At 37.4% G+C, this 137,456-nt stretch overlaps 12 protein-coding genes across 13 annotated transcripts; 3 read left to right on the top strand and 9 right to left on the bottom strand.

Moving 5' to 3' along the window:
- The first annotated feature begins 23,586 nt into the window (after positions 1-23,586).
- Positions 23,587-24,537, top strand: LOC139018129 (olfactory receptor 52A5-like). Its single transcript, XM_070426772.1, has one exon. It carries the CDS (start codon positions 23,587-23,589, stop codon positions 24,535-24,537), a length of 951 nt encoding a protein of 316 aa, XP_070282873.1.
- A 12,425-nt stretch (positions 24,538-36,962) lies between these two features.
- LOC139018128 (olfactory receptor 52A5-like) lies at positions 36,963-37,898 on the top strand. Its single transcript, XM_070426770.1, has one exon. The coding sequence runs from the start codon at positions 36,963-36,965 to the stop codon at positions 37,896-37,898; it is 936 nt and encodes a 311-aa protein (XP_070282871.1).
- Positions 37,899-43,288: 5,390 nt separating this feature from the next.
- Positions 43,289-44,242, bottom strand: LOC139018127 (olfactory receptor 52P1-like). Its single transcript, XM_070426769.1, has one exon. The coding sequence runs from the start codon at positions 44,240-44,242 to the stop codon at positions 43,289-43,291; it is 954 nt and encodes a 317-aa protein (XP_070282870.1).
- An 11,385-nt stretch (positions 44,243-55,627) lies between these two features.
- Positions 55,628-56,578, top strand: LOC139018126 (olfactory receptor 52A5-like). Its single transcript, XM_070426768.1, has one exon. The coding sequence runs from the start codon at positions 55,628-55,630 to the stop codon at positions 56,576-56,578; it is 951 nt and encodes a 316-aa protein (XP_070282869.1).
- Positions 56,579-61,111: 4,533 nt separating this feature from the next.
- On the bottom strand, positions 61,112-62,065 carry LOC139018125 (olfactory receptor 52P1-like). Its single transcript, XM_070426767.1, has one exon. It carries the CDS (start codon positions 62,063-62,065, stop codon positions 61,112-61,114), a length of 954 nt encoding a protein of 317 aa, XP_070282868.1.
- Positions 62,066-75,020: 12,955 nt separating this feature from the next.
- Positions 75,021-76,645, bottom strand: LOC139018410 (olfactory receptor 51I2-like). The gene is made up of 2 exons (XM_070427023.1): positions 76,616-76,645; positions 75,021-76,013 (listed from the first exon to the last, which is right to left on the bottom strand). Exons 1-2 carry the CDS (start codon positions 76,643-76,645, stop codon positions 75,021-75,023), a joined length of 1,023 nt encoding a protein of 340 aa, XP_070283124.1.
- A 7,466-nt stretch (positions 76,646-84,111) lies between these two features.
- LOC139018124 (olfactory receptor 52Z1P-like) lies at positions 84,112-90,365 on the bottom strand. Of its 2 annotated transcripts, XM_070426766.1 has the most exons (2): positions 90,338-90,365; positions 84,112-85,022 (listed from the first exon to the last, which is right to left on the bottom strand). In XM_070426766.1, the coding sequence occupies exon 2, from the start codon at positions 84,958-84,960 to the stop codon at positions 84,112-84,114; it is 849 nt and encodes a 282-aa protein (XP_070282867.1). In that variant the 5' UTR covers positions 84,961-85,022; positions 90,338-90,365. The 2 variants fall into 2 exon arrangements, with proteins under 2 accessions (XP_070282867.1, XP_070282866.1); XM_070426765.1 differs by lacking the exon at positions 90,338-90,365 and having other exon boundaries at positions 84,112-85,083.
- A 6,603-nt stretch (positions 90,366-96,968) lies between these two features.
- On the bottom strand, positions 96,969-97,931 carry OR51V1 (olfactory receptor family 51 subfamily V member 1). Its single transcript, XM_070426764.1, has one exon. The coding sequence runs from the start codon at positions 97,929-97,931 to the stop codon at positions 96,969-96,971; it is 963 nt and encodes a 320-aa protein (XP_070282865.1).
- A 9,590-nt stretch (positions 97,932-107,521) lies between these two features.
- Positions 107,522-109,130, bottom strand: LOC139017281 (hemoglobin subunit beta-like). Its single transcript, XM_070425467.1, has 3 exons — positions 108,969-109,130; positions 108,647-108,869; positions 107,522-107,776 (listed from the first exon to the last, which is right to left on the bottom strand). Exons 1-3 carry the CDS (start codon positions 109,058-109,060, stop codon positions 107,648-107,650), a joined length of 444 nt encoding a protein of 147 aa, XP_070281568.1. The 5' UTR covers positions 109,061-109,130; the 3' UTR covers positions 107,522-107,647.
- A 3,766-nt stretch (positions 109,131-112,896) lies between these two features.
- Positions 112,897-114,380, bottom strand: LOC139017280 (hemoglobin subunit beta). The gene is made up of 3 exons (XM_070425466.1): positions 114,218-114,380; positions 113,898-114,120; positions 112,897-113,151 (listed from the first exon to the last, which is right to left on the bottom strand). Exons 1-3 carry the CDS (start codon positions 114,307-114,309, stop codon positions 113,023-113,025), a joined length of 444 nt encoding a protein of 147 aa, XP_070281567.1. The 5' UTR covers positions 114,310-114,380; the 3' UTR covers positions 112,897-113,022.
- A 6,659-nt stretch (positions 114,381-121,039) lies between these two features.
- Positions 121,040-122,473, bottom strand: LOC139018122 (hemoglobin subunit epsilon-2). The gene is made up of 3 exons (XM_070426762.1): positions 122,382-122,473; positions 122,047-122,269; positions 121,040-121,168 (listed from the first exon to the last, which is right to left on the bottom strand). The coding sequence occupies exons 1-3, from the start codon at positions 122,471-122,473 to the stop codon at positions 121,040-121,042; spliced, it is 444 nt and encodes a 147-aa protein (XP_070282863.1).
- Positions 122,474-130,095: 7,622 nt separating this feature from the next.
- HBE1 (hemoglobin subunit epsilon 1) lies at positions 130,096-131,425 on the bottom strand. The gene is made up of 3 exons (XM_070426761.1): positions 131,334-131,425; positions 130,989-131,211; positions 130,096-130,334 (listed from the first exon to the last, which is right to left on the bottom strand). The coding sequence occupies exons 1-3, from the start codon at positions 131,423-131,425 to the stop codon at positions 130,206-130,208; spliced, it is 444 nt and encodes a 147-aa protein (XP_070282862.1). The 3' UTR covers positions 130,096-130,205.
- Between the last annotated feature and the right edge of the window lie 6,031 nt (positions 131,426-137,456).

Genomic DNA, 137,456 nt, shown 5'->3' with positions numbered 1-137,456 from the left:
TTACTCTACTATCCCCCCTTTTTTCTTTTAAATTGCAAGGAGGACATTTTTTGCTTACTGTACAATATTTTGGCTTTTGAAAATCCAGCAATGTAGGCTTAATAGCTTTTAATTCAATTCTTAGTACAGCAGTATTACTGCTCTGAATTCATTGCACGATAAGTAGCTTTACTATGAGATGAACCATCAGTAAAAAATAGTAAATGCGCCGAAACCGGTTTGGCTCAGTGGATAGAGCGTCGGCCTGCGGACTGAAAGGTCCCGGGTTCGATTCCGGTCAAGGACATGTACCTGGGTTGCAGGCACATCCCCAGTAGGAGATGTGCAGGAGGCAGCTGGTCAATGTTTCTCTCTCATCGATGTTTCTGACTCTCTATCTCTCTCCCTTCCTCTCTGTGAAAAATCAATAAAATATATTTAAAAAAAAAAATAGTAAATGCTCCAGGAATAGGTTCCTGCCTAGTACAACTAAGTTCCCCTAAATATTCATTTATTTTAATTTACCAATTTAAATCAGTCTAAAAGGAGGCTTATTTTCTAACTTCATTTGTCCTTGGGTGTGGACAGTAAATGGTACTAATTGAATTTCTGCTATCAGTCTTTGAGCACAATGACATAAGCTTTGTTAAGGAGACAAAATGCTAATGGTTCACTTTTGTTTTCTGAGGCCTAATACATTACCTTATAATTACAGTTCTTCAGGCATTTGAAAGAAACCTCCATTTATTTCCTCCCAGAGAAATTCCTAGGCCACATTTAGGCAATTTCCTTTAAAAATCTTTTTTCTTTCTTTTAAACCAAGCAACACATTTGGTTGCTTTTCAGATGCTAGCTCATACTGTCATGCCTATATTTTAAGTGTCTCTTTTTACTTATGGTGACTAATTAATGATTAGATTTAATGCTTGATAATAACCTTTAGTTTACCATGTAAATAGTAGCAGAAGAGATTTAAAAATTTCTTTTTTTAATTAAGCTTAAAATTTACTTTTGAACAGCATTCTTTTTGTCTAGTGCTGATTTGCATACACAGAGGGGTTATAGGAGGTCTCAGGAATGCGAATTTTTACATTGGCCTTTGTGAAATCCAATTGCTTATAAAAATATTTTCTTCTCATATAACAATTTATATGAAACCTTAAATATTATATTATATACCTTTTGTAATTATTCTAAAAGATATTCGTTAAATTTAAATTGGTTTTTATATGAAAAATTTTGTTCAGACTATAGAATTAATTCTCTTTTTTAATTAGACCATATAAAATATTATATTTTAGGTTGAAATTTTACTACACATAGTACACAAAATGACTACAATATATTTTAAGCTACTAATTTCTCTAGAGAAAATACAAGAATTATTTTCTTAAACTAAATTTCTACTTTATGCATTTTGTTATCATAACTATATAATTTCTCCCAACATAATTTGAACTTTAAACTCTTAGAAGCCTTAAATTTTAGATGGCAAGTTAAATACTTAGCATTTCTTAGATTAGTAACGACTTTTAAGGATATATTTCACATATACAAGGCATATTTAATTAATATATTCAATTCTGTCCTCTAGATTTTTCATATGAGGCAAACTCAGAATAACATTTCAGAATTTTCTTATTTTAAAATACCTAGATATCTAATAAATTTTTATTATTTAATTTAGCAAACTCCAAAGTTTTAAGTTGCCAAAGACTTTGGAAAACTATGTTTCTGGTTGGTGAAAGGAGGGTAAAGCAGGGAAGTAAGCTTATGGCTATTTGAATGTAAAATCATCCCATTCTTTCTTAGAGATCTAAAGTTTCTGCTGTGGGAAATGAGACCAGCCTCCTCCTCCATCAATCTACCTGTACTTATCACTGAAAAGCTCCACCACAAATCCTTCATTTTAGTTATATTTATTTATCCATGTTTTAACAATTTTGAGGTTTTAAAGACAATTATTATTATCCAAGGCATTTACTTTGGCAAATTCTGTAACAGAGATAACTTATTGACTTTTAGTAGCCTTAAGGTTAACTTTGGAATGTGGTCCATTATTATTCAAAAACTACAGTTTATTGTGGAAACACTAATCTTGTTGCTTAAAACCAGCCTGTATTTTTTCCTTGGGTCATTTTCATCATATTTCTGAAGAAAAAAACAGTCTTGGGTTTATTCTGTAGCATCTGTAAAGAGACTGAGCTCAGTTTAATAAGCCATCCAAGATCAGATGGGGCACACCTTTCTCTTAAACCAGCCTTTTTCTCTTCACAAATACAGATATCCTAGATGTCTCCCTTGAATTCTGCCAAATTTTTAAATGACAGACTGGGAAATAAAAAACATGGTGACAATGAGACTTTTCTTTGTCTCCTAGGACAGGTACAGGCTATATGTCTCTCCCCACCCCCACATCCTGTTTGCTTTGGAGAAACTCAGTAAATGGCCTGGTGGCACCAGGTTTCCTTTCTTATTAAATCAAACTAAAGGCATGCTTAATAAACTAACAATAAACACATTAAGCCAAACAAAAAGGACAGATCAACACACATATAGACAAGACAATATATCACAGTTCTTTTCCTGGAAATTTTTCCCTATAGCATTGACTACCCTTTAAAGTTATTTTAGGTAAATTCTGCCTGTCCCAAGGCATCATATGGTAATTTTCAAACAAAGCATCAGAGTTTCCCTGCAAGAGAGCTGACAGCTTTAATCTCTCTAGCTGTGGTGCCTTTCCACACCAGAGGTGGAGATTCCAAGGCCTTTTTAGTTATTACAGGCTTATGATCCCCAATATGAATTAGTCATTTTGCAATTTGAACAAGAACCCACCTAGTTAAATATGACAACGGCACTCTTTTTACTTCAGCCTCATTTGAGAAGTACCTTTTGACATTTCAATTTCTTTATAATTTTGCCTTTTAATCAAATTCTTCCCCATAATAGCCTGGTTTGAAAAAGATGTCCTCGCCCACATTGGATCACAAATTCCAAAGCTGGTACAAGCTTTATGTTCAGTGAATCTTCCCACCAAATTTTCTGGTGATCCCCACCTCTACTGGTAATCCCCACCTTACCAGTGGACCTCTTCCTTTGCTCAGGCGAATAATCTTCTCCAGATGTCCCCGTTCAGGAACCAAAAATTCCACAGCCTTTTCGCAGCAAAATTCCGGAATCTGGAGAAGGGAAGGCAACATAAATGGGTAGAGACTAGACAAAAAAAAATAAATTTGGAAGGCATTTGGGGAACCAGATGGAAATCAGCTTTCTAGTGGAGTGGCTCCTCGAATGTCCAGACCTATGGCACTTTATTCACACATTTTGCCCTTTAGCAAAGCAGATATTCATATCAAAGGTAAACAATAAAGGATTACCAGGTTAGGGGAATTGCCCTCAGCTGTTTGGCAGCAGGTAACAATATGCAGATCTTCAGCCCTACTGAAGATGTCCATCAGCCTTTTGAGGAACTTCTCAAATTTATTATGCTAACTACTGTTCTTAGCCTCCAGCACTTCAAAAAACAAGAAAAACTGGTAATAAGTTATCTAATCCTAGCACTTAAAGCACTAAAAAGAGAGCAATAAGAAAAGCCAAGAATAAGTAGAAGAAAGGAAATAATTAAGATCAGAGTGGAAATAAATGACATAGAGACAAAAAACAAAGCAAAACAAAACAATAGAAAAAATCAATGCAACCAAGTACTGGTTCAGTGAAAGCATAAACAAGATTGATGAACTTCTAGCCAGGCTCACCAAGAAACAAAGAGAGAGGAGCCAAATAAACAAAATAAAAATCAAAGAGGGGAAGTAACAACCAACCTGTTATGGGTTGGCTCAACGAGATAGACCACCAATTCAGAATTTAAATTTAATAGCCTTTATTAAGCTGGCCAGCTGACCACACCCCTTACCTTCCCCCTCTGGGAAGCCTCCGGGCATGTGGCAGAGACCAAGGGTGCAGTATGATCCTTTATAGCAAAACAGTGTTAAAAAAAATACAAAGCATTTCATTAGAAGTTCACAAAAAGTTCATGAGAATGGAGGGGAGGTAAACAGAGTCACACCTGGCTGGATTTAATCATAACACATTGTTTTCTAAGACAATCTAGCAATTTTTCTCTGCCACGGTTCCTGACCCTGACACAATCTGTAACCTTTTCCAGGCCGCAGTCCCTCCCCCTCCCACATTCCGTAATCCTTCCATGCCACAGTCCCTCAGCCTAGCACAAACCCTAATGAAATACAAAGGATTTTAAAAATTACTACTAAGAACTCTACTCCAAAAAACCTAGACAAAATGTACATATTCCTAGAAAAATACAATCTTCCAAAACTCAATCAGGAAGAATCAGAAAACCTGAATAGGACTATAATTACCAATGAAATTGAAGCAGTAATAAAAAAAAAAAACTTCCAGGAAACAAAATCCCTGGTCCGATGGCTTCATGGGGGACATTTAGCAAACATGCAAAGAAGAAGTAACACTGATCATCCTCAGACTATTCCAAAAAATTCAAGAGGAAGGAACACTTCAAACTCTTTCTATGAAGCCACATTACCCTAATCTCAAAACCAGATAAAGACACTACAAAGAAAGACAACTACAAATGAAAAGACAAAAGCCACATGATCATATCAATTGATGCTGAAAAAGCAATTGACAAAATCCAACACCCTTTTTTGATAAAAACTCTCAGCAAAATGGGAATAGAGGGATCATACCTCAACATAATAAACACCTTATATGACCAACCTACAGTCAACATCATACTCAATGGGAAAATACTAAAACCATTTCCTCTAAAAAGAAAAACAAGACAGGGATACCCACTTTCACCACTCTTATTCAACACTAGAGGTCCAATGCACAAAATTTGTGCAAGGGCCTTGGCCCCTGCCCCCAGGGCAGCCACCTCTGCCTTGGACCCTGCCTCCTGCCACAACTGGGGGCCTCTGCCACCTCTACCTCAGCCTCTGCCCACTAAGACTTTCTCAAGAAAAAAGGATGTCCAGAAGGACATCCCATCTAATTAGCATATTATGTTTTTATTATTGTAGATAGTACTGGAAGTGCTAGCCATAATGAGCAAACAAGAAGAAATCAAAAGTATCCAAATTGGAAAAGAAAAAGAAAAACTGTCATTATTCACAGATGACATGATATTGTACATAGAAAACCCTAAAGACTACAGCAAAAAAAATATTAGATTTAGTAAATAAATTCAGCAACTTAATAGGATATAAAATTAACATCCAGAAATCTATGGCATTTTTATACACCAATAATGAACTCACAGAAAGAGAAAAAAAGAATTCCATTTACCATTGGTACCTAGAAATAAACTTAACTAATGAGGTAAAAGACCTGTACTTATGCTATACGATGCTGTTAAAAGACATAGGGAAAGATATAAACAAGTGGAAGAACATACCGCGTTCATGGATTGGTAGAATCAGCATCCTTAAAATGTCCATAATACCCAAAGAGATCTATACATTCAATGCAATCCCGATTAAAATACCAACGCCATATTTCACAGACCTAGAACAAACTTCCCCAAAATTTTATATGGAATCAAAAAATACCTCAAATAGCTGAAGCAATACTGAGAAAGAAGAACAAAGTAGGAGGGATCACAATACCAGATATCAAGATATATTACAAAGTCACTATTCTCAAAACTGAATGGTACTGGCACAAGAGCAGACATGTAGACCAATGGAATAGAATAGAGAACCCAGAAATAAACCCAAGCCATTATGCTCAATTAATATTTGACAAAGGAGGCAACAACATACAATGGAGTCAAGACAATCTCTTCAATAAATGGTGTTGGGAAAATTGGACAGATACATGCAAAAAATGAAACTAGATCACCAACTTACACCATATTCAAAAATAAACTCAAGTGGATAAAAGACTTAAACATAATATGGGAAACCATAAATATCTTAACAGAATCCATAGGCAACAAAATATCAGACATATCATGTAGCAATATCTTTACTGCTACATCTCCTAGGACAAAGGAAACTAAGGAGAAAATAAAAAAATGGGACTACAACAAAATAAAAAGCTTCTGCCGAAACCGGTTTGGCTCAGTGGATAGAGCATCGGCCTGCGAACTGAAAGGTCCCAGGTTCGATTCCCGTCAAGTGCATGTACCTGGGTTGTGGGCACATCCCCAGTAGGAGATGTGCAGGAGGCAGCTGATTGATGTTTCTCTCTCATCGATGTTTCTAACTCTCTATCTCTCTCCCTTCCTCTCTGTAAAAAAAATCAATAAAATATATTTTTTTTTAAAAAATAATAAAATAAATAAAAAGCTTCTGCATAGCAAAAGAAACCATCAACAAAATAACAAAAGAACCCACTGCATGACAGAATATATTTGCCAATGTTATATTTGAGAAGGGTTTAATCTCCAAAATTTATAGGGAATTTATACAACTTAACAAAAGGAAGATAAGCAATCCAATCAAAAAATGGGCAAAGGCTCTAAATGGACACATTTCAAAAGAGGACATATAGAAGGCCAAGGGGCATATGAAAACATGCTCAAAGTCACTACCATCCTGAAAATGGAAATCAAAACTAGAATGAAGTGCCATCTCAGACCCGTCAGAATGGTCATCATCAACAAATCAACAAATGACAAGTGCTGGCAAGGATGTGTGTGGGGAAGCATGGGACTTGGTTGGAAAGTCTGTAAGGAGGAATCTCTGAAAGGTCAGGGGCCTCTAGGGCAGCAGTTCTCAACCTGTGGGTCGCGACCCCTTTGGGGGTCAAAGGACCCTTTCACAGAGGTCGCGTAAGACCATCAGAAAACACATATATAATTACATATTGTTTTTGTGATTAATCCCTCTGCTTTAATTATGTTCAATTTGTAACAATGAAAATACATCCTGCATATCAGATATTTACATTACAATTCATAACAGTAGCAAAATTACAGTTATGAAGTAGCAACGAAAATAATTTTATGGTTGGGGGTCACCACAACATGAGGAACTGTATTAAAGGGTTGGGCATTAGGAAGGTTGAGAACCACTGCTCTAGGGGGACCTTGCTGAAGGCAGCAGCCCCTGCCTTGATTTTGCAAACAAATCTGAGCCCCTGGGTGTTTTACTGAAATCTTTATGCTTAATCTTTAGGTGTCCTTGCTTAAAGGACACTCCAGACACAGGTGTCCTCCCAAGATTACTTACCCTACGGATTGTATCTAAAAAAATAAACTTTATCTCAAACTACTGTTACAATAAAAGCCTAAAGAGGTAGGTGATCCAGGCTGTCTCATTCCTTTAGCCAGGCAGTCCCTTAGCCCTCTCTTTCACAGCAATCCTATGTCAGAATAATCATTCATCCATCGCTCAGGGTCTTCTGATCATTCTCGGCAGATGTGGAAAAAACGAAATCCTCGTACACTGCTGGTGGGAATGCAGACTGGTGCAGCCACTGTGGAAAACAGTATGAAGTTTCTTCAAAAAATTAAAAATGGAACTCCCACTTGACCCAGTAGTCCCACTTCAGGGAATATATCCCAAGAAATGAGAAACACCTTTCAGAAAGAATATATGCACCCCTGTGTTCATAGCAGCAGAATTTACCATAGGTAAGATTTGGAAACAGCCTAAGTGCCCATCAGCAGATGAATGGATTAAAAAATGGTGGTACATCCATACAATGGAATACAATGCTGCTGTAAAAAAATAAAGAACTCTTACCATTTGCAACAGCGTGGAAGGAACTGGAGAGCAATATGCTAAGTGAAATAAGCCAGTTGGTGAAAGATAAATATCACATGGTCTCACTCATATGTGGACTATAATGAACAACTTATTCTGAGGAACAAAAGTAGATCCAGAGACATAGAAACATCAAACAGACCATCCAACCTCTGAGGGAAGGCAGGAGAGTCTTGGGAGGGGGGTTAGAGATCAACCAATGGACTTGTATGCGTGCATATAAGCATAACCAATGGAAACAGACAGTATGGGGGCAAGAGCATGTGCTGGGGGCGGTAGCAACTGAAAAGAGGTCAATGGGGGAAAAGGAGACTTGTAATATTTTCAAGAATATAGAACTTAAATTAAAGAAAAATAAATGACATTGATAACACTGCATAGGAAATAGTATAAAGTGTTATAATTTGATGTATATGAAGTAAAATTATATGTACAATCATTTATGATCATATTGATTATAATCTTTTTCATTAAGGCTCTAAAGTCTTTACTTTGTGATTACAAATTGTACATTGTCAATTTATAATTTATCCATATAAATGTATTTATAATTACTTGTTTTCCACAAAATATTTTCATAGCATGTTAAAAGGACATAAATAGAATCCTATCTAATAATAGACAAACATGGTAATTAACAGTACCTCTGACATGCTTCCATTGGCTAATCAGGGCGATATGCAAATTAACTGCCAACCAAGATGGCAGCTGGAAGCCAGGCAACTGAAGCGAACAGGAGGCTTGCTTGCTTCAGTGAAGGAGGAAGCCAAGGTTCCCCACCTGCCGCTGCTGGGCTCTGAGTTTGCACTCTAAGCAACTATGTGGCAATTATTGGAGCTAAACAAACCCCATGCTTTCAGCCAGCCCCCTGAGCTGGAGTTGCAACAGTGTTTCAATTATAGAAGCCAAACAAACCAGATACCTGCTTTCAGCATCTGAGGTCTCAGAGCTGGAGCGGCGCCTTAGAGAGAAAGCTGGCTCTCAGTTCCAGTGACAACCATAGAAGGTAAATAAATCCCAGAATTAAAAAAAAATAAGAAAAAAAGGAGAGGTTGGGAACTTCAGTCACCCACCAGCCTGAAAATGGCCCTCAGCCCCTCACCCAGACTGGCCAGGCACCCCAGTGGGGACCCCCACCCTGAAGGGGGTGTGACCAGCTGCAAACAGCCATCATCCCCTCATCCAGGCTGGCCAGGCACCCAAGCAGGACCCCCACCCATGCACCAGGACATCCTTCAGGGCAAACCAGCCGGCCCCCACCCATGCACCAGGCCTCTATCCTATGTAGTAAAAGGGTAATATGCCTCCCAGCACTGGGATCAGCGGAGCCGCCAGGCCTCCTGGCCCCTGGAGCAGCGTGACAGGGAGCAGTGCCCAAACCTCCTGATCGCCCTGAGGCTCTGTGTCTGACAGAGGGCGGGGCCACAACATCCCTATCCGCCCTCCTCTGTTCATGACAGGGGAAGGCGTCCCAACCCCCTGATCGGCCCTGCTCTGTGCCTGATAGGAGGGAGCTCCCCAACCCCCTGATTGGCCCTGCTCTGTGTGTGACAGAGTGCGGCGCCCCAACCCTCCCATGGGCCCTGCTCTGTGTGTGACTGGGGGGAGTGCCCCAACTCCCTGATCGGCCCTGGTCTGTGGGTGACAGGGGTCGGCGCCCCAACCCCCTAATCCGCCCTGCTCTGTGTGTGAGAGGTGGAGGTGTCCCAACTCCCCTATTGGCCCTACTCTGTGTGTGACAGGGGGGAGCTCCCCAACCCCCTGATCGGCCCTACCCTGAGCGTGACTAAGGGTGGCATTGCAATCTCCCCATCCGCCCTGCTCTGTGCATGACAGGGGGCAGTGCCCCAACTCCCCAATTGGCCCTGCTCTGAGCCCAACCAGGGGCTGCACCTAGCACAGCCATGGGCAAACTACGGCCCGAGGGCCGGATCTGGCCCGTTTGAAATGAATAAAACTAAAAAAAAAAAGACCATACCCTTTTATGTAATGATGTTTACTTTGAATTTATATTAGTTCACACAAACACTCCATCCATGCTTTTGTTCCAGCCCTCCGGTCCAGTTTAAAAACCCATTGTGGCCCTCGAGTCAAAAAGTTTGCCCACCCCTGACCTAGGGACTGGGCTGGCCCTCTGCCACCCAGGAGTGGGCCTAAGCCAGCAGGTCGTTATCTCCTGAGGGGTCGCAGACTGTGAGAGGGCACAAGTGGGGCCGAGGGACAAACCCCCCTCCCCGCCAGTGCACAAATTTTTGTGCACCGGGCCTCTGGTTATTATATAATAGAAATACAGATTAGACTTTGAATTCAAGACAAAAGGTGAAGTAGGTATAAAATGATAAGTTTTAACATTTTTTTAATGATAAGATCTGATATATAAAAAATATTTTTCAATAAAAGCAAGTTCTGCTCAACCAGTATGGCTCAGTTGTTGAGTGTTGACCTATGAACCAGGAGGTCACAGTTTGATTCCTGGTCAGGGCACATGCCTGGGCATGATCCACAGTGTAGGGTGTGCAAGAGGCAGTTGATCAATGATTCTCTCCTATCATTGATATTTCTATCTCTGTCTCTCAAGGTAGAAAGGCTTTGAAAGATTTTCAAATTTTATTCCAATGATCTTGAGTTCACATAGGAGCTACTATTATTAGATTTGTTACCTTAATATCATGAAGTTTCTTTGTGACTATATCATCTCAAATTTGATGGAAACTACCTTGAAGATAAGAGATATCATATGAATTATGTTTGAGTTTTCACTGCTGTATAAAAAAAATGATGGAGGTTTTATTGAAAAAGCACAACTTCACCAACAGTGTTCTCTGTTGATGCTGTACTCTACCAAATTTCCTGCAAGATCTTAACAACTCTAGTTCTCCAAAATCCACAGTATATTTGCCTATATCACAATACCTACAAGAATAATTTTGATAGCCCTGAAAACTGTACCTACTGCCTCAACTGGGTTGTCATGTGCATTAAGATGGCATAATTTTGAAAAAAATTTAAATATATTTTATTGATTTCAGAGCGGAAGGGAGAGAGATTGAAAGAGAGAGAGAGAGAGAGAGAGAGAGAGAGAGAGAGAGAAACATCAATGATGAGAGAGAATTATTGATCAGCTGCCTCCTGTATAACAGCACACTGGGAATTGAGCCCACAACCCAGGCATATACCTTGACCAGGAATAGAACTGTGACCTCCTGATTCATAGGTCAGTGCTCAACCACTGAGCCACAGCAGCTGGGCAATTTTGGATATTTTGAATAAAACCAATTATCACTTAGTATTCTTAGTTTTAGTCATCTATATTTAAACAGTATCTTACCAAAATATTAAAAAGTTATATTCTATTTTTCATTTATACAAAAATATTCCTAAATACAATAATCAAACAAAGCCATGGCCTGAACTTCCATTTTCCAAATGTTAAACATTGTATTGCCAAGATACTCTAAGAGAGGCATGAATTATTCAGATAAATAGTATACAAATGGTTTAAATAGGTAAAAATAAAAGGAATGCATGGAACTAAATTGATTATAGAAAATCTTAACTATATCATAACTTTAATTTGTTTTTGACTTTGCAGATGACTATTTCAAATACATTTCTATAAAAGATTAGAAAAATATTCAATAAACTCTAGAAAAGTTCTGCCCTCTAATTTATAGTGTCGGTAATTTCTTGTAATATTATAAAGAAGTGGAGACAGAAAACTATGAAGAGTGTCATTTAAGTGTGTATTATAATGAAAAAATCAATTTGGAAATATAAACATATTTCAAGAACAAATTTTCATTTGCCTTTAGTGAAATAAAAGTGCAAATGAATTAATTTTTGTTTCTAGGTATGATAAAAATCCAGCTATTAATTCATATTTAAAATAATTTTCTATATTCATTACAATTTTCAAAAAAGTTACATTTTACTTGGTTGATACTTGACTTTTCTACAAATGCAAAATCAGGGTATCAAATAGTAACATTTGAAAGTAATGAAGTGTCTAGAAAATTAAAGATTTGGAATTCAATACACATATTTTCTATCACTTATTTGATTCTATATTTCCTCCACTTTCTTAACTATATATTGTAGTTTAACAGTTCTAAGAATAACTATTCCCATAAAAGATAGAAAAGTTATTTAGAGATTTAAACAGAAAAAAAATTGATGGGAACTAAATAGATATCTCAAAAGTGTTTGGATTATCTCTTATTAGGGAGGGTACTCTACTTCCATTTCTTTCTTTCAGCTTCATGAACTTAAATCATGAGCCTCTGAGTATACTGGGAATAAGGTACTGGAATTCATACTTGCTTCTTTTCCCCAATATTTGTACCTTCATCTTTACAAGCCATTGAAAGTTGAAAATAATATTATATTGTATATGACATGACATGTTCTCTATTAACTCCATTCCTCAGGAGAATTGCATCATAGTCTTGCCCAACTGCTGACATTATATTTTTCCGCTATTTGTTTCATTGAAACCAATTTCTTTTTAACTGCATATACAGTTACATTAGCATGTCAATGCAGGCACATGAAAAGATTGAAGAATTGAGCTTGTGAGTATATGTTTTTCTAGGCATTTCTGGAATCTACACAGAGAAATGTTAGAAAGGATATATGGGGACTGTGGGAAATTGCATCCTGTAGTTATACATGAGGGGTTACTCTTATGAAATGCTAAAGGGAGAATGATACTTAGGTTGTCAGGATTTCACCTAAGACATGAGAGGGTAAACAAGCAGTATTGAGTTCCTTTTGGTCTAGATAGCACTTTTACCATTTGTTTTCCTTGTCATATGTGGTGAATCTCTTTAGATCTTTAACTACAGCAAGCATATCTCCTGATTTTGGTGAGTATTCGAATATAATACCAAAAGATAAACAGAGGAAGCTTATATGTTAAGATACTCAGATTCTTAGCATTTTCCCTAGACTTATTGTTCACTTTTGCTAATCTCCACACTCCTCCATGCAGATATACACCTGAAAACAGGGCAAGTGAGTTTGCATCTGCATTAAGTTTTATGCATTTTTTAATATAAACAGTTATGGAGAAAATAAAATATTAATTACAAGTAGGAGTATTTAATAGTCATATATTGAGGACAGAAAAATTTTTTTGTCTAGAATATTAGGAGATTCTTTATACAGAAGGTAATGTTTTTACTACTTGTCCCTGCTTCCAGAAGTAGAGACACTTCACCAAGATGGAACTGTTTAAGAAGCAGTTTAGTGTATGTGTCCTGTGTTCAGGTTAGATTTATGTAGAGGCAATATTTATTTACTCTTAAGCAGTGGTTAGTGACACTATGGACTGGGCAATACTGCTGGGCAGGGGATATATAAAATGAGTGTAAAGAGAACCATGTAGAGGAACATAGTCCTTAATGGAATTCACAGCATCAGCAGTGTAAAAGGATTCAGATAGAGCAACAAATGAGATGTTTTGATACAGGAAGAAAAACAGGGTAAAGTGTGATTATAGAAACAAAACATGAGTTTTATGAAGAAAATTATGTAGAGTTCCTCACAAATATCAACTTAGAAGAGACCTTTAAACAGTTCATCTTGTTTGGATAGAATTTCATTTTGATTTTTTTTCAGGTCAATAAAGTTTAAAAAGATGTGAATGCAAAGGCTTATGACAATGGTTTGAAAAAATCTCTTAAACTGATTAACAAAACACTGCAAATTATCACTCAGGATTATAGAGCTAATTAAAATGACATAGAGAATATTAGCAAGAGGAAATGACAGTACCTGTTATAATAAAATGTGTTTAAAACTGAAACATATTTTACCATAAAGGAAATGATTAGTAAATGAGTGCTTGATGGAAATGCAGGGTTTTTTTGTGGGTTTTTTTTTGGGGGGGGGGTAATAAATTTCTAGAGTAAGAGTAGGAAATCAAAAGTAGATATCAGAACTTAATTAGGGAAATTACCAGGAAGAAACTCTGTTTCTACTGTGGTAGAGAATGGTAGAGAAAAAAAAAAAAACGAGACTTAGTAAAATTGTAACAAATATGTTATAGATTCTAGAGATAAATTATTATAGAGTGAAAAAAAGAGAAATGTTTGAGTAGATATGGGTCTCACATGAAAAACTTCTGTGAAGGTGTGAGGACCTGAAAATAAGAATTAATAATGAAAAGGTAAATGGCTAGAGAGCTTGATGTGTTCTTTGGCTAGCGAAGATGAGGGGTGATTCAGAAAAACAAGTAAACAAACAAATAACCTGTAGAATGTATTGCGCTATGAGGCTAAGGATGCAATGTAGTAGACCACATATTTGGCTCATGTAAAATTGGATGTCCATGATGCCTGAAAATAATTTTGCACAACCCTATTGAAGAAAGAGAGTTTGTGATCACCCAACATAAGTGAAAAGTGAACACCAAACTGGGAGGAATTACAGAGTGCTAGGAGGCATGTGGAGGATAGTCATTTAATAGATCTCTCCAAACCATTTTATAAAAATACAAACTGGCTCCTCAGATGTGTAGCTCTTGGTGGAATAGATTGCACACAAAGCCAAGTGGTCAAAAGTAAATGTTCTTTAAAGAACAATATGAATTATAAGGCTTTTGAGCTTTGGACAAGTATATGATTCTAGGATACTGGGGGATAATAAATCTTCATCAAAGGGGAAATCAGCTTTCTTTTTTGGTATTAAGTCATCCTCAGAAGAAAGCTTCCTTCAGGTGGTGTTGACTCTTGTATGATGTTGTCACACACCATAGCTAATAGTGACTATCACAGCTAATAGAGACTATCAAAGACACTGATCAGCAGGAGTGAAAAATTCAAGATGGACAAGACCATTTACCTGGAAACCAAATTTTTCTTCTCACTTTGAAGAGAAGCAAGAATTAGTGCCTGTTACTGATTATTGAAATGAGCCTGACTGGACAAAATTTCTAAATATGGATGTGTGTGTGTGGTGTGTGTGTGTGTGTGTGTGTGTGTGTGTATGTGTGTGTGTGTGTGTTTGTGATGAGATGGTAATTGAATGATCAAGATTAGGAGGTAAGATTAGTGAGAGGAATGGCAAGGTCTCAAATAGAATAATTACATCAATCCAGAGAGTTAAGAAGTAGGCCTGTCCATATAGATCCAGGGAATATATGAGAGCTAAACTGATGGAAGACTACTAATTAGTGATTACATATCATCTGCATCCTGGATTTCTCAGTAATCACTTAAACAATTGCTTACAACACCAGCGAAGTGAGCTCTTCAATTTATTGATTCTTCAGAACTAAAATAATCTTAAAGGAAACCATCTAATTTTTGCATATATGTGCATTTAATGTCCTGTTGCAAAAATATCCATTCAGACTTACTAGTAGATTCATATTTTTGTTGAAATTGAATAAACAAGGGGATAATTTTTGTTCATTTATATTCCTCTTTCCTTGGTGTAGCTTTCCTGAGTAGAGGCCCTTGAAGTAGAATTAAATTGATTTTGAAAAATAACCAAAAAGTTATTGCAAATATAAAAAATATTTTTATCACACAGCAAGATCATTATTAGCTTTGAAACATAGACTCTGGAAGCATGATATAGTGTAATCCTAAGACCAGATATTGGAAAGCATTGGGGGAACCAGATGGAAGCCAGTTCTCTAGTGGAGTGGCTCCCCAAATGTTGGGAACCAGGGCTTTTTACTCACACATTTTGTCCTTTAGCAAAGCAGATATTCATATCCAAGGTAAGGTTTGGTAAATAATAAAGGATGATCAGGTTAGGGGAATTACCCTCAGCTGTTTGGCAGCAGATAATAATATGCTTAATAATAAGCCTTCTGATGAACTTCTCACATTTATTATGCTAACTACTGTTCTTAGCCTCCAACACTTCAAGAAACAAACAAACAAAAAAGCACTGGTAATAAGTTATCTAATCCTACCAGTTAAAGCACTAAAAAGAGAGCAATAAGAAAAGCCAAGAGTAAGTAGAAGAAAGGAAATAATTAAGATCAGGGTGGAAATAAATGACAGGCTCACCAAGAAACAAAGATGGAGGACCCAAGTAAACAAAATAAAAAATGAAAGAGGGGAAGTAACAACCAACCGCACGTAAATAAAAAGGATTATTAAAAAATACTATTAACAACCCTACTCCAAAAACCTGGACAACCTAGACAAAATGTACATATTCCTAGAAAAATACAATCTGCCTGACCAGTGAGGCTCAGTTGTTGATTGTCGACCTATGAACCAGGAGGTCATAGTTTGATTACTGGTCAGGACATATGCCTGGGCATGATCCCCAATGTAGAGTGTGCAAGAGGCAGTTGATCAATGATTCTCTCCTATCATTGATACTTCTCTCTCTCTCTCTCTTTCAAGGTAGAAAGGCTTTGAAAGATTTTCTAATTTCATTCCAGTGATCTTGAGTTCATCATAGGAGATACAATGATTAGATTTAGCACCTTAATATCATGAACTTTCTTTATGACTGTATCATCTCAAATTCGATGGAACTGCCTTGAAGATGGAGACACCATATGAATTACCTTTGTGTTTTCAGTACTGTTTAAAAAAAATGATGGAGGTCTTATTAAAAAAGCACAACTTCACCAACAGTGTGCTCTGTTGATGCTGTGCTCTACCAAATTTCCTCCAAGGTCTTAACAACTCTAGTTCTCCAAAATCCACAGTATATTTTGTCAGAGACTAATTCCAGCATGACAGCAGGGCTGAATCTGGGAATGTCTGAAGGCATTTCCCCAAGCCTAAATTGGATATATTAAATTGATTTCTTGGCTACCAGACAGCTAAAGGGCATCTTAATCTACATGTTATTGCCTCCTACTGGCCAAACACCTAAACAGCCGTAGGTGTTTGGCCATGCTTTTGTATACCCATTGAAGTGTATATCTCTGACAATGCTTTTGTATACCCATTGAAGTGTATATCTCTGACAATGCTTTTGTATACCCATTGAAGTGTATATCTCTGACAATGCTTTTGTATACCCATTGAAGTGTCTCGCCTCAGGACAAGTTGTGTTAATTAAAAGCAGGGGGGGAAGGGTGGTGGAAGGAGGAGAACCCCTGGGATTGGATAAAAAGTAAAATGATAGACACATGCTTAGTAGGTGCAGGAACAATTAACATGATGACAATGAAGGAATTTGTGTTATCTGTCCTGGTGCCCAGGCACATTAGGTTGTGCCCCAAGGGGTCCAGAAAAAGGGAAGTTACTAGGTGTACCAGTTAATAATTAGGATTTTTTTCAATAGATGGAGTTACACATATGTTGATATATATGTGATTTGATATGTATGCTATTTTGTTGTATTGACAGCAAGTTTCAAAACTTTATATGTCAAATTTGCTGAAGGTGTTAACATCATAGATATTTTTACACTTAAAAATGTCAAATTTCGTGCCAAAAAAAGAGCATTTGTGGGAAGTTTTAATTTATTACTTTATTTTGAAGAAAAACTTATTGTATACTTCGGGAAGCTTATGTGAACATGCTCCATCACAAGATACTTGCGAACACTGGTTTAAAAGTGATGATTTTGATGTGAAAGACAAAGAACATGCAGGTCAACCGAAAAAGTTTGAAGACCAACAATTACAAGCATTATTGGATGAAGATGCGTGTCAAACTCAAAAACAACTTGCAGGAAGGTTAAAAGTTGCTCAGCAAACAATTTCTGATCATTTCCAAGCAATGGGAAAGATTTTAAAGGAAGGAAAATGGGTGCCACATCAACTGAATGAAAGACAAGTGGAAAACTGAAAAGTCATCAGTAAAATGTTGCTTCAACAGCACGAAAGAATATCTTTTTTGCATCGAATTGTGACTGGCGATGAAAAGTGGATTTATTTTGAGAATCCCAAATGCACAAAATCATGGGTTGATCCAGGTCAACCATCAGCATCGACTGCAAGGCCAAATCGCTTGGGAAAGAAGACAATGCTCTGCGTTTGGTGGGATCAGGAAGGTGTGGTGTATTATGAGCTTCTAAAACCAGGTGAAACCATTAATACTGATCGCTACCGACAACAAATAATCAATTTGAACCTCGCTTTGATCATGAAATGACCAGAATGTGCCAGAAGACATGGCAAAGTAAATTTGCTTCATTATAATGCACCATCACACACTTAAAAACCAGTTAAAGACACGTTAAAAGATCTTGCCTGGGAAGTATTAACCCACCAGCTGTATTCACCAGACCTTGCTCCTTCAGATTACCACTTGTTCTGATCGATGGCACACATACTTTCTGAGCAGCACTTCAAAACATACGAAGAATGGAAAATTGGGTCTCTGAATGGTTTGCCTCAGAAGTTCTACTGGGGCAGTATCCACAAATTACCTGAAAGATGGAGAAAATGTGTAGCTAGCGATGGAAATTACTTTGAATAAAGCACTTTTGATGTTTCTCTTGAAAAAAAAACAGCATGGGTCCTGGGACAAGGAGACCTTAGACTTTAAGACCTTAGACCTTAGAACTTAGCTCCTTTAGCTAAGCTCCTCTGACACCCTAATGCCTTTCACAATTATGTTTCGTCTCTGGACTATTTAATCTATGAACAGCCTTCTCCAGATTCCTGAACGTGTCTTGATGCTGAGACAATAACCCCAACATATTTGCCAATATCACAATACCTACAAGAATAATCTTGCTAGCCCAGAACTGTACCTACCTACTGCCTCAACTGGGTTGTCATGTGCATTATGATGGCATAATTTTATTGATTTCAGAGAGGAAGGGAGAGGGAGAGAGAGAGAGAGAAACATCAATGGTGAGAATCATTGAACAACTGCCTCCTGCATCCCCCACACTGGGGATGGAGCACACAACCCAAGCATATACCTTGACCAGGAATAGAACTGTGACCTCCTGGTTCATAGATCGGTGCTCAACCACTGAGCCACGCCAGCTGGGCAATTTTGGACATTTTGAATAAAATCAGTTATCACTTAGTTTTCTTAGTTTTAGTCATCTATATTTAAATAGCATCTTACCAAAATATTACAAAGTTATATTTTATTTTTCATTTATACAAAATTATGCCTAAAAACAATAATCAAATAAAGCCATGGCCTGAACTTCCACTTTCCCAAATGTTCAACATGGTAAACAAATTTTCATTGGCCTTTAGTGAAATAAAAGTGCAAATGAATTAATTTTTGTTTCTAGGTATGCTAAAAATCCAGCTATTTATTCATATTTTAAAATAATTTTCTATATTTATTAAAATTTTCAAATTGATACTTGACTTTTCTTGAAATGCAAAGTCAGAGTGTCAAATAGTAACATTTGAAAGTAATGAAGTGCCTAGAAAATTAAAGATATGGAATGAAATACACATATTTCCTATCACTTATTTGATTCTATATTTCATTCACTTTCTTAACTATATATTATAGTTTAACAGTTTTAAGAATAATTATTTCCATAAAAGATAGAAAAGTTGTTTTAAACAGAAAAAAATTGATGGGGTCTAAATAGGTATCTCAAAAGTGTTTGGATGATCTCTTATTAGGGAGGGTGCTCTACTTCCATTTCTTTCTTTCAGCTTCATGAACTTAAATCATGAGCCTCTGAGTGGACTGGGAATAAGGTACTGGAATTCATACTTGCTTCTTTTCCCCAATATTTATACACTCATTTTTACAAGCTATTGAAAGCTGGAAAAAAAATTTATTGTCTATGACATGACATGTTCTCTATTAACTCCATTCCTCAGGAGAATTGCATCATAGTCTTGCCCAACTGCTGACATTATATTTGTCCCCTATTTGTATCATTGAAAACCATTTCTTTATAACTGCATATATAGTTACATTAGCATGTCAATGTAGGCACAAAAAAAAACTGAAGAATTGAGCTTGTGAGTATATATTTTTTAGGCATTTCTGGGATCGACACAGAGAAATGTTAGGAAGGATCTATGGGGACTATGGGAAATTGCACCCTATAATTATACATAAGGGGTTACTCTTATGAAATGCTAAAAGGAGAATGATACTTAGGTTGTCAGGATTTCACCTAAGACATAAGAGGATAAACAAGGAGTAGTGTTCCTCTTGGTCTAGTTAGCACTTTTACCATTTTTACCTTGTCATATATAGTGAATCTCTTTAGATCTTTAACTACAGCAAGCATATCTCCTGATTTAGGTGAGTATTTGAATATAATACCAAAAGATAAACAGAGGAAACTTATATGTTAAGATACTCAGATTCTTAGCATTTTTTCTAGACTTATTCTTCACTTTTGCTAATCTCCACACCCTTCCATGCAGATATACACCTGAAAACAGGGCAAGTGAATTTGCGTCTGCATTACGTTTTATGCATTTTTTTCATATTAAACAGTTATAGAGAAAATAAAATATTAATTTCAAGTAGGTGTATTTAATACTCATATATTGAGGACAGAAAAACATTTTTGTCTAGAATATTAGGAGATTCTTTATACAGAAGGTAATGTTTTTACTACTTGTCCCTGCTCCCAGAAGTAGAGACACTTCACCAAGATGGAACTATTTAGAAGTCAGTTTAGTGTACGTGTCCTGTGTTCAGGTTAGATTTATGTAGAGAAAATACTTATTTACTCTTAAGCAGTGGTTAGTGACACTATGGACTGGGCAATACTGCTGGGCAGGGGATATATAAAATGAGTGTAAAGAGAACCATGCAGAGGAACATAGTCCTCAATGGAATTCACAGCATCAGCAGTGTAAAGGGTGTCAGATAGAGCAACAAAGGGAGTTTTTTTGATACGGGAAGAAAAACAGGATAAAGTGTGATTATAGAAACAAAACATGAGTTTTATAAAGAAAATTATGTAGAGCTCCTCACTAATATCAACTTAGAAGAGACCTTTAAACAGTTCATTTTGTTTGGAGAGAATTTCAATTTGATTTTTTTTTCAGAGCAATAATGTTTAAAAAGATGTGGATGCAAATGCTTATGGCAATGTTTTGAAAAATCTCTTAAACTGATTAACAAAACACTGCAAATTATTACTCAGGACTATAGAGCCAATTAAAATGACATAGAGAATATTAGCAAGAGGAAATGACAGTACCTATTATAAAAAAATATGTTAAAAGCTGAAACATATTTTATCATAAAGGAAATAATTAGTAACTGAGTGTATGATGAAAATGCAGGTTTTTTTTTTTGGGGGGGGAGTAATAAGTTCATAGAGTAGGAGTAGGAAATCATAAGTAGATATCAGAACTTAATTAGGGAAATTAGCTTAAAGAGACTTTGTTCCTACTGAGGCGAAGAATGGCAAAGAGGAAAAAATATGAATTAGTAAAATTGTAACAAATATATCTGCTAGAGATAAATTATTATAGAGTGAAAAAGGGGAGGAATGTATGAATAGAAATAACTAGAAATCAGCCATGGAACTCAGAGCTGCATAATTTTTAGTGGCAACCTTTCCAGAATGGTGATATTTTTCTAATGTTATTTAGTTTATTTGTTGGATAAAATAAATGTATAGATTATAATGTGAGGTTTTCAGACACTTGCTGGTAGATAAATAAAGGGACAAGGACATTGTGTCAGGTGGTCAAGGAGTAGTTAATGTGTTATAATGAATAAGAGTTAGAAAAGAATGTGAATCAGGAAAAATGTGAATCAGGCAGCAACGATAAACTGAAAGAATATGGGTCTCACATGAAGAACTTCAGTGAAGGTATGAGGACCTGAAAATAAGAATTAATAATGAAAAGGTAAATGGCTAGAGAGCTTGATGTGTTCTTTAGCTAGCGAAGATGAGGGGTGATTCAGAAAAACAAGCAAACAAACAAATAACCTGTTGAATGTATAGCGCTATGAGGCTAAGGGAGCAATGTAGTAGACCACATTTTTGGCTCATTTACAATTGGATGTCCATGATGCCTGAAAATAATTTTGCACAACCCTACTGAAGAAAGAGAGTCTGTGACCACCCAACATAAGTAAAAAGTGAACTCCAAACTGGGTGGAATTACAGAGTGCTAGGAGGCATTTGGAGGATAGTCATTTAATAGATCTCTCCAAACCATTTTATAAAAACACAAACTGGCTCCTCAGATGTGTAGCTCTTGGTGGTATTGATTGCAAACAAAGCCAAGTGGTCAAAAATAAATGTCCTTTAAAGAACAATATGAATTATAAGGCTTTTGAGCTTTGGACAAGTATATGATTCTAGGATACTGGGGGGTAATAAATCTTCATCAAAGGGGATATCAGCTTTCTCTTTGGTATTAAGTCATCCTCAGAAGAAAGCTTCCTTCAGGTGGTGTTGACTCTTGTTTGATGTGGTCACAGACCCACTCTGGCTCTGTCACAGCTGATAGAGACTATCAAAGACAGTGATCAGCAGGCGTGAAAAATTCAAGATGGACAAGACCATTTACCTGGAAATAAAATTTTTTCTTCTCACTTTGAAGAGAATCAAGAATCAGTACATGTTACTGATAATTGAAATGAGCCTGACTGGACAAATTTTCTAAATACGGATATGTGTGTGTGTGTGTGTGTGTGGTGTTTGTGATGAGATGGTAATTGAATAATCATGTTTAGGAGGTAAGAGTTAGTGAGAGGAATAGCAAATGTCTCAAATAGAATAATTACATCAATCCAGAGAGTTAGGAAGTAGCCCTTGTCCAAATAGATTCAGGGAATATATGAGAGCTAAACTGATGGGAAGACTACTAATTAGTGATTACATATTATCTGCATCCTGGATTACTCAGTAATCACTTAAACAAATGCTTACAACAGCAGAGAAGTGAGCTTTTCAATGTATTGATTCTTCAAAACTGAAATAATCTTAAAGGAAACCATTTAACTTTTGCATATTTGTGCATTTAGTATCCTATTATGAAAATATACATTCAGACTTACTAGTAGATTCATATTTTTGTTGAAATTGAAGAAATGAGGGGATAATTTTTGTTCATTTATATTCCTCTTTCCTTGGTGTAGCTTTCCTGAGTAGAGGCCCTTGAAGTAGAATTAAATTGATTTTGAAAAATAACCAAAAAGTTATTGCAAATATAAAAAATATTTTTATCACACAGCAAGATCATTATTAGCTTTGAAACATAGACTCTGGAAGCATGATATAGTGTAATCCTAAAACCAAATATTCTTGTCTAAAATTGAAGTGCAAAATAGTCAAATGAGTTCAGCCTCATTTTCTGACAAGTTCTGTAGCTTTTCTGTTTGTTTATCCAGACACTGCACAGAGCCCCAGCTATAGAAGATACCCAATGAAAGAATATGGACCTTAATTTGTATTAGTTGTGTGCCTAATTTCAATATGTGAGAGAAAAGCAAACGTCCATGGAATTGTACTGATGCTTAAATATCAAAATTGACAGCAAATATATATTTCAAACATAGACTACCACATCTATAGACAAATAAATGGAAACAGAGTTGTTTAATAGTATCTAAAGGTGCTTGTAAAATATATTAAAATATACTATTTATTTTAATCAGAAATCAAATCATAAACTGAAAAATATAATTAGTATTTAATATTGCAGAGTATATTTGACATTTCATATTCTTGGTTTTGATGTTTACTGATTTATTCTAGTAAAATAATTTTGAATAATATGTTTTTGCATACATATGACAAAATAGATATATTATTAATCAATCAGATTGTGATTTTAAAAAGCTTTCTACATAAGCAACTACAACAAATATTAATATATGGCTGTTATTCTATTAGGTAAAAAATTTTCCAGTTCAGATTTTGCAGAAATCTAGGTGAGAACAGAAAATAGAAGAGAGATAACCCACACTGAAACCTTGAAACAGAAGTTCTGAAGCAGGGAGTCTAAGTCATCATGTTCAAGCTCAATGGCAGAGTCTTCATGCCCTCGGTGCTGACACTGGTGGGGATCCCTGGTCTGGAGTCTGTTCAGGCCTGGATTGGCATCCCTTTCTGTGCCATGTACATCGTTGCTCTGTTTGGGAATTCTCTGATCCTGGTCATCATCAAATCTGAGCGAAGCCTCCACGAGCCCATGTATCTCTTCCTGGCAATGCTTGGAGCCACAGACATTGCTCTCAGTACCTGCATCCTGCCAAAAATGCTAGGAATATTCTGGTTTCATCTGCCCAAGATACACTTTGATGCCTGTCTCTTGCAAATGTGGCTTATTCACACCTTCCAATGCATTGAATCAGGTATCCTGCTGGCCATGGCCCTGGACCGCTATGTGGCAATCTGTCATCCTCTGAGACATGCAACCATTTTTACCCACCAACTGCTCACTCAGATTGGTGTTGGGGTGACCCTCAGAGGAGCCCTTCTTGTGGCTCCATGTCTCATCCTCATCAAATGCCGGTTGAAGTATTACTGGACCACTGTGGTCTCCCATTCATACTGTGAGCACATGGCCATCGTGAAATTGGCAGCAGAAGATACTAGAATCAACAAGATCTATGGTCTGTTTGTGGCTTTCAGTGTACTTGGCTTTGATATAATCTTCATCACAGTATCCTACATTCAAATATTTATAACCGTCTTCAGTCTGCCTCAGAAGGAAGCCAGGCTGAAAGCCTTTAACACCTGCATTGCTCACATTTGTGTCTTCCTTGAGTTTTACCTCCTGGCTTTCTTCTCTTTCTTTACACACAGGTTTGGCTTCCACATTCCACCTTACATTCATATTCTTCTGTCCAACCTTTACCTGCTTGTCCCACCATTGCTCAATCCTATTGTGTATGGTGTGAAGACCAAACAGATTCGTGACCGAGTGTCTCACATTTTTCATTCTAAGAATGCCTCTTGATTTCTTATTTATCTTTTTTCAAATATCAATAATTTTACATAAGCAACACTAGGTTTTTTGTGAGATTCTGTCCTTTAGACAGGTTATTATATGTTAAAATCTAAAGTTCTAGGTTTCCTTTAGAGACAGAAAGGATTTGATTCCTTAAATAATTTATTTTGTTATAAATTTAGATTTGGAGCATATGTTTAGCCAATAAATGACATAAAAAAGAAATTATGAATCCCTGTTTGTAGTTAAATCAGCTTTTAGTAAAGTACATTCTGTAAAAGCACAACTAAATATTAATGTTTTAGCCTCTGTTTAAAAATATCAAATGACAATTAGAAGGAAAAAGGTGGCCAAATTGGCTAATGTGTTGTGCACCTACTCCTGTGACCATCCTGGAAAAGCAACTAAATTGGAGATCATCCACCCAGTATTAACAAGTTAGATTAACAAGCTGAGAAGACAATTTGCAACCAGGAGGGGCAGAGGACACCTGGAGAATGGTAGGAAAGGGGATCTTGGCTAGAGAGTGATACACAAGCAGTGGGCTGAGAGGGTGAGGAGGAAGCTGCACTGCACTGAAGCCCCTTCCCTTGGGGACAGGTGTAACATTCAACTGTGGATCGGAAAAGTCACAGGGCTGCTTACAGCTGGGGAATCTAGATCTAAGACCATAGATGAGAAAGGCTGTGTTCAGAAAGGCGGCCTGATAAATGGCCGGAGTAGTGCAGTGCTGGCAGGAGAGAAACCAGCAGTTTTGTGGTTGTTTTGCCTTTGTTTTATCTTTGCTTTCTGCTAAACGCAGTTCATAGGACCTTTCAGTTACAAACACTCACCTGAGGCTGTGGCATAGATCAAGGCACATATTTGTGGAGCCTGAGAAGAGGCTGTGGAGGGAAGTGGGAGAGGGAGACATGACCAGAAATCCAGCATTGGGATACTTGTAAACTTCCAAACCTAAGTGGCCATTTTTCTGCTGAAAAGCCAGCTCCTCCTAGTAGCCTCAAGACAGGTAATACAGCCTATTGTCCCCCCAAACCCCCTCATACCTCCATTTGAACTACACAAAGGGAACAAAGGCTCTGAATAGCCTCAAAGAGCTCTCAGTGGCTGGGTTGGAAGAGAGGCCAGTTCAGCCCCACTATTCTGGAAACCAGACTGATTGACAACTCCAGGTTGCCAGCCAATGCTGTTAGTCTCCATACAAAGAACTCTGACCAAATAAGGACAGAGTAATACTTTGGGCCATTGCAGAAGAGTAGCGCTGGGTTAGGGAAGAAATAACTGTCTGATTCTCAGAGAGCGAAACAGCATCACCCCCACCTAAAGCCCTGTAGGAAACAGAAGCTTGAGTGATTAAGATTGACAGCTAGCAGACAGGCAAAGTGGGAAGATTGGTCCTGCCTGCTTGCAGCCAAGGCCTGTGGAGACAGGCAGGAACAGAGGAGTGGTGGATCGCATGGAGCTTCAGCACTGTGCTAAATGCCAAAGACAGTTCCTAATTACAGGAGGCCCAGAATTGGCAGACAAAACAGAAAAAAGGGGTCCTAAACCAGTGACCATCGGGCATTAAAAGTTGGCTGAAGTGAACGACACTTCACATTTTTAATTTTTTAAATTAATTTATTCTTTAATTTTTCTAGTATTATTTTTTTCCTTATTTGACTTTTATTTTAATTGCTATTTTATTTTATCTTCTTCTTTTTCTTTTTCCCCCATCTTTCTGTTTCTTGCTTCTCCCTTTTCCTGCCTACTTTTTTCTTTTCCTGTCCCCACTTTAGTTTTTATCTCTTTCCTTTCTTTTTACTTCTTGTTGAAAATTGATCTTCTTTATCTTCTGTATTATTATTATTGTAGTCTCTGTTGGCTTATTCAAATATCTAATTTATTCCACCCTGCTACTACTCCATCCACCCTTCTCTTTTCTCTTTCTTTGCTAGTTAAACATTTGTCTCTCCTATCTTGCTCTTTTCTTCTCCTAATTTTTAAATTAATTTCACTACCTAAATTAAAGCCTATATGCTATCTCCTTTATTCTCTTTTTCAATAAATAAATAAATAAATTTAAAAATTTAAAAAATATTTTAATTTTATTTATTTGTTTATTTTTGCTTTTGTTTTTTCCTTCTTTATCCACTCATTCTTTTTTTACCACCTCTATACTAAACTGTGTCCATCCACTATTAATCCAAATCCTTAACCTTTTTTTCTGTATTTAACCTCAGCCTCTATAGATTCTGCCCCTCGCCCTTTTTCTGTGTGTGCGTGTGTGTGTTTTCTTTTTGCATGTGCTTTTTGGTTTATTTTTTGTTTTGTGGTGTTTTCTCCCCATATTCTTTTCTTTTTCTTTCTTTCAATTTTTGATTTTCTTGACATCATTTTTGTTCTCTTTTCTGTCTTCTAGTTCTCTTTTCTCTGGTGTAACTTTTATTGAGGTTATAAGTGTCTTTTGTATATTCATGTTCTGTCACTTTTGTGTCGTGTATTGTCGTATTGTATTTTGTGCTGTTCAGTCAGCCCCTCCACAATGGTTGTCATGGTGTGATAGGGAGCGATCCACATAATGACACCCTGAGAGGAGATTCCACCCAGTAATGGGCCAATAACATTCAAGACCCAACAACATCAAAAGAACCCAAATATCTCAAGTAGGGGCCATTACTAGATACCCAGCCCAGAAGACCTGAGATCCTGCATCACTGCACTGAACAAAACATATACTACATAAGACAAATTCAAAAAATCTGGGTGGCATAGCAGTTTGTTCTAATACATAGAAACAACCACAAAGAAATGGTAGAAATGTGGAGACAAAGAAACAATCCCCATATGAACAAAAATGAGGAATCACTAGAGAAGGAAATAAATTAAATGGAGGCAAGCAATCTGTCAGAGAAAGAATTCAGAGTAATGGTTATAAGGATGCTCAATAGACTGGATGATAAATTCACCAACATGTGTAAGAATCAAGGGATGAAAAAAAAATTTCAGGCAAATGGAAATGAAAAAAAAAGCTGGGGTATTAAAATTTATATTTGACAAGATTGGTCTCAACATGAAGGCTATACCAAGAGATAAGGAAGGCAGCGTCATAATACTAAAGGGATCGATTCCAAAAGAGGATATAACTCTGTTAAACATATATGCACCCAATACAGGAGACCCAAATACATTAAAAAAAACAAAAAACAAAACAAAACAAAAAAACTTCTGGAAGATATCTAAGGAGAGATATCTAATAGCAATATGATCATTATAGGGGACTTTATTACCCCACTGTCGTCTAAGGATACATCCTCTAGACAAAAATTCAGCAAAAAAGACAAACAAAAAAAACCCCCACAAAACAAAACGGCAATCCTAAATGACTCTCTAGACCACATGAATTTAATTGACATCTTTAGAACATTTCACCATAAAGCCATGGAACATACATTCTTCTCAAGAACACATGGGATATTTTCAAAGATAGACCAGATATTAGGGCACAGGCTAAGTGTCTACAAATTCAAGAATATTGAAATTATACCAAGCATGTTCTCAGATCACAATGGCATATAATTGGAAATCAATGACAATAAAAACAATAAAAAACAATCAAACAAAAGGAGGCTAAATAGCATGCTATTGAACAATAAGTGGGTTATCAAAGAGATCAAAGAAGAAATAGAAAACATCCTAGAAACAAATGAAAATGAAACACACCATCAAAAATCTATAGGATACAATGAAAACAGTCCTGAGAGGGACATTCATAGCACTATAGGCCTACTTAAATGCTGCAGTCTTTTCATAGCAAGGGTTTAGGAATCTGGAGAAGGGGCTGTGACCTAAATGGATAGAGATTAGACAAGAAAAATAAATTTGGAAGGCATTGGGGGAACCAGACAGAAACCAGCTCTCTAGTGGAGTGGCTCCCGGAATGTCCGGAACCACAGTTGTTTATTCACAGTTTTTTATTTTGCCCTTTAGCAAAGCAGATATACATATCAAAGGTAAGGTTTGGTAAACAATAAAGGATTATCAGGTTAGGGGAATTGCCCTCAGCTGTTTGGCAGCAGGTAATAATATGCCGATCTTCAGCCTTGCTGAAGATGTCCATCAGCCTTCTGATGAACTTGTCACATTTATTATGCTAAATACTGTCCTTAGCTCCCAGCATATCCCCCTTTTTTGTTTTAATAAATTTAACAAGAATGTATGCCATCCGCATAGCTCGGGTCCTTTTAAGATTTTTAAATTCAATTCAAAGGATTGAGTTCTTTTATGTCCTTTTAAATTGCTGCTAGGCATCAAAGGGATCAGTCTGCATTAAGCTCCTTTATGGGCCAACTGTTCTTTGAGTACCCTTTCCAATCACTGTCCAAAAGGTTTTTTTTGTGGGTTTCCTTCTCAATTACTGTCCAACAGTTTTTTATGGGTTCCCTTCCCAATCACTGTCCCCTGTGACATGACAGCAATGATACTCTAGTTCTGGGTGGTGGACAAACGGTGAGCAATGGCAATGCAGGTCTGATCTTCTTTGGCTTGTTCCTGGGCAACCTGTAGAAATGCACAGCTAATGACTGCTGGCACGGCAAGGTGTCTTTACTATCCCCCATCTCTGGACTGTTTCTCCTCTGTCTTGTCAGCATGTTGCTTGGGGCCACAGTCATCTCTGGCTGGAATAGGCTGGTCAGTTTCTCTCTCAGATGCATTGCTGTAGGAATCCACACAGGCTTGGAGTTTTCTGAAAATATATAAGCATATCCTATACCAAAGGTTAATAAAGCGACCTTTCTATAAATTAGACTCGAGATCTTTTCATTTTTCCAAACCATTTTCCTTTGGTTTATTCTGACACCACATGTGTCTTGCTATCAGCATTACAAGTGAAAAAATGTCAAGGTGAAAAATTTAAAGTAATTAAGGCTTGATGTAATTTACTTACAGATTACCCTACTATCCCCCCTTTTTTCTTTTAAATTGCAAGGAGGACATTTTTTGCTTACTGTACAATATTTTGGCTTTTGAAAATCCAGCAATGTAGGCTTAATAGCTTTTAATTCAATTCTTAATACAGCAGTATTACTGCTCTGAATTCATTGCACGATAAGTAGCTTTACTATGAGATGAACCATCAGTAAAAAATAGTAAATGCTCCAGGAATAGGTTCCTGCCTAGTACAACTAAGTTCCCCTAAATATTTATTTATTTTAATTTACCAATTTAAATCAGTCTAAAAGGAGGCTTATTTTCTAACTTCATTTGTCCTTGGGTGTGGACAGTAAATGGTACTAATTGAATTTCTGCTATCAGTCTTTGAGCACAATGACATAAGCTTTGTTAAGGAGACAAAATGCTCATGGTTCACTTTTGTTTTCTGAGACCTAATACATTACCTTATAATTACAGTTCTTCAGATATTTGAAGGAAACCTCCATTTATTTCCTCCCAGAGAAATTTCTAGGCCACATTTAGGAAGTTTTCTTTAAAAATCTTTTCTCTTTCTTTTAAACCAAGCAACACACTTGGTTGCTTTTCAGATGCTGGCTCATACTGTCATGCCTATATTTTAAGTGTCTCTTTTTATTTATGGTGACTAATTAATGATTAGATTTAATGCTTGATAATAACCTTTAGTTTACCATGTAAATAGTAGCAGAAGAGATTTAAAAATTTCTTTTTTTAATTAAGCTTAAAATTTACTTTTGAACAGCATTCTTTTTGTCTAGTGCTGATTTGCATACACAGAGGGGTTATAGGAGGTCTCAGGAATGCAAATTTTTACATTGGCCTTTGTGAAATCCAATTGCTTATAAAAATATTTTCTTCTCATATAACAATTTATATGAGACCTTAAATATTATATACCTTTTGTAATTATTCTAAAAGATATTCATTAAATTTAAATTGGTTTTTATATGAAAAATTTTGTTCAGACTATAGAATTAATTCTCTTTTTTAATTAGACCATATAAAATATTATATTTTAGGTTGAAATTTTACTACACATAGTACACAAAATGACTACAATATATTTTAAGCCACTAATTTCTTTAGAGAAAATACAAGAATTATTTTCTTAAACTAAATTTCTACTTTATGCATTTTGTTATTATAACTATATAATGTCTCCCAACATAATTTGAACTTTAAACTCTTAGAAGCCTTAAATTTTAGATGGCAAGTTAAATACTTAGCATTTCTTAGATTAGTAACAACTTTTAAGGATATATTTCACATATACAAGGCATATTTAATTAATATATTCAATTCTGTCCTCTAGATTTTTCATATGAGGCAAACTCAGAATAACATTTCAGAATTTTCTTATTTTAAAATACCTGGATATCTAATAAATTTTTATTATTTAATTTAGCAAACTCCGAAGTTTTAAGTTGCCAAAGACTTTGGAAAACTATGTTTCTGGCTGGTGAAAGGAGGGTGAAGCAGGGAAGCAAGCTTATAGCTATTTGAATGTAAAATCACCCCATTCTTTCCTTAGAGATCTAAAGTTTCTGCTGTGGGAAATGAGACCAGCCTCCTCCTCCATCAATCTACCTGTACTTATCACTGAATAGCTCCACCACAAATCCTTCATTTTAGTTATGTTTATTTATCCATGTTTTAACAATTTTGAGGTTTTAAAGACAATTATTATTATCCAAGGCATTTACTTTGGCAAATTCTGTAACAGAGATAACTTATTGACTTTTAGTAGCCTTAAGGTTAACTTTGGAATGTGGTCCATTATTATTCAAAAACTACAGTTTATTGTGGAAACACTAATCTTGTTGCTTAGAACCAGCCTGTATTTTTTCCTTGGGTCATTTTCATCATATTTCTGAAGAAAAAAACAGTCTTGGGTTTATTCTGTAGCATCTGTAAAGAGACTGAGCTCAGTTTAATAAGCCATCCAAGATCAGATGGGGCACGCCTTTCTCTTAAACCAGCCTTTTTCTCTTCACAAATACAGATATCCCAGATGTCTCCCTTGAATTCTGCCAAATTTTTAAATGACAGACTGGGAAATAAAAAACATGGTGAGAATGAGACTTTTCTTTGTCTCCTAGGACAGGTACAGGCTATATGTCTCCCCACCCCCACATCCTGTTTGCTTTGGAGAAACTCAGTAAATGGCCTGGTGGCACCAGGTTTCCTTTCTTATTAAATCAAACTGAAGGCATGCTTAATAAACTAACAATAAACACATTAAACCAAACAAAAAGGACAGATCAACCCAAATATAGACAAGATAATATATCACAGTTCTTTTCCTGGAAATTTTTCCCTATAGCATTGACAACCCTTTAAAGTTATTTTAGGTAAATTCTGCCTGTCCCAAGGCATCATATGGTAATTTTCAAACAAAGCATCAGAGTTTCCCTGCAAGAGAGCTGACAGCTTTAATCTCTCTAGCTGTGGTGCCTTTCCACACCAGAGGTGGAGATTTCAAGGCCTCTTTAGTTATTACAGGCTTATGATCCCCAATATGAATTAGTCATTTTGCAATTTGAACAAGAACCCACATAGTTAAATATGACAACGGCACTCTTTTTACTTCAGCCTCATTTGAGAAGTACCTTTTGACATTTCAATTTCTTTATAATTTTGCCTTTTAATCAAATTCTTCCCCATAATAGCCTGGCTTGAAAAAGATGTCCTCGCCCACATTGGATCACAAATTCCAAAGCTGGTACGAGCTTTATGTTCAGTGAATCTTCCCACCGAATTTTCTGGTGATCCCCACCTCTACTGGTAATCCCCACCTTACCAGTGGACCTCTTCCTTTGCTCAGGCGAATAATCTTCTCCAGATGTCCCCGTTCAGGAACCAAAAATTCCACAGCCTTTTCTCAGCAAAATTCCGGAATCTGGAGAAGGGAAGGCAACATAAATGGGTAGAGACTAGACAAAAAAAAAATAAATTTGGAAGGCATTTGGGGAACCAGATGGAAATCAGCTCTCTAGTGGAGTGGCTCCTCGAATGTCCAGACCCATGGCATTTTATTCACACATTTTGCCCTTTAGCAAAGCAGATATTCATATCAAAGGTAAACAATAAAGGATTACCAGGTTAGGGGAATTGCCCTCAGCTGTTTGGCAGCAGGTAACAATATGCAGATCTTCAGCCCTACTGAAGATGTCCATCAGCCTTTTGAGGAACTTCTCAAATTTATTATGCTAACTACTGTTCTTAGCCTCCAGCACTTCAAAAAACAAGAAAAACTGGTAATAAATTATCTAATCCTACCACTTAAAGCACTAAAAAGAGAGCAATAAGAAAAGCCAAGAATAAGTAGAAGGAAATAATTAAGATCAGAGTGGAAATAAATGACATAGAGACAAAAAACAAAGCAAAACAAAACAATAGAAAAAAATCAATGCAACCAAGTACTGGTTCAGTGAAAGCATAAACAAGATTGATGAACTTCTAGCCAGGCTCACCAAGAAACAAAGAGAGAGGACCCAAATAAACAAAATAAAAATCAAAGAGGGGAAGTAACAACCAACCTGCTATGGGTTGGCTCAATGAGATAGACCACCAATTCAGAATTTAAATTTAATAGCCTTTATTAAGCTGGCCAGCTGACCACACCCTGTACCTTCCCCCTCTGGGAAGCCTTGCGGCATGTGGCAGAGACCAAGGGTGCAGTATAATCCTTTATAGCAAAACAGTGTTAAAAAAAAATACAAAGCATTTCATTAGAAGTTCACAAAAAGTTCATGAGAATGGAGGGGAGGTAAACAGAGTCACACCTGGCTGGATTTAATCATAACACATTGTTTTCTAAGACAATCTAGCAATTTTTCTCTGCCACGGTTCCTGACCCTGACATAATCAGTAACCTTTTCCAGGCCGCAGTCCCTCCCCCTCCCACACTCCGTAACCCTTACATGCCACAGTCCCTCAGCCTAGCACAAACCCTAATGAAATACAAAGGATTTTAAAAATTACTACTAAGAACTCTACTCCAAAAAACCTAGACAAAATGTATATATTCCTAGAAAAATACAATCTTCCAAAACTCAATCAGGAAGAATCAGAAAACCTGAATAGGACTATAATTACCAATGAAATTGAAGCAGTAATAAAAAAAAACTTCCAGGAAACAAAATCCCTGGTCCGACGGCTTCATGGGGGACATTTAGCAAATATGCAAAGAAGAAGTAACACTGATCATCCTCAGACTATTCCAAAAAATTCAAGAGGAAGGAACACTTCAAACTCTTTCTATGAAGCCACATTACCCTAATCTCAAAACCAGATAAAGACACTACAAAGAAAGACAACTACAAATGAAAAGACAAAAGCCACATGATCATATCAATTGATGCTGAAAAAACAATTGACAAAATCCAACACCCTTTTTTGATAAAAACTCTCAGCAAAATGGGAATAGAGGGATCATACCTCAACATAATAAATGCCTTATATGACCAACCTACAGTCAACATCATACTCAATGGGAAAATACTAAAACCATTTCCTCTAAAAAGAAAAACAAGACAGGGATACCCACTTTCACCACTCTTATTCAACACTAGAGGTCCAATGCACAAAATTTGTGCAAGGGCCTTGGCCCCTGCCCCCAGGGCAGCCACCTCTGCCTTGGACCCTGCCTCCTGCCACAACTGGGGGCCTCTGCCACCTCTACCTCAGCCTCCACCCACTAAGAGGTTCTCAAGAAAAAAGGATGTCCAGAAGGACATCCCATCTAATTAGCATATTATGTTTTTATTATTGTAGATAGTACTGGAAGTGCTAGCCATAATGAGCAAACAAGAAGAAATCAAAAGTATCCAAATTGGAAAAGAAAAAGAAAAACTGTCATTATTCACAGATGACATGATATTGTACATAGAAAACCCTAAAGACTACAGCAAAACAAATATTAGATTTAGTAAATAAATTCAGCAACTTAATAGGATATAAAATTAACATCCAGAAATCTATGGCATTTTTATACACCAATAATGAACTCACAGAAAGAGAAACTAAAAAAAGAATTCCATTTACCATTGGTACCTAGAAATAAACTTAACTAATGAGGTAAAAGACCTGTACTTATGCTATATGATGCTGTTAAAAGACATAGGGAAAGATATAAACAAGTGGAAGAACATACCGCGTTCATGGATTGGTAGAATCAGCATCCTTAAAATGTCCATAATACCCAAAGAGATCTATACATTCAATGCAATCCCGATTAAAATACCAACGCCATATTTCACAGACCTAGAACAAACTTCCCCAAAATTTTATATGGAATCAAAAAATACCTCAAATAGCTGAAGCAATCCTGAGAAAGAAGAACAAAGTAGGAGGGATCACAATACCAGATATCAAGATATATTACAAAGTCACTATTCTCAAAACTGAATGGTACTGGCACAAGAACAGACATGTAGACCAATGGAATAGAACAGAGAACCCAGAAATAAACCCAAGCCATTATGCTCAATTAATATTTGACAAAGGAGGCAACAACATACAATGGAGTCAAGACAATCTCTTCAATAAATGGTGTTGGGAAAATTGGACAGATACATGCAAAAAATGAAACTAGATCACCAACTTACACCATATTCAAAAATAAACTCAAGTGGATAAAAGACTTAAACATAATATGGGAAACCATAAATATCTTAACAGAATCCATAGGCAACAAAATATCAGACATATCATGTAGCAATATCTTTACTGCTACATCTCCTAGGACAAAGGAAACTAAGGAGAAAATAAAAAAATGGGACTACAACAAAATAAAAAGCTTCTGCCGAAACCGGTTTGGCTCAGTGGATAGAGCATCGGCCTGCGGACTGAAAGGTCCCAGGTTCGATTCTGGTCAAGTGCATGTACCTGGGTTGTGGGCACATCCCCAGTAGGAGATGTGCAGGAGGCAGCTGATTGATGTTTCTCTCTCATCGATGTTTCTAACTCTCTATCTCTCTCCCTTCCTCTCTGTAAAAAAAAATCAATAAAATATATTTAAAAAAAAATAAAAAATAAAAAAATAAATAAAAAGCTTCTGCATAGCAAAAGAAACCATCAACAAAATAACAAAAGAACCCACTGCATGACAGAATATATTTGCCAATGTTATATTTGAGAAGGGTTTAATCTCCAAAATTTATAGGGAATTTATACAACTTAACAAAAGGAAGATAAGCAATCCAATCAAAAAATGGGCAAAGGCTCTAAATGGACACATTTCAAAAGAGGACATACAGAAGGCCAAGAGGTTAGTGACACTATGGACTGGGCAAAACTGCTGGGCAGGGGATATATAAAATGAGTGTAAAGAGAACCATGTAGAGGAACATAGTCCTTAATGGAATTCACAGCATCAGCAGTGTAAAAGGATTCAGATAGAGCAACAAATGAGATGTTTTGATACTGGAAGAAAAACAGGGTAAAGTGTGATTATAGAAACAAAACATGAGTTTTATGAAGAAAATTATGTAGAGTTCCTCACAAATATCAACTTAGAAGAGACCTTTAAACAGTTCATTTTGTTTGGATAGAATTTCATTTTGATTTTTTTTCAGGACAATAAAGTTTAAAAAGATGTGAATGCAAAGGCTTATGACAATGGTTTGAAAAAAATCTCTTAAACTGATTAACAAAACACTGCAAATTATCACTCAGGATTATAGAGCTAATTAAAATGACATAGAGAATATTAGCAAGAGGAAATGACAGTACCTCTTCAATTTATTGATTCTTCAGAACTAAAATAATCTTAAAGGAAACCATCTAATTTTTGCATATATGTGCATTTAATGTCCTGTTGCAAAAATATCCATTAAGACTTACTAGTAGATTCATATTTTTGTTGAAATTGAATAAACAAGGGGATAATTTTTGTTCATTTATATTCCTCTTTCCTTGGTGTAGCCTTCCTGAGTAGAGGCCCTTGGAGTAGAATTAAATGGATTTAGAAAAATAACCAAAAAAGTTGTTGCAAATATAAAAATTCTTTTTTATCATACAGCAAGATCATTATTAGCTTTGAAACAGAGTTGTTTAGTAGTATCCAAAGGTGCTTGTAAAATATATTAAAACCTGTTATTTATTTTAATCAGAAATCAAATCATAAACTGAACAAATATAATTACCTTTTTAATATTGCAGAGTATATTTGACATTCCATATTCTTGGTTTTGATGTTTACTGATTTATTCTACTAAAATAATACTGATAATATTGAATAATATCAGTTTTTGTATACATATGAAAAAATAGATATATTATTAGTTAATTAGATTGTGATAAAAAAATTTCTAGATAAGCAACTACAACAAATATTAATATATGGCTGTTATTCTATTAGGTAAAAAGTTTTCCAGTTCTGATTTTGCAGAATCTAGGTGAGAACAGAAAATAGAAGAGAGATAACCCACACTGATACCTTGAATCAGTAGCTTTAAAGCAGGGAGTTCTAAGCCATCATGTTCAAGCTCAATGGCACAGTCTTCATGCCCTCGGTGCTGACACTGGTGGGGATCCCCGGTCTGGAGTCTGTTCAGGCCTGGATTGGCATCCCTTTCTGTGCCATGTACATCGTTGCTCTGTTTGGGAATTCTCTGATCCTGGTCATCATCAAATCTGAGCGCAGCCTCCACGAGCCCATGTATCTCTTCCTGGCAATGCTTGGAGCCACAGACATTGCTCTCAGTACCTGCATCCTGCCAAAAATGCTAGGAATATTCTGGTTTCATCTGCCCAAGATACACTTTGATGCCTGTCTCTTGCAAATGTGGCTTATTCACACCTTCCAGGCCATTGAGTCAGGTATCCTGTTGGCCAAGGCCCTGGACCGCTATGTGGCAATCTGTGATCCCCTGAGACATGCAGCTGTTATTACCGACAAACTTCTCACTCAAATTGGTGTTGGGGTGACCCTAAGAGGAGCCCTTCTTTTGACTCCTACTATCATCCTCATTAAATGCAGGTTGAAGTATTATTGGACCACTGTGGTCTCCCATTCATACTGTGAGCACATGGCCATCGTGAAATTGGCAGCAGAAGATACTAGAATCAACAAGATCTATGGTCTGTTTGTGGCTTTCAGTGTACTTGGCTTTGATATAATCTTCATCACAGTATCCTACATTCAAATATTTATAACCGTCTTCAGTCTGCCTCAGAAGGAAGCCAGGCTGAAAGCCTTTAACACCTGCATTGCTCACATTTGTGTCTTCCTTGAGTTTTACCTCCTGGCTTTCTTCTCCTTCTTTACATACAGGTTTGGCTTCCACATTCCACCTTACATTCATATTCTTCTGTCCAATCTTTACCTGTTTGTCCCACCATTGCTCAATCCTATTGTGTATGGTGTGAAGACCACATATTCGAGATCGAGCATCCAAAATTTTCCACTCTAAGGATGCTTCCTGACTTTTTTTTTCTTATTTTATATTATACTAGAGGCCTGGTTCCTGAAATTTATGCACAGGGTCAGGGATTCCGTAGCCTGGCCTGCACCCTCTCCAATCTGGCAGTCTGGATCGGGCCTAAACCGGCAGTTGGACACCCCTCTCTCAATCCAGGACCTCTGGCTCCTAACTGCCTCTGCCTGCCTGTCTGATCGCCCCTAACTGTGCCCCTGATGGCCTGATTGCCACTAACCACTTTTGCCTGCCTACCTGCCTGATCTAGCCCCAAAGTAATTGCTCCCTGGCTGGCCTGATCACCCCTAACCTCCTCTGCCTGGGCCCCTGCCAAGGTGGCTTTGTCTGGAAGGAAGTCAGACATCTGGAAGATGTCTGCTGGATCCAGTCTAATTCGCATATTACCCTTTCATTAGTATAGATAAATAACACTCTGAGATCTCTAACCATTGTTCTTAGTAAAATTCTGTGCTTTCTGCAGTTCATTGTGTGCAAAAAAAAAAGTTTGCATTCAAGACACTAAGGCTCTAAATGCTATTTAAACCATTTCAGTTTTTTTCATGGATGAGGAATTAATTCATCAATAGATGCCATAAGAGACAGAAGAATCATAAAGACTTTTTATTCAGTCTGTGAAATTCTTTCCTCAATCTTTCAGTGAGAAAGGGTTTTAAAAACACACTTAAATGTAATTGGTTAGCCTCTGATTCAAAATGTTGTTTGTGGTGTTCTTTAAAAACTGAATAAATCCAGTATGAACTTGAGAATTCTAATGATAATGTACTAACTACTTTTTGTTTTATTTTGATTTCAGTAATTGCCTTCCTCTTTTTCCTCATTTTTCTAATTTGCATTATCATTCAATTGTGTGTGTGTGTGTGAGTGTGTGTGTGTGTGTGTGTGTGTGTGTGTGTGTGTGTGTGTGACTTACCTTATGGCATTAAAAATTGCTCTAGGATTATCTTGAATATTTCCTGAACTGGACCACAGGTATGCTTGGTGCTTGCTACCTATATTTATATATGGTTCTCTGATGACAGAACAAGGAATTTTGTGTGTATGCTAACCTATGTGAGTGAACATATCAATAAATATTTCAATATATAATCATTTATATCTAAATTCAGCTAATTTTCAGTTCCTACTAATATTTGCCACTTTATTTCCACCGAGCCAAACCGGTTTCGGCAATTTGCCACTTTAATTCATTACCACCTGAATATTTCTGGCCTCTTCTTCTTGATGATTATCAGTAAATTTCTCCTTCAACAGTGAAACACCTTTGTTCAACCATCTGTTACCCATTTATTTCATTGATAATTTCCAGTTTAAAGCCCCCTATGATATGATAATCCTTTCCTCTGTGATAAAAACTTTGTCAACTGGAGTAAAGGGTTTATAGACAGCCCTTTTCCCTTCAGTTCCAACACTCTACTTATTTCCAAAGTTACTTAGATCAGTGCCTTTTCCCACCATCACCTTCAGGGAAGTTATTTCATTCATCTGCTATACAATCGGACTTTTTTTGTTATAGTCGGCATCTCTCTGAGAACCCTCCAACATCCTCAATAATTGGATTTAATTGAAGGGCCACTCTGTGGTTTAAAGTTTTGTGTTTTTCAAAAGTGTATAAGGACGTGTATTCTCCATTACAGTCTCATACAAAATAGTTTCATCAACCCAAAAATCGTATGAACTTCACCTATTCAACTTGTGAAGAAATGATTTGTAAAGGGACAGAGTAAATATTTTAAGCTTTTATGATCATGTGATCTTTGTCCTAATTGCCACTACAGCATGTTCTTGAATAATGTCATTTCATTCACCATAGTTTTATAAAGTGGATGAGAAGCCATAGAAACTTAACTCTTGTTTTCGTCAATTAGCCTAAGGTTAAAATTGGTTCCAATATATGTTGTTTCTGTAGAAGTTTCAGAACCTATCAATGATGTGAAATGAGGACTTACTGTATAGGGCAAAAGCTTCCATAAATTGATAGATAAGGTGACATTCAAGTCAGATTTTATTCACAGAAAGAAGCCTCAAGCTGGTGTGGTCTGAGTACTATAGGTTGTCTCATAGACCTGGCATGTTCATATTCTGTGTGATTGATCAAGAGTAACATTAGACTCTGTAGGGGGAAAATAACATGTAGCCATTTAGTAAAATACTCAGGTTTTGAACTAGATTTATTACCAGGATTCAAGGTTAATCATTGTGTACAAGACTGTGTGGATATTCTCATCAGTGTCATTACACTGTTCTTTATTTCCCAAGGTGACCAGTGCCCTTCATAGTGTGACAGACTATATATCCTATTGAAAGTCCCTGCTGCTTTTCTAATTATATGTTTTTCCTTGAAGTTCTCTAATTGTATTTTTATGACACTACTGACTTATGGATGTATGTTCAATTTTCTTACTTGGCCTATTTACATTCATTGTGATGTTACCTGTACTTGGAAACCCTTGCCCTGTTTCCTGATAATATTACTATTACTCTTTAAGACTGAACTCAGGCTTTTCTTGATATCTCTTTAAACATGTTTAATTACATTTTTTTTTCTCAGACACCGTATTATTTTGGTGTTCCATAATTATTTACACATTTAAATAACTATATTATATTAAATTTATCTTTTTCTACATTATCTAGAATAGATGCTAGATTATCTTTCTTTTCACTTAATTCTTTTACTTTTCCTTCTCACTTTATTTTTCATATGTTTTTAGCATATATATGACTTTTAATAAATACTGTATGACACTACTGATTCTATTGCTGATTTCAGTGACTTAGTAAGATAAGAGATTTTGTAGGATAATTTGGGTGAGTGAATAAGAGCAAAATGCTCACTTTTGGAAGTGTTAAATAAAGAAATAGGATCTCTCAGTAGAGATAACTAGTCAGGAACTCAATTTAGACACCTGGAAAAATAACTTTGCTAATTTATTTTCATATTTCCCATGCCTATCATGGCATTGATACAGGTAGATATGAAAGAAGGCTTTGTTGACCATTGTGATATTTGTGTTCCATTCATTATCTCATTTAATCCTGACTCTGATTCTATAAAGTACAAAAAATATTTTTTGACATTCAATCAATGGTAAAATCACAATTTACAAATTTAAAAATAAAACTGACCAGTTATTAGTGATGGAATCAATATTAGAATTTGACTTTTCTCTCCCTCTAGCTCTAGCTCTCAAATATCTGAGAAAGCCTCTCAAGATATACTCATTGAGGAAATGAATGAATTACATTAGTGTAAGGAAACACACTGTTATATAAGGCATATAAAAGTTAAATGGATACATATGTAGTCAAAAACAAACAAGAATATTTCCATAGCAAAACAACAACAATAACACACAAACACACACAAAATCACACACATAAAAAGACAGGTTTGAGGAATTAATTTATTTGAACACACACAAATATTCTTCAAATATTTAAAAAACACATATCAACTCTGGTCAAAAATCACCAATTTCCAACTCATGAACTCTCACCCAATGAAATGAGCAAAATGTAAAAGGATGTAATCCACAGGTCATTTATACAGTTGCCCAAAGTAGATTCCCCTGTGCTCCATACAAAATAAAATTAATATTATTAATTAAGAAATTAATTGTTTTGAAATGAAGCACTTAATGAATAAGACCAATAATTTATATTCTTCAAAAAGGTATTGATGTCAGTAAGTAGGATTTTGTGTCTCTGGAAATTTCACATAAATTTGGAAATCATAATAATAGTGATAAAAAGCTACATTGAGTGGACATATATCTAGTTATATAGAAATAATCCCTGATAATTATAATAAGGGGTTCAAGGAGACTCCAGAAAATCTACCACAATATCCAAAAAAAAAAAAATCAGATTTAGGTGAATAAATATATATTTAAAAAGAGTATTCAATATTATAAAAGTGAATAAATGTAAGACTTCCATCATGCTAGACAATATTGCAAGATAAAAAGCATGTTTTCTGAAGCTTGAGTTTCTGTTCAAATTCTACATTACTACTTCCTTGTGCCAGTTATATAACCCCTCTGTCTCAGTTTACTAATTGATACAGTGAGCATAATAAAAGACCTATCTCACTGTATAGTTTTGTGACTGAAGAAGTAAATATGTGTAAAGTGTTCAGTAAACAGGCAAATACACAGTGATCATTATATGAAAATTAAGTCATTATTACCATAATAAATCAAAAGAAACTTGAAAATAATCATTTTTACTAGAGAACTTTTAAATAGAGCATGAAAAAATAACAATGAAAATACACACCTCTTTGTATAAAATGCATTGTCCAGTGTATTGAGAAGTTCTAAATTGTGACAATAATTAGCCTAATCATTCCACATTTGAGGATATTAAAATGTTATCAATAAACATAGAATCCTATATAATAAAGAGGTAATATGAAAATTGACCATCACTCCAACACACAAGATGGCTGCCTTCATTTGGACACAAGATGGCCTACAAGGGAGGGCAGTTGGGGTGACCAGGCCAGCAGGGGAGAGCAGTGAGGGGCAATCAGGCTGGCAGGGGAGCAGTTAGCCATTGATCAGGCTGGCAGGGGAGTGGTTAGGGAGTGATCAGGCTGGCAGGCAGAAACGGTTAGGACAGTGTTTCTCAACCTTCCTAATGCTGTGACACTTTAATACAGTCCTTCATGTTGTGGTGACCACCCAACCATAAAATTATTTTTATTGCCACTTCATAATGTAATTTTGCTACTGTTATGAATTGTAATGTAAGTATCTGATATGCAGGATGCATTTAGGCAACCCCTGTGAAAGGGTTTTTTGACCCCCAAAGGGGTCGTGACCCACAGGTTGAGAACTGCTGGGTTAGGGGAAATCAGGCAGGAAAGCAGACAAGCAGTTGGGAGCCAGCGGTCCTAGATTGTGAAAGAGATGTCTGACTGCCCATCTAGGTGGGATCCAGCCTAAATGGGCAGTCAGACATCCCTCCAGGGGGTCCCAGATTGGAAAGGGTGTAGGCTGGGCTGCGGGTCACCCCCCCCCCTCCCATGCATGAATTTCATGCACCAAGCCTCTAGTATGAAATAATAATAATAAATAAAAATTGTTGCTAACAGTTATTGAAAGCTTCCAATAAGGAAGCAATCCTTTATTTATAAAAGAAAGAAAATATAAATCACAGCATCAAATATCTCTGAAAAAAGACACAGCTGAATGGAGAAATAGCATGTTGGTGACAAGGTTGCAGGTATTGTTAATGCACTAGGATTTCATAAGACAGATTCTACCAACATGAGTTGGTAAAAAAAAAAAAAAGATCAGATGTAGGAGAATAAATATATCTTTAAAAAGAGTATTCCATATTCTTATATGGAATATATTTCATTTTTCAGAAATTTTCTTGTTTGGGAAGAAGAGACCCATTACTCGGTCACGAATCTGCTTGGTCTTGACACCATATACCAAAGGGTTGACTGTAGGGGGTACCAGAAGGTACAAACTTGCAAAAATTATGTGGACGCTTGGAGGTACCTTCTTGCCAATGCGGTGAGTTAGGAAGCTAAATAGTGCAGGTGTGTAGAAGGCAAGAATAGTGCAAACATGGGCAGCACAGGTGCCCAGTGCTTTAGAGCGGGCATTCTGGGAAGAGAGCTGAAAGACAGCCTGGAGGATTTTGATATAGGATGTGGCTATGAGCCCTAGGTCCAATACCATCACTGAAAGGGCCACTGAGATGCCATATGCTCTGTTAACGAGAGTGTTGGCACTGGCCAACTTCACCACAGACATGTGCTCACAATAGGTATGATTGATGACATTTTTGGTATAATATGGTAACCTCTTAATCAGAATAAGACAGGGCAAAGCCATAAGGATAGCTCGGGTCATGCTACCCAGACCCATTTTAATGACCATGGTTGTTGTCAGGATGGTTGTATAACGCAGTGGGATGCAAATAGCTACGTACCGATCAAAGGCCATGGCAACTAGGAGGGCTGACTCAATTATGCAAAATGTGTGAATTAAATACATTTGTGCTAGGCAGGTATTAAATTCAATCCCATGAGCTTCCAACCAGAAGATACCAAGCATCTTGGGGGCTACGGACAAGACAAGACCCATGTCCATTATTGCCAGCATGCAAAGGAAGAAATACATAGGCTGGTGGAGGCTAGGTTCTAGTTTGATGGTGACAATGATTATGCTGTTCCCCAGCAGAGCCAGGACAAGCAGGAGGTAGACAGGGATGCCAATCCAGCAGTGAAAGTCTTGCAAACCAGGAATACCAACCAGGAAGAAAGAAGAGATGTAGTGATATGTAAAATTGTCTGCCATGTTAAAACTCAGTAAGTTGCATGCTCATGTACACAATAGCCAGTTAACTCTCCGGTACAAGAAAGCAGTGTAACAAAGTGCTTCTTCTATGGCCCAGCAAGTAGGAAGTCCAGACGCATGATTTAATAGCCTACCTGGAGGGCTGACTCCTCCTAAACCTCTGTCAGTAATCAGGTATACCACTTCGCCGTTCTAAGTTTCAGCATCTTCACCTGCAAATGAGAAGTCTGAATTCAAATCTTTCAGATATTTTTTCCTATGTTTTGGAATTGTTTTCAATTCTACACTGTAGTTTTTATTTCCAATTAGCATCGGTTAGTAATATCATAGCCTCATTATTATGTCAAAGCCAACATGGATTCTGTGAGATAAACAGTTTTAGAGAAAAAAACAAGTTCTCTTTTCAAACAAATTGATATCAAGTGTGGGTACGTATACATAAACACACACACAATAAGCTACAAGTGTTTTAAAAATAATAATAATATTCATTCATAGTGAGCATATCAAAGTAATCAAGAATTTAGAGTAAGATCTTCTAACCAAAAATATAGAATGTACTTATAAAAATTAAAGCTAATCAATGCCCTCTCATTAATCAAAGACAAATTTGTCCCTATTTTCAATGAATTCCTTAAGAAGACCTGAAGATATACAGCATAACACAATCACATAAACAGAAAAAAATTGAATATATTAGTTCTTCATGCTGTCAAATGATTCAAAGTTGCTGCAAATAAAAAAATAGTTCTTAATAAGCCCAGACTATTTTCTGCAAAGCCCTGACTCCCAGCCGCAGACATCACTGCCTCTGTTTCTAGCATCTTACCTGACTGATAATAGTGAAGGACAAAGTAAGTGCAATTCAGCGCTATTGGTCTCAGCAGCAGGAGTAGTATCTTGTGAATCTTGCTCTGACCCAGTCCTTTTGTTTTGCTCACTGACCCCCTATTGTTATTCCTAGCATCCAGGTTCTTCCTACTATCAGTATTCTGGCATATGTACTTCACTCTTCTTAACATGATTTTAAACTTACAATTGCTCTCAGGGTGTCTATTTATGGTCCTGAATGCCACTGATGTAAAAACTCAAGATATATTGGTAAATACTACTAATGCAATGATTCCTTGTGTAGAAGAGTAATATAAATAATGCATGTGTGTGTGTGTGTGTGTGTGTGTGTGTGTGTGTTGTGTGTGTGTGTGTGTGTTGTGTGTTGGGGATGGAATGGTCTATTATTCCTTGTTAAAAGTTAAAGATTTTTTATTTAGTTTATAAAAATTCAGAGCTTAAACTGTAGCCACAATAAAGAAACTTACTGTTGTGAAAATTACTGCCTAAGAGGATGAAGTCTATAACCCAAGACAAAGACAAGAATTTAGGACAAAACCTGCAAATAGTGAACATTCAGAGTATGAAGAAATTTTAAGTATTTATCAAACTCTTGCTGATTGCAAATTCTCAAATGATCGTTTTCAACTTGGAAATTTGGTTGGCCAAGTTCCATTCTTATATTTGCTTCTGGGAGAATCAAACATACAAAAGGCTAACCCAGCTAAGATTACAAACAAGCATAATCACTCTAGGTAAATATATGTAAATATTTTAAAATCATCTTTTAGTTTTTTATAAACTAACTTACAAGATAGTAACATGTCATCTACACCAAGAGAAAAGAAGCACTTACAAGATCATAACATGTCATGTGTACCACGAGAAAAGCAGTAAAGTGACTTCTTAACATTGGAAGCTTCCAGTCAGAGCCATAGAATGTGGCACACAGAGGAAATTATAGAGAACTACTCCCAAATCGTGGTCTCCTTGTACAGTTACCCCTCTTATCTCGAAAGTTTTTCTGTCTTCTCCCAGGCTTATTTTGAAATCTTTATATTATCTTCTGCAGTTTGCCAGGTAATCCAAATACCTGCCCAGACTTCTCTAATTTTTTATTAGCAATATCATTCCAACTGCTTCTGAACCATGTAAGTGCCTTATTTCTTCTGCCACCCTGAGCTTTGCTGTTTTGTCTGTGTCTGAGTCAGTCAGCATTTTCTCTTGCCTGGAACCTGCCACTTCAGAGTAGAGAACTCTACTGGAATACAGTGTTTTTTCCTCTACAGTCTCTTTTGAATACCTTATGTATTTTATATAGAGGTATTGAAATAAGAACACATAAAAATACCCCAAACTAAATTCAGTAAGCTCTCCCATTCTTTTCCATACAAATATATCTTATTTGTTGGCAACAACTGATACCACCCAGCCATTAGAAAATCAGAACTATCTTTGCCTTCTCTATTTCTACCACTCCAGTCAAGCATCCATGGAGTCTTCATTTCCGTTAAAGGTCTTACCATGTGCTCGTCCTGTTTTCACTTGCATGTCATCGCCTTCATCAAACTGGAAATAAACAAAGGAGGGCACTTTATCTCAGTAAACTCTCAGTGGAGTCCAAGGGAATATCTGATGTTTCTCTATGTCCTCCACAGTCCCTCAAGAATTTCACAGATTTTTATCTTGCTCTCCAGGCTTCTGACCCACCAGCAATAACTTATTCATAGTCATTGCCTACCCTTCATTTATTTCAGCTGCTATCTTAGAATATGACTTTTTAAAATAGTTTCTGCTTATGAGTTACAATCTCACAATCCTTGACATATTGTAGGTAATGATTAAAAAATAACTATTATTCTTTGAAAAGTATCAAATTATAATTTCTGCTGAAGTATCTAAACCAATATGCATATCTAGGAATGGTTAAAAAATACAGCAGTGTAGCCATCGGTAGTGAGGACTCTGTGGTTAAGTTGGTAGTTATGGTTGCTTTGTAATAGGCTATTTCAATGTTCAGGAGATCCCTCTGGAAGGCTGATGGGTCTCTTAGGAGAAACAAAATTGAAGGGAAAAGAGGTCTGGGCCAGGATGAAGCACAAAGCAATAAAAATGTCTCCCCATGGAAAGCTGTACTTACATTGTAAACTTTTTAAAAAAATATTTAATGACTTCTAAGATGTCATAAGCTCAGAATTGTCACTCCTGTCCTGACCTGGAAAAGCTAGGCAGATTGAATATCAATGAATTTTCTTAAAGCCTTCTTAGAAATGAGGTCACAGGGCAAATTATCCACCTCAAACATAGAGAGACAAGCACATCCAAGGAAGTACAGCTCACAGTATCCAGCTGCTTGGAGCAGAGGTATTTAAAGTTACAACAGTCAACACACTTCACTATGAAATCTGACAAGTTGCTGGGGGCTGCATTTCGATTATTATGAGTATGAGAAACTCTATTGTCTTCATTCAGAGGTGTCCTACATATTACATAGACTTTACTTCTAAAAACACCAACAGATTCACAGTTAGGATCAAAGAAATATTTCCTGTTGGAAGAGAAGTTAATGTGAAACTTTTCCGGAACCCTCTGTATAAAAAAAGCTTCCTCTCCAAGGGGAAAAGTCTTAGCTAGAGAGCAATACTGAGACCTTATCTCTTCTAACAGTCAAACATTTCAGCCCACTTCATTCCTTCTGACTCTCATTCTGGAGGATGCAGGGGGGATATAGTTAATAGAGTATAGGTCATCAAAGAACTAGATTGGAACCACTGCATCCAAGGAAGAAAATATAGGGAAAGAAGGGAGGAAAGTAACACAAATCCTCTTCCTCCACAACCTACCACCTCAACAAATCTTTAGTACAATGACAGTGGAATACATTGAAACATAACCTTCTCTGAGGAGCAGTAGAAAGTGAAATCCCAAAGCTAAGAATAGAGCCATAATCAGGACATTACTAACCAATACATATAATTTGCCTTTTTCCCTGAGTCCATTAAGATTGTTTGATTATATTTTGCTGTCATATGGGAGATTATGATTTTATCTTATTTTATTGACTATATTAGGGTGACATTGGTCAATGAAATTATATAGGATTCAGGTGTACAATTAAAATGATAAAAGTGTAATTTGCTAATTAGACCAGGCTAGTTGTTGAGTGAATAGAGTAGCATGCCTCAAAAGATAACAAATTGCTATATAGTGGTCCAGAGCCATGGCCAATGGGACTCCTGATTCAATAACCTGAAATGTGTGGTTTTGCCACATCTGTAAAAGGCAAGCATCAAAATTCATATCTGGCAAGTGGAACCCCAAAATACCAAGCATCTTGGGGACAATGCTGGTACTAAGTGCAATGTCTGTGGCTCCCAATATGGCCAAGAAGACATACATAGGCTCATGGAGCCTGGGTTCAGATTAGATGGTGAGCGAAAGTTCCTATCAAAGCAATTTGGTACATAGCACAGAATGGAGTCCCAATCCAGCACTGTATAGTTTCCAATCCAGGGAACCCAATAAAGGTCAGTACAGAGGGCATGAACATGGTGCCATTTGGAATGGGCATGGCAGGTGAGGGTCCTTCCTTGCAAAGGAGCCAAATTTGGCAAATTGTGATTCTCTGTACTGGTCTGTGACCTATTCTCAACCAGTCACACAAATATTGAATGACAGAAATAGGAGAATCAACCTCAGCAGCTTATTTAGCATTTTTTAAATGAATGAGACAATGGACACTGGCTCAACAAAAAGTTTTACCAGTATATACATTAGCAAAATCACTTGCCCACTCAGTGATACCCACATGCAAAGACTGAGTATTTGGACACCTATGCCTATGATGGGGCCAATGTAATTAGGCTGCTTGGTGGTGTTCTTCCTCCCCCATTCCATCTTCTCTTTCTTCTTCTAACCTGTTCATGGAAATCAGAAAAAAATAAAAAAAAATAAACAAACATTGGAATGATACTTTAGACAGAGCTACACCGAAATCCACTATACCTTGAACCCCACTTTTCTCTCCTCCTCACTTCTCTCTTTTTAGCACCACTTTAGACAAGCAGGGATGGGTATTTCTATACAACATACCAACATTTCTTTGATAAATTATTGATTGAAGGCTCTTTCCAGCATTGTGATTCTACCAATAAAACTACCTCTCCTTACCTTGAACTCCCTTCCCACCAAGGAATTTGCAAGTATGACATTCATGCAGGGCCCAGACTTCATCAAGATAGACATTGGCAGCTGCATAATTTTGTATATTACCATGGCAATTGTAATTCAGGAAACAAATCTTACATATAAACTAGTGGCCTGGTGCACGAAATCCATGCACATTAAAAGGGATTAATTAGAGGAAATATTTTGATATTGCTATTTGCCCTTTCTCTATAATAGAAGTGTTAGAGATGAAAGAAAATTAGTAAAATGTATATGAAAATCTTTCTTCTGTCAGAGGGTGGGGGGCATTGCAGGACCCAGAGTCAAGTCCCTGCCCACCCATTGTACCTCAAAATTGTGGGAGACCCAGACACAGTGGGCCCCACCTCCACTGCGTAAGATTCAGACCCAGCCGGCCCCACCCTTGTCAAGCCTCTCAGGATGGGAGGCACGGATTTAGGACCCTGGACCTGGCACCAGGTGGGAGATGCAACCTCAGGGCGCCTGTCAAGCCGTGCCAGGTGGGTAACGCATCCTCAGGTGTCCCAGCCTGACCCTGGGACAGGGGTGCAGCCTCAGGTCCCCCATCAAACCTTGCCAGGCAGGGGGCATGGCCTTAGGTCCTCCATCAAGCCCTGTCAAGTGACAATAAAAAACAATCAAACAAAAGGAGGCTAAATAGCATACTATTGAACAATGAATGGGTTATCAAAGAGATCAAAGAAGAAATAGAAAACACCCTGGAAACAAATGAAAATGAAAACACAACAATCAAAAATCTATAGGAGACAGTGAAAGCAGTCCTGAGTGGGATATTCATAGCACTATAGGCCTACTTAAATGCCACAGTCTTTTCGCAGCAAGGGTTCAGGAATCTGGAGAAGGGGCTGGACATAAATGGATAGAGACTAGACAAGAAACATAAATTTGGAAGGCATTGGGGGAACCAGATGGAAGTCAATTCTCTAGTGGAGTGGTGCCCCAAATGTTGGGAACCAGGGCTTTTTACTCACACATTTTGCCCTTTAGCAAAGCAGATATTCATATCAAAGGTAAGATTTGGTAAACAATAAAGGGTTATCAGGTTAGGGGAATTGCCCTCAGCTGTTTGGCAGCAGATAATAATATGCTTAATAATAAGCCTTCTGATGAACTCACATTTATTATGCTAACTACTGTTCTTAGCCTCCAACACTTCAAGAAACAAACAAACAAACAAAAAATAAAACCACTGGTAATAAGGTATCTAATCCTACCAGTTAAAGCACTAAAAAGAGAGCAATAAGAAAAGCCAAGAGTAAGTAGAAGAAAGGAAATAATTAAGATCAGAGTGGAAATAAATGACAGGCTCACCAAGAAACAAGGATGAAGGACCCAAGTAAACAAAATAAAAAATGAAAGAGGGGAAGTAACAACCAACCCCACATAAATAAAAAGGATTATTAAAAAAATACTATTAACAACCGTACTCCAAAACCCTGGACAACCTAGACAAAATGTACATATTCCTAGAAAAATATAACCTTCCAAAATGCAATCAGAAGAATCAGAAAACATGAATAGGCCTATAATTACCAATGAAATTGAAGCAGTAATCAAAAAACTTCCAGCAAACAAAATCCCTGGTCTGGACAGCTTCACGGGGGACATTTAACAAATATGCAAAGAAAAAGTAACACTGATCCTCCTCAGACTATTCCAAAAAATTCAAGAGGAAGGAGCAATTCAAACTCTTTCTATGAAGCCAGAATTACCCTAATCCCAAAACCAGATAAAAACACTACAAAGAAAGACAACTACAAATTGAAAGATGAAAGCCACATGATCATATCAATTGATGCTGAAAAAGCAAGTGTCAAAATCCAATACCCTTTTTTGATAAAAACTCTCAGCAAAATGGGAATAGAGGGATCATACCTCAACATAATAAAAGCCTTATATGACAAACCTACAGCCAATGTCATACTCAATGGCAAATACTAAAACCTTTTCCTCTAAAAAGAGGAACAAGACAGTGATACTCACTATCACCACTCTTATTCAACACTAGAGGCCCGATGCACAAAATTTGTTCCAGGGCCTTGGCCGCTGCCACCACAGGGGCTGCCTCTGCCTCAGCCCCTGCCTGCTGCGGCTTTGTCCAGAAGGAAGGATTCTGGAAACATGTTTGGTCTAATTAGCATATCATGCTTTCATTATTATAAAAGTGCTAGCCATAGCAATCAAGCAAGAAGAAGAAATCATAGGTATCCAAATTGGAAAAGAAGAAGTAAAACTTGCTATTCACAGATGAAATATTGTACATAGACAATCCTAAAGACTACAGCGAAAAACTATTAGATTTTGTAAATGAATTCAGAAACATAATAGGATACAAAATTAAAGCTCAGAAGTCTATGGCACTTTTATACACCAATAATGAACTCACAGAAAGAGAAACAAACAAAAAAAAAATAAATAAAAAAGAATTCCATTTACTATTGATACCTAGAAATAAACTTAACTAATGAAGTAAAAGACCTGTACTTAGACTACAGGATGCTGCTAAAAGAAAAGAGAGGAAAAGTTATAAACAAGTGGAAGAGCATACTGTGTTCATGGATTGGTAGAATTAATATCCTTAAAATGTCCATATTACCCAAAGAGATCTATACATGCAATGCAATCCCAATTAAAATACCAATGGCATATTTCACAGACCTAGAACGAACTCTCTGAAAATTTATATGGATCTCAAATAGCTGAAGCAATCCTAAGAAGAACAAAGTTGGAGTTATCACAATACCAGATATTAAGGTATGTTACAAAGTCACTATTCTCAAAACTGAATGGTACTGGCACAAGAACAGACAATGGAAAAGAACAGAGAACCCAGAAATAGACCCATGTCATTATGCTCAATTAATGTTTGACAAAGGAGGCAACAGCATACAATGGAGTCAAGACAGTCTCTTCAATAAATGGAATTGGGAAAATTGGACAGATACATGCAAAAAAAAAATGAAACTAGATCACCGACTTACACCATACACAAAAATAAACTCAAAATTGATAAAAGCCTTAAACTTAAGACAGAAAACCATAAAAATCTTAAAAGAATCCATAGGCAGCAAAATATCAGACATATTGTGGAGCAGTATCTTTACTGATACATCTCCTAGGACAATGGAAACTAAGGAGAAAATAAACAAATGGGACTACATCAAAATAAAAAGCTTCTGCATATCAAAAGAAATCATCAACAAAATAACAAGAGAGCCCACTGCATGGGAGAATGTATTTGCCAATATTATATTTGAGAAGGGTTTAATCTCCAAAATTTATAGGGAATTCATGCAACTTAACAAAAGGTAGATAAACAATCCAATCAAAAAATGGGCAAAGGCTCTAAATAGAGGCTTTTCAAAAGAGGACATACAGAAGGACAAGAGGCATATGAAAACATGTTCAAAGTCACTAATCATCCTGGAAATGGAAGTCAAAAGGACAATGAGGTTCCATTTCAGACCTGTCAGAATGGTTATCATCAAAAAATCAACAAAAATGACAAGTGCTGGCAAGGATGTGTGTGGTGAAGCATGGGAATTGGTTGGAAAGTCTATAAGGAGGAATCTTGGAAAAGTTGGGAGCTTCTAGAAGGACCTTGCTGAAGGCAGCAGACCCTGCCTTGACTTTTCCAAACAAATCTGAGCCCCTGGGTGTTTTACTGGAATCTTTATGCTTAATCTTTAGGTGTCTTTGCTTAAAGGACACTCCAGACACAGGTGTACTCCCAAGACTGGGCAAAACTGCTGGGCAGGGGATATATAAAATGAGTGTAAAGAGAACCATGTAGAGGAACATAGTCCTTAATGGAATTCACAGCATCAGCAGTGTAAAGGGAGTCAGAGCGACAAATGAGTTGTTTTGATACGGGAAGAAAAACAAGATAAAGTGTGATTATAGAAACAAAACTTGAGTTCTATAAAGAAAATTATGTAGAGTTCTTCACTAATATCAACTAAGAAGAGACCTTTAAACAGTTCATTTTGTTTGGATAGAATTTCATTTTGATTTTTTTTCCAGGATAATAAGGTTTAAAAAGATGTGAATGCAAAGGCTTATGACAATGGTTTGAAAAATCTCTTAAACTGATTAACAATACACTGCAAATTATCACTCAGGATTATAGAGGCAATTAAAATGACAGAGAATATTAGCAAGAGGAAATGACAGTACCTGTTATAAGAAAATGTGTTTAAAACTGAAACATATTTTACCATAAAGGAAATGATTAGTAAATGACTGCATGATGGAAATGCAGGGTTTTTTTTTGGGGGGGGGGGGGAGTAGTAATAAATTTCTAGAGTAGGAGTAGTAAATCATAAGTAGATATCAGAACTTAATTAGGGAAATTCCCAGGAAGAAACTCTGTTCCTACTGGGGTAGAGAATGGCAGAGAGAAAAAATGAGACTTAGTAAAATTGTAACAAATATGTTATAGCTGCTAGAGATAAATTATTATAGAGTGAAAAAAAAGAGAAATGTTTGAGTAGAGATAACTGAAAATCAGTCGTGGAACTCAGAGCTTCATAATTTTAGTGGCAACCTTTCCAGAATTGTGATGTTTTTTAATGTAATTTAGTTTATTTGTTGGATAAAATAAATGTATAGATTATAATGTGAGGTTTTCAGACACTTGCTGGTAGATAAATAAAGGAACAAGGACATTGTGTCAGGTGGTCAAGGAGTAGTTAATGTGTTATAATGAATAAGAGTTAGAAAAGAATGTGAATCAGGAAAAATGTGAATCAGGCAGCAATGATAAACCAAGAGAATATGGGTCTTACATGAAGAACTTCAGTGAAGGTATGAGGAGCTGAAAATAAGAATTAATAAGGGAGAGGTAAATGGCTAGAGAGCTTGATTCAGAAAAACAAGCAAACAAACAAATAACCTGTTGAATTTATAGCGCTATGAGGCTAAGGGAGCAATGTAGTAGACCACATATTTGGCCCATTTACAATTGGATGTCCATGATGCCTGAAAATAATTTTGCACAACCCTACTGAAGAAAGAGAGTCTGTGACCACCCAATGTAAGTGAAAAGTGAACACCAAACTGGGTGGAATTACAGAGTGCTAAGAGGAATTTGGAGGATAGCCATTTAATAGATCTCTCCAAACCATTTTATAAAAACACAAACTGGCTCCTCAGATGTGTACCTCTTGGTGGAATTGATTCCACACAAAGCCAAGTGGTCAAAGGTAAATGTTCTTTAAAGAACAATATGCATTATAAGGCTTTTGAGCTTTGGACAAGTATATGATTCTAGGATACTAGGGGAAAATACATCTTCATCAGAGGAGAAATCAGCTTTCTCTTTGGTATGAAGTCATTCTCAGAAGAAAGCTTCCTTCAGGTGGTGTTGACTCTTGTATGATGTGGTCACAGACCCACTCTGGCTTTGTCACAGCTGATAGAGACTATCAAAGACAGTGATCAGCAGGTGTGAAAAATTCAAGATGGACGAGACCATTTACCTGGAAACCATTTTTTTTTCTCACTTTGAAGAGAATAAAGAATCAGTACATGTTACTGATAATTGAAATGAGCCTCACTGGACAAATTTCCTAAGTGTGTGTGTGTGTGTGTGTGTGTGTGAGTGTGTGTGTGTGTGTTTGTGATGAGAGGGTAATTGAATAATCAGGATTAGGAGGTAAGAGTTAGTGAGAGGAATGTCAAGGTCACAAATAGAATAATTTCATCAATCTAGAGAGTTAAGGAGTAGGACTGTCCATATAGATTCAGGGAATATGTGAGAGCTAAACTGATAGAAGACTACTAATTAGTGATTACATATCATCTGCATCCTGGATTTCTCAGTAATCACTTAAACAATTGCTTACAATAGCAAAGAAGTGAGCTTTTCAATGTATTAATTTTTCAAAACTGAAATAATCTTAACACACAAAAATACATTCAGAATTAAATTCGTATTTTTGTTAAAATTCAACAAGTGAGGGGTTAATTTTTGTTCATATATCTTCATCTTGCCTTGGTATAGTCTTCCTGAGTAGAGGCCCTTGGAGTAGAATTAAATTGGTTTAGAAAATAACCAAAAAGTTATTGCAAATATAAAAAATTATTTTTATCACACAGCAAGATCATTATTAGCTTTTGTATATATATGAAAAATAAATATGTTATTAATTAATCAGATTGTGATAAAAAAAACTTTTGAGATAAACAACTACAACAAATTTTAACATATGGCTGATATTCTATTAGGTAAAAATTTTTCCAGTTCAGATTTTGCAGAATCTAGGTGAGAACAGAAAATAGAAGAGAGATAACCCACATTGATACCTTGAATCAGTAGCTTTAAAGCAGGGAGTCTAAGCCATCATGTTCAAGCTCAATGGCACAGTCTTCATGCCCTCGGTGCTGACACTGGTGGGGATCCCTGGTCTGGAGTCTGTTCAGGCCTGGATTGGCATCCCTTTCAGTGCCATGTACATCGTTGCTCTGTTTGGGAATTCTCTGATCCTGGTCATCATCAAATCTGAGCGCAGCCTCCACGAGCCCATGTATCTCTTCCTGGCAATGCTTGGAGCCACAGACATTGCTCTCAGTACCTGCATCCTGCCAAAAATGCTAGGAATATTCTGGTTTCATCTGCCCAAGATACACTTTGATGCCTGTCTGTTACTAATGTGGCTTATTCACACCTTCCAGGCCATTGAGTCAGGTATCCTGCTGGCCATGGCCCTGGACCGCTATGTGGCAATCTGTGATCCCCTGAGACATGCAGCCATTTTTACCCACCAACTGCTCACTCAGATTGGGGTTGGGGTGACCCTCAGAGGAGCCCTTCTTGTGGCTCCATGTCTCATCCTCATCAAATGCCGGTTGAAGTATTACTGGACCAGTGTGGTCTCCCATTCATACTGTGAGCACATGGCCATCGTGAAATTGGCAGCAGAAGATACTAGAGTCAACAAGATCTATGGTCTGTTTGTGGCTTTCAGTGTACTTGGCTTTGATATAATCTTCATCACAGTATCCTACATTCAAATATTTATAACTGTCTTCAGTCTGCCTCAGAAGGAAGCCAGGCTGAAAGCCTTTAACACCTGCATTGCTCACATTTGTGTCTTTCTTGAGTTTTATCTCCTGGCTTTCTTCTCCTTCTTTACACACAGGTTTGGATTCCATATTCCACCTTATATTCATATTCTTCTGTCCAATCTTTACCTGCTTGTCCCACCATTGCTCAATCCTATTGTGTATGGTGTGAAGACCAAACAGATTCGAGATCAAGCATCCAAAATTTTCCACTCTAAGGATGCTTCCTGATTTTTTTTTCTTATTTTATATCATACAAGAGGCCTGGTGCATCAAATTTATTTGCGGGTTGGGGGTCCCATAGCCTGGCCTGCACCCTCTCCAATCTGGCAGTCTGGATCGGGCCTAAACAGACAGTCGGACATCCCTCTCTCAATCCAGGACCTCTGGCTTCTAACTGCCTCTGCCTGCCTGTCTGATTGCCCCTAACTGTGACCCTGATGGCCTGATTGCCACTAACCACCTCTGCCTGCCTACCTGCCTGATCTCCCCCCTAACTATTTGCTCCCCCTCTGCCTCTGCCTCAGCCTCAGCCCCTGCCAAAATTGCTTTGTCTGGAAGGAAGTCAGACGTCTGGAAGATATCTAGTCGATCCAGTTAAGTAGCATATTACCCTTTTATAGTATAGATAAATAACACTCAGAGAAACCATTGTTCTTAGCAAGATTCTGTGCTTTCTCTAGTTCATTGTGTGCAAAATAAAGTTTGCGTTCAAGACACTAAGTCTCTAAATGCTATTTAAACAATTTCAGTTTTTTTAATGGATGAGGAATTAATTCATCAACAGATGCCATAAGAGACAGAAGAATCATAAAGACATTTATTCAGTCAGTGAAATTCTTTCCTCAGTCTTTCAGTGAGAAAGTGTTTTAAAGGCACACTTAAATGTAATTGGTTAGCCTCTGATTCAAAATGTTGTTTGTGGTGTTCTTTAAAAACTGAATAAATCCAGTATGAACTTGAGTATTTTAATGATAATTTCTAACTTATTTTTGTTTTATTTTGATTTCAGTAATTGCCTTCCTCTCTTTCCTCATCATTTTTTCTAATTTTCATTATCATTCAATAGTGTGTGTGTGTGTGTGTGTGTGTGTGTGTGTGTGTGTGAGACTTACCTTATGGCATTAAAAACTGCTCCAGGCTTATCTTGGATATTTCCTGAACTGGACCACAGGTGTGTTTGGTGCTTGCTATCTGTCTTTCCTTATGGTTCTCTCTGCTGATAGAGTAAGGAATTTTGTGTTTATGCTAACCTATGTGAGTGAACATATCAATAACTATTTCTATATGTAACCATTTACATCTAAATTCAGCTAATTTACAGTTCCTACTAATATCTGCCACTTTAATTCATTAAAACCTGAACTTTTCTGGCCTCTTCTTCTTGCTGATCAGTAAATTTCTCCTTCAACAGTGAAACACCTTCCTTTAATCATCTGTTACCCATTTATTTTATTGGTAATTTCAGTTTAAAGCCCCCTATGATATGATAATCCTTTCCTCTGTGATAAAAACTTTGTCACCTAGGGTTAGGGGTTCATGGACAGCCCTTTTCCCTTTAGTTCTCATTTCCAAAGTTACTTAGATCAGTGCATTTTCCCACCATCACCTTCAGGGAGGTTATTTCATTCATCTGCTATACAATTGGACTTTTTTTGTTATAGTTGGCATCTCTCTGAGAATCCTCCAATATCCTCAATAATTGTATTTAATTGAAGGGCAACTCTGTGGTTTAAAGTTTTGTGTTTTTCAAAAATGTATAAGGACATGTATTCTCCATTACAGTCTCATACACAATAGTTTCATCAACCCCAAAATCGTATGAACTTCACCTATTCACCTTGTGAACAAATGATTTGTAAAGGGACAGAGTAAATATTTTAAGCTTTTATGATCATGTGATTTTTGTCCTAATTGTCACACCAACATGTTCTTGAATATTGTCATTCATTCAACATATTTTTTATAAAGTAGATGAGATGCCATAGAAAACTTAACTCTTATTTTCATCAATTAGCCTAAGGTTAAAATTGGTTTCAATATATGTTGTTTCTGTAAAAGTTTCAGAACCTATCAATGATGTTCTATGAGGACTTGCTGTATAGGACGAAAGCTTCCATAAATTGATGTATAAGTTGGCACTCCAATCAGATTTTATTAATAGAAAGAAGCCGCAAGCTAGTGTGGTCTGAGTTCTATAGTTTGTCCCATAGACCTGACATGTTCAAAGTCTGTGTGATTGATCAAGAGTAACTTTAAACTTTATAGGCACAAAATAATATGTAGCCATTTAGTAAAATATTCAGCTATTGACCTAGATTTATTACCTGGATCCAAGGTTATTCATTGTGTACAAGACTGTGTGGATATTTTCTCTAGTGTCATTACACTGTCCTTTATTTCCCAAGGTGACCAATGCCCTTCATGGTGTCACAGTCTATATATCCTATTGAAAATCCCAACTGCTTTTCTCATTATATGTTTTTCTTTGAAGTTCTCTCTCCTTTTATTTTTATGACACTACTGACTTCTGGATATATGTTTACTTTTCTTATTTGGCCTATTTATATCCATTGTGATGTTACCTGTACTTGGAAACCTTTGCCCTGTTACCTGATAATATTACTATCATTTTTTAAGTGTGAACTCAGTTTTTTCTTGGTATCTCTTTAAACATGTTTAATTAGATTTTTTTTCTCAGACACAGTATTATTTTGGTGTTCCATAATTATTTACACATTTAAAAAACTATATTATATTAAATTTATCTTTTTGTACATTATCTGAATAAATGCTGAATTATTTTTCTTTTCACTTAATTCCTTTACTTTTCCTCCTCACTTTGTCTTTCATATGTTTTTGGCATGTATCTAACTTTCAATAAATCCTCTATGACACTACTGATTCTCTCTTGCTGATTTCTGTGACTTGGTAAGATAAGAAATTTTTTAGGGTAATTTGGGTGAGTGAATAAGAGCAAAATGTTCACTTTTGGACATCTTAAATAAAGAAATAGGATCTCTGGGTATAGATAACTAGTCAGGAACTCAATTTAGACACCTGGAAAAATACCTTTGCTAATTTATTTTCATATTTCCCATGCCTATTATGGCATTGATACAGGTAGATATGAAAGAAGGCTTTGTTGACCATTGTGATATTTGTGTTCCATTCATTATCTCATTTAATCCTTACTCTGATTCTATAAAGCATAAAAATATTTTTTGCATTCAATCAATGATAAAATCACAATTTACAAACTTAAAAATAAAACTTACCAGCTATTAGAGATGGAAGCAATATTTGAACTTGACTTTTCTCTCCCTATAGCTCTAGCTCTAAAATATCTGCTAAAGCCTCTCAAGATATACTCATTGAGAAAATGAATGAATTACATTAGTGTAAGGAAACACACTGCTATATAAGACATAAAAGTTAATAGGATACATAATAGTCAACAACAAACAAGAATATTTCTATAGCAAAAAAATCAACACAACAACACACACATGAAAAGCCAGTTCTGAGGAATTAACTTATTTGAACACACGCAAATGATTTTTAAATATTTAAAAAATACATATCAACTTCGGTCAAAAATCATAATTTCCAACTCAATGAACTCTCACCCAATGAAATAAGCAAAATGTAAAAGGATATAATCCACAGATCATTTATTCAGATGCCCAAAGTAGATTCCCCTGTGCTCCATACAAAATAAAATTAATATTATTAATTAAGAAAGTAATTGTTTTCCAATGAAGCACTTAATGAATGTGACCAATAACTTATATCCTTCAAAAAGGTATTGATGTCAGTAAATAGGATTTTGTGTTTCTAGAACTTTTACATAAATTCAGAAATCATAGTAATAGTGATAAAAGGCTACATTGACTGGACATTTATCAAGTAAAATAGAAGTAACTCCTGAAAATTATAGTAAGGGGTTAAGGGAGACTCGAGAAAATCTACAACAATATCTAAAATAAAAAAGATCAAATGTAGGAGAATTAAATATATTTAAAAAGAGTATTCAATATTCTTAAAGTGAATAAGTGTAAGACTTCCATCATGATAGACAATATTGCAAGGTAAAAAGCATATTTTCTGAAGCTAGAGTCCCTGGTTCAAATTCTACTTTACTACTTCCTTGTGCAACTTATATAACCCCTCTGTCTCAGTTTACCAATTGATACAGTGAGCATAATAAACACCTATCTCACTGTATAGTTTTTTGGACTAAAGAAGTAAATACGTGTAAAGTGCTCAGTAAACAGGCAAATTCACAGGGATCATTTTTTGAAAATTAAGTCATTATTACCATAATAAATCAAAAGAAACTTGAGAATGATCATTTTTACATGAGAATGTTTAAACAGAGCATGGAACAAATAACAATGAAAAAACATACCTGTTTGTATAAAATGCATTGTCCAGGGTATTGAGAAACCTTAAATTGTGACAATAATTAGCCTGGTCATTCCACATTTCAGGATATTAAAATGTTATCAATAAACATAGAATATGAAATAATATCAATAATAAATAACAATTGTTGCTAACAGTTATTGAAAGCTTCCTATAAAGAGGCAGTCCTTTATTTCTAAAAGAAAGAAAACATAAATGCCCAGCATCAAATATCTCTGATGAAAGACACAGCTGAATGGAGAAATAGCATGTTGGGGACAAGGTTGCAAGTATTGTTAATTCACTAGGACTTCATGAGACAGATTCTACCAACATGAGTTTGTATACATATATAGTTCAGTTTTCAAAAATTTTCTTGCTTGGGAAGAAGAGACCCATTACTCGGTCACGAATCTGCTTGGTCTTGACACCATATACCAAGGGATTGACTGTAGGGGGTACCAGAAGGTACAAACTTGCAAAAATTATGTGGACGCTTGGAGGTACCTTCTTGCCAATGCGGTGAGTTAGGAAGCTAAATAGTGCAGGTGTGTAGGAGACAAGGATAGTGCAGACATGGGCAGCACAGGTGCCCAGTGCTTTAGAGCGGGCATTCTGGGAAGAGAGCTGAAAGACAGCCTGGAGGATTTTGATATAGGATGTGGCTATGAGCCCTAGGTCCAATACCATCACTGAAAGGGCCACTGAGATGCCATATGCTCTGTTAATGAGGGTATTGGCACTGGCCAACTTCACCACAGCCATGTGCTCACAATAGGTATGATTGATGACATTTTTGGTATAATATGGTAGCCTCTTAATGAGAAGAGGGCAGGGCAAAACCATAAGGGTAGCTCGGGTCATGCTACCCAGACCCATTTTAATGACCATGGTTGTTGTCAGGATGGTTGTATAATGCAGTGGGATGCAAATAGCTACATACCGATCAAAGGCCATGGCAACTAGGAGGGCTGACTCAATTATGCAAAATGTGTGAATTAAATACATTTGTGCTAGGCAGGTATTAAATTCAATCCCATGAGCTTCCAACCAGAAGATACCAAGCATCTTGGGGACTACAGAAAAGGCAAGAGCCATGTCATTCATTGCCAGCATGCAAAGGAAGAAATACATAGGCTGGTGGAGGCTAGGCTCTAGTTTGATGGTGACAATGATTATGCTGTTCCCCAGCAGAGCCAGGATAAGCAGGAGGCAGACAGGGATGCCAATCCAGCAGTGAAAGTCTTGCAAACCAGGAATACCAACCAGGAAGAAGGAAGAGATGTAGTGATATGTAGAATTGTCTGCCATGTTAAAACTCAGTAAGTTGCATGCTCATGTACACAGTAGCCAGTTAGTTCTGCAGTGGAAGAAAGCAGTGTAACGGAGTAATTCTTCAATGGCCCAGCAAGTAGAAATTCCAGACACATGATTTAATAGCCTACCTGGAGGGCTGACTCCTCCTAAACCTCTGTCAGTAATCAGGGAGACATCTTCGCCATTCTAAGTTTCAGCATCTTCACTGGCAAATGAGAAGACTGACTTCACATCTTTCAGATATTTTTTCCTACGTTTTGGAATTGTATTCAATTCTACACTGTGGATTATGTGAGATAAACAGTGTTAGAAAAAAAAAACAAGTTGTCTTTTCAAAGAAATATCAAATGTGGATACATAAACACACACACACAATAAGTTACAGGTGTTTCAAAAATATTAAGACTCATTCATAGTGAGCATAGCAAAATAATCAGGAATTTAGAATAAGATCTTCCAACCCTAAAATATAGAACAAACATAAAAATTAAAGCCAATCAATGCCTTATCATTGATCAAAGATAAATTTGTTCCCATTTTCAATGAATTCCTTAAGAAGACCTGGCAGATATATAGCATAACAGAAACATATAAACAGAAAAAATTGAATGTATTAGTTCTTCATGCTGTCAAATGACTTAAAGTTGTTTCAAATAAGAACAATAGTTGTTAATACACTTACTGTATTTTCTGCAAAGTCCTGACTCCCAGCTGCAGACATCACTCCCTCTGTTTCTAGCATCTTACCTGACTGATAATAGTGAAGGACAGAGCAAGTGCAATTCAGCCCTATTGGTCTCAGCAGTAGGCATAGTATCTTGTGACTCTTGCTCTGACCTTGTCCTTTTGTTTTGCTCACTGACTCCCTATTGTTATTCCTAGCATCCAGGTTCTTCCTACTATCAGTATTCTGGCATATGTACTTCACTCTTCTTAACATGATTTTAAACTTATAATTGCTCCCAGTTTCTCTATTTATGGTCCTGAAATCCACTGATGTAAAAACTCAAGATATATTGGTAAATACTACTAATGCAATGATTCCTTGTGTAGAGGAGTAAATGTAAATAGTGTGTGTGTGTGTGTGTGTGTGTGTGTTGTGTGTTGGCGGGGTGGAATGGTCTATTATTCCTTGTTAAAAGTTAAAGATTTTTTATTTAGTTTATAAAAATTCAGAGCTTAAACTGTAGCCACAATAAAGAAACTTACTGTTGTGAAAATTACTGCCTAAGGGGATGAAGTGTATAACCCAAGACAAAGACAAGAATTTAGGACAAAACCTGCAAATAGTGAACATTCAGAGTATGAAGAAATTTTAAGTATTTATCAAACTCTTGCTGATTGCAAATTCTCAAATGATCGTTTTCTACTTGGAAATTTGGTTGGCCAAGTACCATTCTTATATTTGCTTCTGGGAGAATCAAACATACAAAAGGCTAACCCACCTAAGATTACAAACAAGCATAATCACTCTTGGTAAATATATGTAAATATTTTAAAATCATCTTCTAGTTTTTTATAAACTAACTTACAGGATAGTAACATGTCATCTACACCAAGAGAAAAGAAGCACTTACAAGATCACAACATGTCATCTGTACCACGAGAAAAGCAGTAAAGTGACTTCTTAACAATGGAAGCTTCCATAGAATGAAGCACAGAGAGGAAATTATGAAGAACTACCCCCAAATAATGGTCTGCTTGTACAGTTACCCCTCTCATCTCAGAAATCTTCTCTGTCTTCTCCCAGGCTTATTTTGAAAGAAATTTTGGAGAAATGCATTTGTTTCAATAAGGTTATTCTTTATAATATCTTCAGCAGTCTGCCAGGTACCCCAAATACCTGCCCAGACCTCTCTAATTTTTTATTGGCAATACCATTCCATCTGTTTCTGAACCATATAAGTGCCTTCTTCTGACACCCTGAGCTTTGCTATTTTGTCTGTGTCTGAGTCAGTCAGCATTTTCTCTTGCTTGGAACCTGCCACTTCAGAGTAGAGAACTGTATTGGAATACAGTGGTCTTTTTTCTACAGTCTCTATTGAATACATTATGTATTTTATATGAAGGTATTAAAATACCCCAAAGTAAGCTCACCCATTCTCTTTTATCCAAATGTATCTTATTTGTGGACAACAACAGATAACACCCAGCCATTAGGAAATCTCAGAACTATCCTCGCCTTCTCTGTTTCTACCACTTCAGTCAAGCAGCCACAAAGTCTTCATTTCTGTTAAAGATTTTACCATGTGCTCTTCCTGTTTTCCACTTGCATGTCATCTCTTTAATTAGACTGTGGATACCCAAAGGAAGGCACTTAATCTCAGAAACTCTCAGTGGAGTCTGAGGGAAGATCTGACTTTTCTCTATGACCTCCACAGTCCCTCAAGAATTTCACAGATTTTTATCTGCTCTCCAGGCTTCTGACCCACCAGCAATATTTTATTTATAGTAATTGCCTACCCTTCATTTATTTCGGCTGCCATCTTAGAATATGATTTATTTTTAATTTTTTCTGGTTATGAGTTATATAAATATTAGAGATTTATTTGGTTCTTCCTCTCCAAATCTCACTCCTGAAAGACCCATCCTTTCTCTTAATGTGTGACATCATTTACATATTTGTAAATCTTCCTTTTCCATTTTACTTTCAGATGTTTTATCTTGAATTCTATCTCACAATTCTTGATATATTGTAGATAGTGATTAAAAATAACCATTATTCTTTGAAAAATATCAAATTATAATTTATACTGAAGCATCTATCCTAGACCAATATGCATATCTTGGAATGGTTAAAAATAAGACAGTGTAGCCTTTGGTAGTGAGGACTCTGTGGTTAAGTTGGTAGTTATGGTTGCTTTGTAATAGGCTATTCCTATGTTCAGGAGATCCCTCTGGAAGGTTGATGGATCTCTTAGGAGAAATAAGATTGAAGGGAAAAGATGTCTGGGCCAGGATGAAGCACAAAGCAATAACAATGTCCTCCCTGGAAAACTATAATTACATTGTAAACTTAAAAAAAATTGTTAATGACTTCTATTTTAGCTCTAACATGTCATAAGCTCAGAATTGTCACTCCTGTCCTGACACGGAAAAGCTAGGCAAATTGAATATCAATGAATTTTCTTAAAGCATTCTTAGAAATGAGGTCACAGGGCAAATCATCTACCTCAAACACAGAGAGAGAAGCGCATCCAAGGAGGTACAGCTCACAGTATCCAGCTGCTTGGAGCAGAGGTATTTAAAGTTACAACAGTCAACACACTTCACTATGAAATCTGACAAGTTCCTGGGGGCTGCATTTAGATTATCATGAGTATGAGAAACTCTATTGTCTTCATTCAGAGGTGTCCTACATATTACATAGACTTTACTTCTAAAAACACCAACAGATTCACAGTTAGGATCAAAGAACTATCCCCTGTCGGAAGACAAGTCAATGTGAAACTTTTCCGGAACCCTCTGTATAAAAAAAGCTTCCTCTCCAAGGGGAAAAGTCTTAGCTAGAGAGCAATACTGAGACCTTATCTCTTCTAACAGTCAAACATTTCAGCCCACTTCATCCCTTCTGACTCTCATTGTGGGGGATGTAGGGGGGGGGGGGAGATATAGTCAATAGAGGATAGGTCATGAAAGAACTAGATTGGAACTACTGAATCCAAGGAAGGGAATATAGGGAAAGAGGGGAGGAAAGTAACACAAATCCTCTACCACCTCAACAAATCTTTAGTACAATGACAGTGGAACACATTGAAACATAACCTCTGAGGAGCAGTAGAAAGTGAAATCCCAAAGCTAAGAATAGAGCCATAATCAGGACATTACTAACCCATAAATATAATTTACCTTTTTCCCCTGAGTCTGTTTAAATTGTTTAATTATATTTAGCTATCACTAATTTGACCAGCATATGGGGGATGATTTTCTTTTATTTCATTGAGTATATTAGGGTGACATTGGTCATGAAATTATATAGGTTTCAGGTGTATAATCTATATATATGTAAAGAGGGAATATTCAAATTAGCTGGAACGCTGTAACATCACGACCACTCAGAAGGAGGCTGTGCATGCAGGTGGGCAGAAGGGGACTGTGTGCGTGGTGAGATAAGCCATAGATGGCGCAGGCCCACGGAGAGCAGAGAGCAGGGCCTGCCCACAGAGAGCAGGGCCTGCCAGCTGGGGTGCGCTGGCATTCCTGTCTCTGCGCGTGAGCTGCAGAGGAAACACCTTTTCTGACCGCTCATTGGCTAAGCTCCCTGTATGCCACTCACAGTGTTCTTGTTAACTTGCATAATAAGAATCCAAGAAGGTGATCTAGGGTTTTTCCACCTCACTCCTGGAGGAAAAAACGAAGGTCCACTGCTGGAGGGGCTAACAAATGTCATATACTGCCCTAGCCAGTTTTGCTCAGTGGATAGAGCCACGGCCTGCTGACTGCAGGGTCCAGGCTCAATTCTGGTTAAGAGAATGAACCTAGGTTACAGGATCCTCCCTAGCGGGGACCCAGGTCAGGGCTCATGCAGGAGGCAACCAATTGAAGTGTCCCTCTCACATTGATGTTTCTCTCCGTCTTTCCCTCTCTTCCACACTCTCTAAAAATCAGTGGAATAATATCCCCAGATGAGATTAAAAAAAAGAAAAAGAGAAAGAAAGAAATGTAATATCCTGTATAGAGACATCTTAAAAATGCCTAAAGAAAGTTTATCTATTGTTGGTGCTCTTGTCCCAGCATCAAGAAGAGTTCAGGAATCTGGAGAAGGCTGCGAGTAGATGTTAAATACGAATCCAGAGACTAATAAAGAGTTTGGAGATGAAATATAATTTTGAAAGGCATTTTGGGAGTCAGAGGAGCTTAGCTAAAGGAGCTAAATTCTAAGGTCTTAAGTCTAAGGTCTTAGGTTCTCTTGTCCCCAGGACCCCATGCTTTTTATTAACACAACTTGTCCTGAGGCAAGGCAGAGATATACACTTCAAAGGGTATACAGAAACATTTTCAGAATGGAAGAATTAGCCTATGGCTGTTCAGGTGTTTGGTCAGTAGGAGGCAATAATATGTATATTAAGATGCCTTTTAGCTGTCTGTCAGCCAAGAAATCAATTTATTGTATCCTATTCAGGTTTGGGGAAATGCCTTTAGCCATTCCCAGATTCAGCCCGGATGTCATGCTGGAATTGATCTCCGGCAGTTGTCATTTTTTTGTGGTGAAGGGACTGGAGTCCATGTTGATGAAAACACCTTGGCAGCTGCAGTGGCTGGCAGTGGCAGCAGCAGCAGGGTGATGGGGGCGGCGCCTTCCCCTGATCAGCCTGGTTGCCTCCTGCAGACGGAGGCCAGACTGCAGCTTAGGCCTGCCCCCCTTGAAGAACTGGCCTAGGCCGTCAGTAGTACATTCCCTGAGGGCTCCCGGATTGGAGAGGGTGTATGTTGGGCTGAGGGACCCCCCACCTCTACCCCATACATGAATTTCGTGCACCGGGCCTCTAGCCTATAATAATGAAAGCATAATATGCTAATTAGACCAGACTAGTTTTTGAGTGATTAGGGTAGCATGCCTCAAAGAATAACAGATTGCTATATAGTGGTCCAGAGCCATGGCCAATGGGACTCTTGATTCAATAACCTGAAATGTGTGGATGAGCCACATCTGGAAAAGGTAAGCATCAAAATTCATATCTGGCAAGTGGAACCAAAAAATACCAAGCATATTAGGGACAATGCTGGTGCTAAGTGCAATGTCTGTGGCTTCTAACATGGCCAAGAAGAAATATATAGACTCATGGAGACTGGGTTCAGATTTGATGATGAGCAAAAGTAGAGAATTTCCTATCAAAGCAAAGAGGTACATAACACAGAATGGAATCCCAATCCAGCACTGTATAGTTTCCAAGCCAGGGATCCCAGTAAAGGTCAGTACAGAGGGCATGAACATGGTACCATTTGGAATGGGCATGGCAGGTCAGGGTCCTTTCTTGCAAAAGAGCAAAATTTGGCAAACTGTGATTCTCTGTACTGGTCTGTGACCTATTCTCAACCAGTCACACAAATATTGAATGACAGAAATAGGAGAATCAACCTCAGCAGCTTATTTAGCATTTTTTAAATGAACGAGACAATGGTAACTGGCCCAACAAAAAGTTTTCCCAGTATATACATTAGCAAAATCACCTGCCCACTCAGTGATACCCACATGCAAAGACTGAGTATTTGGACACCTATGCCTATGATGGGGCCAATGTAATTAGGCTGCTTGGTGGTGTTCTTCCTCCCCCATTCCATCTTCTCTTTCTTCTTCTAACCTGTTCATGGAAATCAGAAAAGAAGAAAAATAAATAAACAAACATTGGAATGATACTTTAGACAGAGAAACACCGAAATCCACTATACCTTGAACCCCACTTTTCTCTCCTCCTCACTTCCTCTCTTTTTACCATCACTCTAGACTAGCAGCGTTGGGTATTTCTATAGAGCATACCAACATTTCTTTGATAAATTATTGATTGAAGGCTCTTTCTAGCATTGTGATTCTACCAATAAAACTACCTCTTCTTACCTTGAACTTCCTTCCCACCAAGGAATTTGCAAATATGACATTCATGCAGGGCCCAGAATCCATCAAGATAGACATTGGCAGCTGCATAATTTTGTATATTACCATGGCAATTCTAATTCAGGAAACAAATATTATATATAAATTTCTCTTAGATAAGCATGCACAGCTCCTCACATAGTCTGCTTTCCACACAATAAAGTGAGGAAAGTTAAAATATTAGTTAATAAAATTAAAAGAATTAAAGAGTATCTGGTAAGAGAAGAGAGACTTTCATTGTTTCACCAAAAGAGCAACGAAGAAGATGCTGAAGTGTTTAGACATAAGATTAATGAATGAGATTGGAAGCCTAGGTCTCTCTATATAGGAAATGTCGACAGACATTATCCTTATATAGAAATCAGAGCTGCTTACTGTTGAAGAGAATCAGAAAGCACAACTTTTAAATCTTCTGTGAAACCTGAAATAAGACAAATATGAGTGGGTCTCTTGAGAATTGTCCAAGATATTTCAAGGAGAATAATGACAAACATATAAGTACATTCAGGTGGAAGTGACTGGGGAGGCAGCAGAGACAGAAAGACTCCAAAGTTTTCATTGCAACACAAAGTTTGTTGCTGTTAACAGTTCACACTTTCTAATAACTGAATATAAGTAGGAAACTATAGTTCAGTTTTAGGGCTGCCAAGAGTATGTATCTATGGATGTATTTGTTAAAGTGAGGGCAGTGATGTTTCTGAGTGATTAGTTGTCTACATCTAAATCAAATTGATCTATTCATTTTTTTGTGTGTTTTTGCCCTAAATATTTCAAAACATTTCTCCATAAATCCAAGTCAATATCCAAATATTATTCTGAGTTCTTCACTGGCCCCCAACAACCCTACTCATAAATTTTAAATTTTGAATGTTTAGGAGAATATTCTACTAAATCACCCTCTCAAAACAGAATTCTTTAGCATAGTTTCCTGGCTTCTGACTGTATGTAGGTTGATGCCTTTCCACGCCTGTCTGTCTAATTATTGTACAGCTCTCTCTCTTAGAAAAACCTCCTTATATTGGGCCAACATGTTGCCTGTAACCACCATCCCCCTTTCCGAATTATATAGCTTCAGATAAGATACTTCAAAGATTCAAGTCGTTTATGATCCTCTCCTTTTCAAATATAATGTATTCAGGTCTACCTAATGTGTGCAATAACATGCTGCTAATTTTCTTTAACCTCTCAATCTTCAAAAGCAGATTCTTCAATGTATTGAATTGTATTTCCTAAAAGTTCCAAGTCAGACTCTATCAAAAATAAATTTGTACTCTCTACTTTTATAAAATAAATTTATACTATTGGATTCACTTATGTTTGCACTTCAAGATATATATTCTTATGTCCACTTGATCTAGTATACATTTCTAGCTATCCACTTACTCATTGTGCAGGAATAACTGGGAAGTGACTGCTACAGGAGAAGGTCGTTCTTTGTTGGTCCCAGCTATAGAAGATTTGTGTTTTCTAACATAATTTTTCCCCGATGACCAAACTTCATCAGTCTCTTAAAAATCCTAAGAGATATTTTCTTACTCCCTAGGCAAAGAAGAAGGTTTAGGGCCAGAAGAGTAAACATCATTTCTTAGGACAATGTTCTTAATTCCCTAGAGACCTGATATATCTATTCTCACCAGGAGATGGCAGTGTCTAAACATCTTCTCACAGAGCCAGCGATTGGGATTCAACTTGCTCTCGCTGTGTGACTAAGAAATGGAACATAAAGTGGGGGAGTGCATAGCTCAGGGATCCATTCCTTGCCTGAAAAAACTGTCAGTTTTATCTCATGCTTTTTAAGTAAAGAATTGGAAACCTTAAGTGAAGGAAACAAGTCAGTAGGCATGCTTCTATGATGGGAAATTTCTATTGGCTGATATAGTTAGGATAGATAGTAAGTCAACTCAATACTTTGATTTCCACAGGTTTGCTCTTCTGTGACACCCCAATCCATAGATCAATGGCTTTTTCTATTAGGAATAAAGTTTTCCTGCCTCAAATATAATCATAATTGGAATAAAAATCCTTCAAGAACAATCACACATCTGACTTATTCCAGAGTAATGAGACTGGGTTGACAGGTGGGAGAGTACATAAGTGAGTTCAGGGCTGGTGGGATAAAGGGGTTATTACTGGAAAATCTGGTAATGAAGAATTATGGGAATAAACAGGGAAAGCATAAGACTTACTGGCCAATTGTTGGGAGCCAGTTCTACTCTTGCTAGATGCCTGAAGAATATTGTCAGTTCCTGATATCACTATCATTCATCCTTTATCACATATCAACTCTTTTCTCATCCCCAGATTCTGGTCTCAGTCTCTTGTGTTTGTGCTCTTCAATTGTTCCACTTCTATGGGAACCTATGCACAGCTGACCCAGTTCGCCTCATTTGGATATACCAATACAGACGTCAAAGAGTACTTTATTATTTAGGCCGAGCTTAAACCAAAACTAAGAAGAGAGGAGACAAACAGAATGCAAGAATCACACAGGTTTATTTACCAGAGAGCTGATGGGTTTCAGTCCTTGGCAGACCACCCGGAGACACTCGCTGACAGAGACACACGGAGGTAGTCAGATACACCGCGGCAGGTGCTCAGTCTCTTGACACGGAGAGAGGCCTCTAACAATCTGGGCTCAGGAGCAGAGCAGGAATGGCAGGTTCCAGGAGGGTAAGGAGGACATCTCATCTGTGGAGGGCAGACAGGTATCTGGCCGCTGGTGTGAGGGTGGTTCTTTTATACCCGATGGAGGGGCGTCTTCAGTGTCTCATATCAGTGTGCTCCGGTGGTGTCTTCTGGGCTTATCGGGGTACACACGCAGGGGTCTTATTGGGGTACACACATGTAGGTTAGGTTTAACTTCTAATGTTCATCTCCAACACAAAATGGAGTTTGCTTATACTAATCCCTTTTGTATTAGAAGTAAAACCCAGAAGCGAAGTTTCAGACTAATACAAATTTAGGTTACTTATATGTACTAAACTTATTACTATAACATCAACGTTTCTTCTTTCTATCTGCACCTCTGCAACAGCACCAAATCAATGTCATGAACCCTAATTCATTGGCTGGGGTTATCTGCCAATACATGGACATCTCTGAGATAGCCTTTCATGCTTTTCTTCTGTCTTGGCAATACAGTCTTCTTCTTCTGGAAGTCTGTCTGAGATCATGTTGCTGTATTCATCCTCCAATAAAACTCACAGCAAGGTTTGTATTATTCAGGGGCACAGCATAAATTTATTGAGCTCAAATTGAGGAAAAACTTGCTAGCCATCAATTTTAATGTTCCATAATGAATGTGAAGAGAAGTTATAAACATGAATGAGGGGTTTTCTAACCACTAGCTAAAACCATGAGGGACCAAATGTATTTTTTAAAATATATTTTTATCAATTTCAGAGAGAAAGGAAGAGGGAGAGAGAGATAGAAACATCAATGATGAGAGAATCATTAATTGGCTGCCTCCTTCATGCTCCCTACTGAGGATCGAGCCCGCAACCTGGGCATGTGCCCTTGACCAGAATCGAACCTGGGACCCTTTAGTGGGCAGGCCAATGCTCTATTCACTGGACCAAATGGGCTGGGGCCCAAACATTAATTAAGCCCTTTGGGTTCATCCAAATCTAATATCTATGAAATCATTTCTACAACTTTCAGTCATCTCCTTGCTCTCCTCTTTTCTTATTCCCCATAGGCTAAATGCAGAGAAATTGACATACAAAAGTTTTCTTTTTATAAGCTGTTATTTTTCTGCCATCCCCATTTACCAAAAAAACCCCAAAAACAAACCTAAAGTCTTCTTAGATATAGGCATGTTCCTCTACCTGAATTCTACTTTATTAATTTAATTATGATGTTTTTGAACTTCAAGTTAAGATATAGAGCTATTACTATCAGGCATTGTGAAAATTGGCTGCTGGGTTAACATATTCATCAGATTTGATAGAAAAGTATGACTTTAATAAAATCTAGGTGCTTATTGAGCAAATTCTACCAGGAACTATGCTAATTGTTTTACATGCATCATTTTATTTAATTTCTGTTCATTTGTTTTGTTAATCCTCATCTAAGATATTTTTTCCATTGATTTTTAGAGAGAGTGGAAAGGAGGGAGAGGGAAAGGGAGAGATTGATGTAAGAGAACACAACAATTGGCTTCAGCACATGCCTCAAGGGCAGGGGATCAGACTTGTAACCCAAGTACTTGCCCTTGACCTGGAATAGAACCCACGACCTTTCCCTGCATGAACCAATGCTCTAACCACTGACCCACACTGATCAGGGTCATTTTATTTATCTTTAAACCATTTTTCTTTCTGTGATTTTGATAAATGTATGTAACTTTTTAATTATTTTTCATTTGTACAATGAGATAAATACTATCTGATTTACAGAATTGTCTTGGACATTACCAATATTTATTGTTATCAAAAGGCTTTTGAATTACCTTAAAAAATTAAAAGACTAGGCCTTGGCTGGTATGTCGCAGTTGAGTATCGTCCCATGTATCAAAAAGTCACTGGTTCAATTCTTGGTCAGGGCATATACCCAGGTTTCAGGGCACATGTGGGAGGCAACGGATCTTTCACACTGATGTTTCTCTCTCTCTATCCCTCTCTCCATTCCTCTCTTTCTAAAAATCCATAAAAATATATATGTTTTTTAAATTAAAGACAAGGCTATTAAAAAATATCCAAACCCATTTGAATGATTCCACTCAATTGAGCATTTTCAAAGATAGATATATAAAAACAGAAAATGCAATGATTTGAATGAATTAGATAAAAGTAGAAAAGAGAGAAATTATGCCACCTATCACCTTATACAGTTACATTTATTCCAAAACAGGAACCTCCCTTAATTACTTTGTTGACTAAAAATCATTCAAAACCCTATGGTTTATGATGATATTCATGGTTGTTTGTGGAAAGTCAAAATAATTTGGGAAAACAACAGCAACAACAAAATGAGCCTTGCAAGTCCTGTCTAGAAGAGTAACCTCAAGTTTTTCTTTCCTTACTACCTTTCTGTGACCAGAAGGTGTCCACTACTTAGTGATTTGTGTTACCGAAGACTATTACAAAAGCTTGGGCTTGTTTTTTAGTCATTTCCTCCTAAAACCATTCTTTTCAGATTGCTATTTATTTTTTCTAACCTTAGCTCATTAAAAATAAAATGGTGTCCTAAAGTCAAATCATTTTTCAACCAAATCATTCTGACCAACTGAAAGTTAGTTCTGTTTCATGACACACATTCAATAAAGATTTAATATTATCACCATTAGTATCGTGTTTTTATTTTTTATTTAAAAAAATGTCAAACATGTACAAAGTAAACTGATTATTAAAATGAACTTCTATCTACCCATCATCCAGCTTCAACAACGATTGACATTATGCCATTCTTGTATCTTCTATACTTCCACCCACCATGTAACCCAATGATTATTTCTATTGTTATTATTAGTATTTCAATTATTATTATGAGTTTAGAGGTAAAATTGAGATATATTGAAATGCATAGATTTTAGCAGTACCATTTTGACAAATGGATACAATCTTGTAAGTTGCATTTAACATAACATAGAGTTGCCGAAACCGGTTTGGCTCAGCGGATAGAGCGTCGGCCTGCGGACTGAAAGGTCCCAGGTTCGATTCCGGTCAAGGGCATGTACCTGGGTTGCGGGCACATCCCCAGTGGGGAGTGTGCAGGAGGCAGCTGATCGATGTTTCTCTCTCGTCGATGTTTCTAACTCTCTATCTCTCTCCCTTCCTCTCTGTAAAAAATCAATAAAATATATTAAAAAAAAACAAACAAACATAGAGTATTTTATCAGACCAAAAAATTCCTCATGTGTTTCCCCAGCCATTCTTCCACCTCTACACCTATCAAACACCACTATTTTGTTGTTTTTTACACTAAATTAGTTATATTTGTTCTTCAACTTCATATAAAGATAAAAATAGGATACATATTCTTTTGTGTCCTGATTCTTTTCACTCACAAATATATATCACTAAATTTCACATGTCTGGAAGCAAAAGCTTCCCAGGAACCATTCTACTTACTTTCAAGGGGAAAATAGTGAATTTTATATTCAAGGACTCAATAAACCAATGGTGTTCTCACTAGGGAAAAAACCAGGTCCCACGTCTCTTGATAAGCTTACTTCAAACTAATGACATTCTCTATTCTCAGGGAGGAAGGGGGGACTATTTTACTTTTTTCCATCTACTAAAGCATATGGCTCATTCATAAGCAATAGAAACTATAGAATCCTTCCCATTTGCAATGCTAATATCCAGGCAATAGGTCTGGATATTAACACAAGTTCCTGTGTTAATGTCTGTTTGATTAGACCTCATTCCTCTTTCTAGACAGTGTACGAACAATGATATTGCGAATTTCCTTGGTTTTGATGCTATAGACGATGGGATTGACCATAGGTGGGAAGAAGAGGTATGCATTGGCCATGATAGTCTGCAGGAGTGGAGGTAAATGCTTTCCAAAGCGGTGCAACAAAGAGAGGCTGATCATGGGAACATAGTACACAAGCACAGCACAGATATGTGACACACATGTGTTGAGTGCCCTCCACCGCCCTGCCCCAGAAGCTATTCCCAGTACTGTGTGAAGAATCAGCATATAAGAAACTACGATGAGCAGTGAGTCCAACCCAAATGTAGAGATAACAACAAACAGACCCAGGATGCTATTGGGGCGGGTGTCTGCACAGGGCAATTTGATCAGATCTGAGTGGAGGCAGTAAGAGTGTGTGAGGGTGTTGCGACCACAGAAAGGCAGACCCTTCAGGAGAAAGAGCAGTGGTAACATGAGCATCACACTTCGCAAGGCAATGGTGGCACCCATCCCAGTGATGCGGGGAATTGTCAGGATGGTTGTGTACCGCAGTGGGCTGTAAATGGCCACAAAGCGGTCTACAGACATAGCCAGAAGGACACCTGATTCCATAAGGGTAAAAGAGTGCATGGAAAACATCTGGAGCAGACAACCACCAAAGCTGATATCATGAATGCCAAAGAGGAAAATGCCTAGCACTGTAGGTATGGTGGAAACACAGACCCCAAGTTCAACAAAGGCCAGCATGGCCAGAAAAAAGTACATGGGCTGATGCAACACAGGGTCAATCCGGATGATATGTAGAATGATGCCATTTCCTATGAAGATGATGATGTACATCAGGCAGAAAGGGATAGATATCCAGATGTGCTCTGCTTCCAGTCCTGGGATACCAACAAGGGTAAATGTTGCAGGTGTGAATTCAATGGAACCATTGGAAATAACATAGTGAGATTTCACTTGAAGGTATTGGGAAGCACTTGAAGACTGGAAAATATATAGCACTTGTCAGTTCTTGTACATTAAATTCAGAGCTCCAGATAGTCATAGTTAATACATTTTCTTAAAAAGATGAAAAACTTATTTCTTAAAGAAGGAGACATAAAAACCATAGTGTATGGAAGAGAAATCTGATTAGATGTGTGGAAGAGTATTCCCACATGGGCTACATGCCAAACACAGAAGGCAGTAGTAAAAATCTCAAGCTGCGTCATTTATGGCAGTGAAAGGCAGTGATAATGAGCACAAAGACGACGATTTCATGTGAAAATTAGGGACTGAAGGACCTGATAACCTTCTGTAGTTTGTACAGGAGTGACTGAGTAGCAAAAATGAAAAATAGTAATAAAGAGCATTCTTGGTTTTAATATTTTATATACATGTGATCTTGGGGGGGTCACATATCTCAGATCCAGGTGTTCAACAGAAACACAAAAATAGTGACATAAGATGATATATATAAATTGTTTATCATTATATTTGGGCCATGTTACATATTTAATGCACTAAATAAGAAAAATAATATATTTGAAAACTGGGATAGTTTCTCCCACTTTTTAATATTTTTCAGTATCTTTTTTTTAACTTACCAGTTCACTCTTTCTCCACCTGCTATCCATGGATGATGGGGAAAGCTTTTCTGTACTTTGCAGGGGTGTCAGTATCTCCTGCTGGAACGTGGAGTTAGAGCTGAGTGTAACACCAAAACCATCAGGGTCTCACAGGCTGAATAAGATCATGGTACTGGTTTTCAGAGCTAGGGTTCTTTATCTGTGAACAAGTTTATTACATTAAAACTCTGCTCAACTGTAGCAAAGCATCAGATTAAGATTAGACTCCTGTAAAGGAATTCAGAATGGGGCTCAGAAACGGCAATGGTGAGTGAGAGTGAATTCTTCCTCTCAAATGGGATGGAGTCCTTGGTTAGGTATAACCAGAGGAGTGCTAATAAATATTTAACAAGCAGTTCTCTGAGTGAAAAATGCCCTGATCTGTACCAGTTACCAATTTATTTGGTTAAATATTTCTACTTTAATGCTACCACCATAATGCAACTGAATGTAGATCTGAGATGTTTATAATCAGTTTTCCCAAAATGGTACAAGCCAGTATCAGCATATCATGAGGCAAACTACAGTTAGCTAATCCTAGATATCAGATACACACTCATCCAGATGGAACTGAAAGCAGGCTCATCCATCCACGCACCCCCTTTCATGCTGTTTCCTTCTAATTGGGCTGAGGGCACAGTTTCTATGTCTACTTATATGTGCTTAGCTGACTGTCAGGGGAGGCAAGGGGAGACAGGTCCTGAAGGAGCAATGAATCATGACTAATTATTCTCAGAGCCTTCAGCTAGATTCTAGAGAAGGTAAAAGAATGAGTCTCACTGAAAGGCATGCCAAGAAATATACATAAGTGAATGCATATACAAAAAAGGGGAAAATAACACAAATTTAATTTTTGAAACCTTAAATTTATAATTTAGATGTAGAACAATTATTTATATTTTAGATGTTTCGAATACGGCTTTCTCTTGTCTTTGAACTTTGTTCATTTTGTCACACACATGTCATACAAAATTTTATGTAGTCAACTTAACATATTTTTATGACATATACTTTTCATTCTTAAGAAGCTATTCCATACACAAAGTCAAAAATACAGTAATAATGGAAGAAATAGAACAGTAAATATAGAAAATGATATAGGAAGATAATAATAAAAGAGAAATAGAAACAATAATAGTGAAAAGGAGCAATAGAAGACAAAGATGAGAGAAAGAGAGAGAGAGAGAGAGAGAGAGAAGAAATAAAACTTTAACTTCATTTGGAGTTTGTTTTGAGGACTTGGGTGATTAGGGGTTTTATTTAATTATTCTCAAATATGTAAATAATTTATTTAATGCTATGTATTAATTGGTGGTCTGTTCTTCAACCATTTTGAAGGCTGCATATTCTACTAGTATTTTGATTTTTATATAAATAAAATATACTTATTGACTGTGTAGCCTGCTCTTTGATCTGCATATTTGTTTTGTCATACCTCACTGATGTAATTATTCTGTTTTTATAGTATATAAATTCACATCTAATTGGTTGTTATGTTTTTAAATTCCTGCTAATTAACAGAATAGTGGGCTGATCACATTGTAAATAATAAAAGTGTTGAATCACTATATTGCATACCTGAAATAAAGGTAGCCAATGTAAGATTGCATATCAATTATACTTAACTAAAAATAAATTTTAAGAAGTGGAAAAATTCTTGCTAATATTTGCATATTTATTCTTTCAAATATACATTAACAACCAGCTTTCCAGTGTATAAAATTACAACCAGCATCTATAAAAACAGAGCAAAGTACTAAATATCTATACTAATAAAAGGGTAATATGCTAATTAGACTGGACGTCCTTCCAGACAAAGCCACAGTGGTGGGGGCTGAGGCAGAGGTGGTTAAGGAAGATCAGGCAGACAGGCAGAGTGTTTAGGGGTGATCAAGTAGGCAGATCAGCACTTAGGGGTGATCAGGTAGGCAGGCCAGCAGTTAGGGGCAATCAGGTAGGCAGACAGCCCCTTGCAGGGCTGGCCCTGCCCCCAAGCAAGTGGTTAGGGTCGATCAGGCAGGCAGGCGGAGTGGTTAGGGGTGATCAGGCAGGCAGGCAGGTGGGATAACGTTGGATTTATAGATTGTTTTGAAGAGAATCCTATATAATAAAAGACTAATATGCAAATTGTCCCCATGGGCAGGAGTTCAACTGACCTGGAGTTAGATGTGCACTGACCACCAGGGGGCGGCGTGGAACATGGTGGGTATTGGTGATGCGGCGCTGGCAGTGGGCAGCTTTGGAGGCAGTGCTGGCCCTGATGGCCCAGATGAGAGCAGGACTGTGGCGCGATGGTGGAGCAGGTGATTGGGTGGTGCCAGTCCAAGGCAGGTGCAAGCAGGGGGCCCCAACACGCTGCTGGTCACTCCACAGATCAGCCCTGATTGCTGGCCAGGCCTAGGGACCCTACCTGTGCACAAATTTCATGCACCAGGCCTCTGGTTATTATTATAATAAACAATATGCAATGTACATTTCCTACATTTATTTTCAGCACATATATATGTTTTTTACCATTTTGAATGAGGTCATTTTCTATTTAATTTTTTCATTAATAATTACTGCTATAGAACATTATTGAATTTTCCTCAAGCTTTATTCAGGTATAACAGATAATCAAAAAATGTATATATTTAATATGTAAAACCTGATGACCCAATTTAGGTATACATTGTGAAATATTCACCTATACCCGTGGTCGGCAAACTGCGGCTTGTGAGCCACATGCAGCTCTTTGGCCCCTTGAATGTGGATCTTCCTAAGCCTTAGGAGTACCCTAATTAAGTTAATAACAATGTACCTACCTATATAGTTTAAGTTTAAAAAATTTGGCTCTCAAAAGCAATTTCAATCATTGTACTGTTGATATTTGGCTCTGTTGACTAATGAGTTTGCCGACCACTGACCTACACCATGCTAATCAACATATCCATCACTTCATTGCTGTACAAGTTTCCTTTTTCTCTTCTTCTTTATTGTAGCTAAAATACCCAAGATTTGCCCCCTCGGCAAATTTCATGCACATAATATAGTATAAACATTATGGATTTTTAAGTTGTTCTTATAGAACTCTGTTGACTTTCCTATGCTTTATAGATTAAAAAATCACACCACCTGAAAAATAAATAAATAAAAATTAATAAACAAAATTCAGATTAGTATCTTTTCTTGTTTTTCCTGTAGTTCTCTGTTATATATTAGATAAAAAACTCAGTTATAACACAGTATTCTGCAGTAGTTTTGACACTGGTTATCCTGGTCTTGTTTACTCGCTTTACACTTTTGGATACCTTTTCTTAACATTCTGTGCTTTTATGTCATAGAGCTTCATCATATACAAGGCTACTTAGGGCAGAGGAATAACCATGAGGAGGCAGATTTAGACTTCTCAGTGATGGTGAATCTTTTGAGCTCGGCGTGTCAGCATTTTGAAAAACCCTAACTTAACTCTGGTGCCATGTCACATATAGAAATTTTTTTGATATTTGCAACCATAGTAAAACAAAGACTTATATTTTTGATATTTATTTCATATATTTAAATGCGATTTAACAAAGAAAAATCAACCAAAGAAATGAGTTCTCCTGTCGCCTCTGACACGAGTGTCATAGGTTCGCCATCACTGGACTAGGTAGTGCCTCTAAATCTGTCTCTGGGGAAAAGCTACAGTTCAAATACTGAGATAATATATCCTTTGGATCTCTGAGTTTCAAAGTCTGATGACAAATTATCGGTCTCTCCCTCATATAAAGGACTCTTCTCACTTCATTTTTTAAAAAATTTTTATTTTTTATTTTTAGAGCCAAAGAGGAAAGGAGAGAGAGAGAGAGAGAGAGAGAGAGAGAGAGAGAGAGAGAGAGAGATTTATTGTTCCATTTGTTTATGCATTCATTGGTTGATTCTTGTATGTGTGCCCTGATTGGGGATCAAACCAGCAGCTTTGGTCTATGGGGACTATGCTCTACCTAACTGAGCTACCTGGCAGGGGCTCTTCTCACTTTATTTAGCCAACTCACAGCACCCTTACTCTAAAAATATATATTCTATCTGAAAGAGTATGTCAGTTGTCCTAAGCCCCTTCAGAACTCCTCATTTCCATTTTGTACGGCACTCTGTCTCCCTTAGTCATTGTTAACTAGCTGAAGACTTAATAGTCAAGGAATAGTAGGACAAAAAAAAAGCCTCCTTCAAAAATTTCTGGGCCAGAGCTCAGTGATACTGCATTTGGCAGCTAAGCATAGACAGTGATCTTCTAACTCTGTTCAGCATCTACAAATTCCTGGCGCCTCAACCTGAAGATTTCTTTAAAATTAAGGCTGTAAATGTAATCATATTTTGTTCCTCTATCATACATTCTGAATTTGAAATTGCCATTTCTTAGTTTCCCATTGCCAAAGGGGAGCATAAAGATGTCTCTAAGCCACTTAATTGTGAATTCTGTTATCATGCTCTAATCTATTGATTCATTCCTTGAATAATTTGCCCTTGAATCAGAAACTTCTTTTTTTTAAAAAATATATATATATTTTTTTAAATATATTTTATTGATTTTTTACAGAGAGGAAGGGAGAGAGATAGAGAGTTAGAAACATCAATGAAAGAGAAACATCGACCAGCTGCCTCCTGCACATCTCCTACTGGGGATGTGCCCGCAACCCAGGTACATGCCCTTGACCGGAATCGAACCTGGGACCTTTCAGTCCGCAGGCCGACGCTCTATCCACTGAGCCAAACCGGTTCCGGCTTTTAAATATATTTTTATTGATTTCAGAGAGGAAGGGAAAGGGAGAGAGAGACAGAAATATCGATGAACAGAGGGAATTATTGATTGGCTGCCTCCTGTACACTCCAACTGGGAATCCAGCCCGCAACCTGGGCATGTGCCCTGACCTGGAATCGAACAGTGACCTGCTGGTTCCTAGGACAATGTTCAACCACTGAGCCATGCCTCCTGGGCCAGACACTTCTTACCTGCTGCAACTTCTATCAACATTTTATGTGACTTCAGTATCTAGGATGGTGACCATTTCCAATAATTTTTCTGAGGATTATTGGAAGCAGGCCTAGGTTGTTTGGTGGACTGGGTTCTTTAATGTATTTATTCAGAAAAATTATCATCATTATCAAAACAAAAAAATACATAATAAGTAAATATTGAATACATCATATGACATATTTCATTTAATTATCAAACCAATGAGGAGGGTACTAAAATAAATCCATTTTACTAGTTGATAACTAAAATACAGTGTCCCCAAAAATGTATATACACAATTTGAATAATTATAAAAGCAGTATTTATTAAAATATATTTCATTTTCAAAATTGAGCTCTCCACTGTTAAAGTGTGTATACATATTTTTGAGACACCCTGCAGTTAACATAGAATGCCAATTTCATACAGTTAGTGTGTGACAGACAAACCAGAATTTCTAATATCAAAGTTTTTTAACTCCTAAAATATACTTCCTTGTTGAAATAAAAATGAATAGAATATATATCTAGGCCAAGGTAATTATTCAGTACTCCAAGGGTCAAGGAAATAACCTTTTCATTTCTTACACTGCATGTTGAAAATGCGGATATTGTTACCTGCATCAATTAGTATTATTGTGATGAGTAAATATAGCACTGAATATAAATCTCACAGCAAAATATCTAAAGTATTGTAGAAAAATATACCTACTTTGAATTTTGAAAAATGTGGGGGTGAAATCCAAATATTTTGAAGATAAATCAAGTGATTATTTAGCCTAATACCACTAGGCACAGACCACTTGTATTTTGTCTTCTTTCCATTCCCCAAAATGAAAGCTATATAGGAAAGCCTATTCACAGCTTTTTTTTTTTAAAGAGGGGCACGTGTGTGTGTGTGTGTTATAAATAAACGGATTAAACATCTAACCTTCCAAAGGTTACAAATATTCAAGAGAACACCTCAAAGTTGTTTGTTTGTTTTTCATTCTCATTCTCATGGCATTGTGCTAGGCCTTGAGAAGGAAAGATAATAAAAATATTTTCTGCATATGAACAATTAATGTACAGTCTAGAGATAAATTCATAGATATTACATTTGACCTGATTACAGTCATTTTTATGCAAGGTTCTGTGTAAATATCTTATTTAATTTTCCATTACCTTTTATTTTTGTGTCCTGGGTATAAAACTTTCCAATCCTTTAGTCCTCTAGTGAACTAACTATTAGTATCAGGATGCTCCTTGATGATTTGGGTCTAAAATCCCCAATATGTAGAAAAAAAAGTCTTGACTTTTAAGTTATTTATGTGGTTGTAGGTGGGATAATTAAATGTTGGATACTAATTGTTTATTTCAGTACTACCCATTAATTCAAAAGATACATATCATATTGTATGTCTATCACATACATTATACTTTATGAATGATCAATCAACACTAGTATCTGATTTTAGAGCTCACATTTTAACTCAATAAATGGGTACAGAAAAAATAACTAAAATATGGTGGCCTTATTCTCTTGGTCCAAATATCAGCTGATTGTAGCAAGAGTGTTTCTATTTCCATGTCTATTAAAAATTTCAACTGTCTATTAAAAAGCTGAGTGATTCACCACTCTCACTTCCCAGCTTTGCACACACAAAAATCAGTCTGGGTTAAAACTTGAACTATATTTCTCTTTTGTTAGTTATCTTTTTTATTCTTAAAAATAAAATGCATGATAATGGATTCCTGGGAGAGTTGAAAATATCATCAATTTATGTTTCACTTACATTTTTTATTAAATTTAGTGGGGCAACATGGGTTAGTAAGATTATATATGTTTCTTTATTTCATTATTTTTTAGTGGCCTAAATGAATTTATCATCAGAGCTCTTGATTGCTTTTATTTTTTACTTTATGTTTATTGTTGACACTAGTATAGATGTTCCCATATAGGTTTCAAGTGTATAATTCTGTTATTCATCAGCTGTATGTTGCATTGTTTGCCCATCACCCAAAGTCAAATCTTCTTCCATCACCATATATTTGACCTCCTTTATCCTTTACTACTCCCCAAACCCCACTTTCCTCTGGTAACCACCATACTATTGTCTGTGTCTATAAGTTTTGTTTGTTTTTCTTGTTTGTTTATTTTTAGCTTTCAGTTTTATACCCCACATATGAGTGAAACCATATGGTTCTTAACTTGTTCTGTCTGACTTATTTCACTTAGCATGATATTCTTACGATCCATCCATGTGGTAGAAAATGGCAGTATCTCATCTTTTTATGGTGAGTAGTACTCCATTGCACATATGTACCACATCTTCTTTATCCAATCATCTGCCATAGTGATTTCATGTCTTGGCTACCATGAATAATGCTGCAATGAACATTGTGGTGCATATATTTTTGGAATGAAAGTTTCCAAACTTTGAGGGAGGGTAGATGCACAGGAGAGGGATTGCCGGGTATTATGACAATTCTATCCTTAACTTTTTAATGTATTCTTTATTTTAACAACATGTGCTGATGGGGGAGAAACGCAAAAGTACTCGCTCTTGAATCTGTTTTGTCTTCACCCCATAAATAATGGGGTTGAGCATAGGGGGCACCACTACATAGAGGTTAGCTATTAGAATGTGGATGTGGTGAGGGATGATTTTACCCCCAAAGCGATGGACAAAAAATGAAAAGAATGCTGGAGCATAGAACATAAGTATGACACAAATGTGGGAACCACATGTACTAAGAGCCTTACATCTGGCAGCCCAAGAAGGTATCCGAAACACTGTGAGAAGGATCATTGTGTAGGACACAATGATAAACACTACATCCAGTCCTGTAGAGAGTAGAGCCACAGTCAGACCATAAATTATGTTGACATGGATGTTGTCACATGCCAATCTAGCAATACCCATGTGCTCACAGTAGGAATGGGGAATGCTGTTTCTCCCACAATATGTAAGTCGGTATACCAGGAAAATAAATGGAAAGCATATGACAAAGCTCCTGATCACAGCTGCTATGCCAATCTTCCTAATGACCGAGGAGGTAAGGATTGTGGTGTATCTCAGTGGGTAACAGATGGCCACATAGCGGTCAAATGCCATGGCCAGGAGAATAGCAGATTCTGCCACAAAGATGAAATGTATGAAGAACATCTGAGATACACAGCTACCAAAGGATATATCCATGGAATGGAACCAGAAGATTGCCAGCATCTTAGGGGCTGTTGCTGTGGAGAGCAGGACATCTGCTAAGGCCAGCATGGAGAGGAAGAGATACATGGGCTCATGGAGATTGCACTCAGTCATGATTAAGAAGATTAGAAAGGTATTGCCTACAACAGCCACAATGTACATAGAGCAGATAGGGATGGAGATCCAGGTGTGCGAATCTTCCAGTCCTGGGATTCCAATCAGGACATACCACATATCCTGGGGATCGGTATGATTGTAAAAAGAAGGCACCATCTGTGGCTGCATATTCCAGGCCTAGTACCTTTAATGAAAGACCATGGGGCTGACTGAGGATTCAGGAGCACCACCTTAGGCTGAATGATATCTGATCAAATGGTTTTCCCCCCCAATATATTCTTCTCTGTGAAAGAATAAGGAGATGGATTAACTAGTCTAAAAGTGCACTCTGACTCCTTCCATGGAAGAGTTAAATATATCCTGGAAAAAAAAGTCAACATTTCATAAGTTCTTAATATGTTATAGTACTTTATGTATATTAACTTATTAAATTTTCATGATAGACTGTTAAAAAGACTTTTACAGTAATCCATGACATAGATACTATTATTATTTCTATAGATGAAAAAAGAAAACAACCTTTAGACCTTCAGCCTTTTGCCAGTCCCACTGGATTCAAAGTCAGGCAGGATAAACTTGAAAGCTCTGATCTTAATGACCACTCAATACTCGTTATAAAAATAAAACTAGATATAAACATGTCATTGAATTTTTCATTGATCACATGCCTAAGTAAACATATAGATGTGAAATCAAATTATACTGCTGATGGAAGAGGAAAAAAATAGGTGTTGACAAAATAGATTTCAAGAAATATGGCACTTATGTCCTTTTCAACATTGATTGATTTGATGCTAAGCCCTGTGCTTGGCATTGAGGACACAGGTGAATTAATTGATCCCTGTCTTCCAATCAATACATCCCTTAAAATTGTAGGACTGACATTAAAAACTATATTTTTAATGCCAAATTGAGTTGGGTTCTTAAATGTATATGATTAGCATGTGGTGAAGGAAAATCATTTTAAACCACTTGGGTCATTGATTGAAAATCAGACAATATACTTTGTCCTTCCAAAGACCACCACAGCAGCAAATCACTTAATGCTTTCACATTATAAAGCAGGAGTCTATAGTTCTTCAATAAAAGGAAGGGGAGGTAATTTATTGATTACTATTTGTATAAGTTCCCAAAGAATGTAGACAGAAGGAAGGGAGATGTTGGGTGAAAAGTCAGGCTAGGAGATACAACATTATGATAAGCTGTAAAGTGTGTTTGTATACATATAGACATAGATATAAACCAACGTGTAGACATAGGTACAAAATAAATGGATGACAAGTGGCTCCCATCCTCCCCCAGTCTCAATTCTCAATAAAACTTAGCTAAATATCTTATTTTTTAAAGTTGTACATAGGCTTCAGAATGACTACCTTTTTATTTCTTGATTTTACTGCAATCCAGTGTATTAACCATTGTACAGTATAGTTTTACTACCTTTACTTTTATTTTTATTAGGTCTTCAATATCATAGTCCCTTTTTTTATATGATTGGAAAGTTTGGCCTCTGTTTTTTTTTGTTATAAGTTGGAATATATAATACTCAAATGGTCATCCTATTATTCTTTTATATAAGTTGCAGTGTAATTCTTTTAAAATAATAAAATATATTGATATGCATAAATATATGGATCTACTTTAATTATATAAATTAATTGTATAACCATTTAACATATAGCTATGATTAATTGTTTGAAAATTTTAATGGGCTTTTGATGCTTCGGGGAGTGGAAGAAAGGATAATTTTGAGTACACCTATACAGACCTATGACAGAGCCCTATATGTGAGTGTAGTGCAATTGTGAAGGTGGGGCTTATAGTAAGAGACGTTTCATAAGGACATTAAGGTTGGATGGGCTAGAAGGGGCCAATGGGGGAAAAGGGGTATATATGTAATATCTTCAACAATAAAGAGTTTAAAAAAAGATTGGGGAGATAAGAGTCTAAGTAATAGAAAGAAATATAGATGGGAGGGAAGAAAATAAATTTGGCAAGTGTTCTTCCAACTCTAATCTGTTTTGTTTTGTTAGGTTTTAGCATTATCACTTGTGGTTACCTAACTTATAGGTCTGGGGCTCCTTGTAGCATTAATTTATAATATTACTAATGGAATATTCTGACTAAATTGTTAATAAATGCACGGAGAACTGTGTGGTAATACAAAAAGTGTGCTTCTAGGGCCACATAGAGTTGAATTTAAATACTGGCTAAGTCATATTCTGGCTGCATGGCCATTTAAAAGTTACTTAATTTGTGGTTCAGTTTTTATTTGTAAAATACCTAAAAGCAAGCACCAATTACAAATGCGCATCAACTCTGAAGTTAGTATTTTACGATGTTCACTACATAAACTAGATATGATTCTATTGCCAACAACATATGCAATTAGGGCACTAACAAAATTACCATCATTAAGACTAACAATTTCATTTTCTGGACTTTAGACTTATGAGCCAGTGTACAGAGACTGAACTGGTTTAGGATGTCCACAAAAGCCATGGTTTGTTTTCCCATAGTGAGCACATGATACCAATTGGTAATTTTCACCCCAAAACTATAATTTTACTTTTATAACATACAGGAAGTTTAACATACTGATAATGGACAGTTGGGCTTAGAAATAGAGTATTCTTACCCTATCACCAATGTAACATCTTTGTTATATAGAAAAGAGAGTTAAATATCTGAATTTCAGCTTTTTCTAGCCCAGTACCTGATGTGTAATGAATATTCAGTAAATTCTATGAAAAAAATCATGAATATATTTATGTATATGTATATATGTGTCCCAAAAATGTATATACAATTTAACAGCTGATAGCTGTTAAGTGAAAATGAAGTGTATTTTTAATAAACACTTTTGTAATGATATTTATAGTGTATGTACATTTTTTGGGACACCTGTGTATATAATTTATCTTTACTAAACTTGTTAAATAACTGAGCCTTGTTTTTAACTACTGGAATATAAGTTCAATGTATACAAACACTACATTCAGATCTGCATGTCAAAGAAAAATGACCATTACATTAACAAATTCTAAATGAATAATACATGTATTTGTGCTCTTTGCAGAGGTCCCATTTAATAAAAGAGCACAATACTACAATTGCAGGTCAAGTTCAGAGTTAAAGTCACGTCCAATGCATCATAGGTCAGGGTTAAAGAAACTGCAAGATGATTCAGATCCAGAAAGAATGAGCAGCTTCTACAGTTTCCTGATTCCCCCCCCACCCCCCCGGTGTCTTTATCTATATGTCTTCACTAAGCATAACTCAGTTTACTTACCTTTAGTTTCTAGGATCCTGAAAGTTGAGTGGAGAAAAAAATGAAAAGCAAGATTTTCACAACACAAATAGGAATCTGGAACTCTCTATTTATACCTTCTTTTAGGCATCTCTCTGGAGCAGCATCTTCAGTCCCCGGAGGACTGCATTTTATTCCTCTTCTAGAAAAGAGATGGCCTCAAGCTGGTTCTGGTACATAGTCCTCAGGGAGAAGCACCCTTGATTTCTTATCCTCTACAATTTATTCAGCTGCTCCTCTGGAGAGCATCCTCAGACACTCAAATTAACACATGCAACTAAATTCCAAGTTTCCTTTACATGTCAGAGACTCGTGCTACTGCAGTGCAAGCTTCCACAAGCTTTCAGTGCCACATGTAGAAGAATTGTATGCTCTTAGAAGCCTCCTAAAACTGCATTCTGTCATCTTATTTACTTTGAAATGTTTAGGCTGCTGAGCTTGGTCACATAGTCAGCATCAGAGGGGTCCATAAATTCTACCAGCTACTATAAAGATCCCTTTCATCCTTTGGAACACATTTTAAAAGTTTTAATGTGGGTTACAGTTGGAGGAAAAAAGAGATAGATACAAGTTCCACTATACTAATGGGATTTAAAAAGATAAAGTAAAATATATATATAAAAAAATCATCTGGTACAACAACATTTTTGTCTCTTCAATGATTAATGTTATTGTACTCTTCTGTTTTCTGTATAGTGAATTAAAAGGAGCAATGATGAGTACAATAAAATAAAATAAAATAAAAATAAAACTGACTCCATGAAAATGAAAGAGATTTGTGGAGAAAGGAATGCTTCCTCATTAACTTCTTTCAAATGGAGCCTCCCAAAAAACCCTGATGTGCTCGTATTTAACAAAGACTTCCTGAAAACTGCTTTCACCTATATTAGCATAGATTCCCTATAAATGTAATGACTGACCATCAGCTGACCTCGATTGGATGATCAATATCAGACAAATGGCCAAATCGGCCAGTCAGTTACCTGGACATGTTTGTAATTACTGGCTGAGAGAAGCTGTTTGTTATTACTCAAGTGTGAATATTGTCTGGAAAAAGAGCCACAAAATGTCCCCTACATTTCAAATGCTTTATATCCAAAGACAGTGAAACTAAAAATGATGGTTTGTTGTATAGCTTCTCCCAATGGTTTTAGATATAAAAAAGGACAAATACAATGGATTAGAAAACTGTGGTACATCTACACGATGGAATACTATGCTGCTGTTAAAAAGAAGGAACTCCTACCATTTGCAACATCATGGATGGAACTGGAGAGCATTATGCTAAGTGAAACAAGCCAGTCAATGAAGGAAAAATACCACATGATCTCACTCATTCATGGATAATAAAGACCATTACAAACTTTTGAACAATAATAGATACAGAGGCAGAGCTGCCTCAAACTGATTGTCAAACTGCAGTGGGAAGGCCAGAGAGAGTTGGGGGGCAGGAGGGAGGGGAGTAAGAGATCAACCGAAGGACTTGTATGCATGCATATAAGCATAACTAATGGGCATAAGACACTGGGGGGTAAGGGAGGGTAGGGGTTTGTCAAGGGCGGGGGGGAAAAAAGGACACTTATGTAATACCCTTTGTAATACTTTAAGCGAAAAATAAAAAAAAAATTAAAAAAAAAAAAAAAAGGACAAATACTTATTTTCCCACCTATCCTTGGAAAAGAAATTAAGGGAATCAAAGCATAGTAGAGGAAAAGAGACTGAGGAAGAAGAGTGAGAAATTAGGTGACAATAGACATTGGTCTCTACATCTGATTTTCTGATGGTGACCAGAACAAAGAATGGAGGCCCCAGGTTGAGGCTGTCGGCTCTACTTATTCTGATGCTTTCCAATCTGGGGACTCTGCAGCCGTGGTTATTTAATCTCTGAAGATTTTTGTTTGTTTGTTTTTTATCAAGAGGGTTTGGTAGATAATGATTTCAGATACATATTTTCTTCTGGATATAGTTATGTTTTTTGATAAATAAGTTTTGGTAGATAATATTTTAAATACCAGAGGGCTGTAAATCATTACTAGTTTAAAGCCCATTTCCAGTAATATCCTATACAGATAGATTAATTATTACTTGAGACCTTCCATACATTTAGTCTCTCTTATAGAGATCTCTCTAGCCCATTATCTGAAATACTTGGGTCACATTTTTAGGAAAGTAATTTTCTAGATTTTAGAAAAATTACATGGTCATATTCTTGATATTAGGTAACAATATTATTGGGGTATTGATGAGTCCCTCATAGTCAAATAGATTGATATTATTTCAACAAAACATAGAATATTTAAATATGCAAATACCCTCACAACAGTTTATGTACGGTTTTGTCATTACTTTAGGTCAGCTTGTGCAGCCGAAAGCTTCAGATTACAAAATTCCACGGATTTCAAAAGAATGAATAAGGGATTGTAACTCTGTAACTAAAATAATGGTAGAAATTTCATGGACCTTGGTTTTCTGTAAATTGAGGGTGATGTACTAGTTGGGATTTTTCCTTTAAATATGCTTTAATATTTAAGTTTCTCTAAGTTGACCTTCCATAGCTGTTTTATAGGCAAGACAGATTCCTGAATGCTAGTACATCAGCCAAAAAGTGAGAGAGAGAAAGTCTAATGAAAGCCTTCACCTCACCCTAGGACCTAAATAAGAAGAGACTATAAAGGGATCCTCTGTGCTCCACCTATTCATCCCTGCCTGCCTCCCTCCCTCTCCCTGAACCCCTGACCAACAATTGACCTTTACACTCTTTTTATGATTTTGCCTTTTCTAAAATGTTACATAGTTAAAATCTTGTAAATATATGTAGCCATCTCAGGATGTCTCCTTTCACTTAGCAATATGCATTTAAGGTTCTTCCATGTCTTTTCACAGCTCGATAGCTCAGTCTATAAACAAAGAATATTATATTGTATGAATGCACCACAATTTGTTTATCCACTCATTTTGGTTGCTTCAAATTTTTGCAATTATACATAAAGCTGCTATAAACATGCATGTGAATATCTTTGTGTGGACATAAGTTTTCAACTCAGTTGGGTAAAATATCTAGGAGTTTAACAGCTGGAACACATGATAAGGCAAAGTTTAGTTTTGTAATAAACGGTAAAACCCTTCTCCAAAGTGTCAGTACCATTTTGCATTTCCACCACCAATAAATGAGTGTCCTTATTGTTCTGCATCTTCCCCAGTATTTGATGTTGCCAGTGTTTTGAATTTTAGCCATTCTAATGGGTGTGTAGTAATATTTCATGACTGTTTTAGTTTGCACTTTCCTACTAACAAATGATATTGAACATATTTTCATATAATTATTGCCATTTGTATATCCTCTTTGGTGATGTGTCCAGATCTCTTGATCATGTTTCAACTTAGTTGTTTATTTTCTTATAGTTGAGTTTTAAGAGCTCTTTGTATATTTTGAATAAAAGTCCTTTATCAGATAAGTATTTTGCAAATATTTTCTGCCAGCCTATAGCTTGTCCTTTTATTCTCTTAGCTTACTATGAAATCATATATATATGTATATATATGTATATAATAAATATATTTTCTGGATACTTGGTGGAACCTGTGAGCTTTTGCTGTGTCTATTGTTCTAGGAAAACTCTTGTATAATTTTTAAATTCTTAATTTTAACCAATTTCTCTTTTATTTTTATCTTCCCTATCTTTCTAGAACTTCTATTAATGAGTTTTTGGTGTTCTTGGATTGACCTTATATACTTTACTTCCCCAAGTTCTCATATTTAATACTTAATTATTTTGTTCTGCATTCTTAAATCTATCTCCTGAGACTTCTATTAATTTTTATTTCATCTCTCATATTACTTAATTTCAAATAATCTTTGTGTTGTCTAATTGGTTCTTATTAATAATATTCTGTTCTTATATCAAGGATGTAATATGACTTTTTCATTAAGAGTATTATTTATGGACTTGTCTTCATTTTTAAGTTTTATTTTCTGCTCTAAATAAAATCTGTACTCAGTTAATTTTTAAAATTTGTGTTGGATATGTTATTTTTGTATTGGTGTATTTAATCACAGCCCTGGTAATCCTTTGCTGTCCCTCCTTATTTTGTGGTGAAGGACCAAGAATTTAGTAGGGATTTCTAGGAACTTGTGGGATTTGTTATCTGGTCAGTCACTTTGTAGGTTGCTGAGAAAGGAGCTTCCCCAATTAGGTGAATGAATACTCAAATGCCAGTATCTGTTTGTCTTTTCTTTTGAGACAGTTTTTACTGAAAATAATCCCCAAACTCTTTAATTGTGGAACATCAGTCTGATTAGTATTTTAGGAGATAAATAGGAAAGTGTTTTCCATGAGCTTCAGCATTCAATATGTATTATTTTACATAATTCTTCTATTTTATATATATAACACCTTAGTCCTTATATCCTTTGTACCTAATTCCAAAAATATGAATCATATTTATCTCATTTATTATTGTTTTTTTTGTTGTACTTGTTGTTTTTTGCCTGAAAAAGGAGTGGGTATCTGGATACTTTCATTAGGAAATCTCACACTGATGTTCACCTTTTCGATCCATGCTCAGTCCCACACTGAGTTTTTCCAGGGTTGTTCGATGCAGATCATTGTTCTTCTCATTAGTATTCCATCCTGTAAATACTTGGAATTCATATTTACCTATCTTGTTTTGTCTTTTGAGAATACTATGTAAGATTTCCTATCTTTACAAAATTTGTTTTAATAAAAAACACTATCATTTCCTCTCAGTGTATCTGCATGTACAACTAAAAGTTTATTGGATTATAGAAAGTAGCAGAAATAAAACTTTTCAATCTGCCAAGTTTACATGTAAATTGACACTTTAATATTCCTTAAATTTGCATTGTATTACTAAATTAAGCACAGAAATGTGCATAAATAATGATACAGATTGATGAATTGGCACACAATCAACAAAAGCTTATGAGCAACACTCTGAACAAGAAAGAGAACACCGCCAGCATCCCAAAACTAGCATAGATTCTGATTCAGTAGGGCTGGACTGGAGCTTGAGATTCTGCATTTCTTGATGTGCTGAGGGTACAGGACCAGAAGCCACACTTTTAGTAGAAGAGCTTTAGGACACCAGTTACCACTGCAAGGGATTTCTTGACTGGGTTGTTTTGTTTGTTTATTTATTTGTTTTCAATTTCCAATGGAGTCATTCTAGAAAATGGACGTATTTTGGTCTCTATTTATTACTCTAGCAGATTCTCCCCTTTTAAAATAGTGGTCACAAATATCCTGGGGAACAAACACATGCCTCATGTATGAAATCTTCTGAGTCTATTTAACACTAAAGTTTTGATAGACCTAGGAAAATTAGTCAGTATAGTGCACCATGAGCATCTCCTGGTGGATTTATTATGAGTAGATCATTTTTACTATAGGCTTGTTTCCTCACTTCCAAGAATCACTGATCTTTCCCATCATGGCCCTTAGCTTTTTGATTTGGGGGTAAATCCAACTGAGGCTAGACTTGCTGATTTCCTGCATCCTACTGTCACCTCACCCCAGCCTATATTCTTTTGAAGGAGAATATAGGGGGCAACCTGGGCGGGGGGCGGGGGGTAGCAATCTGAATCTGTGCCAATAACCAGTATCCTAATTCACATTATTGTTAGCCTATAAATAAGTCACTGCCCCTTCCTTAGGCAATAATCTGTTTTCCTAAATATTCCCAGTTTCCAAGAGCCACAAATGAACAATTTAACAGCTTAGTCAGAGGAGAGGTCACTGGTACCACCCAGACCAGGACTTTAGCTGTAATTTACTTCCCCATTTTAACTAACTTAAGTAGGACTGCAAAAGCCCACCACAAAAGCCCAGAAGTTAGGAAACAAGAATTTTAGGAAAATATATAAAGAGTAATCTCACTGTATAAAGAAGTTCAGCAGCGCTGAACCAGCAGCGCTGCTTTGAATAAAGGTTTCTTTTTTTTCCCCGAATCTCTGAGTACTCGATGTGTATTTTCTGGTCACCCGGTAAATTCTGCAACACTTTGGCTTTCTCCTTATTAGTTCTGACTTTATTTAAGGGAGCAGTGTACAATGGCATGACAGTTTGCCTATAACACAACCAAAAAGAGGAGAATGTGTATTTCCCTAAACTCACTGTGTTCCTTTAGTAGTGCTTCCCACTCAAGCTGGACTGTAGCCTTTCAGGTCTCATAATGAAGTCTGGTCAACTCCTATAAGGTTACTGTTTCTCACCGGCTCTCCAGGCCATTACTTTGACAACAGTGTCAGGACTTAATTCATGAATGAAAGGTTTCCTATTTCATAAAATTGGCTTTCTGGAACCTATGGAAGAATGTTTCTGCCTAGTTTCTCAAAAGACTGCAAAGTGCCAGATGGTGCTTTTAACACCTGTGATACGTCTATCTATTCTCACTGTCAGGACCTGAGTAGATGACTCTGAAATGGTCTTTCCTCCCTAGGAAGAAGTGTAGTTATTTTACCAGTTAGCTCCCCATGATAGAAGCTTCCCGAAAACAATTACAAATAAAGACTTTATAAACCTCTTCCTTTCTGTGTAAAACCTACTAATCATAGGAAATTTACTTTCATCAGCTTTCTTTACTCATCTTCCTTCCTTTGGTTGACCTCCTTCCATTTTGTCATGAATTTTAAACAGTCTGAGGTACTTCATAAATCTCATCATCATACCAAAACTATATAGTTCTAAATTAAACTATGATTTCTGAGAATACACCATATATCTTCATACCTATTTTTCACAGCCATTATTTCCAACTATGTTGGTTTTATAAATTGCCATAATCTAAGGTACAGATACTCATAGTGTAAAATTCTCAGATGAACCCTCATACTCACCATATTAAACATGACTCTCAGACCAACCACTCAGGTGTGTTGGATATATAACTCTATTCCTTTAACTCAGCATAAGTTCATGTTGGTACTTCCATCATGCCTGGCAGGTGGAAAATATATCCTGCTATTGCAGAGGTCCCTGCCTCCCTAAGATTGAGTCAGCTCTGAGGAGAGGTCATTATATAGTATCAAGGCATTGAAGGGAACTTGTCTGGTTATTGAGCAACATGTGCCCAAAGATTATCTGTGAGACACCAACATGACCTTTACAGCTTCCATAGCTAAATGCTACTTTCGTTCTAAAATTGGTCCATACAAATCTTATGAAACTGCCATGTTTCAGTCTGTCGATCTGGCCCATGCAGTATCCATCATCATTAGGGCACTAGTACAATATCTGACATTCATATTAACCTAATTAATTATGGTACAGTTATTTTGGTTCTGTAGCAAGAGGATAAATACCATTCAATTAGCAATTAGAGTACAGTTATTTTTCATCCCCATGTTAGACACTATTTTAACTCTGGTATCTTTGGCTAACTCCTCATTGATTTCAGAAAATTTGCTCTCTTCTCCTTTTGATTAACTCCCTGTTCTAACCCCGGAGTCCTAATTTATTACCCTGTGAATAATTTTCCATTTTTATTTCTGGCAAAGATACTTTAGTCTGTTCAGGAAATGTAGTCTGTTCTGGAAATTAAGCCAATATTTTTCTTTTTGAGACAGAGTCAATTAACATAGATGAATTAATTGAATGAAATAGAGAAAGGAGAAAAAGGCATAAACATAGATTATTTTAAAGAAAAGTTTCAAATACATAAGTTAGATTTATATATAAAAATATTAAGATATACTTGCTTTCTTGGTGTAAAATTAATGCATTAATCTGTTGAGTGTTAATACTTTCCACCTTATGTATCTAAGAGATTATAGGAAGATAAAACCAATTACTTCTCTTTATCCCTATAGACAATTAACTGATTCCTTTTTTTCCCCCATAAACTCAGGGTCAGTCATAAGCACACAGTTTCATCTGTTTAGGACATTGTTTTGGATTTAAAAGCAAAGGATTCAGAGAAAAACCCACTTCCAGCTACATATAACATATAACAAAACATAAGGCTCTCAATTTAGAGTAGATGTGGTAAAAGTTGAATTGCAAGTCCTATTTGATTGTATGTTCTTTTTATAAACTATACCTGCACTGCCTAATACAGTGGTCTTTGAATATTTTAAATATAAATTAACTACAGTTAACCAGAATTTGAAAAGGATTTGCACAGTTGTACTATGTATATTCCAAGTGCTCAATAGCCATATGTAGCTATTGATCTACTTATTCTATATTATAGAACATTGCCATCATTTTAGAAAAATTCTGGTTGGACAATTCTGGTCCAGATAGTAACCACAATATTCCTGTGAGTTTGGAACTTTTTTTCATTTTGAAGATTAATTAACTATATCTCAGAGAATTAAAGAAGCTGCAAGTTATACACTTTTGAAACTATAAGACCTAGGATTTGAATTTACTGAAAAGAAAATACTTGAAAAAATATTTTGGGACACATAACTACTTTCATACTTTCTTGAATGTTATTGTACTTGTGGAATAACTTACATATGTTTTGTTTTGCACAAAGCAACAGTTGATAGGGTCTATGAAATGTTTCAGATGGAGTCTCCCACCTCCAATGCCAAGAACAACTCATTTCCAGATCATAGATAAAAATGGAACCTGTTTGTAGGTCATCCTCTGACTACATGTAAAGTATGTTTTAAAATCAAGAATCATGGACTCAGGAGGAAAGCTCTAACTCTAATAAAATTTATTTTTGTGTACTTACTATTGTTGTCTCTTTTTATTTCTTAAAAAACCTGAGTATCTCAATGAATTTTCAGAGAAAAAAGTCTGAGCATTCTGCTACGAATCTGTTGCGTCTTGACACTGTAGATGATGGGGTTCATCAAAGGTGGGAAAAGGATATAGATGTTGCCCATGAGGACATGGACCATGGGAGAGAGATGCTTGCCAAAACGGTGCACCATTGTTAGGCCAATGATAGGGATGTAGAACACCAGGACAGCACAGATGTGGGAGATGCAGGTCTGAAAGGACTTACGCCGCTCCTCCTGAGAGGCGATTGCCAGAACTGATTTAAGAATCATGACATAGGAGAAAAGGATAAGGACAGCATCCAACAATAGTGTGCAAATGACCAGCATCAGGGCATAGTAGCTATTGAATCGGATGTCTGAGCAAGCTAGATGGAGAAGGTCCTGGTGCAGGCAGAAAGAGTGAGAGAGAATGTGGGGATGGCAGTAATTTAAGAACTTTAGGCGAATGATGACCGGAGGTATGAGTAGTGTACTCCTACATAAGATTGCCACCCCAATTTTTATGATTTTGTCATTAGTTAGGATGGAGGAGTATCGTAGTGGGTGGCAAATGGCGATGTAGCGATCAAAAGCCATAGCGAGGAGGACTGAGGACTCCATGAAGGACAGTCCATGGATGAAATAGGACTGGACAATGCAGGCATCCAGACTGACTTCCTGGCTGAGCCCCCACAGGATCCCCAGCACCGTGTGCACTGTGGACAGCCCCATGCACAGGTCAGTGAGGGCCAGCATGGCCAGGAAGTAGAACATGGGCTGGTGCAAGCTGGGCTCAGTCCGGATCACATGCAGCACCATGCAGTTGCCCAGAAGTACCATGGCATAGATGGCAGAGAAGGGGATGGAGATCCAGGGATATTGCTGCTCCAGGCCAGAAAATCCAGTGAGATGGAAGGAGGAGAAATTCCTAGTAGTGCTTATTGAAGCAATCACTCTGGAACTGAAATACATCTTCCAGGTAGCAAGAGTGTTTATTTCAAAGGAAATGATTCAATTTCAGGTGAGTTAGATAGAATTTTGAAGTGAACTGTGCTATGCGAAGTCAACCGACTTGACAAAACATAGCCAAGCAACTCTGTTTTAGAGGCATATTACCTGCTGTGTGAAAGAGAGGGGTCTTTTTTGGATGTCATTTAAAAGTCATTATTCATCCACTGGCAGGGCTCAGAGCTGTCCTTAGAAGCCACATGTAAGAACGAATAGTTCACAGTAGAAAACTAATTTTCAGAAAAGATATGGTGCCTGGGACATTTTCCCAAGGATGCTGGTGAGATGCTGTAACTGTAAAATTGGGAGCTGAGGTTCTCAAAATAATTCTCCCCCTCCTCCCTCCAGTTCATCAAGCATTTAAGAATAATCCTGGAGCTTTAATATTATAAGTGCATTTAAATAGTCATTTCATACCCATCGTTTCCTACGTTGTGCTGCCTTCAGATGCATTTTCCCTCCATACAGTATTTAATGAAGGTGCTTCTGTTTTATTCCACTCCAGATGACATAGCCAACAATTACTTTTTCTTCCTTGGTGATAGACAGGGAAGAATATTTATACACAAGACCTTTGGTGAATGATTTCCCACAGGAGCGCTGTCCCTCTGAGATGTTAGACTCACCTGTGCCTTTGGGGCACAGAGACTTAGGTTGTAGATCCACACCCTCTGGCATTAGTCCATTGTATTCTGTGAACTCATTCATTCATTCAATCGGTCCATTGAGTATTCATTTAATATGCTTTTATGGAAGAGATTGAGCAATTGTTTTTTCTTCCTTAGAATTTGCCATTTTATAGACCAGAAGGTTAATGTCAAGTAGCTGTCTAGAATTTTAAAAGCCTCATTGCAGTAGAATTGATTGGCTTCCCCTTCACATAATTTTCCTGCCTTAAGTTCTGGCCCTGAAAGTCTTCACAAAAGATTTAAAGGCTCCTAAAGTAAACAGGTGTTTAAAATTTCATACTGGCTTTCCTGTTTGATTTAATTATTTCAATGTGTTAAAGTAGCATCAGATTCTGGCTTGCTTTTGTGACCTATTCCTCATCTTTATTATTATAGCTCACCAGGCAGCTCCTCAGGTTAATCTTCTTCTGAATGTACCTTTAGTCCCTGTCAACATTAGATAACTTAGTTCACTATTTTAATACATTTCCTCCATCAAATGGAATTTCTTTGCCCTTTAAAGAAAAATTGGTCAGCTTTTAAACATTTATTTTTCAAAATTACCATTTCCCTTCTTTTATGAGACTTTTCTATTGATGTTCTCTGCCTAAGATGGTTTTTCACAAAGTGGAGACGGGGGTTGAGGTAAAGTTCCTCAACCTTTGCTTCCTCTTGTAAAACAGTCTTACCTCACCCTACGCATCTCCTCTAGTTGGTTGTTCCTGGGTTTTATCCTTTATAATAAATTCATAATAGTAAGCTAAAAAAAACAGTCTTAATTTTTTCCCTCTGCATTTCAACCATCACTTTTCAGGAAACCTCTTAACTAAAGCATGTTACCATATATTTTATTATTTTGATAACACATATTTATATTTATAAACACTGCATAATTATAGAGGTACAAAAATAAGATAAGCCCTAGTTGGTTTAGCTCAGTGGAAAGAGCATCGGCCTGCGGACTGAAATGAAAGGTCCCAGGTTCTATTCTGGTCAAGGGCACATGCCCAGGTCATGGGCCCGACCCCCGGTAGGGGGCGTGCAGGAGGCAGCCGATCAATGGTTCTTTCTCATCATTGATGTTTCTACCTCTCTTTCTCTCTCCCTTCTTCTCTGAAATCAATAAGAATATATTTTTTAAAAAATAAGATAAATATAAATACATTGTAAAAATGCCACATGCATCCTTACTGCCACACACTATCAGTCTTGTGTCGTTGGATATAAGGTTTAGATGACATATAAAACAGATGCTGCCCTAGGAATCCTTGCTGACCTTGGGTACAACATTCAGATTTCAAATAAGATTCCTACAATTCTGACCCAGACATATAGACAAATCCCTGGGATTGAGGACAAAAGAATCAAAGGATGTAGGCATACATTAAAAGCACACACGCTCATCAGGCTTCTTCAAACTAACCACAAATTTTTATGGTGCCTCCATAGAAAGTATCAGCCTTTTAGCAATAGAAGATCAATAAATGTTAGAATTTTTTTTTTTAATTCTATTTTAAGATGTAGATGGGGAGTTAGGAGAAGATAGTGTTGATGAGACCAATCAATGAAGATTTCAAGAGGAAAGTGTTCAGAGATGTCAGATGCACCATATGCTCCACCTGCACTAAAAAAGAGAGAACAAAAAGGCCAACATTTCCCCAAACATCATGCTGTGTTATGCTACCTCAAAGTCATGGTGCATAATATATATATTTTTTAAAATTGTAGCAACCAGAACATTGCCTGGCATAAAATAAATAATTAAACAGAATAAACAGCCGTGAATTTGAGTCTGATGAAGTGATAGGATTCTGGTACTCCCTCTATGTGCTTTGTCTAGAATTCTGGAATGTTCATTTAGAAAGCACATATGTGATCAAATTAAACACATCATATTTTCAGGGGACTTTTTTCTTATTCTTTTCAATTCAAACTGACCCAAATGTTCAGGCATCTATACTTTTATTTCTATCATTGAAAATAATACCCTATGTTATTACTTTTCAAATTAGATAGGTTAATGACCAATAGTCTTTGCTTACCCTAAAGGCATAGAGCAAGAATGTTGGGTCTAAAAATCAGTGTCTTTATAATTATATTGAATAGAAAACATTGTTATTATTTTTTAAGGCAGTCCAGGTTTTTGTTTATTCTTCAGTATAATTATTTAATGACACCCACACAGGAATTGCTTTGAACAATTAATTAATTATATTGTCACCCTGAGAGATAATTTCTCTAATGGTCCCATCTGTCCACCAGCAGGGGGCAGAAGTAATCCATTGACTCTTCTCCTCCCTCCACCCTCTTCCCTCCCCCGCCCCCCCTTTCTTCAAAGAAGCATAAAGCAGGTTTGTTTTAAACCTGGTTAAACATAAGTGAGGCCAAGCATCTTAGCTCTTAGCATGGCTAAAGAACTAAGAACCTTCTGTAAGGCTAATCCAAAGAATGTGTGTTCAGAGGTTCTGATATGCTAACACTGGAGATAATTTATTCACCACAAAGCCAGAGTAAACTTGAAATTTCAGTTTACATGAAGTGTTATGATTATTAAAGTGAATGAGCTCTTTATTATATATTATTTCTTTGTTTATATATTTCATGATATATTTATACTTTTCTATTTATATTGTGTAAGTTATCTATAAATGTATTATTATCATGATTAAAATATTGAAACATTATTATCCATAATTTAGAAACATGATAAATATTATATTACATGGTACATATGTTTAACTGTTGCCATCTGTGTATTTAATACATTTTCCTTAGGATTTGTGTGATTTGATTAAAGTATGACATAAATACAGGGAGTTTACCTGTCTTATTTTAACATTTTCCTATATATAAGAAAATGTGAGACAATTTAAATAAAAAACAGATATAATAAAATGACAAACACATCGGCCGAGGGGTCCCACATTAGAGAGGGTGCAGGCTGGGCTGAGATACACCCCCTCCCCATGCATGAATTTTGTGCACTGGTCCACTAGTAAATATATAAAGTATTATACATATTTAAAATTGTTCCCAATGAACTGTAGAATAGGTCAATAAAATCTAATTCAGGCCAAAAAAATCTAATTATAGAATAGGCCAATAAAATATAATCTAATAAAATGTTATCTCATTTTCAAGATAAAGAAATTTGTAAAGATTTTCTAAGAAATTAAGTACCAAAACCCAGGTAGGGGAAGTTTTCTGTCATTATTTGTTCAAATAGGTTTTCCATTTCTTGCTCTCTCTCTTCTTCTTCTGGCACCCCCATTATAGAAAGGTTTGTATGATTAAAGTTGTTCCAGAAACTCCTTATACTATTACCATTTTTTCCCCTTTTTTTTGTTGTGCTGATTGGGTGTTTTTTGCTTCTTTATGTTCCAATGACTATCTGTTTGACTATCTGTTTCAGCTACTCTACTGTTGAGTTCCTGTAATGTATTCTTCATTTCAGTTAGTGTGTTCTTCATTTCTGACTGGTCCTTTGTTACATCTCCTATGTAATTGTTGGAGTATTTACTAAGTTCATCTACTCTTCCCCTAAATTCATTGACCAACTTTATAACCAGTATTTTCAACTCTGCATCTGGTAGAGTACTTGTCTCTATTTTGTCTGGTTCTTTTTCTGGAATTAAACATTTGGGACATTTTGTTTTTGTGTTAGGACTTTGTCTCCTCAGTTTGTCAGCATTCCTGTGTTTGTTGCTATGTGTTAGGTAAAACTGCTAAGTCTCCCGGGCTTGGTAAAGTGGCTTTATGTAGTCGAGGTCCTGTAGGGCACAGCGGTGCAGCCTCCCCAGTCACCTGAGCTGGGCACTTCAGGTCCACCCCACATGTGAGCTTCGTGCACCCTCTTGTTGTAGTTGAGCCTTGATTGCATTTGCCACAATGGGTGACTACTCATATTCTTAGTTATAGGACTTCTGTTCAGCTAGATTTCAGGTGGTTCAGAATGATGGCTGTTCTGAACCACCTGCTTGTTTGAGAGGATTCTAAAAATATAAGAAGAGTAGAGTGTAAATCCCCTCTTTCAGGGATTTACTACCAGGGTGATAGGCTACTACCATGGAGGATCTGCTGTGCAGGGGCTGACCCCATGGAACAGAATACAATGCAGTGGAGCTCAGGTACTCACCCTGTCCACGCCTTGAGTGTGTTGCTCAGGGAGGTAATTGGGTGGTGCTTCCACATTATCTGAAGCCATTCACCAGGTGTGCTGGCTCTGGGGCCTCCCAGGAAGTGCAGGCCAAGATCAGCAGCTGCCTGTGCCCTTCTTGGGGCCACCTCGCAAGAGCTACAAAGTGATCTGCAGATGGCTGCTACTTGTGCTGGATTTGGGAAAGGCCACGCTCTGAACCAAGGCTGGCAGTTGCTAGTGCAGGGAATGGGGCCACTTAGGGAGAGAGGTATGGGGCACACAGAGGCCAGATTCTGCTTGTTTGAGAGGTTTTTAGGAAAGTTGGCTGCATGAGCCAAGACAGGCCTTTGGGCCCACAAGTTGGGTGGGGTTTCAAGGAATTACCAGGGCAGGGTGAACAGTGTTAGCGATGTTGATTTAGACTCAGCCATGTCATCTGCCTCCCTATTTTGTGGTGGGAGGGCTCAGCAAAGGAACAGTGGCTTCTGCCAACACGTCTACCTGGAAAAAAGGTGCCCCTCCATCCCCCACCCTGATGTCAGAAAATTTATTTCCTCCCCATGTGTCCCTGGGGCCTTTAAAGCTGCTGCCCCCAGTGCTGGAGTGAGTGGATCACAATAAATTAGTGCATTGACCCTTTAAGAGGAATGTCTGGGGCTCCAGAAGCTCTCCTTCTCACTCAGCCACAATCCCCATTGGTGTCTACATCCAGAAGTTATCAGGACTTCTCTTCCCAACACTGGCACCCTGGGCTGGGGGTTTTGGTGTGCGGCTGAAGCTTCTCACTCCTAAAGGGACCTCCACCCCCAATTTTTAACCAATACATGTGGGAGTAGAACCAGCCAATTTTGTATCTCTGCCCCTCTTACCAGTCTTCGTGTGGTTTCTTCCTCATATTCTTAGTTATAGGACTTCTGTTCAGCTAGATTTCAGGTGGTTCAGAATGATGGCTGTTCTGTAGTTTGGTTGTAATTTTGATGTGGTTGTAGGAAGTTCCCAATACTGCATTTATCTACACTGCCATCTTGACTGGAAGTGTACATCATTTTTACTGAAGTGTCATCTGTTAAATTCTTTGGCAGCCGAATAGTATCTTAAGGGATAGCAATGTAAGGATACAGGATAAAATGGGAAAATAAAAGAAAAGAAAACTTTTCTAGAGTGGTGTTAAAAATTTGCTATGCAGTGAAAAGTATAATGAACCCAACTGTGTGCTTGAAATTCAGAATTATCATCACCATGGTCATTACTGAAACAAAACCAAAAAGGGGGTAGTAATCCAAATAATCTTTCTGTTTCTATATGGGAATGCAAACAAGATTTCTCTTCTTTGCCCAGCATCTGAACAAGTTGAATAAAGTCTATCAAATGCATACAGAGGAAAAACAATTAATCCAAACAGTGGTAAGTCTGCCAGACTGTTGTTGTTGATTTCATAAGCCTCTATAAATTGCTTTATTGTTTGCTAGTTCCAATATTTTTTTTATCCTATGCACTTTACTGACAAGCACCTACCCCATGCAAGGGTGTCAGTTATCAATGGATTGCCTCTCAATTACAAATCTACACTTAATGGGCTCCTCTATGATAATGGAGATAGACTCTTAAAAATTCCAGTTGACACAATGATAAGTTGTGCTGGTGAGACCCTAGGGGATTCTCTTCCTAGTTCTATTGTGATCCTTTAGTCAGGATCCTGCAAAAATCTGTCTCTGCAGCACCAGACTATGGCAAGGCGTTGAGCCTCTTTGGTGCCAGCCTCTAGCAGTACACATGGCTTTGCAGCAGAACGTTTCAGGCTAGCACCTCCTGCGAGTGGCTCTCCTTTTTATACCCCATGGATGGCTTTGCAGTAGAGTGTTATTCTTCTGGAATTTTCCCATGACTCACTTCTTCAACCCTCAGTTTTATAGAAAGAACTGAGGTTCAGTTCATTTACATGGGTGGCTTCCACTGACACCCCAGGGAGCAGATTCTTAATAAATGTTGCTGGCAGGGCACCTCCCAATGGGTGGCTACTTATGCATCTTCCTTTAGGCAACTTTGCAGCCTCAAAAATTGTTTAACCTTCTGTTGAGCCTCAGGCATGCTCTCTCTCAAGAGCTTTGTTTATCTGTCCCAGGAGAAAAACCTCCCCCAGATTGTTTCTAATTGATTGCTCTAGGAGCAGTGACTGCTCCCTATGTCTTCTCTTCTTATATTTTTAGAATCCTCTTTACTCCTTATTGACTAATCTTTAATTTCTCCAATCTCTGGTCATAGTTAATAATTCCTTATCATTAAATGTCTCTTTTCAAATTTCAGTGTGGTTTTAGCCTCCTAAATCACACAGATTCCTGAATATAAGAGGTTGGGGGATATGAATGGTACTAGGTAAGCAATAATATTTCTTGCTCTGGTTTTTCTCTTTCATGAGACAGTTCATTTTAGGCATCATAATGAATATTAATTAATGACACCACTTCTACTCTTATTGTTCATAATAATGTTAACAAAACACTATTAGATTACATTTGCTAAGACATGTACCAGGCACTGTGAATTGTCAGATGTTGCAATAAACTTTTTTGTATGCCTTATCTCATTTAATCCTTACAGTCACACCATAAGAAAGACATATATCATTTTGGATATTTTATAGGAAAGAAAATGAGGCTCAGGCAGCATATGTGAAGTGGTAATGTATTTAATCCAGGCTGCTTGATTTCAAAGCTTGTGTTCTAAACTGCGATACCATTTTATCTCACTTGTCAATTCGCTGTATAAGCATCTCATATGCAGAGTGGTTAGATTGCATTCTTTTGTTTATAAACTTCTAATTTTAAATGTGCCCTCTACAGTGTTCACCAAAGTTTATATTCATATTTTATTTTATCCGGTCCTGTCTTATCCTGCCCTGTCCTGTCCTTCCTTATCCTATCTACCAGGAGGCAGTTTTGCTTCAATTGTCTTTCCTTCTTACTTGAAATTATCAGAATACCAAAGATGTTACTGATAGGGGCAGAAATGGAATGTTGGGGAACCAGCTAGAATTGTAAGAAATACTAAACATGCTCTGTTGGCTGTTATTGTTTTATTCTGATTAAAGAAGGCACATTCTAACTTGGTGGGCAGCTTCACTCTGGACCTGGGAGCTCACCTGGAAATTCAGGCCATACTCCTCATAGATTATCATGGAAAGATTAACAACTTTGCTGCAGAAACCAGAATTGCCAGCCCTTTGAAGACCTCTGCCCTTTTTGCATATCACTAAGCCCTTAACTGCCCATTTGGCATACCCTTTGTATAGTTCCTCATGTAGTCTTTGTCCTCCTTTTACCCAATATAAACAGCTGGCTTATGATGGGGTACAGAGCAGATTTTTGTGGGTGACCTGCTGTTTTCCCATATTGCTGGCAATATTGGAATAAACATGCATATATGATTCAACCCTATCTCTGCTTAATTGGCTCAAGTAGTGACAGGCAGCAGGGACCCATTGATTGTCCTATTACATTACTACTGTATTTGTCAATGGTTTGGTACATGCCATTTACCCTTTCCATTTTTTTCTCCTTCTATTTCTGACCAGCATCTACTCATCCTTATTACTCATTTCACCCTCTGATCTCATTAAATCCTGTACACACTGATTTATAGTCACTTGTTAGATGCCTTCCTTTTAATACCTTCCAAATTAGATTACTATTTGGGGAACAGAGGAGACATGAACCATTTCAAATTCTTACTTTATTTCAAGCAGCCAGCACCCATCTAAGGGGCTATTGAATGAGGAAATAACATAGGGTGTGCTGCTGATGATAACACTATGCTAATGACTACACCAGTAGAGCAGCCATCAGCGGTAAGATAAGGAAGAGAAGAGACCTCCAGTCAATTCTTGGATATGAATGCAAAAGCATCCTGAAGAGACTGGGATTCCTTTGGTGTAAGCCTGTGACAGGATTTTGGGAATATCAAGCCACAAAAAAGTCCCTCAGTCCTATCTTTTTCACAATATTAACAGGCCCCTCTTCCAAATACAGACTGGGAAAGGCTCCAGGGCCGAGGCAGTGAAATGCCCTTCCCCAGCTTCCTGTCCCGCAAGCAGATCTGTATAAGGTGAGGAGGGAACTAGCATAACAGTGATGGGGAAGAAGAGCAATGGGAACAGCAAAACATGTAAAAAAAATTTAGAGGAACAGGAGTATCTCTAGGCAGAAGAATTTAGTGGATTTGGGCTGTGACATTCTGGACAACTGAAGACATTTATAAGCAAGGCTAAAAAATAATATAAATAAAACATAGCAAAATTCTAACCCCCAAATTAATCTTCAACTTGAATTGCTTTTCTGAAACAAAAAGGGAAAAACAGCAGGGTCTGCTTCCCACATATTAACTATTTTATTATTTTTTAATCTTTATTGTTGAAAGTATTACATAGGTCCTCCTTTCCCCCCCCATTAACCTTTTCCAGCCCACTTCCATCCCCCGTCACCCCCAGGCCTTCACCACCCCCATTGTCTTTGTCCATGGGTTATGCATACATGCATACAAGTTCATTGGTTGATCTCTTCCCACCCATCCTCCCCCGCCTTTCCTCTGAGGACACATATTAACTGTTTACAACCTTTCTTTTCATGGAATCCAGGATATAGACATACTTTCCTGACCTCTGACTTAACCCCTCATTTCTTTATGTTTTAAATGCCTTGCCCTCCCACGTGCCCATCTGAGTGAGAGAGGCAGACATAATTAAAAAACACCAGTTCAATGAGAATAAATGCTTTTTATTAGGCAGAAGCCAGATGCTCAAAGCCCTTCATAGAATTCCCATGTGCAGCTGTTGGGCTCTGGGGCGCAAGGCACCTTTTCCGGAAAACAGGAAAAGGAGCTCAGTGGTATTTGTGAGCCAGGGCAGTGGCCACACCAAGTGCCAGCTTCTGGAAGGCACCCTGCACCTGGGGGGTGAATTCCTTGCCAAAGTGGCGAGCCAGCACAATCACCAGCACGTTGCCCAGGAGCTGTGAGGAAGACACAAGAGGCATGGTCATGGTTAGCAGATGGACCAGCTTGGACTAAGAATATTCCAGCCTCTTTCCAAGCTGTGTTTTTCAAATATAAGCAGAAAGATAGTAGGATCTCTGATGTTACTATTGATGCAAATCCATCCACATCAGGCTGAATTTTTACTTGATAATATTCTTCCCTTTCTGTCTTACCCCAGAACTTAAGTTATCACTTTTATTCTTTTTAAATATATTTTTATTGATTTCAGAGAGGAACGAAGAGAGAGAGAGAGAGAGAGAGAGAGAGAGAGAGAGAAACACCAATGATGATAGAGAACCATCCATTGGCTGCCTCCTGCACGCCTCCCACAGGGGGTCAAGCCCACAACCCAGGCATGTGCCCTGGACCAGAATCAAACCCAGGACCCTTCAGTCTACAGGCCAATGATCTATCACTGAGCCAAACTGGCCAGGAAACTATTATTCTTTAGAACCATTCAAAGAAGTAATAGCACATTTGAAAAGAAGACATAAAGGAGAGAGAGTATAAGTTATTTTAAGTGGAGTATTATTTTGTAAAAATTAAACACTCAAAATAAACAGTTTACTTCAAAAATAAAGAGAAGACATTGCAGAAAATGAAAAGAAAATAAAAAAAGAATGAGAATAAAAAGAGGAAGCAATAGTTGTGAGCAAAGAAGGCACAAGAAATTAAATGGTTCTGTGTAGTCCTTAGGGATGTATATAAAACTATATACATTTTGAAAGGCATTAAATAATGAAATATGGTAAGGTTAAAAGGAACCTGGAAGAACGGGTAGGTGAAGAACCAAAGAGAAAGCCTAGAAAGTGAAAAGCAAAAAGTAGCACATCTCCTAGACTCACCCTGAAGTTCTCAGGATCCACGTGCAGCTTGTCACAATGCAGTTCACTCAGGCTAGCAAAGGTGCCCTTCAGGTTGTCGACATTCTTCAGACCCTCGCCGAAGGAGTTCAGCACTTTCTTGCCATGGGCCTTCACCTTACTGTTGCCCATCACAGCAGCGGCATTGGACAGGTCCCCAAAGGAGGTGAAGAACCTCTGAGTCCAGGGGTAGACCACCAGCAGCCTGAGGGGTGAATGCAGCACAGAGGACAGAGGGAGTGAGTGCCTGTCAGAAACTCACACACCCAGCTTCCACTCACTCTCCTTATGCCTGGATACCTACCTGCCCAGGGCCTCACCACCAACTTCATCCACATTCACCTTGGCCCACAGGCCAGAGACAGCGGCCTTCTCATCAGCAGTCAGATGCACCATGGTGGCTGTTTGTGTAGTTGCTAGTGAACACGGTTGTGTCAGAAGCAAGTGTAAGCACCAGCTAACTCTGCTCTTCTTTTATGTCCAGCCCTGGCCCCTGCCCTCCCAGCTCCTGTGAGCAGATTGGCCCAGGCCAGGGTGTGGTTCTGCAGAGTGAGGACTCAATGATGACAGTTATGCCTGACCTTGCCAGTCTGGCACTGGCTTGGGAGTCTGCTTTAGACCCTCAGCCCTCTCTAGGCATCTCAAGGTCCCTTTCAGGAGTACAAATTGCTACTTAAAATCACCCTCCTTAAAAAATTTGTTTATATGATTTTTAGAATCACAGCCTGGTAATGTCTTAGAGTTCACCTCCTCAGTTTTCTTATTTGACAAATGAAGAATCTGAGGTCCAGAAAATTCAACTTAAGGGTATATGGATGGTTCACGCCTGTCTTCAGGGTACACATATTTATAAGGACAGCATGGATGATACCTTTGCCCCAGTTCTAAGTATATCTTTCTTTACTTGGTTTGGATCATATCCTTCTGGTAAGAAAATATCTACTTTGTTCATTTAAAAAAAACTCATATAACCAAATAAAAATGATGATTAAAAAGTAGAATAAATATAAATCAGGAATGTTCTGTGAAATAGTTGCCCTATTAGATTTGGGGATCCACAGGTAGAAACTTAGAGGTCCCCCAATGTTGTAAGACATACGGATAAGTAAAAAATCAATTACAACCCCAAATTGTCAGTAACACTGAAGGGAACAATGTGTTAAAATACTAACCAGGGACACGTAAATTTTTTCTTCCTGGACTGAACTGGGAAAGAAAATACCAGTATCTGAGAGAATGGAGAAGTGTTCTGTGACTTAAAAGAAGGGGTGGGAAAGTGGAAAGGCATTCCTACCTTAGTGCCTGTTATTTTTTCCTTAGGCCACTAAGCATTCTGTGTGTATAATCATTTCTCTGATGCAAATTCATCACCCATGTTTTATTTGTTTAAACCTTCTTTTACTAAAATTTACTCTTTTATCTCTACAACTTTTCTAATACCCATGCCCTGCCCCACCCATATAGCCCCTGGAGCTCCTTTTTCTCATGTAATAAATTCTGTTAACTTCTCAGGCTAGGAAAGAAAGTGTAAATTTCTTCTACCTGCTATTAAAAGATACAATGAAAAGGCCTAAATTAGCAAGTAGTTCTGAGCTGGGTACAGGACCTTTGGGTTCCCCGAGGGCCTGATAATTATTTTCCCTAATTTTAATCATCACTACTTCCTATGTCCATGAGTCTCCTACCTTAGATTCTTCTCCTGATTCAGGTGCCCTGAGGTATAGAATCACCTTTCTCTCTCCTTTGAGATCACTGGCAACAAATATGTAACAGAAGTCTTCTTTCTTAAATCTTCTTTGGTCATAAATGATCTAAGGGTCACTCTTCTACCGGCAGTGGCTGCAGCCACTGTCTTCCTGGTTTCAGGACAGAAGTTGCTACTTTCTCTCACTATTTCTACTTCAAATGACTGAAGAGTAAAACAGACTTTTCCTTTTATTACCCAAAACCCTGCAAGGACAAGGCTGCAAGTTATAATAAGACACCAAAAGCTCAGGGACATACCAGACAAAATTGTGAATGTATAAATAATAATAAATGTGGCTATGTTCAAAGCCCCAGGCTCAAATACAGACCAGCATTGAAATGTTCTGGGAAGCTTCTTAGCCCCATTGTCACTGTTGTGAGCTTCAGTCTATCCTGGGAAGAGGTACCTCAGGATGTCTGCTTTACTTTGACTCCATACCCACTGAGCACTAACCACACAGACACACACACACACACACACACACACACACACACACACACCCCTCCAAAACAGAAGCTTTTTTCCTTTACTCCATTCTGTCAAGTTAACCTAATTCCTAATGTTTTGTACCAGAATGGGCCTAGTCTGAGTATGACTAAGAGGGTAAGTATTAACTTCCTTCAAGAGAATCATGACACTCATCCAGAGGTGCATGGGTGTTTTTTTCATTTGTTTAAAAAATTGCACTCAACTAGAACATTTTGTGCATGCTCTAGTGTTCAATTCTAAATTCCCCAAGAAGACCATCTCGGCAATCTAATCTCTATTTTCCTCAGACAAGCACAGTTATTTTTTGCTTTTTTCTCCCACATGCACAATCTCTTGGTTACTTCTGTTTGGCATCCTCTCAAAAATGAAATGAAGTGAAAATACTGGTACTCCAGAAAGAGCACAATTCATAGAAACAAAGAACATAAACACAGAATAGTTTAGGAATATGGTAGTTTAACTCATTTTTAAGACACATTTTTCATTTCAGTATTGGAACTTTTAGGCCCAATCTCTTGTCTTGATTCATTGGTTAGTTCCAGAGGTGAAGGAACAAAGACAGTATAGTAAGCCTTTTCGTATTTTTGTTCTTTTCATAATCATTTGGAGGAAAGAAGGATACTTTCTTTACTCCTTTCAAGACTATGACACCCACAATTTCTCTTACTCTTTTTCAATTTCTCTGAAAGTCTCTTTCTCTCGGCATATCTGATTCTTACAAGAACTTTTCTGTGATGAAGGATGTGAAAATAATCTCCCTAGCACCTTCTGGGTGTCTCTGAGTCCATGGTTGTTAAATATCCTATGCAGATATAAGCAGTTCTAAGTGTCCACCATGTACAATGACCTGAGAAGAAAAATAAAAAATATAAAAACTTCTGCCCTCAGGCAATTCAAAATATAGTGGCAAAACCATAAACTGTAATGTGTTGTCTATATCCTGATAATATACCCAGAGTAATTATGAAAACGCTTTCATACAAAAGGAAGCAAAAGGGTCTATTTCAGGTAGTCAAGCCTAAAATTAATTAACAAGAAATTATATAGAATTAAGGAAATGTGTACAAGTTAGAAGGTTCTAGAAATCCTTCAGAGATATCTTACTAGCTATGATTAGAAAACAAATGTCTGATCAGTGCTTTACTTTCCTAACTGCTCCCACATTATATATTGTATCATTAACACCCAAGGAACTCTGTGCATTGGTCTATTGGTCTATTGGTCCCAGGAGTTCTAACACAAGGAATAATTACCTACTAATTGATTTATTTCATTTAATAAATATTTCTTCACTGCCTATAGAGGAACTTTAAGCATAGTACTCATGTGGGATAGTACTAAATAGGCAGAAATGTTTATACAGCATAGAGAATTAGTGTGATGGATAAGAAATGTGAAAAATGTGGAGGGGGTTGAAAAGATTCCCTTAGGCAATTTTATAAAGTTCATTGAAGCCAGTGTCAAAAATGGTCACAAGTGATATCCAAGCATTAAACTGTGTCTGAAGGAGGTGTGGGGACTAGTTTTGGAGGTGTTCTGAGACAAGTGAAAGAAGTAGGTTATTTCTTAGAGCAAGAATACCTGATGGAGTCTAGTGTTAGGGGCTACAATGTGCAGGCAAGGAACGTAGAAAAAAAGAAAACTTAAGTGTCTTGAGCATGCATTATGTCTCTAATTGAGCACATCATATTTTGAGTAGTTGTAGGAAATGGATCAGAGCATTAGCCTGAAGGCCATGTCTTAGGTTTGAGGTCCCCCATAAAGCCCCTGTAATGCCGGAATCTTCTCCATATTTCAGAACTCTTTGGAAAGTCCTATGCTTTGGAGGTAGAAGTGTCAGCTTTTAATGATTGTGTGTGGTCCCCTTCCTTTTCTCATTTCCCTTGACCTCCTTGTATAAGACACAAGAGCTCCCTATACATAGATCCTCATGGATGTCCCTATACCCCCAGAGGAGAAAATAATAATAATAAAATAAGTGAAATGAATCAAGAAGTTGAGCTGAAAGTTCTTTATTAGGCAGAAGCCAGACCCTTGAGAATGGGCATTACTTCCCCAAGTTAAGAAGTCAGAATCTGGAGAAAGAGAGTTTTCCAAAGGTCACCAGGACACAGGCCAGGACTCAGTGGTACTTGTGAGCCAGGGCAGTAGCCACACCAAGTGCCAGCTTCTGGAAGGCACCCTGCACCTGGGGGGTGAATTCTTTGCCAAAGTGGCGAGCCAGCACAATCACCAGCACGTTGCCCAGGAGCTGTGAGGAAGACAGATACAATGATTAGTAGCTTGGCTTTGGGGAAAGGGGCCAACAATAATTTTTTCCTGCCTACACTTAAGCCCAAGTTGATCCTCAGGTTATCCTTACCAGCATAAATGAGTAAATATTTGCATGTCTATATATAAATAAATGCATATATTTACGATAAATATTATATACATTAATAACTGATTAATTAGTGAGATGATGTACTGTCTGCAGCAACTATGCTGCCCTACTTCCTACTTCTGGTCTTTTCATCCTAAAATATTGACTTTCTTTTCCTTTCCATTGAGTATGGATGCTGTAAAGTTCAGACTATTTTTCAATTTTAAAATTATTTATTTATAGCTTCTAGAATAACAGTAAAAGTCATCTCTCCATTTTGAGGAGAGATGAGTCTTTTCATCCCCCTTATGGAGGAATTTTCTAAATGTAGAGGCAGCAGGTGAAAGTTAATATATATAATTTGAGTACTGGCTAGGGAGAAGGAAAATTGGGTGGAAAAAAGAAAGAGGTGAAAAAATAAGACATTAGAGAAGCAGCTTGATAAAAAAAAAAGTTTGTGAGACAGAAAACAGTATTATATTGAAAGAAAAAATATAAAACTATATACATTTTGAAAAGCATTAAATAATGAAATATGGTAAGGTTAAAAGGAACCTGGAAGAATGGATAGGTGAAGAACCAAAGAGAAAGCCTAGAAAGTGAAAAGCAAAAAGTAGCACATCTCCTAGACTCACCCTGAAGTTCTCAGGATCCACGTGCAGCTTGTCACAATGCAGTTCACTCAGGCTAGCAAAGGTGCCCTTCAGGTTGTCGACATTCTTCAGACCCTCGCCGAAGGAGTTCAGCACTTTCTTGCCATGGGCCTTCACCTTACTATTGCCCATCACAGCAGCGGCATTGGACAGGTCCCCAAAGGAGGTGAAGAACCTCTGAGTCCAGGGGTAGACCACCAGCAGCCTGAGGGGTGAATGCAGCACAGAGGACAGAGGGTGAGTGCCTTTCAGAAACTCACACGCCCAGCTTCCACTCACTCTCCTTATGCCTGGATACCTACCTGCCCAGGGCCTCACCACCAACTTCATCCACATTCACCTTGCCCCACAGGCCAGAGACAGCGGCCTTCTCATCAGCAGTCAGATGCACCATGGTGGCTGTTTGTGTAGTTGCTAGTGAACACGGTTGTGTCAGAAGCAAGTGTAAGCACCAGCTAACTCTGCTCTTCTTTTATGTCCAGCCCTGGCCCCTGCCCTCCCAGCTCCTGTGAGCAGATTGGCCCAGGCCAGGGTGTGGTTCTGCAGAGTGAGGACTCAATGATGACAGTTATGCCTGACCTTGCCAGTTCTGGCACTGGCTTGGGAGTCTGCTTTAGACCCGCAGCCCTCTTTCTAGGCACCTCCCAGCTCCTTTGAGCAGATTAGTCCACGATACTCAGACTTTCATTGGTTTGTGAGAATATGTGGGAATATTCATTCTCAATTCCCTTCACCTGGCCTTCTAAGTCTTTTGTATCTTGACTCTTACCCTATACTCATCTCCTAACCTCATCTCCTTTGGCAGTTGGTTCTACAAATATACTCCTAGTCTCATTCATGAATAAACATTTTAATCTGATATGGTGAGGTGTATCTTAGTGTTTAATTTATCCAGTTATTTCATTTTGTAGATAAGAAAATTAAGTCCTAGAAAGCAAAAATTTAATCAAGTAGACTCTTTATGGAGCTTTTCTTTGTCTCTAGAGATATTTCCAAGTGGGTGAAATGGATAAATATTTTGCCATAATTTTAATTTGCCTTTTTTCTGCTACTTGGGTAAATACAGTTAAAACACTATTTTTTCCATTTCTTCCTTCAAATGAATGCCCATTAGAATAATGAAAAATAATAAACATTGTTTCTCTACCAACTACTGAAATAGATTTGGGAGCATAAATTATAATGGAGGAAATCTAATAAAGAAAAATATCTGATACCTAGAACATAATTGTTTAAAATGATGATCTGCCAGCTGGCTTGGTTAAGTGGTTGAGCATCAACCTATGAACCAGGAGGTCACAGTTTGATTATTGGTCAGGGCACATGCCTGGGTTGCAGGTTCTATCCCCAGTGAAGAGCATATAGGAGGCATCCAATCAATGATTCTCTCTCATCATTGATGTTTCTATCTTTCTCTCCCTCTCCCTTCTTCTCTGAAATCAATAAAAATATATATTTTAAAAATACTTATGATCTGACTAAAGTAAGAATGCAGATAAATTGAAAAGAAAGGAAAGGAAAGATTTACCTTGTTCAGCCAGATTAAGCCTGAAGCCTGATAGGGGTCAGGGAAAGAAATTCCAGTGGAGAAATTTCTCCAGCTATGCTCTCAAAGAAAAATAAAATGGAAAGCAGGTAGAAAGGAGGAAGGAAGAAACCAATTCAAAGGAAGAGAATGAAATTAAAGGTAAAAAGAAGAGAAACTAATATAAAGTCTGGATGAAGTATCTCAGTGGTTGAACATTGACCTATGAACCAAGAGGTCACAGTTCAATTCCCAGTCAGGGCACATACCTGGGTTGTGGGCTCAGTCCCCTGTAGTGGGTGTGCAGGAGGGAGCTGGTCAATGATTCACTTTCATCATTGATATTTCCATCTCTCTCCCCTTTTCCTTTCTTCTCTGAAATCAATAAAAATATATATTTTTAAAAATGTTTAAAAGTAACCACACAATAATTCAAACTACATGATTTTTATATAAAAATGTGAACAGTGTGACTCTAATTCAGATCATAAGGGGAGAGGATTATATGATAGAAGGGTACAGAGGAGCCATAAATGATCTTTAAATTCAGTTACAGAACATTTTTCTTTAACCTTAAGCTGGGGAAAAAAAGTTTGAAAATTTCAAGGAAGGGGGTGGCATGATTTGATTTGTATTTTTTAAGAATAATTCTGGCCATGGCTGGTGTGGCTTAGTTGGTTAGAGCATCATCCCATTCATATGAGGGATCAGGTGTTTGATTCCGGTCAGGGCACATGCCCAGGGTGTAGGTTCTGTCCCTGGTCAGAGCAAGTATGGGAGGCAATCAATCTGTTTCTCTCTCACATTTCTCTCTCCCTCTCTCCATCGTTTTCTCTCTCCCCCACTTCCTCTCTCTCTCTCTCTCTCTCTCTCTCTCTCTCTCTCTCTCGTCAATGCAAAACATATCCTCAGGTGAGGATTACAAACAAAACAAAACAAAAAAATTATTCTGGCTTCAGTGTATAAATGGATTTTAGAGGTAGAATAAGTAAGAGACAAATAGGATGGTATTGTAGTAAAGGAGGGAAGTAAAAATGTCATCTGTATTTTTAGGCTTAAGCAATGAATGATGTATTAGTTGCTGAAGTGAGGTACGAAAGAAGAAGGCTAAGTTAGCAGGAATAAGTTAGCAAGAGATCAGGGGTTCAGTCTTGGATATGACATACTATATTTGATGTGCTCCGGAACAATCCAAAATTGGATGTGAAGCACATAGTTAGATTTATGGGTCTTGAGCTCAGATAAAATACAATCAGGTTAAGAATACACAGTGAAACAGGGCACAGAGGCACACATCATAATACATGGTATAAATCAGGGGTGGGGAACTTTTTTTTTTTCTGCCAAGGGCCATTTGGGTAGTTATAACACCATTTGTGGGCCAAACAAAATTACTAACGTAAAAATTAGCCTGCTACATTTGGTCAAACATTTATTTAACTTGCCCTTAATGTTTGGCAGGGCCAGACCAAATGATTTCTGGGGCCTTATATGGCCTGCCGGCCAGATGTTCCCCACTCCTGGTATAAACCATCACCACTACCTTTCAAAAATGACAGCCAATGCAACCTATAAATACCTCCTTGAGAACTTGGAATGTATTTGTGAAATTAGAATCATTATCACATTTTACAAACCAAGAAATTTTAAATAATACTTTGCAAGTCAATGGGGATGTAATTTGATCTTTATTCATTATACCCAAAAGCCCTGACTCTTCACTTCTATGCCAAGGACATGGGTACAGGAATTTTTAAATTAAAAATAATGTTTATACTCCCCAGTGACCAGACATTATATAACCTAATACGTGATCATCCCAATAAATCCCACACCCATCCAACACCATGCCTAGTTATTAGAATATTATTGACTATATATCCTATGCTATACTTTGCATCCCTATAACTATTCTGTAACAACCAATTTCCCTCCTCCTCCTCCTCCTCCTCCTCCTCCTCCTCCTTCTCCTCCTCCTCCTCCTCCTCCTTCTTCTTCTTCTACTTCTTCTTCTTCTCATTAATCTTTATTGTTGAGAATATTACAGATGTCCCTCTTTTTTCCCCCATAGCTCCCCTCTACCCAGTTTCCACCCCGCCCCAGGCCCTTACCACCCTATTGTTTGTGTCCATAGGTAATGCATACATGCATATAAGATCTTTGTCTAATCTCTTCTTGCACCCCCCCACACCCCCTTCCCTCTGAGAATCATTAGTCTGTTTCATTTCCATACCCCTGATTCTATTCCATTCACCAGTTTATTCTGTTCATCAGATTTTTTATTCATTGGATTTTTAGATTCACTTGTTGATAGATATGTATTTGTCATCACTTTATTGTTCATAATTTTTTATCTTTACCTTTTTCTTCTTCTTCCTCTTCTTAAAGAACACCCTTCAGCATTTCATATAATACTGTTTTGGTGGTGATGAACTCCTTTAGCTTTTTCTTCTCTGTGAAGCTCTTTATCTGACCTTCAATTCTAAATGATAGCTTTTCTGTGTAGAGGAATCTTGGTTGTAGGTTCTTGCTATTCATCACTTTGACATGTTTCTTTGTCTCCGAATTTTGGCTGCTTCCCTGTGTTTGTTTCTATGTATGTATTGGGTAGCTGCTAAGTCTCCTTGAGTTGATAGAGACTGTGTAGTAGGTGTCCTATAGGGCCCAGTGGCTCAGCCCCCCCAGTCATCTGAGGTGAACACTCTTGGTGCACCCCTTTGTGAGCTGTGTGCACAGTTTTGTTGTAGTTGAGCCTTGATTGCTGTTGGTGTCACTGGGAGGAATTGACCTCCAGGCCTATTGGCTGTGGGGACCAGCTCGAATACAGTGGGAGAGCTGCTGTGCAGGAGACACCCTTATGGAGCAGAACTTGCTTCAGTGGGGCTTTGGTGCTCACTGAGTCTGCTCATTGAGTGTGTCACTTATGGATATGAAGAGTTGAAATTTGGTATGGTCTCACACTGACCACTGGGTACACTGGCTCTTGGGTTTCCAGGGAGGTGCCAAGTCAGCCACTGCCTGGGGCCACCCAGCAGGAGCTACAGAGAGATCTAAAGATTCCTCCTCTTTGTATCAGGTTTGGAAGTGCCCAGAAGAGGCCCATCTGTGAAGCAAGGCAGGCTGGTGCTGGTGCTGGCCTTGGGCCTTTTATTGATAGGTTTGGCAATCCCCGACCCAGCTGCAACTTGTTTGACAGGTTTTAGACTGAGAAAGGATAGGTCATTCATATGCAAAAGCCACTGTGCACAACTTGGGTGGGGTTATAAATTGGGTGGGGCGGGGTCTCAGGGAATCACCAGAGCAGAGCAAAAAGAAATGGCTACCAGTCAGCCCAGCACCAGGGAGGTCCCAGCATGGGAACAATGACCTCTGGGAGCACCTCCATCTAGAAGGAAGCTGCCCCCGAGTTCCTGCCCCAATGCCAGACAGTCCAGTTTCTCCCGTATGTGTCTGGGTCCCCCAGAGCCTCGTCTGGCACTAGAGCTGAGAGCAAGCAGGAGCTTATAAATTCAGTTCGTGGTGCTGGCCTTTTAAGAGGAGCAGCTGGGTCTCCAGCAGTCTGTGTGTCACTGAGCCCCAATCCGCTCTGGTTTTTACAGTCCGTATTTCTTATTGCCTGTAGGGCCTTCTTTCCCCATCTCTGAGACCCTGGGCTGGGCGCCTGGTGTAGGGCTGGGACCCCTCACTCCTCTGGCAGCCTCCCTTGAGATTAAAAAAGCACACACCTGGGTGCCAGACCAGCCCGTTCTGGGCCTCTGCACCTCCTACCAGTCTCAGTGTGCTTTCTTCTTTACCTCTCTAGTTGTAGTCCTTCCACTCAGCCAGACTTCCGTGGTTCTGGATGATAGTTGTTCTGTATTTTAGTTGTAATTTTTATGTGGTTGTGGGAGGCAGAAAGTATAGGCGTTCACCTATGCCGCCATCTTGGTTCTTCTCTCCAATTTGTACTTCTCAATCCCTTCACCTTTTTAGGCCCCCAACCTCCCTTCTATTTAGCAGCCAACAAAAATGTCTCTGTATCTATTTTACTTGTTCATTTTGTTAGTAGATTCAATTGTTGATAGATATGTATTAATTGCCATTTTATTGTTCATGTTTTTTATTTCTTCTTCTTCTTCTTCTTCTTCTTCTTCTTCTTCTTCTTCTTCTTCTTCTTCTTCTTCTCCTTCTTCTTCTTCTTCCTCTTCTTTTCAATAAGACCCTTTAACATTTCATATACTTTTTGTTTGATGGAGATGAACTCCTTTAGGGTACAGGAATTTGAAGTGATTTCTACAAAAGTTGTGCTCAGAGCCAGATCCAACCAAGAGACTTCTAGGCATTTTCTGTTTTGTCAATAGATTTTCTTCTTTTCATTCACCAGACAGGAAACCTGGGTTTCATTTGTGACTTCTCCATTCTTTATTTTACTATGTATTAAGTTCTATGGAATATTTGCTACAATGATTCCTTACTTATTTTTTCTTAGTTTCATTGTGTTTGCAAGTTCATTCTTCTACCTATCACTTCACTATAATCACAGCAAACACTGATGGCTATGCTCAAGATAGGTGCTATGTTTTAAATAATATAATCACATATGGATCAGTTTTCCACAAATTCCATATTTTTATGTCCCTCTCCTTTATAACATGGCTCTTGACTGGGTCTGTGTGAAGCTCCAACTTCACTGCATTACAATTGATAAAAATGTTTCTTATGTTAAATGGAAATGAACAATAGCTTAAAAAGAGTTCTATTATTAATTTATACAAATAACTAGAACCCTGGTGCATGAAATTTGACCTTAACTGCCCCCCCCCCCCTCCACAGGCCTGGTCGCCCCTTACTGCCCCATCTGCCAGCCTGGTCGTCCCCAACTGTCCCCCTCTGCTGGCCTTGTCACCTTTAATTGCCCCCCCCCCCCTTACTGGCCTGGTTGTCCCTCACTGCCCCCCCCCCTACAGACCTGGTCACCCGCAACTGCCCCCTGCCAGCTTGGTTGCCCCCAACTGCACCCCCTGCTGGCCTGGTGGCCCCATGCAGCCTGCTGTTGGGTCGTTTGGTTGTCCCTCACTAACCCCCCACTGCCGGCCTGGTCGCCCCACACAGTCTGCTGTTGGGTCATCCGTCTGGCTGTTTTGGTCGTGACTGCCCCTGGCATTTTATATATTAGGATAACATATATGGGACCCATACTAAGTCCTAGCATGCCCTACTCACAATCAACTATTGCATTGTATGTCTTAAGAGTACCTTTATTACCTTCCTTTTTCTAAAGACATTGTCCAGTTCAAGAACCTACTTTCATTCCTAGAAGTAACTGCTCCATTGGAGCCACTCTTATCTTGAAAAGCCTCATAAGAGTTTCTTCTCTATCATCCCCAAACTACCGATCTAATACTCTCATTATCATAAGAGTGCTTTATTTTAGCTGAATCAACATAAAAGACAAACAGAAAGAAAAGACCAGGATATTCTTTATAAGGCATAATTTTTATTTTATTTTTATCATATAGAAGTTAAGTCTAGAGGAAAAGGCTTTAATCCCATTTCTCAGGAGGTGAACTCTTGGAATATAGGACCTTCTGGTAGGCACTCACAAAGTTGGACAGGTGACTCAGTGATACTTGTAGGCCAGAGCATTAGCCACAGCAGTTGTCAGCTTCTGCCAGGCAGCCTGCATCTGGGGGGTAAACTCCCTGCCGAACTGTGTTGCCAAGACAATCAATATCATATTGCCTAGGAGCTGGGGAGAGATTGGGGATAAAAAGAAATTAGCATATTGTAAACAGAAGACCAAAAATATGGACAGTACCCATTTCCTTTCTGATAAGAATTTGAGCAACTTTAAGGGTCATGATCCCACACAAGTGCGTCATTATGGGCTTGATGTTGGCTTCAGTTCCCAATTGTGTACTGCTATTGGGTTTAATGCTTCTCTTATTTGTCCTGCCAGTTCATCACCCTAGAACATTGCTATGATATTGCTATGAAATGCTTCTTTCCTTCAGAGTATCTTTCTTTTTTTATTAAAGTATGATTATAGTGCTGCAAGGTGTCTCAATATGAGCAATCTAAGTCCCCAGATATTACATATATGTAAATTATTTGCATACTTATATGACAAAGAATGCTGTGCTGTGTATACAACAGCATTTCATCACTGCTAATAGGGGAAGTGGGAAGGAACACAGCCATCCATTGAAAAGATTGCTCTTACTTTGCCCTACTTAGTTATGGTTCTATCATCAAGAACCATGCAGCGATATAATCATCCATATTTATAGAAAATTTAAATTAACCAAGGCAAGATGCTTTCTACCTGGCTCAATTTGTATTTTCTAAGCCAAAAACATTTAGCTCAGTTTTGGCCACTGCTCTTCACAATAATGCATCGTTTTTTTTTTTTAAATATCAGACCAGTGGTCTCTCCTAGTCATAGTCATTACTCTATTTGGTCTTACTTTTGAAACTACTTAACTACCAAAATCTAGCTCTTTTTTGAAATATTTATTTCTACAATTACCTATATAGGATAAGACTTAAATGCCTATGTTTCCTAATAGATGCATGACACAAATAACTAAGACAAAAGAACAAAATACAAGCATGCTCAGAACTCACCTTGAAGTTCTCAGGATCCACATGCAGTCTGTCACAGTGCAGCTCACTCAGCTGAGAATAGGTGCTCTTGAGGTCATCCATATGCTTAACAGCATTTCCGAAGGAGGTCAGCACCTTCTTGCCATGGGCCCTGACCTTGGGGTTGCCCATTATCGCAGTTTCAGAGGATAAGTTGCCAAAAGTGTCAAAGAACCTCTGAGTCCAGGGGTAGACAACTAGAAGCCTATGGGATGAACACAGTCATAGACGAGATGGGAAGTCAGAATATTTAAGAGACCTGATCAATTTCTCTTTCAGAAACACTTTCTGCCTCTTTTCTCATTTCCAGTACTTACCTTCCCAGGACCTCACCTCCAGCCGCCTCTACATTCACCTTGGCCCAAAGGCTAGCAACAGCAGCCTTCTCCTCAGCAGTAAAATGCACCATGGTGTCTTGGAGCTTTCTATTGATCACAGATGAGCCAGAAGCAAGTCTGTACTGCTGCTTCTCTGTCTGGCCTTTTATTCCTCATCTTTGGCCCCCAGCCCCTTGATTCTTCCAATGAAATGAGACTATTGGTCAAGGGTGCATTGTCACCACCGGGGGTGGGGTCAAGGGAAGGTGGACATTTGTGTCACTGATAGTGTTAGGTCGCTCTATCAGAGGAATTCTGCTGTTCTTTCTCCTGCTTCTACTATGCAACTCATATCTCAAGCTCCCCACCACCACTATCCCTGGTGACCTCTAGGCTGACCATGAGGCATGACTAAAATTAGGAAGGGTAAGAATTAGAAATATGTTGGACATTATGTCAGGTGTTTGCAAGACATTCTGTTGTCCACCTAGGGTATGGAATAAGCCACAGTTCAACTAGATTACCATTTTTTCTAAAGCTTATATAAGGTTCATATTTTTATAGTTCTTGTAAACAGAACAGCCCTAATCCAGCATCAGTTTAGAAACAGGAGAGGTCAGAACTGGATAATTTAGAGAAGAATTGAACATTTTCCTATTGTTGTTTGGTTCTATTAATAATATATGCACTTGTCTGTGCAAATTTATTTCACTCTGATTCTATGGACAAGTGTATCTGGCCTATACCATGTATCTACTCATTTGTGTCAGAACATACACAATCAAGTGTTGGGGGTTATGGAGGCTCCTGTGTTCAAAGAATAGCACATTAGAGGACTCCATGGAAGTGGCTTATGGATTAAGGGATTTGCCCCTAACATATGCTTGGATCCACACTCATTTGTGTGTTTAACTTTTTCTCATATCAATCAGGCAGAGGCAATCTTCAATGACAGTATGCCACACACTACTGCTGCCATGATTTAAGGTACTTTGTTCTTATGTATGTCAAACAAGCATTTTTGGGTCTTCCAGTGGGAGAGGCAAAGGCTTATTTTGCTGTTTTTCTCTCAGAGTTTATTGCTCACACATTTTGAGTTCTAGGCTTGTTTTTTTTTCTCCAATATTAATCTTACAAACAAACAAAGAAAACCTATACATGTGTTTTTACAGAGTTATTTTAAAATCTAAAGAGTTCAACCCAATATATTAGCGCTGAAGTTTTGTTTTTACAATAGAAATCCTTTCTGTTCACTTGATATAGTAATAGACTTTCATCACTTCAGCTTGGAAAAGACTCAGTGTGAAATGTGGAAAAGAATTACTAAGGCCAAAAGCTAGTTTACCATGACAACCTTGATTATCTGTGATCTCTCAGTGCCAAGCTCTATTGATATGAGTACTTTGGAACAGAGATATAAAGAAAAGAGTTTGAATCAATCCCAAAAAGATTTGCTTCAAGAGAAGAGGCAAATGAAAAGAAAGAAATGCAAACTTTGACCACTGCAAGGTATTTTACTTTTACTTAGTTGTGGGCTTGGGCCAAAGGCCTGGCTCAGGGTATTTGCTCTCTACCTGTGCTAATGCTCACCTCCAACAGTGTATGTGCACTGAAATCCCTCAGACTCAGGGGCACCTGCAACTCTGAATGCTGGTGAGTAGCCTCCTCCTGTCTTTCCAGAAAACCAGACAGTGATTCTGGCAGTTACCTCTAACTCCTGCTTTTCTTCCACCCACTTTAGACAATCACTTACACAGAATTTTTGATTCTTTCTTGCTCATTGCTGTTCCACACTTCCAATATATTCCCATCTCCCCGCTCCATCTGTCATCTAAATATTTATCATATCAATGCTATATCATCATCACAAACACCTAATATTTTCCAATCACTCATCTTTTATTTTAAAAAATCAAATATTTATTGAGGTTTAATCATGCCAGGTGTTTTTTCAACACTGGAAATCTTGGGAGAACAAAACAGTTGGTCAAGTCCCAGGACACTCACATTCTAGTGGGCAGAGAAGACTGACACTAATAATTAAACAAGTAAATGAATAAAGAATTTCAGATGGTGTTTTATGACAGGCAAAAAAGGCATCTGATGGCATGGTAGCAAGTGACTACAGAAAAATAATATAAGGAAAGATGTCCTAAACATATCCAAAGTGAGTCCTTAATGACAAGATGAAGCCAGGTGTAAGTAGTTTAGAGAAACAAGTTCCTGGGAGCAGGAAGAGCAAGTGAAAATCTCTGAGGCTGGAGAGAAAAAAAAATGAAAGAAAGAAGTAAGAAAAAAAACAAGAAAGAAAAAACACTTGGAATTTCATTTAGAGAAAGGCATTAAAAGGTCGGAGTAAAATACATTGAGGGAAGAGTTGGAGGAAGCAAGGATGGAGAGATGGGCACAGGTTAGAGTGGATATTATACTCTAAGGCATGAGAAATTGGTAGAGATTTGTAAACCTGATATTAGTATGGTCTCTAATCTACTCAGCACAGGAAGACTCATCTTTCTAAACATTCCTGTCCACCACTTTGCACTATTGCCTATAACAGGTATTATCATCTAGTTATACAAATACCCCTGAGATCTGTCCTTTCTAACTATTCTGTGCAATTTCTTTCATTTTCCTTTTGCTCTCACAGTGCTTATCTGAGCTCTTTCTATTTCATTTCCCCACATAAAGCCCCATCTCTATGAACAGTTTAAAGGACCTCTCTTCCTCGTAATGCTACAGCCAATATATACACTTGGACACTCTTTCTCTCCTAGTGGCAATGCAATCAGTTTGTTGAGACAGCTTCACCACTTACACCATAAAGTTTTTAATAAAGCCCAGGAGCAGTTCTTTGGAGTTGACTTTGAAAAGAGTCATCCCTTCCTCTGACCTCCAACCCCTCCCATTCTAATCTATCCTCATAAGGGCTTATAACAAACCAGTGGCTTTTAGAAAATGTGTTTCCATAAGCAGAAAGGAATTAAAAATATATCCTGGACCTTACCATCTTAACACCTCAGTTAATTTTTTTCTTCCAGATCCCCACATTGGTAATCTGCCTCTATCCAGATCCCTTGCCTACCCTGAAATCTTTACTGGGGCCCATATAATTGTTTGGTTCTGAGGAGTTCTTGCCCTCATACCCATTCCTCCCATCAGAACTTTCCTATATCTTTAACTTGAAGAATTCCCAAGTGTATATATATTTTATGGTCCTGGTTTTTTTTTTCTTGTTAAAATAACACACACGCACACACACACATTCACAGCTCAACATATAATCCCTGGGATTCTCACACTTAATAGCTCATGATTAAAATAGAACTGAAGACAATTATAGAAGAATTCTTAGCAGAACATTCATTATTATTATTATAATTATTATCATCACTACTACCACTATTACTGCTATCATTTGAAAAATAATGTTGTTTCTTGCTTAGTCCACTTTTCAACTGGTCTTAGAATAAGAACTAACATCAGGAAGCACCTCTTTGCTTTCTCCTGGGTGCATGCCCAACAGCTCTAAAACAGAGGTGTGCTTTTTTTCTTTGACTCGTAGTCCACACAGTCATACCAGGGACCTCACTGCACTTTAAGTAAGCTTATCTCTGATTCACTGCAGTTTTTGAAAGGACACACTTACAATGTGACAGGGTCGGAGTTTCTACTAATTTTCCTCCCCTCTGTGAGTGATGTATCATCTCAGATGTTATCTCATCAGAGGTTCTGAAGCTTTGGAAATCTAACTCTTTGAAACAAAGAACTGCAGATCAAATCAAATGCAAATTATGAGGTTGCATCATGGAGTCTTTAGAGCTTTTTTATATAAAGAATTATGTAATCTGCAAAAAGTAACACTTGTACTTCATTCCCAATTTGGGTGCCTTTTATTTATTTCTCTTGCCTGACTGCTCTAGCTAGGGTTTCCAGGACTATGTTGAGTAAGAGTGGTGAAAGCAGATATCTCTGTCTTGTTCCTGACCTCAGAGGAAGAGCTTTCAGTTTTTCACCATTCAGTCTGACATTAGTTAAAAGTTTGTCACATATGATCTTTATTGTGTTGAATTACTTTCCTTTTCTACCCATTTTGGTAAATTTTTAAAATCGTAAATGGATGTGGTATCTTAGCAAAGGCTTTTTCTGCATCTTTTAAGATCATCTCATTTTTAGCCTTTTGTGTGGTATGTTTCATGGCTCCAACAACAACTATTAGAAACAGTAAACAAACACTTCCAATGGAAGAGGAACTGGTTCATTTGATATTTTCCTTCAGAGTCTGTTACTCCTGTATTTAGAGCTCCAGGAAGCTGCTTTGTTTGTTTTTCTCTGAAATAAATCCTTTACAAAATAACCCTTAAAAAATCTACTTCCATGTGTATTTACAGAGTGCTCTAAAATTTTAAGCTCAACCCAACACATTAGAGCTGAATTTCTGCTATTAGAGAAGTAATCCTGTCAGTCTACTTGACACAGTTGTGAAGCTGTTATCTGTTCTTGGGGAAATGGGGAAGACTTCATGTGAAAGACAGATAAGAATTTGAGGCAAAACCCAGAGAATTCTCTTTAAGATCAGAGATAAGTGAAGTGGAGGAAAAAAAGAGACAATCTTGAGCACAGAGGGAAATCCACTGATCCCTTGCTAAAGCATGGTCCCTGAAGCTTTGGAAATCTGGCTTATTTGCCCCTGAGGCCAGACTTGATAATCATATGAAAGAGCAGATTAAAAAATTACCTGTGAATTTTTAATGCAGGGTACCTCTACCTTCAAATTAGTTTATCCTCTAACTTATCAGGTAGTGTAAATCTTACTTACTCCTTCTCAAACTAATGAATTCTTAAGAACCCTCATGTCTCTAAACAATCTCCCCATTATTCCAGAAACCTAATGAATCAAAAATCATCTGTAACTCTTGCTTTTATCTTATATTTTTGAGGCAATACCTTCCAAAATTTCTTCTTGTCTATAACTGTCTGATCTTCCCATTTTCTCCATGTCATTGCTTCTGACATTGCATAAGTCCTCACCTTATAAGTTATTTCTTTACAGAAGACATCCATGTTTTTTTAAGCATTCATTCTCATGTATTCTCAAGCATTCATTCAATAACTATTGTTTAATAAGTGCACATTATTATTGGTCCAAAATACTGGGGACTTAAGATAAATGAGGAACAGAAAATAACTTTTTCTTTAATAATTTGTAGATGGAAGATATAGAAGATGGATAAATAAGCCATCAACAAAATAATTTCAAACATTATTTGCTCTGAAGAAAATTAATATTAAATTTAATAAGAGAGGGGCATAATTATATCACAAGCAGTCTCTCAAAGGAGGTTGTGTTTGAACTGGGGCCAGACTTTTTTTTTTTTTTTTAAAGGAATCTATCATGGAAAAATATTGGGATAGAAAGTCTGAAAGTTAGAATAGTAAATCCAAACTTCTGAGGAAGGCAAACAAACCTGTGATATGCAAGAGATATAAATAATGGGCACATGTGGTTGATATGTACATAGTAAAGATGAGACTGGCCTGAAGCATTGTGAGAGAAAGCATAAGCCAAATAATGTAGAACTTGTCTTTAGTGGTAGGGAGTGAAAAGCCACTAAGGAATTTTAATCCTGGTAATGACATATTCTGAAAACCCTCTGTATTCCTTGCTAGTTTAATATTCCAAGAATATTCTGTTCACCACAACATTACTTTGCTCAGGTGTACTTTATTGCCTACCAACAATGAGTAGTCATCCTTTCATCTATTAAAGAGCTGAGTTATCCAGCCCTGCCTGTATACAGCTGGGTGTGTCCATATGTATTAATTATAAAGCAGTTTTCAATTATGTTAAACTGACAAAATCTAGGTCTAAATCCAGGCCCCTAAGGGATAAAGAATGTATCATCAACCCACCACTCCATCATCAACACCCTTGAGCCCTATTATTCAGATTCAGAATAATAGATGAGGGGTAAGAAAGATACGAGGTTGATTGGTTGAAAATGTACATGGCTCTCATTAGTTGACTGACTGGGTAAAAAGGTCTAGTGCCATGAATAGCCTCTGTTTACTCTGTTTAGGGGCATAATGAGAGGCCATAGAGCTTAGAAGGACCAGTGCTGTTGACAGCCTTTAACTACAATAAATCATTGGTCTCTCATCCTTATTGTGGAGACATAAGGTGAAATCAGAAGGTAATTCATAGGGAAAGTTCTGATCACTATGTGGAGGCAAGAGTTAAATTTGCCAAGAAATGACACTCAAACTTATAGAGTGTGAAGGTTCTCAAGCCTTTATATGAGAATTTGACTCAAGGACTGAAGGTCAAGTCTTCTTGAGCAAACTAGCAGTAACTCCTCCAAAAGTGATTCCATTAATGCCACTCCTCCCCAAGGATCCACAGGTGAGTGTGTGGCCTCTTCTTGTTAGATTTATAGGGCTGGGAGCTTTCAGTCATCTACCATTACCTCCTTCCTTCCCATCCACCCCAGTCAACCAGATACTATGCCTCCTCACTCTATCTTTGCCCATTCTTTACTTTTTGCAGACCTCACTGCTCTTCTTGGGTTTAGCCCACTAGAATCCATGTCTAGTCTCTGCAATTTTGAATTTACATTTGTGTGCATTAAGCATCTCCCCTCCCAGTATTATTACTTGAGTCATTTAAAATTCTAAAAAGATTTATTGTTTACTCTTTCAGATAGCAATAGAAAAAAAAAAAAAAAAGGGAAGAGAAGAAAAAGAAAAAAAAAGAAAAAAAGAAACGCTAATAACTTATTTATTTATTTATTTATTTATTTATTTATGGCCTCCCATTACTTAGTCTTTCCTAATACCCTACCTATGTGTACTCTCTCCTCTAGTTCCAGATAGACATTTTCATGCAAGTCACCAAACCCTAGCTTGCTGATTTAGACTCTGAGCCTTTGTTATTATCGTATCTCCTACATAAAGTCTTGGCCATTATTTCCCCTTAAAATTTACACAATATCTTAATTCGAACTTATTTTTGTGTATGTTATATTCAACCAGATGATAATGCACAATGATTTCATGTGTCTTAACGTTGGCTCCCCAGTAAGAAAGTGGAACCCTTCAAAAAAGTGCAGGCTATTGTTGATTAATAGAGATTTTTTCTGGAATGCTCCCAGCCATTCCTCAACCCATCTTTTATCTCCAATTCTATCTCATCAGACATATGACAAGTTAAATGATTTAAAATTCAAGTTAGAGTGAGTTGAAAAAGTAACCCAAGCCTAGACCTGGATCCCTACAACATTTTTTTTCTTTAATTTTTATTAAATGTATTGGAGTGACATTAGTTGATAAGATTATATATGTTCCAAGTACACAATTCTATAATACATTGTCTGCATGTTGCATTGTGTGCCCACTACCCAAAGTCTGAACTCTGACATGTACCACAAATCTACTTTGTTTTTTTCTTAGGCCCTGCTGACCACCTCCTTCTTTCCCCTCTACATAAGATTTTGTCACACTGCATTGTAAGTGCATGCTCACGTAATTATCCATTTCCCCACCCCAGAAAACTTTTAACCATCTTGCCATCCTCCCAGACACTCTAGAATCCTTCCACAATGCACACTTCTCAAAAAAGCTGTTTCTTCTTATGTCTCTCCCCACCCCTTAGCCAATGAACCTCTGCTCCTCTAACATAAGAGTAAAAGATACAATATAAATTCTGATTATGGAATAGAATGTGCTTTATTAAACAGAAGTTGTGCTGTCAAGACAAAACCCCAGTTCCCATTTGCAGAAGGAAAGTAATGGGGACACAAATGGGCACTGGTGAACTGGAAAGAGGACTCAGTGGTACTTGTGGGCCATGGCATTGGCAACACCAGCCACCAGCTTCTGCCAAGCAGCCTGCACATCAGGGGTGAATTCCTTGCCAAAATGAGAAGCCAGAACAATCACCATCACATTGCCCAGGAGCTGTTAGGTAAAAGACAAAATGACAAAGATGCATGTTGAGTAGAAGTTTCCAACACAAATTGTAGAAAAAAGAATGGCTTAATAGCAAAACTCCCAGCCAACACTGAACATTAAACTCCTTATGCATGGGCTCTCAGAGTGAGGTTAGTTAAAGTTTCCAACCATTGCCAGAACAAGCCTCCACTTGGTCACAATACCAACAAGTAACTGAATGTATTTAGATGACTTGTATTTTTGAGACATTCTGTCTAAAAATCTTTCACCAAAATCTCTTCCTAAACTTCAATCATCAGGGACCACATAAAATAATGCATTTCTGCTTCCCTGAGGTAGGACTTTACCTACCAAAAGCCAAATTTCTTTCCTCCTTAAACAAGTTTGCTGTTCTCTGATATTATTCCCTAAGATAAACACAGTTCTGACAAGAGTTTCTGAAAAGTTTTAAGCATACTCAGGCTATTCATCACTTTTTAGTGTGACTAGTTCTGAATCAAGGTGGCCTTGGTTATGCCCACTGGAGGCCTGCCCTCCTAACCCCACGACCCATAATTTATGAGATCTTTGTTAGTTTTCCCAAACAAAGACTCAGTTTCCATTATTATCCCAAAAGTTAAATAAGAAAAAAAAAAGCACATGAACATTCTCTGAACTCACCCTGAAATTCTCAGGATCCACATGTAGTTTGTCGCAATGCAGCTCACTCAGCTTAGCAAAGGCACTCTTGAGGTTGTCCATGTTCTTAATAGCATCTCCAAAGGAAGTCAACACCTTCTTGCCATGAGCTTTGACCTTGGGGTTGCCCATTATGGCAGAAGAAGAGGACAGGTTGCCAAAGTTGTCAAAGAACCTCTGGGTCCAGGGGTAGACGACCAGGAGCCTATAGGATAGAACCATAGCATATAGGCAATCAAAGACTCAAAAATCTTAAACAACTTTCCTGATCAATTTTCAAGGCTCGTATTCACCATCCTCACCCATGCATTGAATCCCAGTTCCTACCTGCCCAGCACTTCTCCTCCAGCCTCTTCCACATTCACTTTGCTCCACACATTAGTGACAGCAGCCTTCTCCTCACCAGTAAAATGCACCATGATGCCGGTCTGAGAGCTTATGGAGATCACAGAGGTGTCAAAAGCACATATGTCTGCTGCTGGAAGGGGTAGCCTTTTATTCTTTACTGCTCACCCCCTGGCCCTTTGTTTTCCCTAGTACTTGGAACTGATTGGTTAAGGCTGAGCTGTCCCTTGGGGGTGGAGTCAGGCCAGAAAAGGGTCAGCAATGAAGAGGCCACTCTGGTTTATAACGTGGTTCCTGGAATATTCTTCTTTTGTTGACTCCATTTTCATTCTCAGCACAATATTTTATCCACTTCCCCTTTTGTCTCCCCACGTCATTTTCCAGGATGATGTTTATCTCTCCCATTCTCCTTCTCCAAGTAAGACCCAGAGAGAGGAGCTAAACCCAAGATAGGGAGAGAGTTCCAGCCAAAACACCTTAATATTTGTGTTAAGGATAGTGACAAGGACAAAAACAGGGTCTCAAAAAAAAAAAAAAAAATACAGCCATGACTGGGTAGCTCAGTTCATTGGAGCATCATCCCAGACATCAAAAAGTTGTGGGTTTGATTCTAGGTCAGGGTACATGCTATGGAACTATAGCAGATGGGAAATCAAAGACTCAAAAATCTTAAACAACCTTCCTGATCAAATGTCAAGGTTCATATTCACCATCCTCGCCCATGCATTGAATCCCAGTTCCTACCTGCCCAGCACTTCACCTTCAGCCTCTTCCACATTTACTTTGCTCCACACATTAGTGATAGCAGCCTTCTCACAAAAGAAGGATGCCTCAGGAATCAAATCCACATCAAAATGTTGTGGGTTTGATTCCAGGTCATGTTTTGAGTTTGTTTTCCCATTGGGCACTTGCAGGAAGCAACCAGTGTTTCTCACTCTCTCTTTTTCTTTCCTCTCTCTCTCAAAAATTAATAAAAACATATTCTCAGGTAAGGATTAAAAAATATAATTGACACAGAATCTCAGCCAGTTCTATCTCCCTTAAGAAGTAATTTAAAACTCTCTGCATTTAGTTTTCCAAGTGAGACAAAACACATATATGGTTACTTCAGAAAGCTGGAGAGTAGTAAGGGATCCACAATAGGACTAGGACCTTAATCCCAAAGTACAATACCTGAGGGTGATTTCACAGAGAAGAATGACAGAATACACTTACATCCCATGCTTCCCAGGAACCCTCTGTCTGTCTATTTCTCTGTGACTATAGAAGAAACTGGCTACTTTGGGGATATTGCTCTGAGCTCTCTTCTTGATTTTCTGTCCTACTTATACTCTTTTTACAACTTATTTTAAACCAGGATTTGTCATCAAACTAAGGAATAGATTAATTGATGTTAATCAGGCTAGGAGTTGGAGAACAGTTTAATGTTTGTTGTAGCCATAGATGTCAGAGACTTTAAATTTTTTTAGTGTCCTTGTTGTTGTTGTTTTTTTTTTTTTTTGATGCTCTTGTTGTCTTGGGCTTCCCTAAGAATTCATCATGAAACATTGTCTGGAACTGTCACTTTTTCAATTACCATTCACTGTTGTTATACTCAAATCTGGTTGATATTATTGGTGAGGAAAAGTAGAGAAGCATCCTATGTGTATAATTAAATCTCAGTCTTTTGTGGATCAATTTTCCTGGGCTGTCACCTTCACATGCGTTATTTAGTTTTTTTCTCCCTTAATAAATTTAGGGAAGACTCCCTGGATTAGACCACATAGCCTAGCATGACAGGATTCTTGGGTGAGGAAGAAGATATTTGATCACTGAAGTAGAAGAACAATGAATAAAACAAGAAACAGTTGGCTACTCGATAAAGAATAACCTTTGTTTTAATACAAGTTTTTTGTTGTTGTTGTTGTTTGTTTGTTTTTGTTTTTAATCCATAGAGATAGAACTCTAGGTTTCCAAAGAAAATTTTCTATAGATCCACAGTGTGAGGAAAATGACTTTTCTTTAGACCTTGGGCATGAGGGTCAGACATTGCCAAAGCCCAAGGAACAAGAACCAAGTCTCTCAAAACCAAGAGCTTGGGAAACAAGTCTCTCTCTGAAGCAGATCCTATGAGTACGTCCCATTCTCCTTCCAATTCAGAGTGTGAGCATCAGTCTTCTCTTGGCTTCAGAGTATGGTGTTGATCCTCTTCCTCCACCTTCACACCCATTGCAAAGCCCATAACTCCTCTACTAGAGGCGTTAGGGACCAGAGCTGGCTGGCCTCCAGGGATCTGGCTCATCCTTTGCTCTCTTATCACTAAAGGTTGTGGGAAAATACTGTAAGGAAAGGTTATAAGACATATTTGTAGCTCAGTACAAGGCTTATAAATTCTGATTCTGAAGTCAGCTGAGTGTAGTTTCATTAGGGGTTTGTTGACTCAAGCTAAATTATCTCAGATGCCCATTTTGAAGTATTTTATGTATTTCTCCTATGGAATGTAATGATTATTTTCTTCTTTTCTTGAATGAAATACCCAAAGTTTAGAGATAAGTGACATAGTTATCCAGGATAGATCAGAAAGACTAAATGGTCAGAAAAGAATAGTAATTTATTACTTATAAAGTGGAAAATTAATAAAATAGTAGCATTATATCTCAAGGTACTTAAACAAAAAGACTTTTAAAAAGAAACTCTGATGGGAGATATCTGTAATACTATCAATAATAAAAAATATATTTAAAAAAAGCAAAAAGCAATGACCTACTAGTACTAAATAATGCTAAGCCAAGTAAATGAAATAATAAATATGTAAGAATTACTAACTAAATTAACAAAGAGGAATATACAAAAGCATATACATATAAATTTATTATAAAATGTTTTTTACATGTATAAAAATAGATCAATAGAATTCAAGACTTGAAAACAGTAACTGCAACTTGACTTGACATTTGTACTGTTTCTATCATTAATAAAGTTATGGCTTCTTGTGGATGAAAAAATAAACTCTGAAATTTGTTAAGGATTAATTCCTGCCTCCAGGGTATTCAGTAGTAGCATTTATACATTTGTAAGTGCTGTAAAGGATTTTAATAAATGGCAGATGCCTGTTTTTAACCAGAATAAATCAAGTATTTTCTTAAATCTTGCTAGCTAATATATGACATGTGTACCAATCCTAGGAGTCAAATATTGTATTATCTCTAGGTGCTCTTAATGTGGAGAATTGTATAAAGTACATTGTTGTTAGATAAAACAGGTCTTTAACCCTACTGCACATTTCATACTATTATCTAAGAAAAATACATCAAATGTTATTCTTCATCACAAAAGAGTTCTTTTATTTTTAAAATAGAAAAATTACAGACAGGGTTTATAAATCACTGAAAGTACAAAAAACTGCTTAGATTTTTAAAAGTTCTTTATTGTTTAAAGTTTTATGTAACTCTCCTTTTCCCCCATTGACCTCTTCTTGGCTGCCCCCACCCCCCAGCACATGCCCTCACTCCCCTACTGCCTGTGTTCATTGGTTGTGCTCATATGCATGCATATAAATCCCTTAGTTGATCTCTTACCCCTCACCCCCCACCTTCCCTCATAGGTTGGACAATCTGTTCAATGCTTCTATGACTCTGGTTCTATTTTTGTTCATCAGTTTATGTTGCTCATTATATTCCACAAATGAGAGGAAGATACTTATCTTTCTCTAACTGGCTTTCACTTAGCATAATGCTCTCCAATTCCATCCATGTTGTTGCAAATGGTAAGAATTCCTTTTTCTTAAAGCAGCATACTATTCCATTATGTAGATGTACCACAGTTTTTTTAATTCACTCACCTGCTGATGGGGACTTAGGCTGTTTCCAAATCTTAGTTATTGTAAATTATGCTGCTATGAACATAAGGGTGCATATATCCTTTCTAATTGGTGTTTCTGTTTTCTTGGAATATATTCCTAGAAGTGGGATTACTGGGTCAAATGAAAGCTCAATTTTTAATTTTTTGAGGAAATGCCATACTGTTTTCCACTGTGCCTTCACCAGTCTGCATTCCCACCAGCAGTGCACGAGGGTTCCTATTTCTCCACATCCTCTCCAGCACTTGTCGTTTGTTGATGATAACTATTCTGACAGGTGTGAGATGGTACCTCATTGTTGATTTTATTTGCATCTCTTGGATGATCAGTGACTTTGAGCATGTTTTCATATATCTCTTGGCTTTCTGAATGTCCTCTTTTGAAAAGTGTCTATTTAGGTCCTTTGCCCATTTTTTGATTGGATTGTTTATCTTCCTTTTGTTAAATTGTAAGAGTTCCCTATAAATTTTGGAGATTAAATCCTTATAGGAGATAACATTGGCAAATATGTTCTCCCATGCAGTGGGCTTCCTTGTTTTGTTGATGGTTTCTTTTGCTGTGCAGAAGCTTTTATTTTGATGTAGTCCCATTTGTTTATTTTTTCCTTAGTTTCAATTGCCCTAGGAGCTGTATCAGTAAAGATATTGCTACGACAAATGTCTGCTATTTTGCTGCCTATAGCTTCTTCTAATATTTTTATGGTTTTCCATCTTACGTTTAAGTCTTTTATCTATTTTGAGTTTATTTTTTTGTGTATGGTATAAGTTGGTGGTCTAGTTTCATTTTTTTGGCATGTATTTGTCCAATTTTCCTAGCACCATTTATTGAAGAGACTGTCTTGACTCCATTGTATGCTCTTGCCTCTTTTGTCAAATATTAATTGAGCATAATGGCTTGGGTTGATTTCTGGGTTTTCTGTTCTGTTCCATTGGTCTATGTATCTGTTCTTGTGCCAGTACCATTCAGTTTTGAGAACAGTGACTTTGTAGTATAGCTGATCCCTTGATTAGAAAGAATGTCAGTTCCTCTGCTTCCATTATCCATCTGAATTTATGTTCTTATAATAGAAATAGGTGGGATCAAAGGTCCTATTAGGTGTTGCATTAGCCCAAAATAAATTGGAAAAAAAATTCTTGTAGTTGCCATGAAGGAACCAATGAAAATTTTCTAGTATGATTGCACAGAGTGAGAAAATAGTCCACAACCTGTGGTTAGGCAACACTACTACTTTCTAATCACAGTTCAATCACTGAGGTGCACACCTGAAATTAATAAAATAATGTATGTCAATTGTGATTGAAAAATAAAAATAATTTAAAAATGAAAAAAAATAAACACAGTGTTTCTGCATCTTCTCTCACAAAGGTTGTAGGTGACTTTGAACCAGAGCTGGTTCTCATTCTGAGTGGCATCTTTTGATTGGAGTCTTACAACATGGACATTGATAGTTTGACAGACCTCTGTGTACACTGTGCCATGGTGTAGCCAGTCATATATACATGTTAATTAAATAGACTGAATCTTCATTGGGAGGTGAGGGGAAAAAGGCCAGAACAAACCAGTTATTTAACAGTTTCTATATAATGGACCTTGAAGTGTAAATCGTGAACCTAGCAACTTAGAAAGTTACATATTTCTCATTCTCCTCTGAAATGTAGCTTTACTCTTTTGGTTTCCTTGATGCTTTTTGACCTTAAGTAAAATTATCTTCACTTATTTTCATGATTAAAATTCTGGGAACTAGTGATGTTTCTGTTTACCTTAAATAGTATTGCTAATGTATTCTATGAACAATATAGAAAAACAAATGTCTCTGGAAGAGTCAGAATTAGAACCAGTGCTTTCTAATTTTTCTATTGCTAAGTTTATTGCACAAACATAGGTCATTGGTCCATATCTTATGGTTCTTACCCAAGACCCAAATCAAGTGGAAATCTATGAACTTTGTTCAAATGTGGCACCTATGAATTATACATAAATTCGCTATTTAAATTTCTACTTAGGGTTGACTCAAGAGGACTCTTCTAGGTTTAGGGTTTAGAATTCTGTATCCAGAAATGAAAGAAAAATATTCATTCTTTGCTAAGACCCCAACTCACTTCTGGAGATTTAAAGTCTTTGAATTGGTGACTTTTAAATTCTCAAAGATGTTAATGACATTTTTTTTTAACCTCGGCATGCTATTTTAGTACTTTATTTGGGCTTTCAATATTGAAGCTATAAGATAACATACCCCTCCCCCCCAAAGAAATCTGCAATCTCCTTGG

This window comes from Myotis yumanensis, unplaced genomic scaffold, assembly GCF_028538775.1.
Source record: "Myotis yumanensis isolate MYYU_CA2020_CCGP unplaced genomic scaffold, mMyoYum1.0.hap1 SCAF_10, whole genome shotgun sequence".
NCBI classification, from domain to species: Eukaryota; Metazoa; Chordata; class Mammalia; order Chiroptera; family Vespertilionidae; genus Myotis; species Myotis yumanensis.
Note: the sequence above shows the minus strand (reverse complement) of the source record. Positions and strands in the feature narration are given on the sequence as shown.

Excerpts from the sequence above, each read along its gene's own strand:
- LOC139017281 (XM_070425467.1), bottom strand. The coding sequence starts at position 109,060 with ATGGTGCATCTGACTGCTGATGAGAAGGCCGCTGTCTCTGGCCTGTGG. Across the intron at positions 108,870-108,968 it reads GGTGGTGAGGCCCTGGGCAG|GCTGCTGGTGGTCTACCCCT; the intron begins GTAGGTATCCAG and ends TTCACCCCTCAG. Across the intron at positions 107,777-108,646 it reads TGGATCCTGAGAACTTCAGG|CTCCTGGGCAACGTGCTGGT; the intron begins GTGAGTCTAGGA and ends TCTTCCTCACAG.
- LOC139018124 (XM_070426765.1), bottom strand. The coding sequence starts at position 85,083 with ATGCAGCCACAGATGGTGCCTTCTTTTTACAATCATACCGATCCCCAG.
- LOC139018126 (XM_070426768.1), top strand. The coding sequence starts at position 55,628 with ATGTTCAAGCTCAATGGCACAGTCTTCATGCCCTCGGTGCTGACACTG.
- LOC139018129 (XM_070426772.1), top strand. The coding sequence starts at position 23,587 with ATGTTCAAGCTCAATGGCAGAGTCTTCATGCCCTCGGTGCTGACACTG.
- LOC139018125 (XM_070426767.1), bottom strand. The coding sequence starts at position 62,065 with ATGGCAGACAATTCTACATATCACTACATCTCTTCCTTCTTCCTGGTT.
- LOC139018122 (XM_070426762.1), bottom strand. The coding sequence starts at position 122,473 with ATGGTGCATTTTACTGCTGAGGAGAAGGCTGCTGTTGCTAGCCTTTGG. Across the intron at positions 122,270-122,381 it reads GGAGGTGAGGTCCTGGGAAG|GCTTCTAGTTGTCTACCCCT; the intron begins GTAAGTACTGGA and ends TTCATCCCATAG. Across the intron at positions 121,169-122,046 it reads TGGATCCTGAGAACTTCAAG|CTCCTAGGCAATATGATATT; the intron begins GTGAGTTCTGAG and ends ATCTCTCCCCAG.
- LOC139018127 (XM_070426769.1), bottom strand. The coding sequence starts at position 44,242 with ATGGCAGACAATTTTACATATCACTACATCTCTTCTTTCTTCCTGGTT.
- LOC139018128 (XM_070426770.1), top strand. The coding sequence starts at position 36,963 with ATGTTCAAGCTCAATGGCACAGTCTTCATGCCCTCGGTGCTGACACTG.
- HBE1 (XM_070426761.1), bottom strand. The coding sequence starts at position 131,425 with ATGGTGCATTTTACTGGTGAGGAGAAGGCTGCTGTCACTAATGTGTGG. Across the intron at positions 131,212-131,333 it reads GGAGGAGAAGTGCTGGGCAG|GCTCCTGGTCGTCTACCCCT; the intron begins GTAGGAACTGGG and ends TCTATCCTATAG. Across the intron at positions 130,335-130,988 it reads TGGATCCTGAGAATTTCAGG|CTCCTGGGCAATGTGATGGT; the intron begins GTGAGTTCAGAG and ends TTTACCTAACAG.
- LOC139018410 (XM_070427023.1), bottom strand. The coding sequence starts at position 76,645 with ATGGATAGCAGGTGGAGAAAGAGTGAACTG. Across the intron at positions 76,014-76,615 it reads GGTGGAGAAAGAGTGAACTG|TCTTCAAGTGCTTCCCAATA; the intron begins GTAAGTTAAAAA and ends TATATTTTCCAG.
- LOC139017280 (XM_070425466.1), bottom strand. The coding sequence starts at position 114,309 with ATGGTGCATCTGACTGCTGATGAGAAGGCCGCTGTCTCTGGCCTGTGG. Across the intron at positions 114,121-114,217 it reads GGTGGTGAGGCCCTGGGCAG|GCTGCTGGTGGTCTACCCCT; the intron begins GTAGGTATCCAG and ends TTCACCCCTCAG. Across the intron at positions 113,152-113,897 it reads TGGATCCTGAGAACTTCAGG|CTCCTGGGCAACGTGCTGGT; the intron begins GTGAGTCTAGGA and ends TCTTCCTCACAG.
- OR51V1 (XM_070426764.1), bottom strand. The coding sequence starts at position 97,931 with ATGTATTTCAGTTCCAGAGTGATTGCTTCAATAAGCACTACTAGGAAT.